General features: G+C 42.2%; 2 protein-coding genes across 2 annotated transcripts; both read left to right on the top strand.

The window, feature by feature from the left end:
* The first annotated feature begins 22,748 nt into the window (after window positions 1-22,748).
* LOC128698846 (nephrin-like) lies at window positions 22,749-103,496 on the top strand. Its single transcript, XM_070097826.1, has 5 exons — window positions 22,749-22,755; window positions 22,915-23,113; window positions 59,774-59,803; window positions 82,110-82,407; window positions 102,743-103,496. Exons 1-5 carry the CDS (start codon window positions 22,749-22,751, stop codon window positions 102,893-102,895), a joined length of 687 nt encoding a protein of 228 aa, XP_069953927.1. The 3' UTR covers window positions 102,896-103,496.
* An 895-nt stretch (window positions 103,497-104,391) lies between these two features.
* Window positions 104,392-132,869, top strand: LOC128698695 (uncharacterized). Its single transcript, XM_053791015.2, has 4 exons — window positions 104,392-104,650; window positions 106,921-107,060; window positions 120,597-120,904; window positions 125,750-132,869. The coding sequence occupies exons 1-4, from the start codon at window positions 104,430-104,432 to the stop codon at window positions 126,089-126,091; spliced, it is 1,011 nt and encodes a 336-aa protein (XP_053646990.1). The 5' UTR covers window positions 104,392-104,429; the 3' UTR covers window positions 126,092-132,869.
* The last annotated feature ends 5,787 nt before the right edge of the window (window positions 132,870-138,656 follow it).

Here is a 138,656-nt window from a genome sequence, read left to right as displayed (position 1 = left end):
TCTTTACCTTCCCTTCTCGCTGATGGACCCACCTTTCATCCGGACTCTCTTATTGACTTTTTGACAACGACTGACTTACTTCACAAATTCTGATACTTTCAGCCCTTTCTACTTGTATCTCTTGCTACCCTCTACCCCCGTACTATCCCCTGCCCCGCTGTTTTCTGTAACCTGCTGATCATCCCCCCTCCCTCCTGCCATCCAATTCCCTTGCTTCCTTCCCTACCCTGCAGCGCTGTATAGCCCTTGTGGCTTAGCGCTTCTTTTTGATTATAATAATAATAATATGAAGATACTGAAGGTTCAATGATCTTTAGTTTCAATAATTTGTCTACCTCTCGGTCAAATGCATCCCTAAGGTGAACTGGAACTGGGTATAATTTTCGTTTGATAGGATTGTCCATCACTAAGTGAATCTTATGGACTACTGTGGAGGTAACACCTGGAATATCAGTAAAGACGTCTGAAAAGTTACTCACACATTGAAGTAGTTCATGTCTCTTATGGTCATCCAAAGATTCATTAATATTAATGTTGGTTGCGTCCGAGTGGTCAAGAGTCACCAAGTCATGTAGTTCTTCATCATAGTCTATGTTAGAGGTGTCAATTATGCACACCTTACATTCTTCAGTTGTCTTATCAAGTTCGTGAGGAAAAACGAAGTCAAAGTTATTAAGGCAGTTAACCGAATTTCTTCGGTAATATTTCTTAAGGATGTTGATATGATAAAGCTTAGGTTTCCCCTTGACTTCTATGAGGTAGTCAACTTTCCCACAAATTTTTAATACTTTATATGGACCTTTCCATGCTACTAACAATTTATTTGACTTGATAGGCAAAAGTACAAGAACTTCATCCGCTACTTTAAAACTTCTCCTCTGACTTTTGGAATCAAAATAACTTTTGTATTGGTCCATTGACAAGCTTAAGTTTTTCGAAACTATGTCAGAGGTCTCCTCAAGTTTGGATCTAAGGTCAAGGAGAAACTGATAAGACTGAACCTCAGCATTTACCTTCTCATTAGTCCATAAATCATGAAGGATGGACAGTGGACCTCTGGCCTGTCTACCATAGAGAAGTTCAAAAGGTGAAAACCCCAAAGAGTCACTGGGAACTTCCCTCATGGCAAACAAAGCACAGGGTAGGTAACGATGCCACTCCTTAGGTTTAAGGGAGCAAAGTTTCCTTAAAATGGACTTGAGAATCGAATGCTGGCGCTCAATCCTCCCATTACAGCTGGGATGATAAGGTGTTGTGAAGAGAGGCTTCACTCCTAGAAGTTGGTATAGATGTTTCATTAAGTCAGATGTGAATTGTGTCCCACGGTCAGACAATTTCTCTAGGGATGCCCACTCTGGAGAAGATGGACAAAAGGGCTTCAGCCACCTCTGTAGTAGTTATGGTCTTTAAGGGAACGGCTTCAGGGAAACTCGAAGCATAATCAACTAATGTTAATATATATCTATGTCCCCCAGATGAAAGTGGAGATAAAGGACCAACGATGTCAATAGCTACTCTTTCAAACGGTACCGTAAAGATAGGCATTTTGACCATAGGTACTCGCCTGGTACCTCGGGAGGATGACAGTTGGCAAACTTTACACGATCTACAATAGGTAGTGACATCTGAGGAGATTTTTGGCCAAGAATAGGTTTCCCTAATTTTATTTAAGGTTTTACGATGCGAGAAATGTCCGGCCACTGGCAGGTCATGAGCCATTTTAAGAACAGTCTCTCTGCATTGACTTGGAACAACTAAGATGGAATAGTCTATCTCATCTGAATTTAATTTGAATACTGACTTGTACAAGATACCTTTTATATATTCAAATTTATATGAAAAGTTTTTCCTTTGGATAACTTGATTTTGTTTAGCGGCATTATGGCAATTCTGAAGAGAAGGGCAATTACGCTGTAAATCGACAAAAGAGTCCTTTGATATATCTAAAGGCTTGAAGTCAGGGAAAATCAAAGGATGGGCAGAAGGAGAAGCCTGGGCTTTAGTCTGAGCCCTAGTCAAGACATTTATGGTATCGGAGGTGATATCTTCACTTTCATCTAACAAGTGAACCGGTGATCCTACTACCTCGCTTTCGAGAGTAGCATCACTGTTTTTTAATCCCACATGAATCTCACGAGACATTGTCTCATCTGAGCTTTCGAGGGGCTTCTCTGACTTTACAGGAAGAGGATCTGAAACACTTATGTCCATCTTTGGTGATGAAAGGTCAACCTCAGAAGGAAGAATGGCACCTTTTACATTACCTATTAGTACGGAGCAAGAAGTGATGGGAGCTAGTACGGCTTCAGACCAACCTGTGAACCATTTAGACCTAATGTAACAACGGATGGTAGGAAGTGTCCGTACGGCCCAAGTAGTCTGAAAGTATAGCAGAGGAATGAGTTTCTTTAAGATTAGGGAACAGCTTATCAGAAATTACTATACATGTGCAACCAGTGTCTCGTAAAATGGTAGATACATTAAGTCCATTAACTGCTGAACGTTCTGGCCAGGCTGTAAGGTGGCATACCTGAAATCTTTCCTGTAAGAATTAGTGGTTTTTTGATATGCTTTAAGGATTGCCTTCTTCAGTAGGTTATAATTACATATGATGTCGTGCGACAAAGTTGCATAGATATTCAAAGCTGTACCAGAAAATAACATTAATAACCTGGTAGCCCAGGTGTCAGCAGGCCATTCACAGAGGGTAGCGGTATGTTCAAACCTGATAATGTATGAAGTTATGTCTTCCCCCTCTGTGATGGGAGGTAAATTAGGTGTTGGAATATGTACACTAGCTGCACGTTGTTCTATTACTCTGTCTAATTGCTGTTGTGAGAAAATTAACTTCTTTTTCTCTAATTCAAGGCGAGTTTGTTCGAGCTCGCGATCCTTAACTCATATTCTCTGTCCTTCGCTCTTTCCTCAAGTTCCCTTAATTTAACCTGTTCCTCACATAGCTTGTTCCTCACGTACTCTAGCTCTCTCCTCACGATCAAGTCTATCACGCTCCTTTTTGTCTTCTCTCTTTCTAACTGTCTTTCTTGGATTTCTCTCTCAATTCTCTCTCTCTCCTTATTCTCTTCTCTTTCCCTTTCTAGCTGTCTTTCTTCTCTCTCAATTCTCTCTCTTTCAAGTCTTTCCTGGATCTTAGCACTAATGAAAGATTCTAAATTTTTCCCTGTTATTCCTAACTTACTTCCAGCGTTCACCCAAAACTGGCATTCCTCCATGCTTGCAAGAATAACTTACACTATCAGGGGAAATGAAACGGGTATTAAAGAAAATGGAGGGTTCAATTCCTGCTCCGCTCAAACTGTAAATAAACCATAGGGCTCGATCCCTGCTTCAATTAAACAATATGTATTAATTAAAACGAAGGGTTCTATGCCGGCTCCGAGCAAACAGTAAGTAGAATGGGGTCACTTGACCATCCAATCTTCTCACCAACAAATCAAGAGTGCCCTATGACAGTTCCCTTGATATAATAAAGAGCTCAATGAAACAAATTGTCACTGGAAAATCTCGGGTCCCTAGAGTCTAATCCTCCAAAGTGTTTCAAGCTGACAAGAAAGCTGGCAGAATTAACTATTATATCCTGCCTGACTTGACTTACAATAAATTGAGACTATAACAATCACCAAATCTTTTAAATACCTGTACCATAGTCCTACCATAGAGAATGATTACTCATGGCTGGTGGTAACCGTCTGTGGTATGTGGCATTGAAGTTCCAATGGTAGATTCGAGATGGAGTTGATCCTGGCAAGGTCGCCACTTGTGAAGGTTTACTCAGCTCTGTAATAACTTCAGACAGTATTACCAAAGCTGGCTCCTCCTCAGTAAAATTAATGAATAGAAAACGAAATAATAATTAACAAAGATAAACACTTTATTATTTATTAAAGCAAACATAAAACAATAAAACATGACAGGTATATCCTATTTGAAAGAAAAATGAAATATGAAATGAAAAAAATAACATTTGAACTCAACGCTAATATATATATTGGGGTGTCTGGTGTTGGTGACACTTCGTGTTGTTGAAATCTTAGCCGTTGCTGATGGGGTGGGGGTGGGGGTGGGGGTCGCAGGTGTTGGTGACCACCACCGGCTAGTTCTTCACAGAGTATCGCAGTGAGTATTCTATCCTGATGACAGGAAAGCAGGTTCTTTACCGCTGCAATGATGTGGGGTTATGTCCTGCAATTTCATACAGGTGCACAGGTAATTAAATCCAAAATGGCACGTCTCCAGGGCGTTAGTCCATCTCCCTCAGTTCTCGTTGATTGACAGGTGACCCTCTCTGTCATCCAAGCTGAAAAGATAGACAGGTTACCCACTGCTTAAATAATCACTCTCCATGATAAGTACAATACCTAAAAGACGTGGTGATTATTACAACAGTCAACTTAGAGCAAGGCTGAAAAGACTAAGTTGATTATTGGTTCAAGGTGAAGCTTTCAACCAATAAATCCACTAGAATACAAGGCAGGTATGTACTTAGAGTAGTGGTATAAACCTTGGTAATAAATACCGACAAGTTGGTTTAGAAAGACACGTAAGCAAACACTATAACATATTTATTAGAAAACGTTTCGGTCCTGGGACCTTGATCACTTCTAACATACAGAGGTAGAAAGACATTATATATATAGGCGGAGAGTGAGATGTGACGCACGTGACCTGAGGAATGTCATAAGAACATAAGAATGGAGGAACACTGTAGAAGGCCTACTGGCCCATGCGAGGCAGGTCCTTATCAAAACAGCCTCTGCCTATGATGAGGACGGGTAGACGATGAAATCATGTGACTCCTGTGTTGTTGGGTTGGTGCTGCTTAAGTATCATGTATGCCAATGTTTTTGAAATTTTGTAGTTTCCAGTGTTGCGTTCTATAGTGTCGGTGACGGTGATTAGTGAGGCTTCTAGGCACCGTCGGCGTCTGAGGTCTGGTTCGGTGAGAACGAGTTGTGCCTCGTTCCAGTTCATCAAATGCCCCGTGGAGTCTCTGTGGAGGACACAGGCGTACCTTACATCGTCTCTGTTAGAGGCATTTCGATGCTCATTCAGGCGGACTGCAAGATCTCTGCCTGTCTCGCCTACATATTTCTTGGGACAGAACCCACAGGGGATAGTGTAGACGCCTGCTGTAGAAGTTAGAGGTGTGGGGCTGCGTTTAGTAGTGAGGTCTTTGATAGAGGATGTGTTTATGGTGGAAACGTTGATGTTACTCATAGCAAGTGCCCGGCGAGTATTCGTGGCAACATCGCCACATGGGAGTACTATGAATTGTTTAGGGGGCTGTTCCATGGGCGGTTTGTTGAGGATAGCTTGTGCCTTGAGTCTGCAATCTCGGATGAAGAAAGATGGGAACTGAAGACGTGTAAAGGCTTGTGTTATGTAAGTGCATTCTTCTTCTAGAAAACAAGGGCTGGAGATGCGAAGAGCTCTCAAGAAGAAGCCAATGAGGACTCCTTTCTTAGTGCGGGTATCTTGGTGTGAATAAAAGTGTATAAGATCGTCCTTGTTGGTAGGTTTTCTATACACTTTGAAGAGAAGTTTGTCACTGTCGGGAGATCTGCACAGTAGAACGTCGAGGAAAGGAAGTTTGCCATCATTTTCGAGTTCAAGTGTAAACTTTATTGATGGTTCAACTGCATTGATCTTGTTGAGAAGGGCCTGGATATTGAGACGTCTCGGATAGAAAACCAATATATCATCAACGTATCTTAGCCAGGTAACGGTGTTGGGAATGAGGGTGCTGAATTTCTCTGTCTCCAAGTTTTCCATGAAGAGGTTGGCAAGCACAGCACTGAGCGGGCTGCCCATTGCCATCCCAAAGCATTGTTTGTAACAGTTGTCCTGATACTTGAAGAAGTTGAAATTAACACACAGTTCCACTAGATTGATGAAATCTAGAAGAGGTAAAGGGAGGTCGTGGTTTTCAGTGAGCCTCTGTCTCAGAATGTTGATTGCAGCGTCAGTAGGAACGTTGGTGAAGAGGGCTGTGACATCGAAGGAAGCCATGCTTTTGTTTTTGACATTCAGGTTGGAAATTCGGGAGAGAAGGTCACCTGAGTGTTTGAGGTGGGCTTGGCTGATAGTGCCCAGAAGCGCTGAAAGGTATTTGGCAAGGTGGCCGGCTAGTCTGTGTGGTGCACTAACTATGTGCACTCCCTATGTGCACTCCCTATGTTCTTATGACATTCCTCAGGTCACGTGCGTCACATCTCACTCTCCGCCTATATATATAATGTCTTTCTACCTCTGTATGTTAGAAGTGATCAAGGTCCCAGGACCGAAACGTTTTCTAATAAATATGTTATAGTGTTTGCTTACGTGTCTTTCTAAACCAACTTACAGTAGTGTTGGGAGCTGTGAGTCGAGTGATTTACTGTTTGACCAGAGCCCCACACGTCACCTTTCGGGGGGGGGGAGAGGGAGGGGAAGGGATAGTGGGAGATAGACTGACCCTACGTTAACAAGCAGCCGGCAGTCAAACTATCACTTTAGGAGTGGGGGAAAAAAAGGCGGGAATAGCGGGAGCTTGACTTACCCTACCTTAACAAGTAGCCGGCAATGAAACAATTGTTACTCTATACTCCCTCGCTACTCCTATCTGTTGAACTTTTCCCTCACATTGATATATATTATAAACAACAACGGGCCCAAGACTGATCCCTGTGGAAAGCCACTTGTTACTGAACCCCACTCGGATTTAACCCCATTTGTGGACACACCCTGCTTCCTGTTTGTGAGCCATGATTCGATCCACGAGAGCACCCTTCCCCCAATGCCATGAGCTGCCACTTTCTTTAAGTCTTTGGTGCAGAACTCTATCATATGCCTTACTAAAATCTAAGTAAATGATATCAAATTCTTTATCGTGGTCAACAGCCTCAAAAGCTTTACTGAAGAAAGTTAATAAATTAGTTAGACAAGACCGGCCTCTTGTGAATCCATGCTGAGTATCATTAATCAAGCTATGCTTATCGAGATGGCTTCTTATAATCTCATCTATAATTGACTCTAGTAATTTGCCTACAATTGAGATCAGGCTTATTGGGCGGTAATTTGACGGTAACGACTTGTCCCCTGTTTTAAAAATAGGAATTACATTAGCCATCTTCCACATATCAGACACTACACCTGTTTGAAGAGATAAATTAAAAATATTAGTTAATGGTTCACAGAGTTCCATTTTGCATTCCTTAAGAACCCTTGAAAAAACCTCACCTTGAAAAGGCCTCACCTAGATTATGCAGCTCAATTCTGGTCTCCATATTACAGAATGGACATAAATTCGTTAGAAAACATTCAACGTAGGATGACTAAATTAATACATAGAATATAAGAATGTAGGAACACTGCAGAAGGCCTACTGGTCCATACGAGGCAGGTCCTTATCAAAACGACCTCTACCTAAAGCTACCCAAGAAATAACTCCCGTACCCCATGACCCCAATCAAACCCAGCCCCTCCCACTCATATATTTGTCCAGTCTCTTCTTAAAGCTACCCAAGGTCCTAGCCTCTATCACCCCACTGGGAAGACTGTTCCACGCATCTACAACTCTTTAGAAGGACACAAGTGCAACTAATGTGACATTTATTGTGGCAACGTTTCGCTCTCCAGGAGCTTTATCAAGCCATTACAAACAATACATGGATACAGAGGGTATATAAAGGCTCAGAGTGAGGTGAATACTAGTGAGGTACCATTTCGTTGTTCACTAGTGGTAGTAGTAGTAGTAGTAGTAGTGGTAGTGACAAAAGTAATACAATATGGTAGAGCAATTAATTCGTACATGAGTAAAAGGATATAAAAGCTATTACTTGGGTAACATAAAAATAGGTTGGACAAATATAAACTGGAATGAGGCAGCTTGTTTCAGTGTTCACTCTCTGTGCTTGTGTAGTATAACAGGAGAGACTATGTGATGGCAGGGTTTACTGTTTTCAGGAGGATTCTTGCTAAGACTTCGGAGATGGTGAAGCTGCCGTTGTTTTGTTTAATTGTATTCGAAACAGCGATCAGTGCTGATTCGAGGCACTTGCGTCTGCGGAAATTAGTTTCTTTGATCACTAATTGGGCGTCTCTGAATTTCATGAGATGATTGGTGGAATTTCGGTGTTGTACACAGGCGTTGTTCAGGTTATCGTTCCTACATGCGTAAATGTGTTCATTGAGGCGGGTGTCGAGGTTTCTGGCTGTTTCACCTACGTAAATCTCGTCACAGCCTCCACTGGGTATAGTGTAAACTCCTGCATTGACTGGTTAGTGGTTAGGTAAGACACATATGCAACAGTTAGGTATCTTTATTTCGAAACGTTTCGCCTACACAGTAGGCTTCTTCAGTCGAGTACAGAAAATGAACATCAAAATGGTATACAATACCGACAGGTTGTTAGGTAAGACACATATGCAACAGTTAGACAACTTTATTCCGAAACGTTTCGCCTACACAGTAGGCTTCTTCAGTCGAATACAGAAAGTAGGCAGGAACAGTAGAGATGTGAAGACGATGTAATCAGTCCATCACCCTTAAAGTCGTAGAATTTGAGGTTGTCAGTCCCTCGGCCTGGAGAAGTTCAGTTCCACCAGTTAGGCTTCTTCGAGCAACAGAAAGAGGAAGTTAGGAATACTGGAGCTAGCTGAACCAGGTCCATCACTCTTGAAGGCTAGGAAATGGTTCAGTCTCAGTCTGGAGAAGAGGCCCATTACCAAACCCAGCCGTTCCTCACAATAGCAGCTTCAAGTTAGACGGATTTCAGGTACCAAGGAGACGTGCAGCCAGCACACCCAGCCGCTTCGACAGAAATGAACATTGACTGGTACCATCATTAGCCACTGTTCTGTTCGACAACGAACAGCACACAGGCGCACAAAAGTTCCAGGCATCTTTATTCTCGAAACGTTTTGCCTACCACAGCAGGCTTCCTTTCAATGAGCATAATCAGGCAAAAGGATAGAAGCAGAAGATACTTGAAGACGATGTAATCAGTCCATCACCCTTAAAGTTTTGAGGTGGTCAGTCCCTCAGTCTGGAGAAGAGCATTGTTCCGTTGTCTGAAACAATATGAAGTTGAAGTGACAGGATGATGGACTGATTACATCGTCTTCAAGTATCTTCTGCTTCTATCAACTTTTCTGTACTCGACTGAAGAAGCCTACTGTGTAGGCGAAACGTTTCGAAATAAAGATACCTAACTGTTGCATATGTGTCTTACCTAACAATCTGTCGGTATTTTATACCATTTTAATGTTCATTCTGTCAGACACTGCAACACAAGGGTATCTTGGTACAGACCATCAACTTCGACCTCTACTAGTGAGAACGGCTGGGTTTGAGAGGGACCTGCCCTCCCAAAGCAACCTACGTCTCACCTCCTGGCACTATATAAAGGCTCCATCCTGTCACTTCAACTTCATATTGTTTCAGACAACGGAACAATGCTCTTCTCCAGACTGAGGGACTGACCACCTCAAAACTTTAAGGGTGATGGACTGATTACATCGTCTTCAAGTATCTTCTGCTTCTATCAACTTTTCTGTACTCGACTGAAGAAGCCTACTGTGTAGGCGAAACGTTTCGAAATAAAGATACCTAACTGTTGCATATGTGTCTTACCTAACAATCTGTCGGTATTTTATACCATTTTAATGTTCATTCTGTCAGACACTGCAACACAAGGGTATCTTGGTACAGACCATCAACTTCGACCTCTACTAGTGAGAACGGCTGGGTTTGAGAGGGACCTGCCCTCCCAAAGCAACCTACGTCTCACCTCCTGGCACTATATAAAGGCTCCATCCTGTCACTTCAACTTCATATTGTTTCAGACAACGGAACAATGCTCTTCTCCAGACTGAGGGACTGACCACCTCAAAACTTTAAGGGTGATGGACTGATTACATCGTCTTCAAGTATCTTCTGCTTCTATCAACTTTTCTGTACTCGACTGAAGAAGCCTACTGTGTAGGCGAAACGTTTCGAAATAAAGATACCTAACTGTTGCATATGTGTCTTACCTAACAATCTGTCGGTATTTTATACCATTTTAATGTTCATTCTGTCAGACACTGCAACACAAGGGTATCTTGGTACAGACCATCAACTTCGACATCTACTAGTGAGAACGGCTGGGTTTGAGAGGGACCTGCCCTCCCAAAGCAACCTACGTCTCACCTCCTGGCACTATATAAAGGCTCCATCCTGTCACTTCAACTTCATATTGTTTCAGACAACGGAACAATGCTCTTCTCCAGACTGAGGGACTGACCACCTCAAAACGTTAAGGGTGATGGACTGATTACATCGTCTTCAAGTATCTTCTGCTTCTATCAACTTTTCTGTACTCGACTGAAGAAGCCTACTGTGTAGGCGAAACGTTTCGAAATAAAGATACATAACTGTTGCATATGTGTCTTACCTAACAATCTGTCGGTATTTTATACCATTTTAATGTTCATTCTGTCAGACACTGCAACACAAGGGTATCTTGGTACAGACCATCAACTTCGACCTCTACTAGTGAGAACGGCTGGGTTTGAGAGGGACCTGCCCTCCCAAAGCAACCTACGTCTCACCTCCTGGCACTATATAAAGGCTCCATCCTGTCACTTCAACTTCATATTGTTTCAGACAACGGAACAATGCTCTTCTCCAGACTGAGGGACTGACCACCTCAAAACTTTCAGGGTGATGGACTGATTACATCGTCTTCAAGTATCTTCTGCTTCTATCAACTTTTCTGTACTCGACTGAAGAAGCCTACTGTGTAGGCGAAACGTTTCGAAATAAAGATACATAACTGTTGCATATGTGTCTTACCTAACAATCTGTCGGTATTTTATACCATTTTAATGTTCATTCTGTCAGACACTGCAACACAAGGGTATCTTGGTACAGACCATCAACTTCGACCTCTACTAGTGAGAACGGCTGGGTTTGAGAGGGACCTGCCCTCCCAAAGCAACCTACGTCTCACCTCCTGGCACTATATAAAGGCTCCATCCTGTCACTTCAACTTCATATTGTTTCAGACAACGGAACAATGCTCTTCTCCAGACTGAGGGACTGACCACCTCAAAACTTTAAGGGTGATGGACTGATTACATCGTCTTCAAGTATCTTCTGCTTCTATCAACTTTTCTGTACTCGACTGAAGAAGCCTACTGTGTAGGCGAAACGTTTCGAAATAAAGATACCTAACTGTTGCATATGTGTCTTACCTAACAATCTGTCGGTATTTTATACCATTTTAATGTTCATTCTGTCAGACACTGCAACACAAGGGTATCTTGGTACAGACCATCAACTTCGACCTCTACTAGTGAGAACGGCTGGGTTTGAGAGGGACCTGCCCTCCCAAAGCAACCTACGTCTCACCTCCTGGCACTATATAAAGGCTCCATCCTGTCACTTCAACTTCATATTGTTTCAGACAACGGAACAATGCTCTTCTCCAGACTGAGGGACTGACCACCTCAAAACTTTAAGGGTGATGGACTGATTACATCGTCTTCAAGTATCTTCTGCTTCTATCAACTTTTCTGTACTCGACTGAAGAAGCCTACTGTGTAGGCGAAACGTTTCGAAATAAAGATACCTAACTGTTGCATATGTGTCTTACCTAACAATCTGTCGGTATTTTATACCATTTTAATGTTCATTCTGTCAGACACTGCAACACAAGGGTATCTTGGTACAGACCATCAACTTCGACCTCTACTAGTGAGAACGGCTGGGTTTGAGAGGGACCTGCCCTCCCAAAGCAACCTACGTCTCACCTCCTGGCACTATATAAAGGCTCCATCCTGTCACTTCAACTTCATATTGTTTCAGACAACGGAACAATGCTCTTCTCCAGACTGAGGGACTGACCACCTCAAAACTTTAAGGGTGATGGACTGATTACATCGTCTTCAAGTATCTTCTGCTTCTATCAACTTTTCTGTACTCGACTGAAGAAGCCTACTGTGTAGGCGAAACGTTTCGAAATAAAGATACCTAACTGTTGCATATGTGTCTTACCTAACAATCTGTCGGTATTTTATACCATTTTAATGTTCATTCTGTCAGACACTGCAACACAAGGGTATCTTGGTACAGACCATCAACTTCGACATCTACTAGTGAGAACGGCTGGGTTTGAGAGGGACCTGCCCTCCCAAAGCAACCTACGTCTCACCTCCTGGCACTATATAAAGGCTCCATCCTGTCACTTCAACTTCATATTGTTTCAGACAACGGAACAATGCTCTTCTCCAGACTGAGGGACTGACCACCTCAAAACTTTCAGGGTGATGGACTGATTACATCGTCTTCAAGTATCTTCTGCTTCTATCAACTTTTCTGTACTCGACTGAAGAAGCCTACTGTGTAGGCGAAACGTTTCGAAATAAAGATACATAACTGTTGCATATGTGTCTTACCTAACAATCTGTCGGTATTTTATACCATTTTAATGTTCATTCTGTCAGACACTGCAACACAAGGGTATCTTGGTACAGACCATCAACTTCGACCTCTACTAGTGAGAACGGCTGGGTTTGAGAGGGACCTGCCCTCCCAAAGCAACCTACGTCTCACCTCCTGGCACTATATAAAGGCTCCATCCTGTCACTTCAACTTCATATTGTTTCAGACAACGGAACAATGCTCTTCTCCAGACTGAGGGACTGACCACCTCAAAACTTTAAGGGTGATGGACTGATTACATCGTCTTCAAGTATCTTCTGCTTGAAAGTTAAGACACATGTGCAACATCTGGATATCTTTATTGTAGTAGACGTTTCGCCATCCAGTGGCTTTATCAATACAGATTCTAGGACATAATAGGAAGACAGTAGAACTATATACAAAAGATGAGGTAATCAGTCCCTCGGCCTTGGAGTTAGTGTTCACAGCATCGTGGTGGAGGAGAGTCTGGAGCAAAGGCAAGAAGACTGGCGCTTTTTATAGGCGTCAGTGAATGGGACGGGCATCTTCTGCTTCTATCAACTTTTCTGTACTCGACTGAAGAAGCCTAATGTGTAGGCGAAACGTTTCGAAATAAAGATACCTAACTGTTGCATATGTGTCTTACCTAACAATCTGTCGGTATTTTATACCATTTTAATGTTCACTGGTTAGTGGTGCTTGGATTTTGTCCTGGTTATATCCTTTATTGAAGTGCTAGAAGCGATGGCGATTCTGGTGTTAGCTTGTGAAAGTGCTTTTGAGACGTTCAGTGCAACCTGACTGTTGGGAAGAATTATAACTTTGCTGGGAGTGGTGTTGATGCGTGGAGAATTTATGATCTGAAGAGCTCTTTTCTTGCAGTCTTTGATGAAAAAAGGAGGAAAATGTAACTCTGTGAATGTTTGGTGAATGTATGTACACTCCTCGTCAAGAAACTCAGGACTACAAATTCGGTATGCTCTTAGGAAAAACCCGATGATGATGCCTCTTTTGGTCTTGGTATCTTGACTGGAATAGAAGTGTGTGAGATCATTTTTATTGGTGGGTTTCCGATAAACTTGAAATCTTAGGTTGTTGTCTACTTTGTGAATGAGGACGTCGAGGAAAGGTAGCTTGTCATTGGACTCTTCTTCTAGTGTAAACTGGATCGCCGGTTCAACTGCGTTGAGCCTTGCCTGAAGATCCCGTACATCAAAACGTTTTGGAGTTATTACGAGGACATCGTCCACGTAACGTAACCAAGTGACGCTTGAAGGGAAGATGTTGGCGAAGTGTTCGGACTCTAGGTGTTCCATGTATAAGTTGGCTAGGACGGCACTTATGGGGGACCCCATTCCCATGCCGTAGGTTTGTTTGTAGAGCTTGTTATTGAAAGAAAAACAGTTGAAATTAACACAGAGTTCAATTAAGTCAACAAAATCTCCGGGAGGTAGAGGAAGATTAAAGTCCTGATTGACTTTACGTCGTAGAACCTCGATGGCTTTTTTGGTAGGTACTTTTGTGAAGAGGGAAGCCACATCCAAACTGCTTAGTTTCTTGTTACGGATGGAGAGGTTACGGATGCGGTTGAGAAGGTCACCTGAGTGTTTAAGATGAGCGGGGCTGATGGTCCCCAGAAGGCAGGAAAGATGTTTGGCAAGAACTCCGGCTAGTTTGTGTGGAGCACTGCCTATTCCTGACGTGATTGGTCTGAGAGGAATATTGTGTTTATGGGTCTTGGGTAAACCATACATGTGTGCTGGTTTAGGGTTGCTTGGTAACAAGTACAGAAGTTTCTTCCCTTCTCTAGTGCGTTTGAGTATTTGTCTGGTTTTGTATAGAAAATCTTTGGTGAGCGTCTCCCACTGTTGAGTGCTGATGGGTTCGTATGTAGATTGATCATTCAAAAGGTCCATCATTTTAGTGTTGTAGTCACTGGTGTTGAGGATGACGACTCCACCTCCTTTGTCGGCGGTGGTGACGATAATGTTGGGGTCGTTGGCGAGGTTCTTAAGGGCAGTGATGTATCGTCTAGGAAGATTAGAAGTAGAAGGTTCACATAAAGCTGCAGTGAGAAGGCCCTGTAACACAATATTCCTCTCAGACCAATCACGTCAGGAATAGGCAGTGCTCCACACAAACTAGCCGGAGTTCTTGCCAAACATCTTTCCTGCCTTCTGGGGACCATCAGCCCCGCTCATCTTATACACTCAGGTGACCTTCTCAACTGCATCCGTAACCTCTCCATCCGTAACAAGAAACTAAGCAGTTTGGATGTGACTTCCCTCTTCACAAAAGTACCTACCAAAAAAGCCATCGAGGTTCTACGACGTAAAGTCAATCAGGACCTTAATCTTCCTCTACCTCCCGGAGATTTTGTTGACTTAATTGAACTCTGTGTTAATTTCAACTGTTTTTCTTTCAATAACAAGCTCTACAAACAAACCTACGGCATGGGAATGGGGTCCCCCATAAGTGCCGTCCTAGCCAACTTATACATGGAACACCTAGAGTCCGAACACTTCGCCACCATCATCCCTTCAAGCGTCACTTGGTTACGTTACGTGGACGATGTCCTCGTAATAACTCCAAAACGTTTTGATGTACGGGATCTTCAGGCAAGGCTCAACGCAGTTGAACCGGCGATCCAGTTTACACTAGAAGAAGAGTCCAATGACAAGCTACCTTTCCTCGACGTCCTCATTCACAAAGTAGACAACAACCTAAGATTTCAAGTTTATCGGAAACCCACCAATAAAAATGATCTCACACACTTCTATTCCAGTCAAGATACCAAGACCAAAAGAGGCATCATCATCGGGTTTTTCCTAAGAGCATACCGAATTTGTAGTCCTGAGTTTCTTGACGAGGAGTGTACATACATTCACCAAACATTCACAGAGTTACATTTTCCTCCTTTTTTCATCAAAGACTGCAAGAAAAGAGCTCTTCAGATCATAAATTCTCCACGCATCAACACCACTCCCAGCAAAGTTATAATTCTTCCCAACAGTCAGGTTGCACTGAACGTCTCAAAAGCACTTTCACAAGCTAACACCAGAGTCGCCATCGCTTCTAGCACTTCAATAAAGGATATAACCAGGACAAAATCTAAGCACCACTAACCAGTCAATGCAGGAGTTTACACTATACCCAGTGGAGGCTGTGACGAGATTTACGTAGGTGAAACAGCCAGAAACCTCGACACCCGCCTCAATGAACACATTTACGCATGTAGGAACGATAACCTGAACAACGCCTGTGTACAACACCGAAATTCCACCAATCATCTCATGAAATTCAGAGACGCCCAATTAGTGATCAAAGAAACTAATTTCCGCAGACGCAAGTGCCTCGAATCAGCACTGATCGCTGTTTCGAATACAATTAAACAAAACAACGGCAGCTTCACCATCTCCGAAGTCTTAGCAAGAATCCTCCTGAAAACAGTAAACCCTGCCATCACATAGTCTCTCCTGTTATACTACACAAGCACAGAGAGTGAACACTGAAACAAGCTGCCTCATTCCAGTTTATATTTGTCCAACCTATTTTTATGTTACCCAAGTAATAGCTTTTATATCCTTTTACTCATGTACGAATTAATTGCTCTACCATATTGTATTACTTTTGTCACTACCACTACTACTACTACTACTACTACTACCACTAGTGAACAACGAAATGGTACCTCACTAGTATTCACCTCACTCTGAGCCTTTATATACCCTCTGTGTCCATGTATTGTTTGTAATGGCTTGATAAAGCTCCTGGAGAGCGAAACGTTGCCACAATAAATGTCACATTAGTTGCACTTGTGTCCTTTTACTTTACATATTGTCGGTAATTCTACCAACTTTATTACATTATTTAACTTATAAGTGCTAGGGTTATGGACACTCTCGAGCTTCAGAACCTTGCATTTATCTACATTGAACTGCATCTGCCACTTTTCTGACCAAGAGTAGAGTTTGTCTAAATCCTCCTGAAGTTCCCTAACATCTACGTTTGAATCAATTATCCTACCTATCTTCGTGTCATCGGCGAATTTGCTCATATCACTAGCAATTCCTTCATCAAGATCATTGATATATATTATAAACAACAACGGGCCCAAGACTGATCCCTGTGGAACGCCACTTGTTACTGATCCCCACTCGGATTTAACCCCATTTATGGACACTCTCTGCTTCCTGTCTGTGAGCCATGACTCGATCCACGAGAGCACCCTTCCCCCAATGCCATGAGCTGCTATTCTATTCAAGACTGATGGACTGACCACATCGACTCAAGGTTGAGGGACTGATTACCTCATTCTCCTCCTGTTCTTCAAGATTCTCCTTTGTATGGACTGATGAAGCCACTGTGTGGCGAAACGTTTCCTCAATAAAGTTACCCAAGAGTTGCACATGTGTCTAATTTATCAACATGTCGGTTCTCTGAACCATTCATCTACTTACACTTCTTGATATAAATCCCAGTAATCTATTGGCCTTATTACGTACGCTTAGGCATTGCTGTCTTGGTTTAAGGTTGCTGCTCACCATATCCCCCAAGTCCTTTTCGCAATCTGTATGGCTAAGTTCTACATGACTCTATGACCGCGGGTTCGATCCCGGCCGGGGGTATGGTAAGTTCTACATCATTTAACATATAAGTGCTAGGGTTATAGACTCTCCCGAGCTTCAGAACCTTGCATTTATCTACATTGAACTGCATCTGCCACTTTTCTGACCAAGAATAGAGTTTGTTTAATCCTCCTGAAGTTCCCTAACATCTAAGTTTGAATCAATTATCTTGTCTATCTTTGTGTCATCGGCGAATTTGCTCATATCACTAGTAATTCCCTCATCAAGATCATTGATATATTATAAACAACAACGGGCCCCAGACTGATCCCTGTGGAACGGCATTTGTTGAAATTGACACATGTGCAACATCTGGGCATCTTTATTGCAGACGTTTCGCCATCCAGTGGCTTTATCAATACAAATTCCAGGACATAACTTGAAGACAGGAGCACCATGTACAGAAGATGAGGTAATCAGTCGCTCAACCTAGCAGTAGGTGCGAAGAGCACCATAGTCGTGGAGATTCCCTCCATAGTCGTTACAGATCCCCACTCGGATTTTACCCCATTTATGGACACTGCTTCCTGTCTGTGAGCCATGACTCGATCCATGAGATCACTTTTCCCCCAATGCCATAAGCTGCCACTTTCTTTAACAGTCTTTGGTGCGGAACTCTATCAAAAGCCTTACTAAAATCTAAGTAATTAATATCAAATTCTTTATCGTGGTCAACAGCCTCAAAAGCTTTACTGAAGAAAGTTAATAAATTAGTTAGACAAGACCGGCCTCTTGTGAATCCATGCTGAGTATCATTAATAAAGCTAGGCTTATCGAGATGGCTTCTTATAATCTCAGCTATAATTGACTCTAGTAATTTGCCTACAATTGAGGTCAGGCTTACTGGGAGGTAATTTGACGGTAACGACTTGTCCCCTGTTTTAAAAATAGGATTTACATTAGCCATCTTCCACATATCAGACACTACACCAGTTGGAAGAGATAAATTAAAAATATTAGTTAACGGTTCACAGAGTTCCATTTTGCATTCCTTAAGAACCCTTGAAAAAACCTCATCAGGACCCGGCGAATTATTTTGTTTCAGTCTATCTGCTTCAAAACCATTTCACTAGTGACTGTGATGTTACATAATTTATCTTCTTCTAGTCCACTATAAAAATTAATTAGTGGAATATTATTAGTGTCTTCCTGTGTAAAAACCGAGAGAAAATAATTATTTAAAATCGAGCACATTTCATTCTCTTTGTCAGTAAGATGCCCATAGTTATTTTTAAGGGGACCTATCTTATCTCTGACTTTTGTTCTATATACCTGGAAAAAACTTTTTGGGTTAGTTTTAGAATACCTAGCAACTTTAATTTCATAGTCCCTTTTAGCTTTTCTTATCCCCTTTTTAATGTCCCTCTTAATGTCAATATACTGATTCATAAGATTACCCTCACATCTTTTGATACGCCTATAAATTCCTTTATTGTGCCCTAGTAGATATTTCAGCCTGTTATTCATTCATTTTGGGTCATTTCTATTTGATCTAATTTCTTTATAAGGGATAAACGTTCTTTGAGCAGCATGTATAGTGTTCAGAAAACTGTCATATTGATATCTCACTTCGTTACCCCAATCAACAGATGATAAGTGTTCTCTAATCCCATCGTAATCTGCTAAGCGAAAATCTGGATCTGTTATTGAGTTATCCCTACTCTCATACTTCCATTCAATGCTAAATGTAATTTGTGTTCTCTAGCAACAAGTTCCTCTGAAATTCCTAAATTATTAACAAGGGATTCGTTGTTTGCCAGAGCTAAGTCAAGCAGGTTATTTCCCCTTGCAGGCTCTGTCACAAACTACTTCACAAAACAATCTTGAACTACTTCTAAGAAGTCGTTTGATTCTAAGTTCCTTACATTGGTGAATGTAGAGGGACTGATTACCTCATTCTCCTCCTGTTCTTCAAGTTTATCCTTTGTGTGGACTGATGAAGCCACTTTGTGGCGAAACGTTTCCTCAATAAAGGTACCCAAGAGTTGCACATGTCTAATTTAACAACACCCTCTCACTCATATTTATCCAACCTAAATTTGAAACTACCCAAAGTCCTAGCCTCAATAACCCAACTATGTAGACTGTTCCACTTCAACTACCCTGTTTCCAAACCAATACTTTCCTATGTCTTTTCTAAATCTAAACATATCTAATTTAAATCCATTACTGCGGGTTCTCTCTTGGAGAGATATACTCAAGACCTTATTAATATCCCCTTTATTAATACCTGTCTTCCACTTATACACTTCGATCAGGTCTCCCCTCATTCTTCGTCTAACAATTGAATGTAACTTAAGAGTCTTCAATCTTTCTTCATAAAGAAGATTTTTAATGTTATGTATTAATTTAGTCATTCTACGCTGAATGTTTTCTAACGAATTTATGTCCATTCTGTAATATGGAGACCAGAACTGAGCTGCATAATCTAGGTGAGGCCTTACTAATGATGTATAAAGCTGCAGTATAACCTCGGGACTTCTGTTGCTTACACTTCTTGATATAAATCCCAATAATCTATTTGCGTCATTACGTACGCTTAGGCATTGCTGTCTTGATTTGATTACTCAAGATTACTCAGTAATCTTGAGCTCAACTTATCTGGGTTCACAGATTTTTTTTGGTCCAGTGATTTAAGGAGAAATTTCTTTATTGTCACCACTCTGGGGCTCTGGTGGCCTGGTGGTTAACGCTCTCGCTTCACACGGTGAGGGCCTGGGTTCGATTCCCAGCCAGAGTAGAAACATTGGACGTGTTTCTTTCCACCTGTTGACTATGTTCCCCATCAGTAAAATGGGTACCTGGGTGTTAGTCGACTGGTGTGGGTCGCATCCTGGGACACTGACCTAAGGAGGCCTGGTCACAGACCGGGCCGCGGGGGCGTTGACCCCCGGAACTCTCTCCAGATAAAACCAGATAAACTGACAACTTTGACACAGTTCTTGCGGCTCTCAAAGAACGTTCCTTTGCTGGATCAGGAGCTTCAGTTTTGAGCCGAGCGGTCAGCAAAGAGGTTAGGTTCTTTCTTATTTCTAGTAGAGAAATTTCGATTTTTGAGGTGGAATAATTTTATCAGGTGAATAACCTTGTCAATCCTTTACCAAGAACCACCAGGTTTTGGAGGTCGCTCTACATGATGGCAGTTTTCTTTTTGTATCAGACTTCGTCACATACAAGCGCTGAGGGATTTGTTGGAGATTATGGATGTGGTCAGTGAAGACAATTTTTTTTCTCTTTCTCTCTTTACAGTAAGAGTGTACAGGCTTGGGGAACAAATGATACAAACCTTCCTTTAGGAGAAATACCCTGAGGCGATCATTGTTCCAAGCTTTTCACATGAGACTCAGATCAATCGAATAACCACTGCTGCAAACGCGTTCAGAAGCATCAGCAAGAACGAATTCACGACCTTATACACTGCACACGACTTATTTTTTAGTATGCAGCGCCAATTTGGGACTCACATCTGGTGAGTCTAGTAAAGGAACTGGAAACGTGCAATAGTTTGCAGCGAAACTAATCCTAGTACTGAGGAGTATGACCTATTAGTAGAAGCTAGAGAAGTTTAACCTGACGACACTAGAGGAAAGAAGAACCAGAGGTGAATGATAACGATGTTCAAAATACAGGGTGGACAGGAACAATTTGTTTCAGAGGCTGATCTCCAGTACACGAAGTCACAGCTGGATCTTTAAAGCTCCGAGGAATCACAGGGATTTAGAAACTACTTATTTAGACTTAGTGGTCAAAAAGTGGAACGACTTAGTGAAGTAGTAGATGCCGAACCCATATGTAGCTTTAAGAAGAGGTATGACATAGTTCTCGCAGTCAGGAGTGACTGAAGCAAGTAGACGTCAGCAGACAGGAGATTGACTGGGAAAACCTGAAACCACATGGGGGACCAGAAACGTGGAGGGCTAAGATGCTGTAAGCGGTACTGGAAAACTTCATTCACCAACATGTTAGAGATACAATCAGAGAGAGAGAGAGAGAGAGAGAGAGAGAGAGAGAGCAGAGAATGAACCAGCAAGGCTAGATCTTCTATTCACCTTGAACAGTTCAGATCTTTAAAGAGGATATTACATATGAGAAGCCCCTCGGTGCTGACGATCACATGGTCCTGAGTTTTGAATCTTTGTAGGAATAACAATAGAGTGTGAAACAGCACGTAAAGGAGGGAAAAATCCAAACTTCTAAAGGGAGACTACACAGGCACGAGACAATTCCTGCATGAGGTGCAGAAGGGAAGAGAACTAGAAAGACAGTAAATGAAATGATGGAACACATAGCCACAAAGTGCAGGGGAGGCAACAGAAACAATGGCAAATAACACAAGAAAACAAGGAATTGAGCAGAAGAGCCAAAAACAAACATACATGGATAAGGAAGGAGTCCCAGAAGCAATATGAGAATGGCAACGCATCGAAAGCCAAATCTGACCCAATGTTGTTATATAACCACGAGATTTAGGTAGGTATTCACAGAAAAGACACAAATGCTTCCAGAAAACCGAGGCGGTAGAGTATGCAGGCAAGTGCTAAACTGAGTATACACAACCGAGTAGGAGGTGACGAAGCTGCTATGTGAACTAGATACCAGGAACCCGGTAGCCCTAGATAACATATCTCCATGAGTCCTGAGAGGGAGCAGAGGCACTGTGTGCCGCTAAGAACAATCTTCACATCTGTCGAAACAGGGCAACTAACAGTGTGGAAGACAGCAAATACAGTCCCAATTTTTAAGAGAGGAGAGAGTCAGACCGTATTAGACTGCAGACCAGTGTTACTGACGTATATAGAAAAGCTTATCAGAGGAAGATCGGTGGAGCACCTAGAAATGAATGGGTTCATACATGACGACCAACACGGCCTCAGGGATTGGAAATCCTCTGCAATGAACCTACTGGATTTCTTCGACAAGGTAACAGAAGTAAGACAGGAGAAAGAGATGGGTAGAGTATTTTATTGGTCTAAAAGAAGTCTTTCGACACAATGAACAACAGAGAGACCTGTACAAAAGCTAGAGGAACAGTAATAGCACTGCAATGGATCACAAGATACCTGAGAGAAAGAAAACAGAGTGCTGGTACATGACGAGGTGTCGGAGTGGCCACATGTGTCGAGAGGGGGTTCCACAAGGGTTAGTCCTAGCGCCGGTGCTGTTTCTTGTAAATTACCTGGTAGAAGAGATAAATTAGGTGTCCCTGTTCGCAGTTGATGTGATACTGAGGAGAATACATGCGTTCGAGGATCAAGAAAGTCTACAAAGAGATCTGGACAGGCTGTAAGCCTTGTCCGACAAATAGTTCCTGGAGTTTAACCCCACCAAATGCAAACTCGTGTGCGTAATGAGGATAGGTTGTATGTGATGTTAATTAACTCAGTCCCTGGGGCTATTTACTGTCTACTTGGTACGATATCTCTAAACATTTTTCCTCATCGTTTAGATTCTTGCACGACACTTCTTGGATTTGACCTCGTATATCCACGTAGTAGATTATTTCCATAATCTGTCAATGTCATCTCGCATGCAATTTCCTATTTGTTCTTGCATTATCTGCTAACTTTGTCATGCTAACTTGTCTGCTAACTTTGCTGTTGGTAGGTAATTACTACATATACTGCCATTAGAGGCCTATCTTGCTGCTTTCGGACTGTTTTATTGTATTTATCATGTCGGGTATTGTTGCAGATTGATTCTTGCATTCTAGGAACGGTCAGTCTTGAAGCAGTACTTACACCTTCTACACTCATGCAAGTGTGGAATCGTCTTCCATTCAACAGTCCAACTAAACTCTTTGCATATAGTTTCTGCATCCCTTCGCATCTCTTTACACAGAAATTGGTGCTACACCCTCAGCAAAAGCAGGATCTGGTGTGCTTTCAGACTCGCCTGTGTGTCGGGTGGAGCAGACGGACGTGTACGGCGTGGGACGCCACGAGAAGACAACAGTAACATGCAGGGTTGAGGCCGACCCACCCGTCACCGCTTACCGCTGGGCGTTCAACAACACCGGAGAGTTTGTTGACATCCCCTAGTGAGTTTACTCTCTCAACCAGTTGATTATATTTACTAGTGAAGCTCTCGTATTCAAGCAGTTGTTGACATTTATCGAGTTCTCCCTTAAAGAATTTGTTGTCACGATGTTTGCCCGGATTATCCCGCTTTATTCTTCTTTTACTACTACTACTACTACTACTACTACTACTACTGCCCACTTATAATCAAGGAAATTAGTCTAGCATTATATGTTGATTTTTTTTATTTTTTTCCTTTAGATGACAAACTAACCTAATTAGATTAGGATTAACATAGCCAATCATATACCCTGTAGGAGAACAGGTTAATAAATAATAATGATAATCAGAATAACTCCACATTTTTCACGAGGCCTCATTTATCTGTTTCATGAATGTAAATGACTAAACCATACCAAAGGTGGGGTTAGAACTCGCTATCAGAGAGTCTCAAAACTGCCTAACGCGACGGTTTCAAACCGTCGGGGTTCTAACCCCATCCATGGTATGTTTTTTTTTTTTTTAATAAGCACTGAATGTTTATATGATACGTTCTTTAGGAGTTAATGAACGTATTCAAGTCATGTTGAATAGGTTACTCGCAGCTTTAATGATCCCAGTGTGGTTCACAGTCTTTAAAAGCCCAATTAACCAACCGCTTAATATTTTAGATGTTTCTTAGTTACCACGACTCCTTTTAGATATCCTTCATCCGCTTTTATTTGTGTTCCTACGTCTTATTCTACTTACTGCGTGCTTAATTCTCTATTATTCTCATCTATGTCGCTGTTGGCCATATCTGTTTTTCTGCCTCTCGATTTTGTTTCTGTCCCCAGCGTTGGTTTATCTGTTTTTATGCTTCTCTTCATTTACTGTATTCTCGCCTGTTTCTATATTCTCGGAGTTTTTTTTTCCCCCTCTGTCCGCGTTTGTTTTTCTGTGCCAAAAATCTGTTTTATAATTGCCCCCGTGTTTGTTTGTTTCTATATCCAAGCGTCAGATTATTTTTCCACCCTGTCTGTTTCTCCACATCAATGATCGTTTATCTTTGCGTCTGTTTCTCTCTCCGTTGCTACTGTTTACACCTTTTCATTTCACTTTTTCGTTTAAAATTACATCCTTTTCATTTTCCATGGTGGTCATGTGTGTTACTGTGACCTTTTACCAATGTACCGTTGAACCCCTTTTAAACCTCTATATTTACCCTTTAACTTCTTGAAACCTCTACATTTACCCTTGAACCCCTTTATCTAAACCTCTATATTTGCCCTTCAACCCCTTTATTTAAACCTCTACACTTACCCTTGAACCCTTTAAACCTCTACATTTACCCTTGAACCCCTTTACTTAAACTCTACATTTACCCTTCAACCTTTTTTTTTAAACCTCTACAACTAACGTTGAGCTCCTTTATTTGAACCTCTACATTTACCCCTGAACCTATTTTTTAAACCTCTACAATCACCCTTGAACCCCTTTATTTAATCCTCCAATTTTACCCTTGAATCCCTTTATTTAAACCTGCACATTTACTCTTGAACCCCTTTATTTAAACCTGCACATTTACCCTTGAACCCTTTTATTTAAACCTCTACATTTACCCATGAACCCCTTTAAACCTCTACATTTACTTGAACCCTTTATTTAAACCTGCACATTTACCCTTGAACCTATTTTTAAACCTCTACATTTACCCATGAACCCTTTTTAACCTCTACATTTACTTGAACCCCTTTACTTCTGTCTCTAACATTTTGTATATACTTCTGCCCCTATTTGCACCTATTGCACGATTTCCGCAGGACTTTGTCTTACCCATATTTTTTGTTAATTTACCCTTGTATCTCATCTCTTAAATTTTGATTTTGATACTAAATGTACTGTTGTGCAGTATATTTAGGATCAAAATCACAATTTATCACAACAGTGAAAGTCTGATTTACGTATACCACTTTCTTGATACCTTGCGGGTGTTACTTCTTATCACTGCTTCTTATTCCTGGTATTTACTTCACTGTCTCAAGAAAATTTTCTCGGGATACTTCTATGTACAAATACAAGTACAAGTACAAATATTTAATTCTTCGTAAAGTTTACAACGTTCGGTTTACATGTTATGAGAGTTTAATAATAAAGTTTCGTGCCTAGGCACTTCGGTCAGGCTAATACTAAATCTTACGCTATTTTGATATAGGTCATATTTAAGCAGTACATTTGAACATATTTTTAGGTACGTAATTATATGCAATCCATTACTCCATCACTCGTCCTAACTTTCCTCTTCGTGTTTTCTTTAGGCTGTAAGAAACATGGGAAAAATGGGATTGGGAATAGTTAAGGTAGGAATGAATAATGGATTTGACGTAAGAAAATAAAATTTAAGTTTTGGTCCCATTTCGATCACTAACCAGTAAATAGTTAAGTCTGACCTAAAACAACACCATAAGTTTTATTCTCCAGTGTGTTGATTATTTGTGTATTGTTCCAGTAACGTTGTTAGGCCTTTTATTCTTATTGGTTTGTAGATGAATGGTTCAGAGAACCGACACGTTGATAAATTAGACACACGTGCAACTCTTGGGTATCTTTATTGAGGAAACGTTTCGCCACACAGTAGCTTCATCAGTCCATTGATGGACTGACCACATCGACTCAAGGTTGAGGGACTGATTACCTCATTCTCCTCCTGTTCTTCAAGATTCTCCTTTGTATGGACTGATGAAGCCACTGTGTGGCGAAACGTTTCCTCAATAAAGATACCCAAGAGTTGCACATGTGTCTAATTTATCATTCTTGTTGGTAAATGTTGCGGGTATTGAGGACTTGAGAAATAAGACAAGTTAAGTGGCGTTACCACTTCATGACATCACTAAGACAAGTTAAGTGGCGTTACCACTTCATGACATCACTAAGACAAGTTAAGTGGCGTTACCACTTCATGACATCACTAAGACAAGTTAAGTGGCGTTACCACTTCATGACATCACTAAGACAAGTTAAGTGGCGTTACCACTTCATGACATCACTAAGACAAGTGGCGTTACCACTTCATGACATCGCTAAGACAAGTGGCGTTACCACTTCATGACATCACTAAGACAAGTGGCGTTACCACTTCATGACATCACTAAGACAAGTGGCGTTACCACTTCATGACATCACTAAGACAAGTGGCGTTACCACTTCATGACAAGTGTTAGTATTCTGTGCACTACTTCACTATGATATATGATAATGTTAGTACTGACGCAGTTTTGTTCCACCTCCCGTTCCTCCCACCACTCGTTCCTCCCACCACTCGTTCCTCCCACCACTCGTTCCTCCCACCACTCGTTCCTCCCACCACTCGTTCCTCCCACCACTCGTTCCTCCCACCACTCGTTCCTCCCACCACTCGTTCCTCCCACCTCCCGTTCCTCCCACTTCTCGTTCCTCCCACCTCCCCCGTTCCTCCCACTTCCCCAGTTCCTCCCACCTCCCCCGTTCCTCCCATCCCCCGTTCCTCCCACCCTCCGTTCCTCCCACCCTCCTTTCCTCCCACCCTTCGTTCCTCCCACCCTCCGTTCCTTCCACCCTCCGTTCCTCCCACCCTCCGTTCCTCCCACCCTCCGTTCCTCCCACCCTCCGTTCCTCCCACCTCTCGTTCCTCCCACCTCCCTCCCGCTAGTCATCGGCTACCATCACAGTTTACGGAAAATGACATAGTGGAGGAATTATTGAACATCATACTCGTTAAACCCTCCGCTCTCTGACTCTCTCCCTCTCCCTCTCTCACTTCTTTCTCTCGTTTGTTCAGAGTCAACATTAAATTTATCTATGAACTCTGTCTTTCACTCTTGTTTGTTTAAGATTAACAGTCAACTTCAATATAACTTTCTTGTTTTACTCTCCGATGTGTTTACTCAAGGCTAACAGTAAACTCAGGGGTAAACGTAAGCTCTTGTATAACTACCCTGACCTACAGTACTTTCAGCTCTCGTTTACTAACATGTGTTTCCAAGCAATTCTGGGACGCTTAATTTAGGTCTGAACTAAGTTGTTCTCCTATACGTACAATGAATGTTATCATCAAGACATAGCAATCATGGAGAAGATATAACCGGGAAACCTGACGGTCAGCTTGATTGCTGACATCTCCTTGAAACTGGTGCACCAGACTTAAGCTGAACACAAACTATGAAGCTTGAAAACTGTGATGTAAATACTTGCAAAAACAATGAGAAAATTTGTTTGTATGTATGTGTGTTTTATATATATATATATATATATATATATATATATATATATATATATATATATATATATATATATATAAATTTTTTCAAAAAGTCGGCAGTCTCCCACCGAGGCAGGGTGACCCAAAAAGAATGAAAATCCCCGAAAGGAAAATACTTTCATCATTCAACACTTTCACCCCACTTACACATCACTGTTTTTGCAGAGGTGCCCAGAATACAACAGTTTAGAAGTATATACGTATAAAAATATAAAATATATCCCTCCAAACTGCCAATATCCCAAACCCCTCCTTTAGAGTGCAGACATATTACTTCCCATTTCCAGGACTCATGTCCGGTTATATAAAATAACCGGTTTCCCTGAATTCCTTCACTAAATATTACCCTGCTCACACTCCAACAGCTCATCAGGTCCCAAATACCATTCGTCTCCGTTCACTCCTATCTAACAAGCTCACGCACGCTTGCTGGAAGTCCAAACCCCTCGCCCACAACACCACCTTTACCCATTCCCAGCAACCTACCCCGCCTTCCTTCCACTACAGATTTAAATGCTCTCCATGCTATTCTACTTTGATCCATTCTCTCTAAATGACCAAACCACCTCAACAACCTTTCTTCAGCCTTCTGACTAATACTTTTATTAACTCCACACCTTCTCCTAATTTCCACACTCCGAATTTTCTGCATAATATTTACACCACACATTTCCCTCAGACAGGACATCTCCAACCGCCTTCTCGATGCAGCATTTGCAACCCAAGCTTCACACCCATATAAGAGTGTTGGTACTACTGTACCTTCATAAATTCCCTTCTTTGCCTCCATAGATAACGTTTTTTGCCTCCACATATACCTCAATGCACCACTCACTTTTTTTCCTTCATCAATTCTATGATTAACCGCATCCTCCAAAAATCCATCCGCTGACACGTCAACTCCCAAATATCTGAAAGCATTCACTTCTTCCATACTCCTCCTCCCCAATTGATATCCAATTTTTCTTTATCTAAATCATTTGATACTCTCATCACCTTACTCTTTTCTATGTTCACTTTCAACTTTCTACCTTTACACACTCCCAAATTCGTCAACTAACCTTTGCAATTTTTTTTTTAGAGTCTCCCATAAGCACAGTATCATCAGCAAAAAGTGACTGTGTCACTTCCCATTTTGTATTTAATTCCCCATAATTTAATCCCACCCCTCTCCCGAACACCCTAGCATTTACTTCTTTTACAACCCCATCTATAAATATATTAAACAACCATGGTGACATTACACATCCCTGTCTAAGACCTACTTTTACCGGGAAATAGTCTCCTTCTCTTCTACACATCCTAACCTGAGCCTCACTATCCTCATAAAAACTCTTTACAGCATTTAATAACTTACCACCTATTCCATATACTTGCAACATCTGCCACATTGCTTCCCTATCCACTCTATCATATGCCTTTTCTAAATACTGTTCACATATATGCTTCAATGTAAACACGATCTACACATCCCCTACTCACTCTAAAACCTCCTTGCTTATCCGCAATTCTACATTCTGTCTTACCTCTAATTCTTTCAATAATAACCCTACCGTACACTTTTCCTGGTATACTCAGTAAACTTATTCCTCTATAATTTTTACTGTCTCTTTTGTCCCCCTTCCCTTTATATAAAGAGACTATACACGCTCTCCGCCAATCCCTAGGTACCTTCCTCTCTTTCATACATTTATTAAACAAAAATACCAACCTTTCCAACACTGTCCCCCCCTGCTTTTAACATTTCTGTCATGATCCCGTCAGTTCCAGCTGCTTTAATCCCTTTCATTCTACATAATGCCTCACGCACCTCCCCCACACTCACATCCTGCTCTTCTTCACTCCTAAAAGATTGTATACCTCCCTGGCCAGTGCATGAAATTACCGCCTCCCTTTCTTCGTCGACATTTAAAAGTTCCTCAAAATATTCTCGCCATCTACCCAAAACCTCCATCTCACCATCTTCTAACTCTCCTACTCTGTTTTTAACTGACAAATCCATTTGTTCCCTAGGCTTTCTTAACTTGTTTAACTCACTCCAAATTTTTTTCTTATTTTCATTAAAATTCTTGACAGTACCTCTCCCACTCTCCTTTTGCACTCTCTCACCACATTCTTCACCTTTCGCAAGAGCAGGCGAAATATACACAAACACTGATCTCTGGCCGAAGGAGACTCGAACCTACGAACCTTGGAACAAGATACGCAGTGCTTTACTATTCTCACCACACTGCACCAGTACCTTGGCGTCCAACTCACGATAGACGTTGATCCAAGGCAGCCAGCTTTCAGGTAGAAGGCTTACAGCTTTTCATCTCATCCCCTGCATGCATCGACCAACTAGAGATTTTAACAATGCAAGGAATTCGCAAGAGCAGGCGAAATATACATAAACAAGCTTTAAGCCTTCTCCCTGAAAGCTGGCTGCCTTGGATCAGCCTCTAGCGTAAGCTAGACACCAAGGAATTGGTCCAGTGTGGTGAGAATGGTAAAGCACTGCCTACCTTGTTCCAAGGTTCATAGGTTCGAGTCTCCTTCGGCCAGAGATCAGTTTGTGTGTATTTCGCCTGCTCTTGCGAATTCCTTGCATTGTTAAAATCTCTAGTTGGTCGATAAATGCAGGGGATGAGATGAAAAGCTGTAAGTCTTCTCCCTGAAAGCTGGCTGCCTTGGATCAACGTCTAGCGTAAGCTGGACCCCAAGGTATTGGCCAGTGTGGCAAGAATGGTAAATCACTGTGTACCGTGTTCCAAGGTTCGTAGGTTCGAGTCTCCTTCGGCCATAGATCAGTGTTATATATATATATATATATATATATATATATATATATATATATATATATATATATATATATATAATGTCGTGGCGAATAGGCAGAACTTGCTCTCTTAGCTTAAATAGCAACGTTCATCTTGCCATATAGGACAAGCAAGAATTTGTGTATGCAATAATTTCACAAAAATCATTCTGAACCTAACGAAAAAAAATATATTTCACTGAGTCTGTTTAGTATTTAATTATTGTAAAAAAAATTAAAATATATTTAGTTTGGTTAGGCTAAAATAAATTGCTCTTGTTATAAGAAGGTTAGGTAAGTTTTCTAAGATTCTTTTGGTGCAAAATTAAAATGTTTTTACATTAGCATTAGTTAAAAAAATATATCTTTAAACGTATAAGAGAAATTTTCAGAAAGGACTTAATTTTAAATGAGTTCTTGCTAATTGATCAGTTTTACGTATTCGGCGCGTACGCGCACACACACACACACACACACACACACACACACACACACACACACACACACACACACACACACACACATGTAACAGGAAGGGCACTGCAATGGATCAGAGAATACCTGACAGGGAGGCAGCAACGAGTCATGCTACGTGAAGAGGTATCACAATGGGCGCCTGTGACGAGCGGGGTCCCACAGGGGTCAGTTGTAGGACCAGTGCTATTTTTGATATATGTGAACGACATGGTGGAAGGAATAGACTCGGAAGTGTCCCTGTTCGCAGATGACGTGAAGTTGATGAGAAGAATTAAATCGGACGAGGATGAGGCAGGACTGCAAAGAGACCTGGACAGGCTGGACATGTGGTCCAGTAACTAGCTTCTCGAATTCAATCCAGCCAAATGCAAAGTCATGAAGATTGGGGAGGGGCAAAGAAGACCACAGGCAAAGTATAAGCTAGGTGGACAAAGACTACAGACCTCACTCAGGGAGAAAGACCTTGGGGTGACCATAACACCGAGCACATCACCGGAAGCACACATCAACCAAATAACTGCTGCAGCATACGGGCGCCTGGCAAACCTGACAATAGCGTTCTGATACCTTTATAAGGAATCGTTCAAGACACTGTACACTGTGTATGTTAGGCCCATACTGGAGTATGCAGCACCAGTCTGGAACCCCACACCTGGTCAAGCACGTCAAGAAGTTAGAGAAAGTACAAAGGTTTGCAACAAGGCTAGTAAGGCTAGTCCCAGAGCTCAAGGGAATGTCGTACGAGGAAAGGTTGAGGGAAATCGGACTGACGACACTGGAGGACAGAAGGGTCAGGGGAGACATGATAACGACATACAAGATACTGCGGGGAATAGACAAGGTGGACAGAGATAGGATGTTCCAGATAGGGGACACAGGGACAAGGAGTTACAACTGGAAGCTGAAGACTCAGACGAGTCACAGGGACGTTAGGAAGTATTTCTTCAGTCATAGAGTTGTCAGGAAGTGGAATAGCCTAGCAAGTGAAGTATTGGAGGCAGGAACCATACATAGTTTTAAGAAGAGGTATGATACAGCTCAGGAGGCAGAGAGAGAGAGGACCTAGTAGCGATCAGTGAAGAGGCGGGGCCAGGAGCTGAGTCTCGACCCCTGCAACCACAATTAGGTGAGTACACACACACACACACACACACACACACACACACACACACACACACACACACACACACACACCCAGACACACACACGCGCGCTCACACACACACACACACACACACACACACACACACATATATATATATATATATAAACCATACCACGGGCGGGGATAGAACCCGCTATCAGAGAGTCTCAAAACATTGTCTCTAGGTCCACAACAGGACTCGAACCTGCTAACTCTGTATCAGAGACCACAGTTCTTTACCACTGAGCTTCGGCTAAGCGCCCATACTTGTCTTGGATCTAGCACAGTAGTAAAGTACTGTGGACTCTGACACAGGGTTAGCAGGTTCGAGTCCTGCTGTGGACGTAGAAGCAATGTTCGTAAATAATTTCGCCTGTTTGTGATTTGTCAAGCGTATGTGTGTGTGTGTGTGTGTGTGTATATATATAGGGGTGTTAATGTTGCAGTTTAAAAACTGTAGTGTAAAGCACCCTTCTGGCAAGACAGTGATGGAGTGAATGATGGTGAAAGTTTTTCTTTTTCGGGCCACCCTGCCTTGGTGGGAATCGGCCAGTGTGATAATAAAAAATAAAAGAAATAAATAATATATATATATATATATATATATATATATATATATATATATATATATATATATATATATATATATATATATGCAATAAGATCACAGTAAACAGGTGATTTCAAAATATGCAAAACAACCACTATGAAAAAATAGAGAAATTCCAAGCGCTTTCGTGACTACTCACATTATCAAGGAACTATGAAAGTGAAGCATCCAAGGAAGCTATATAAGGGGTCGGCCAGCACCTCACTATCAGATCCCACAACGGTTAAACACGTGACGCGTGGCGAGCCAACTTGGACAGGTCCTTTGCAAAACTCACCCCCAAGCTATTTATTTGTCCAGTGTATTATTAAATTCTACCCAAATTCTATTAATTATAAATGGATCTAATTTATATAAACCAAAGGAAATATTCATATTATTGTCAAAACTGCTTTTTATGAAACAAGATTCAATTATATTCCTGTCGACCATGGACTTGCTTGATACTACTTTCTCAACTTTTTGAAAATCAATTGGATGGTTAAAATCTCTTACATGAATAAATAGAGCATTGGAATCTTGTCCAGTTCTAATGCTATATTTATGTTGTTTTAATCTTAGTTCGAGATTTTTACCAGTTTGACCGTAATAAACTTTATCGCAAATTTTACAAGGAATCTTATAGACACATCCATCAGCATTTTGGGGGGAATTCTTTATCAAAAGTTTTTTTACTGTATCAAGATTTTTGAATACAACTTTAATATTAAAAGTCTTAAGAAGAGAAGGCATATCAACCAAGTTTTCATGGTAAGGGAGAACCAACATATTTTTAGTTGAATAAGGCTGGTTGCCCTTTTTTGGATTATAAAAAGTGTTCCTAGCAACTTTAAAAGATTTATCAATTACATTTCTTGGGTATTTTAAATCATTACCTATTTCATAAATTTTGGATATTTCCTCATCTATGAACTCAGGACTACAAATTCGTAAAGCTCTCAAAAACATTGATGAGAAAACAGACAGTTTGACTCTATCTTGATGCGAGGAATAATAGTGGACATAGGAACAGTTATTTGTAGGTTTTCTGTAAATTTTAAATTTGAATTCATTATTACCCTTAATAATTAAAACATCTAGAAAAGGCAATGAGTTATTTTCTTCAAACTCAACAGTAAAGTTTATAGAATGGGCTAAGCTATTTAATTTTCCAAGAAAATGGTGTATATCTACATTTTTGGGCATAAGACACAAAATATCATCAACATATCTGAACCATTTAGCTCTATTAGGGAGGATTGTGTTAAGCAACCTTGTTTCAAAAAATTCCATGTATAGGTTACTAAGAACAGGTGAAAGAGGATTTCCCATTGCCATACCAAACTTCTGAGTGTAAAACTTATCATTAAATACAAATTTTGCATCAACAATGCAAAGTTTAATAAGTTTAATGATAGTAGGAACTGGCAATGGTAAATCATAGTTAACGAGTTCTTCAGATAAGAAACTTAATAAATCATCAACAGGAACTTTCGTAAACAAGGAAGTAACATCAAAACTAACCATGTTAAAATCATTTAAGTCAGTCAAGGAGTTTAATTTATCAACCAAGTCAATGTTGTTTTTAACATTAAAGTTAGAAATTTTGCCAACAATAGGGCTCAAAATATCGACAAGCCATTACGGTCAAACTGGTAAAAATCTCGAACTAAGATTAAAACAACATAAATATAGCATTAGAACTGGACAAGATTCCAATGCTCTATTTATTCATGTAAGAGATTTTAACCATCCAATTGATTTTCAAAAAGTTGAGAAAGTAGTATCAAGCAAGTCCATGGTCGACAGGAATATAATTGAATCTTGTTTCATAAAAAGCAGTTTTGACAATAATATGAATATTTCCTTTGGTTTATATAAATTAGATCCATTTATAATTAATAGAATTTGGGTAGAATTTAATAATACACTGGACAAATAAATAGCTTGGGGGTGAGTTTTGCAAAGGACCTGTCCAAGTTGGCTCGCCACGCGTCACGTGTTTAACCGCTGTGGGATCTGATAGTGAGGTGCTGGCCGACCCCTTATATAGCTTCCTTGGATGCTTCACTTTCATAGTTCCTTGATAATGTGAGTAGTCACGAAAGCGCTTGGAATTTCTCTATATTTTCATAGTGGTTGTTTTGCATATATATATATATATATATATATATATATATATATATATATATATATATATATATATATATATATATATATATATATATATATATATATATTATATTTGTATAGGATGGGGTCCACCTCTGGTGTAAATTGTGGGACCTATAGCCTCGGAGAAGTGCATAAAAAGGCTTCAAGGAAGAATATTTGGATTTCTTCCTGAAGCCGTTTGAATATTCCACTTCCCCTACCACCCCATTTTGTAGTATATATTTTTTTTACCAATAGGAATATTTTATTACATAATATGGTACAGAAGATTTAAGAGAAACATTGTTGATATAAAGGTGGCATATAAGGTACATGTTGTTACGTGTGTATCACCGATTATAAGGCGAAAATCTCATCCAGCTCCTCAGAGCTGGGGCGTGTTCCCAAAATACAGCAGGCATTACCCCTTTGAACAGCCGTACAGAGCCGCTGGAACGGAAAACTAGCTGCCCTGGGATCCCTAGTTACCCTGATGAGTCTTTTTCCCAGCTCCTTAAGGAATTTAGATGAACTCTTTCCCCATGAGCCAAGGGTCTCTGAGCCTATGGGAACAAACATAATGATGGGCAAGTTCTCCATATTTTCTAGACTTTTGGGACTCCCTGAAGCTGGCAGCTGCCCCTCCTTCCTCCCTGGTGTATTGGAGATAGGTATCAGCCAAGGTAGATGCACATGTATAGTCCCACACCACCTGCTTCCCATCTGTCCAGGCTTGAAGGGTGATACCATCTGGACGCTTCTGGCTGCCATCAGATCTGCATAGTTGGGGTGGCTCCCTTACTGCTGGGCATCCAGCTGTTGTGAGGCTCCTCTTGATAATGTTATTAACCTCCTCATGTCTTGCAATCTTTCCCTCGGATTTACGGCACACAAGACCATGGTACCCGAATCGCTCTGCTGCTTCACTGCCACAAATACACCTGTGTTCGGCGAGAATAGGGGCGGCAAGTCGAAGGGCAACACCGATGCGGATGGTCTGTGGGTCGAGGCGTGTGCCAAGGCTGGAGTTGGGAACAGCCAACAGAAAGTCCCCAGCATTAGGGGCTCTCACTGCCAGTAGACTGGCTCTATCCTTCCCTGACACACTCTGAAGCATTGTTGAGGCTATATTTTCCACTATTAGACCATCCCAGTGCGATTGTTTGTAGTTGTTGGGGGGAGCAGGTCTGGTTTCTGAGCCCGTTAGATTTCCCAGATCATTGCTATGTCAATGAATTTTTGGTCCTGGACTCCAATCTTGTCCCTAAGATGTTCAGGGAGAATCGCTGCTACAAGCTCTCTGGATGCAATACACGAGGACAGAAAAGCAGGTAACGCAATCTGTGATGACTTGCGGACACCAATGCCTCCTAGTCTGACTGGAAGTGTAGCTTGGTTCCACTGCCCGTCTTCTAGAGTAAGGTTAAGTACTTTCGTAAAAATCTGCCTCAGAATACTGTCATATTCGTGCAGTATAGGGTTATCATATGAAGGTGCACATTTTAGGAAATATGTCAACCTGGGCAGACTCGAGCACTTTGTGAGAAGGTACAAGGCATCGTGGGTGTCCAGATTGCCTATTCGTTGTTCAATTCTCCTCAACTCTTCCAATTTCTTCCTGAGAATTGTGTCAATGGCATTGCTTCCCAGAGGTGCTCCTAGCAAGACACTATTTGTGGGGGCAATGACTGCTGCTCCTGGTAGTTTTGATCTCACTGCATTTATCACTTGTTGACTGACTGAGATGATTTCACATTTGGATGGATTCAGGACGAGACCCATTTCCTGTCCCCGTGTCATTACCTGTGTAAGGTCATGTAGGAGGGACTCCTTTGTACCTGCTAGTGTGCCATCATCTAGGAACCAGATGTTTAGCTCGCTGGTCAGTCTGACTGTGATTTCCCTAACTGCTATACAGAAGAGAAATGGTGCAAGAGGATCTCCTTGTTGGACACCCTCCGATGATGTGATTTCATGCTCTCCAAAGAGAAGCATTGATTCCTTGCTATACCCAGCTGAAACAAAGGGGAAGAGACCAGGGAAATGTTCTTGTACTGCTGCTAATACCACGTCTCTTTTCAGGAGATTGAACGCATTCTTGAAATCTAATTTTACCACTGCATTGTCCTCAGGCAGGTTGTTGATATACGCCCTTGTTGCATGAACCGCTGCTTCACTTCCTTGAGATACCCCAAAGCCAAGCTGGTTTGGTTGAAGCATCATGGCTGCCTGTGCACGAATACTTCGGACAGCAGCTTTGGATACGAGGCGGCGTAACGTGTTGTCTACTGCAATTGGCCGAATTCCACCATCCTTCTTTTTAAGTGTTGCACCAAAAAAGAAAGGTCTAATTTCATCAGGAATCAGACCAGCCAAGGAATTGTTGACGAACCTTGTGATCTCTGAAAGCAGTGTCTCTGCAAACTCCCCAATAACTGGATTAACCATTTCCTTTAAATGCTGTGGCCTTGTTCCAGTGTAACCCCCAGCAGAGCCAGATGGGAACGACATTATTGCTTTGTAAATGTCCGAGTCTTCCACAATCACTGGTTCCATAGTGGGGACAGACGTGTTGGAACTGTTGGTGCCACTGGTTTCCCTGGCAGAGTGCTTTCCTCTAAGTGCTTCAGCCGTGTCAGCATCCCTGGGAGCAACTGTATCTTCACTGGTAATAATTCTGATTGCCCCCACTGTGTTGCCCTCGTCAATTTTCTTGCTCACTTGGACTCTGACTTTTTCACTGACAGTAGAGTGAGTGGGGGTTCTGCCTCTCCTTTTTTTGTGTTGACGGGGAAGGCGAATGAGGTTATCAACTCTAGGAAAATCTCTTAAGGATTTAATTATCATTGAGGCTAGCCTCTTTCCCCTTCTTTCCGGCACAGCTAAGCAGACATTGCCAAAAAGTAGCAAGTTGTGCCATGCCTTGATGGTTGGTGGAGCATTTAAGATAGTGGAACCATCGTTTACTTTTTTCAGGAGGTCTGTAAGTTTCCCAGCTGCGTGTGGACGGGCTGCTTTGGGAATATGTGTGAGTGTCCTCGTACCTGTTGCTTTAATTGCTTCCAAGAGATTGTCTGATGAGATGAAATCTGTTGGAGTGGGTTCAGGTGCCTGAGGTGGCTCTGGATCATCACTTTCCACAGGAGGACAACCTGAACCAGGGCAACTACCGTGTTTGCGGAGGAAACCATTAGAGTTGAGACAACGAAGCTGTAAGCATGACCGACACTTGCCTCTCCTAGTATTGCCAGCCGTGCCATTTCCCTGGCTGCTTGCTTCCTCCTGGTTGGCATCCATCTGCTAGACTAGACAATAGGAGTGGAATATGACATGCTGGGTGGGTATGGTGCGTGGAAGGTAGTGAACTTGACCGTGGTGGCCTGGTGGAGTTTGAGGGGCTGGGAGGGGAAGGGGAAAACTTTCCCTGGGAATTAGGTGGGGGAGGCGCAGGTTGTTGAGTGGGGTTATCCCGGGGAGTACAATACACATGGACTTGCACACTATATATTGTTCACACTGTCTTACAATACACATAACTTTATTTGTTTCCCATGTACACTATGAACAATGTGGGTATGGGCACTGCTGAACCAATGTGTTCACTCACCATCTAGTTACACATCCCACCTCTTCCACCCACCCCCGTGACGTGGGGGTGGATGCACTGACTGGTCACTCACTCGTTAACATTAATTTCACATTGTTTTTCCATAACATATGCCTCTAAATAGTCCATGCATCGACACAATCATTTCCAAGTTAACTGGAAGCATGGTGCATGGTGCTGGATATAGATGTTTTTATAACAGCTTTTCGAGGTCTGTATGTACGATAATCTTGGTCGGTACTCATACACAGTGTAGGCCTTATACTCCCCCACCCCTCCACTGGCCGTCTTCCCCACTACCACCACTCACCAACATTCACAAACTGCACAACACTTCCACAATTTACCTTGAAACGGTGCAGTGAAATGTCTTCTCGCTTCACTGGAATCTTCCCAGAGTATTCACAATAAGTCCTGTTGAGTTTTAACCTGGTCAGCCTCGTTGATCCGGAGTTATAATTGAAAATCCCGCAGCTAGCCCGCCACACGTCTTGCCATGCCAGCGCATTGCAAAGTTGCAGAGGTTGGTGGATGAATTTGGTAGGGTATGCAAAAGAAGAAAATTAAAAGTGGATACAGGAAAGAGTAAGGTTATTAGGATAAGATTAGGTGATGAAAGAATGGATATCAGATTGGAGGGAGAAAGTATGGAGGAGGTGAATGTATTCAGATATTTTGGAGTGGACGTGTCAGCGGATGGCTCTATGAAAGATGAGTTGAATCATAGAATTGATGAGGGGAAAAGGGTGAGCGGTGCACTTAGGAGTCTGTGGAGACAAAGAACTTTGTCCTTGGAGGCAAAGAGGGGAATGTATGAGAGTATAGTTTTACCAACGCTCTTATATGGGTGTGAAGCATGGGTGATGAATGTTGCAGCGAGGAGAAGGCTGGAGGCAGTGGAGATGTCATGTCTGAGGGCAATGTGTGGTGTGAATATAATGCAGAGAATTCGTAGTTTGGAAGTTAGGAGGAGGTGCGGGATTACCAAAACTGTTGTCCAGAGGGCTGAGGAAGGGTTGTTGAGGTGGTTCGGACATGTAGAGAGAATGGAGCGAAACAGAATGACTTCAAGAGTGTATCAGTCTGTAGTGGAAGGAAGGCGGGGTAGGGGTCGGCCTAGGAAAGGTTGGAGGGAGGGGGTAAAGGAGGTTTTGTGTGCGAGGGGCTTGGACTTCCAGCAGGCATGCGTGAGCGTGTTTGATAGTGAATGGAGACAAATGGTTTTTAATACTTGACGTGCTATTGGAGTGTGAGCAAAGTAACATTTATGAAGGGATTCAGGGAAACCGGCAGGCCGGACTTAGAGTCCTGGAGATGGGAAGTACATTGCCTGCACTTTGAAGGAGGGCTGTTAATGTTGCAGATTAAAAACTGTAGTGTAAAGCACTCTTCTGGCAAGACAGTGATGGAGTGAATGATGGTGAAAGTTTTTCTTTTTCGGGCCACCCTGCCTTGGTGGGAATCGGCAGTGTGTTAATAAAATTATATATATATATATATATATATATATATATATATATATATATATATATATATATATATATATATATATATATATATATATATATATATATATATTATTGTGTGTGTACTCACCCAGTTCTGGTTGCAGGGGTCGAATCACAGTTCCTGGCCACACCTCTTCATTGATCGCTACTAGGTCACTCTTCCTGTACCTTGAGCTTAATCGTACCTCTTCTTAAAGCTATGTATGGATCTTGCCTCCACTGCATCACTTCTCAGACTATTCCACTTCCTGACAAATCTGTGACTGAAGAAATACTTCCTAACATCCCTGTGATTCATCTGAATCTTCAACTTCCAACTGTGGCCCATTGTTGCTGTGTCCCATCTCTAGAACATCCTGTCTGTGTCCATCTTGTCGATTCCTCTCAGTATTTTATACGTAATTATCATGTAGACAGCCTGTACTGTTTGCACAGAAAGCCTATGCTGTCTTCCAGCTGAGTTCATATTTCGCGCCATGCTCGTGCTGCCACCTAGAGGCCTACCACTTCAGTATGCCCACACCTGCCTCTGCCTCACTCTGGCCGCTTACATCACTCAGTCAACAGGCTTCACTCCTTCTCTCGCTCGCTGGGCATGGCCCTCCTGGGCCATGGGCACTTAACACACTGCCTGTGTACCCCACGACATTGCAAATAAAATAAGAAGCCTCTGAAGCCTTTATCATTACTTCCCGCTACCAAGAATCATCAATAAATTCATTAAACATTGGTGGAAGCAGTGGTCGCAGCAAGAGCGTTTGCCGGGAGAGAGGAAGGAAGAGGAATGAATTCATCTTCACTTCATCACCCTACACAAGAAGCATCCGTCTCTCAACGAGTTATCCTGATGTCGTGTCTGCACGTTTCAGCATCCAGTCACAAGTGCAAGCAGGATCTAGCCGAAATTTCCCGAATTTCTTCGAGAATTGTAAGTGGCGCGTCTCAGTGACTCGACGTCACAGCATCCCACCGCTGTCACCACTGTTATTACTGTTCTTGCTGTTGAACAGCAGTTTAGTGCCGATGTGGGTAGCGTAGGTTGAAAGATACAGACGTGGACTAGTTTGGCTTTAATTGGATAGGAGTGAGTACACAATGGGCAAAGTGAGGGAATGACCGATAGCCAGTCCGTGGAGGGGAGCAGTTGTACCTCTAGAGTCAGTAGGCCGTGAAGTGAGAGTGGGCCCAGCGTCCCACTGACCTGGGCAGCACCTGAGAGCCGCGGAATATGAAACTAGCAGACAGAAATGGCTGTCTATATTTATATCCCCCCTATCTCTCCTGTACTCCAGTGTCGTCAGGTCGATTTCCCCTAACCTCTCCTCGTAGGACATAACTCTTAACTCTAGGACTAGTGTTGTTGCATACCTTTGCACTTTCTCTGATTTTCTTACGTGCTTGGCTAGGTGTGGGTTCCAAACTGGTGCTGTATACTCCAATATGGGCCTAACGTACATGGTGTACAACTTCCTGAACGATTCCTTATTGAGATGTTGGAATGCTATATTTAGGTTTGCTAGGGGTTCGTATGCTGCAGCAGTTATTTGGTTGATGTGCGCCTCAAGAGATGTGCTCGGTGTTATACTCACCCCAAGATACTTTTCCTTGAGTGAGGTTTGTAATCTCTGGCCCCCCTAGACTGTACTCCGTATACGGTCTTCTTTGTCCTTTCCCAATTTTCATGACTTTGCACTTGGCTGGGTTGAACTCCAGGAGCCAGTTTCTGGATCAGGCCTGCAGCCTGTCCAGATCCCTTTGTAGTTCTGCCTGGTCCTAGTCTGAGTGAATTCTTCTCATCAGCTTCACATCATCTGCAAACTGGGACTCTTCTGAGTCTATTCCTTCCGTCATGTCGTTCACATATACCAGAAACAACAGTGGTCTTAGGACTGACCCCTGTGGAACCCCACTCGTCACAGGCGCCCATTCTGATACCTCACCACGTACCATGACCCGCTGTTGTCTTCCCGACAGGTATTCCCTGAAACATTGCAATGCCTTCCCTGTTATCCTTGCTTGGTCCTCCAGCTTTTGCACTAATCTCTTGTGTGGAACTGTGTCAAATGCCTTTGTGCAGTCAAGGAAAGCGCAATCTACCCACCCGTCTTACTCTTGCTCTTGTCTTAGTGATGTCACCATGTCATAGAAGTCAAGTAGGTTTGTGACACAGGACTTCCCTTCCCTCAAACCGTGCTGGTTGTCGTTGATAAGCTCATTCCTTTCTAGGTGCTCCACCACTCTTCTCCTGATAATCTTCTCCATGACTTTGCATACTGTACGTGTCAGTGACTCTGGTCTGTAGTTTAGTGCTTCATGTTTGTATCCTTTTTTAAAAATTGGGACTACAATTGCTGTCTTCCATACCTCAGATAATCACCCTGTTTCGATAGATGTGTTGAAGATTATTGTTAGTTGCACACACAGCGCCTTTGCTCCCTCTCTCAGGACCCATGGAGAGATGTTATCGCCTTTAAGGTATTTAGCTCGCTTAGCAGTCTCTTCACTTCTTCCTCGGTTTTATGTAGTGTGTAAAACACTTGATTGTGTACCCCACCTCTCCGTCTTTCTGGAGTCCCTTTTGTCACTTCTATCAACAATTCTTTGAATCTCGTGTTTAGTTCCTCACATTCTTTGTGGTCGTTTCTTGTGATCTCCCCTCCTTCCTTACTTAGCCTGATCATCTGATCCTTGACTGTTATTTTCCTCCTCACTGCTCTGTCATTTTTGTATTGTCGTTAGGCCTCCCTTCTTACCTGTGCATATTCATTTCTGGCTCTACGACTGCTCTCCTTATTCTCCTGGGTCCTTTGCCTTCTATACTTTTTCCATTCTCTAGTGCACTTGGCTTTAGCCTCTCAACACCTTTAGGTGAGCCAAGGGCTCATCCTGGCCTTCTCGTTATTTCTGTTACCCTTGGGTACAAACCTCTCTTCAGCTTCCTTGCATGTTGTTGTCATATATTCCATCATCTCATTTACTGACTTCCCTGCAAGTTCTGTGTCCCACTGAACTCCGTACAGGAAATTCTTCATGCCTGTGTAGTTCCTTCTTTCATAGTTTGGCTTCATTTGTTCTGCTCTTCCTGCTTCCCTCTCCACTTGTAACTCTACTATGTATTGGAAGCTCAGAACCACGTGGTCTCTGGCCCCGTGGGGTCTTTCATATGTGATGTCCTCAATATCTGCACTACTCAAGGTGAATACGAGGTCTAGTCTTGCTGGTTCATCCTCTCGTCTCTCTCTCTGGTAGTGTCTCTTATATGAGGTTTTCCAGTACCAGTTTCCAGTGTGTGTGTGTGTCTGTGTCTGTGTCTCTGTGTGCATGTTCAATGGCTCTTGCAGAAACAACCGAAAGTATATGCAAATAAATAGCAGAGATGGCTGGGACTGAACCATCATTTACAGCTCCTCACGAGTGTAGCCTAACTCTCAGTGTGATACCTTAAAACACCCATCTACAGATGCCTCATAAAGTTAGGTAACATGTTTGCAAGATGTTTCTTCCTAACACCTGGCACATCAGTGAGCCTTATGGATGATTTCCAGCTATTTCATTATCCTCCCATATGTTCTTACCTCTTAAGCTATTCTAGACGCAATATCCCTCGCAGATACAAGCCAAACTTTGTGCAAAGAGTGAGTTTAACAGTCGTTGTTCAGATATAGGATGCACTCTTGCACAGATGCTGATCTGTGCACGAATCCTATAGCTGCAAGACTCACGAAATCGTAATGACACGATTGAAACAAACCTTACTGCAGTAGGGGTTAGAACCCGCGATCAGAGTCATAAAACTGCAGACCGTCGCGTTAGTCACTGGGCCAGCTGGCTACAATAAGATTCATCCAACTAGGTATATTTATACACCACCACAGTGGTGCCGATGCTAACCTTCCTATGATGTATAAAAACACCTAGTTGGATGAATCTTATTGTAGCCAGCTGGTCCAGTGGCTAACGCATCGGTTTGTAGTTTTATGACTCTCTGATCGCGGGTTCTAACCCCGCCCGTGGTATGGTCTGTAGCTGCAATATTTCTTGATTGTATGCATAAAGTTGATGGGCAGTTGTATTAACCAGTGGCTCGGTTAGTAACGTTCTCAGCACGCGTAAAACGTTGGGCATATTTTCTTACACCTGCTGCTCCTTTGCGCACAGGAGTGAGTAGGTACTTTAAGGTTAGTCGATTGTTGTGGGTCGCATCCTGGGGGACAAGATTAAGTTGCCTAAAATGCTTTGCATAAGCAAGGCTTTCTACATAGTATATCAGCGATGTCCGCTAAATCTATATCAGTTATATCATGAACTGTAGAAATATTGATTATTAGTATTATTAATATCATTATCATTATTAAAGTATTCGATTATACTGTGTAATATTTACTTGATTTTATTAAGTCTGATTGATTATATTATGTTACATGTGTTTGATTATACTATGCAATTTTTGCTTGATTATACTCTTATTGTGTCGCATCTGCTAGATTAAACTGTCTAATAACTGCTTAATTTAGCTTCATTATAATGTGTAATAAATGAATCAATACACAACTCTATGTGCGGGTTATTTATGTATTGTTACCATCATTGTATTGTGCCTTTCTGTTCTTTACTCTGTAATTGTATTATGTAATATCTACCTCATTACAATGTATATTATCTATCTCATTTAGCTATGATTTATTATACTGAATTATATCTTATTCATTATAATGTGTAATATCTGCCTCATTATATTGTGTAATATTTGCTGACGAGTAATTATTTCCTCACATTTTCTTCTTATTTTTAGCTGAAGGTTCAGTGCAATAATCTCTCCTCATAATGATGTTAATAACTGCCAGGGTTATTATTAGGTAATTATTTGAGACTAGACACCAGTACAGTATATAACCTGTGACCAGACTCTGGTACAGTACGTGTAGTGACTAGGTCTTTATACAGTATGAAAGAAAATCTGTTAAGAGGCTCACGTACAGTACGTAAAGTGAGTACACTACTGAACACAGTAAACCGTAGCCTGATTCTTGTATAGTATATTTAGTTATTTGATTAAAGGAGATGGAATATTCACTAACGATAACCAAGAAATGAGTGAAATCATTGAGTCACTTTATTACTCAGTGTTCAGTGAGTCACTAATCTGCATAAAAATTGATGACTCAAATGAGTTCTTCACGAAGAAGACAAAATACCCCATCAATTATCACTCACAAATTACAGGAAAATTATCAAAATATTCCACACATTTTAACAACATTGTAATGTGAAATTTCGCTTAAGAAATCCTTGATGTTTCTCAGTCTTATAGCAGAATCAGTCTTGTTACCAGCATTCTAATTAATCTCACATAACTAACCCAAACTGACTAAAGACTCCAATGATTGCATGACCATGCATTACAATTTACATTCATCAAGAATTGTCATGAACCTTTATTACATGCCTTAGATATTCTATGGAACTGAAGCCTTGACACTGGATGCATTCCACGGTCATTAAAAACATTGATATTGCGCCACTCCACAGCTTTAGCAGTAAAGCAATTGCAAAAAAGTATAGGCCAACAGGGCTAACATTCCACATAATCACGATTTTTGAAACGGTTTTAAAAAGCAAGATTATCAATCACATTCCTGTTTTCCATTTATACACCTCGATCATATCCCCCTAATTCTACGCCTTTCGAGAGAGTGCAGATTCAGGGCCCTCAGTCTATCCTCATAGGGAAGATTTCTGATACATGGGATCATCTTTGTCATCCTCCTTTGTACGTTTTCCAGAGCATTTACATCCATTCTGTAATACGGTGAACAGAACTGAGCAGCATAGTCTAAATGAGGCCTAACCAAGGATATATAGAGTTGAAGAACAACCTGAGGATTTATACTTCTAGATATGATGTCAAGAATTCTGTTAGCTTTATTGCTAACACTAGTGAACTGTTATCATGGTTTTTTGATTACTTCTAACCAGAACTCATAAATCTTTTCGTAATCAGTAGTATTAAGATCTACATTATTTAATTTATATGTCGCATGGTTCTTTTCCTGTCCAACATTTAGAACTTTGCATTTGTCTATATTAAACTGCATCAGCAACTTCTCCAACCATTGCACCAGTCTATTCAAATCATCCTGGAGTGCTCTAGTGTCCTAATTAGAATGAATTGGACGGCCTATTTTGGTGTCATCAGCAAATTTGCTTATGTCGCTATTTATTCCCTGATCTCTGTCGTTTATGTAAATTGTGAGCAACAATGGGCCCAACACTGACCACTGAAGAACACCGCTTGTGACGTGCCTCCATTCTGATTTCTCGACATTTATGCAAACTCTCTGCTGCCTATTTGTCAGCCATGCCTCTACCCAGGAAAAAAAATCTCCTCTTACTCCGTGTGCCTTAAGTTTCCTCAATAGCCTCTGATGTGGAACTCTATCGAAAGCCTTACTGAAGTCCATATACGCAATATCATATTCATTACAATGATCTACCTCCTCAAACACTTTAGTGAAAAATGTTAGTAAATTCATAAGACAAACCATACCCCCGGCCGGGATTGAACCCGCGGTCATAGAGTCTCAAAACTCCAGCCCGTCGCGTTTGTTTGCAATCGTGTCATTACGATTTCTTGAGTCATGTTGACGGCAGTGAAGGGACTTGAGCTAGAGTTCGTCACGGCCACGCTAGCTGGAGATTCGTCTGTAAAAACTTGCATTTGTGGTCACAGTGGTGCCTGTGCTAACCTTCCTATGGTGTAGAAATATACCTAGTTGGATGAATCTTATTGTGGCTAGCTGGTCTAGTGGCTAGCGCGACGGGCTGGAGTTTTGAGACTCTCTGACCGCGGGTTCAATCCCGGCCGGGGGTATGGTTTGTTTGCAATCATGTCATTACGATTTCTTGAGTCAAGAGGCTCTTGGTCTGAGGAATTAGACCTGTCGGTCTACTTCCTCAGACCGAACCTAATTACCCCCCAATCCCCCATTCCCTATCCCATCCTCCCCTTTTTCCTTTCCTCCTCCTCCTCCCCACCCCTCCCTTTTGCCCTTCCTTTTTGGCCTTTGTTTTTTTTTTCTTTTTTTCCCACAGGCACGCTAGTTCCTAGGTAGGGGAAAGGGTACCGGGGTCCATCCCATTCCATTGAGGTTCTTGGCGATGGCGTAGTTTGCCGTGGAATCTGGATTGCCTGGGGATGTCCTGATCCCTCTCTGGTATCCCGGAGGGTGGCTTTGGGTGTCTCTCGGGCGATGGGTGTATCTCTGGAAGCCACCTTTCGGATTCCGGGGGTGGTGGCCGAAGGAGGTATGGTTTGTGGCTTATTTCCGGCCGCCCTCTCTTTTGTCCACCGAGGTAGCTCGGCAGATGTGAGGTTGCTATCCCGGATTGCCGGTTTACTGGCATGATGGGTAGGGTATGGCACGGATTCCATGCTGCATCTGCGCTACTTGCGGTGCTGAGGTCCTCTTGGGCGCAGAGGGAAATTTCTGGCCCTTTCATTCCTCCTAGGAACTATCTCTCCCCGGTCCCCCCTTTTTTTATTCTTTTTTTTATTTTTATTTTCTTCTTTTTTTTTCTTAAAAACAAAAAGAAAGAAGTAACCTAACCATGGCAGCTCTAGTCCATGAACCTGCAACCCCCGGGCCCCCTCTTGATACACCACCCAGTTCTGACCCTGCCTCATCTTTGGACCACTCTTCAGACACTCCTCATGCCTCTGTACCTCTTGCCGGTGCTGTTTCCTCACCCGCTTCAGGTACTGAGGCCTCGACTGACTCCTTCGATTTATCTGACCTTCGCTCTCCTCTGACTATGCTTCTGGCCTCTCCCTCTACGGTGCGGCAATTTTCGAATTGCCGGCCCGTTCCACGTTGGACCAACTCTGGTCCCACGCCTAAACGACAACGACAATTACCTGCTGATGATACTTCTCCACCTTCTCGTTCTTCTCAGAAAAATCGACACGTCCTTCACAACCTTTCCACGCAGTTTCAGACTGCACAATGGACTAAATTCTTCACTTTACGACCGACTTCCTCTACTGCCTATCTTTCTGACCACAGTATTGGCAAGGCACTCCTACGCCATGTTGGTAAAGATATTTCTTTTCATGCTCTTAAGAGCAGTATGCGCATCGTCACTGTACAGAATGCTACCCAGGCTCATGAGCTTTCTCGTCCTTCCCATATCGATACTGTTCCTGTAACTATTGAAAAGCATCATTCCCTCAATTCTTGTAGTGGTACCATCATTCTGCCCCATACCATAGTTCAACAAAATTTCCAGACATGTGGCACTGACATTCTTGAACAGCTGGAACTCCAAGATCTCCCAATCCTCAAGGTAGACACTTAGGTTCTTCCTGCCCACGGGCAGAGACGATACCCTAGCAATGTGGCTCGTTTAACTTTCGACAGCCGTGAACTCCCATCCTCAATTTATGTAGCAGGACATCGGTTACAAGTTCGAAAGGTGATCCCTACACTGCAACAGTGTAGAAATTGCAGGCGATTTGGCCATCCAGCGAAATATTGCAGATCTATCGCCGAATGCCCAGTCTGTGGTGCCGATGATCATTCTAATATGTCTTGCAATCGACCTCCCTCTTGCCTTAATTGTCATGAGGCTCACCCTTCGTACTCTCGCCGTTGTCAAGTCTACTTAAACGAGCGGGAAATCCGTTACCTCAAAGAGACAGAAGGTCTCCCTTATGCCATGGCAGTTTCTCATCGCCTCCAAGGGAGACTCCCACGTGTTTCTTATTCCCGTGTTTCAAAACGTCCCCCCACTTCTGGTATCCCATCTTCTGCACCCACCTCTGTGGTTACCTATACCATAGTCACTCCTGTAGCTAATTCTTTTGCTGTCCTCGGCTCAGACGTCCCTACTTCAACATCTGTCTGATCTTGCTTCTTTGTGTTCTCTCTCACAAGCCTCAGTAGCGACGAGATCTCGTATGACACCTCCTCCCAATCGTCCCTCTACTTCTCAAAAGTCAAAAAAAGGTCCGTTAACACCTCCTACCCATCTTCCACCTCCTCATTTTACCCTCCTTGTCTCTGTCCCTGGTTCTCCCCCTCTCACTGGCTCAGTTACAAGTGTAGAGGTTCACCCTCCTCCTCGTACTGTATCTTCCTCCCCTGTTCCCTCCCAAGTTTCTTCCTCTTCTGCCACCTCCCAGGTTCCTGCCTCTTCTGTCCCCTGCCACGCTTCTCCAGTTCCCTCCACCCTTTCGCCCCCCCTACCTTGGTACAGTCCAATACAGTTCCAATCTTTACTCATCCTCCCCCAACCATTTCCAATATTGTCTCCCATACGACGTCTCTGAATTCCGAAACACTTGAAGCAATCTCTGAATATATTGCAGAGACCAAACGATCAATGGACACTGATCCACCTTCCGCTCTTTCTCTCTCCTCTGCTCCATCTGCGCAACTCCTTTCTTCACAGCGCACCGTTCCTTCGCTGCTTGAACGTTTTCCACTGCCTCCGCATGTGGACTTTTCTAACCCCTCTAGTCCGTAGGAACCCTTACCTGCGGATTTCAAGTATCTTTATCATTGCCAAACATGGCCTATTTACAGTAGAATATACGCGGCCTCAGGGGTAATAGGGGTGAGCTTCAGATGTTACTCTCCCAGTTTGCCCCTGTTGGTGTTTGCTTACAGGAACCAAAATTACACTCTGCTGTTATTTCTCATATCTCAGGCTATAATTTATTGTATTCTTCAGATCCTTTTCCTGATGGGACCTTTAATGAAAGTGCCCTTCTTCTATGCACTCATATTCCGTACCATCAGCTATTTGTTCATACTTTGCTGCATTACACAGCAGCCCGTATCCACTTACATAGGTGGTATACGCTCCGTTCTTTATATCTCTCTCCTTCTCGGGCATTATCTATTACGGATATTGCCTTCCTTGTTTCGTCATTACCGCCACCGATTCTGTTACTTGGTGATTTTAATGCCCACCATTTCCTCTGGGGGGGGGGTCTCACTGTGATTCCCGTGGAATTCAGTTTGAGGCTTTTCTTGTCACCCACCCCCTCCACCGCATTAGACTTCACTTGGTCTGTTCTCCCGGACTTACATGACAGTGATCATTTCCCAATCATTCTTACTTCCCCTTCATATTTGCCACCTCTTCGCACCCCATGCTGGCAATTTGATCGGGCAAATTGGAACCTTTACTCACACCTAACTGTTTTTAAAGAGGTTCCTTCTTCGTCCTCCATCGATGAGCTTTTGCACCTCTTCTCGTCCTCCGTTTTCACCACAGCTTCTCATTCTATACCCCAAACTTCGGGCAGGCATTCTCAGAAATGCGTGCCTTGGTGGTCTCCTGCTTGTGCTCGTGCAGTACGTTTGAAACGCGCTGCATGGGGCACGTACCGGTACAATAGAACCACAGAGAGACTCCTTGATTTTAAACAGAAGCGTGCGATCGCTCGCCGTGTCATCCGTGACGCTAAACGCACTTGCTGGCGAGATTATGTCTCCACCATCACCTCTGCTTCCTCTATGAGTGCAGTCTGGAAAAAAGTACGAAAACTGAGTGGTAAATATTCTCCTGACCCGGCTCCTGTTCTGCAGGTTGCCGGTGTTGATATAGCAAACCTACTAGATGTTGCCAATGAAATTGGCAATCATCTGGTCCGTATTTCTCAGGGACTCCATCTATGCCCCTCATTTCTTTCCTCAAAGTCTGCCAGAGAGTTAGCACCCTTAGACTTTTCTTCTCTCAGAGAAGAACAGTATAATGTGCCTTTTACACTTCAAGAACTGGAGGCAACACTCTCAGCTTGTCGATCATCGGCAGCTGGGCCCGACGACATTCATATTCGTATGCTACAACATTTACATCAGTCAGCCCTTGCAGACCTATTACGCCTTTACAATCTTATTTGGTCACAAGGAGTTCTTCCACAGCTGTGGAAATCCGCCATTGTTCTCCCTTTCCGCAAACCAGGCACTACGGGACACAAAACCTCCCACTATCGTCCCATTGCTCTTACCAGTGCAGTTTGCAAAGTAATGGAACGCCTAGTAAATAGACGTTTAGTGTGGTATTTAGAGACACACAACAGTCTCTCCACTCGTCAATATGGCTTTCGTAAGGGACGTTCTACCATAGACCCCTTACTACGCTTGGATACGTATGTTCGTAATGCCTTTGCGAATAACCACTCAGTTATTGCCATATTTTTTGACATTGAGAAGGCATATGACACAACTTGGAGGTATAATATTTTAGCCCAAGCCCACTCCTTAGGCCTTCGAGGCAATCTACCATCCTTCCTTAAGAACTTTTTAACTGACAGGCATTTCCGTGTTTGGGTTAATAATGTGCTCTTCCCGGACTTTATCCAAGCTGAAGGTGTCCCCCAGGGATGTGTTCTGAGCACAACACTTTTTCTCCTTGCTAATAATGATTTGGCCTCTAGTCTTCCATCAAATATTTTGTCATCACTCTATGTTGATGACTTCGCTATTGCCTGTGCAGGCGCTGACTGTCACCTTATTACAGTTTCTCTCCAGCATGCAGTCGACCGTGTTTCCAATTGGGCCACCACACGTGGGTTTAAATTTTCCAGCACTAAAACCCACCAAATTACTTTCACTAGACGCTCTGTCATCTCTGATCATCCTTTATTACCTCTATGGCTCCCGTATCCCTGAACGTGATACAGTCAAGTTTCTGGGCGTCCTCTTTGATCGTAGGTTATCCTGGAAACCTCACATTACCTCTCTGAAGGCAACTTGTCACAGCCGGCTGAACCTTCTTAAAACCCTTGCTCATCTTTCATGGGGAGCTGATCGTCGAACCCTCCTTCGCCTACATTCCACCCTTATCTTATCGAAACTTGATTATGGTGACCAGATCTATTCAGCGGCATCTCCTGCTACTCTCTCTAGCCTTAACCCCATTCATCACCAAGGATTACGTTTATGCCTTGGTGCTTTTCGCTCTTCCCCTGTCGAGAGCCTCTTTGCAGAAGCGACCGTTCCATCCTTATCCGATCGCCGTGATGCCCATTGCCTTCGCTACTATGTACGATCTCATGATCTCCGCAATCCTTCCATTTATAGAATGGTCACTGATATTAGTAGACATTCTTTATTTGTTCGCCGCCCCTGTTTACTCCGTCCCTTCTCTCTTCGCCTTCATTCGCTCTTGTCTTCTCTTCAATTACCACCTTTCTATGTACATGTAGCATCTCACTTTTCCCTACCCCCCCTGGGAAGTTCCAGCTGTTCGAGTCTGTTCTTTCTCTCTCCCTTGCTCGAAAGCCCAACTGTCTATGGCTGCTTCCCGCTCTCTTTTTCTTGACCACTTTCACTCTCATTCTCATGCCATTGCTGTGTACACAGATGGCTCTAAGTCTTCTGACGGCATAGGATTCGCAGCAGTGTTTCCGGACAGCGTCGTACAAGGGCATTTACTATCTTCGGCTAGTATTTTTACTGCTGAATTGTATGCCATCCTTACAGCACTTATCCGTATTGCATCTATGCCTGTGTCATCATTTGTGGTTGTCTCAGACTCCCTTAGTGGTTTACAGGTTATACAGAAATTTGATACACCTCACCCCTTAGTCCTCCGTATCCTACTTTGGCTACACCACATCTTTACCAAGCATAAAGATATTGTTTTTTGTTGGGTCCCTGGTCATGTTGACGTACAGGGCAATGAACAGGCAGACACTGCTGCGTGGTCAGCAGTACATGACCTACCAGTTTCATGTAGAGGTATTCCATTTACGGTCTATTTTGCTGCAATATCTTCCCAACTTCACACCCGTTGGCAACAACGTTGGTCTACTATGCTCGGCAACAAACTTCAATCTATTAAACCGAGTATAGGTTACTGGCCGTCTTCTTATCACCAGTGTCGAGGTTGGGAGACTACTCTCTCCCGTCTTCGCATTGGCCATACTCGTCTTACTCGTGGATATCTCATGGAGAGGCGCCCTGCTCCTCTCTGTGAGAATTGCCAAGTTCACCATACCCCCGGCCGGGATTGAACCCGCGGTCATAGAGTCTCAAAACTCCAGCCCGTCGCGTTAGCCACTAGACCAGCTAGCCATGATAAGATTCATCCAACTAGGTATATTTCTACACCATAGGAAAGTTAGCACAGGCACCTCTGTGACTACAAATGCAAGTTTTTACAGACGAATCTCCAGCTAGCGTGGCCGTGACGAACTCTAGCTCAAGTCCCTTCACTGCCGTCAACATGACTTAAGAAATCGTAATGACACGATTGCAAATAAACCATACCCCCGGCCGGGATTGAACCCGCGGTCATAGAGTCTCAAAACTCCAGCCCCTCGCGTTAGCCACTAGACCAGCTAGCCACGATAAGATTCATCCAACTAGGTATATTTCTACACCATAGGAAAGTTAGCACAGGCACCTCTGTGACCACAAATGCAAGTTTTTACAGACGAATCTCCAGCTAGCGTGGCCGTGACGAACTCTAGCTCAAGTCCCTTCACTGCCGTCAACATGACTTAAGAAATCGTAATGACACGATTGCAAATAAACTTGCATTTGTGGTCACAGAGGTGCCTGTGCTAACTTTCCTATGGTGTAGAAATATACCTAGTTGGATGAATCTTATCGTGGCTAGCTGGTCTAGTGGCTAACGCGACGGGCTGGAGTTTTGAGACTCTATGACCGCGGGTTCAATCCCGGCCGGGGGTATGGTTTATTTGCAATCGTGTCATTACGATTTCTTAAGTCATGTTGACGGCAGTGAAGGGACTTGAGCTAGAGTTCGTCACGGCCACGCTAGCTGGAGATTCGTCTGTAAAAACTTGCATTTGTAGTCACAGAGGTGCCTGTGCTAACTTTCCTATGGTGTAGAAATATACCTAGTTGGATGAATCTTATCGTGGCTAGCTGGTCTAGTGGCTAACGCGACGGGCTGGAGTTTTGAGACTCTATGACCGCGGGTTCAATCCCGGCCGGGGGTATGGTTTATTTGCAATCGTGTCATTACGATTTCTTAAGTCATTGCCAAGTTCCATTATCAGTCAGCCACATTCTGTTGGACTGCCCACTTTATCAACCAGCACGCAGAATTTACCTCCGTCGTCGTCTTCACTCTGCTGCTCTCTCTTTACCTTCCCTTCTCGCTGATGGACCCACCTTTCATCCAGACTCTCTCATTGACTTTTTGACAACAACTGACTGGCTTCACAAATTCTGATACCTTCAGCCCTTTCTACTTCAATCTCTTGCTACCCTCTACCCCCGTACTATCCCCTGCCCCGCTGTTTTCTGTAACCTATTGATCATCCCTCCTCCCTTCTGCCATCCAATACCCTCGCTTCCTTCCCTACCCTGCAGCGCTGTATAGCCCTTGTGGCTTAGCGCTTCTTTTTGATTAGAATAATAATAATATGCTCTCAAAAACGTCATATTGGCAACCAAGATCACCTACCTGACCCATAGTCAGGTCATCCCAATTTAACCCACCCAGGTAATTTTTCAGTCCCATGAAGACGGCCAAGCAAAAATCTGGGACAGAGATTTGATTGCAGTTATCTGGGTAATTCCATGATATATTGAAACTAAGTGATTTATGATCACATTCCTCAAGCTCATCATTTACCTAAAGATTATTAATTAGCGACTCTTTGTTGGCAAGAACCAAGTCAAGCAGATTTTTTCCTCTAGTTGGTTCTGTCACAACCTGTTCTAAAAAGCAATCCTGAACCGTATCAAGAAAGTCACTAGACTCAAGATTTCCTGTCATATTGTTCCAATCAATTTGTCTAAAGTTAAACTCTCCCATTATCACAACATTTTCATATCTAGATGCCTGATGAATTTCGTCCCATAACAGCTTACTGCTCTCCCTATCAAGGTTTGGGGGTGTATAAATCACACCCAAAATTAATTTGTCACGACCCTCGAGAAACTGTAGCCAAACAGATTCTGTGTTCGATGTTTCTAATCTTATATCATGTCTAAGACAACAATTTAAATTTTCTCTGACATACATCGCCACATCACCACCCTTCCTGTTGACCCTATCAGTGTGGAACAGTTGATAACCCTGTATGTTGCATTCAGAAGGCATTTCTCTATCTTTCAGGTTGAACCAGGTCTCTGTTATACCAATAATATCTATATTACCTACACTTGCAAGTAATCTTAGCTCATCTATCTTATTTCTTAGACTCCTACTATTTGTATAGTAAACCTTAAGGGAGCTAGTCACTCGTTGCCCTCTGTTATCTCTTTTTGTTTGTTGATCAATTGATTTGCCATTACTAACAACTTTAGTTTTAATATTGTCTTTTAAACATATCTTTTAGGTATCCCAGTAATAACTGTTGTTCTTAACCATAATATTGCAGCCTGATTGTTTAACACAAACACCCATACCCCTATAATCTATCAGTTTAAATTCCTAGACAAGTCATCAATTACCCTCTCAATCGAATTGGCTAATGCAACCACTCCCATCCCCAGAGAGATGAACCCCATCCCTTTCATACATATCACGTTTGCCAAAGAATAGGTCCGAGTTATCAATGAATGGGATTGCAAGTTCCTTACAGTACCTGTCTAGCCAGCAATTTATACCAATTGCCCTAGACATCCATTCATTGCCCACTCCCTTTCTAGGCGAGATGCTACATATGACTGGGATCCCTCCCTTAGACCTAACTACTTCCATGGCTGACCTGTACTTATCCAGCAACTCCTCTCTCCTGCCCTTCCCAGTGTCATTACCCCCAGCACTAAGACAGATAATGGGCTTGTTCCCATTACCTGACATAATATTATCCAACCTGCTGACTATGGCACCAACACCAGCTCCAGGATGGCACACCCTCTGTCTGACCTTTCTGTTTCTGTTACAAAAAGCACAGTCCATATATCTTACCTGAGAATCTACTATTAAAATATTCCTTCCTTGATTAGTAGGGGAATCAGTGGTATCTTCAACCTCACTAACCACTGAAGTACACTCGTCCTGGAGAACAGAGAATCGATTTCCTACCTTCACATCTTCTCTGTTAATCCTCCTTATCTTCCTTCTTCCTGAACTGTGAACCACTTGCCACTTAAAGCGGCAGCCACTATCACTGCTAGTAACCATTTCCTCCTTACCAGCTAAATCCTTCTCACACTCACTCCCAAACTCATCTAGGCGAAGCTTCAGCCTCCTATTTTCCTCCTGAAGAAGTATAACCTCCTTCTTCTAAAACACTACAAGAAGCCATGGTGCTTGGTAACACCCCACGCTAACTCCCAGAGCTTAGGACAGGTAAGACCGCAGGTGACCACTGACATGTAAAATGGAGATGTAGTATACAATAACTTCTTAACAAACAGAACCAAGAGTGTAATAGTAAATAGTAGCTGTTACTGAGAAAAGTTGTCTCCAAGGCACGGTGCTCTCTCCACTTCTCTTTCGTATTCTCATATCTGACACGGATAGGGGCATAAATCATAACAATGTGTCATGCTTGCAGATGATAAAGGAACATCTATGAAAGTAGTATCCATAGAAATAAACAGTGACCCTCCGAGCTAATATGACCCAAGTTGTCCAGTGGGCCATTCTCAACAATATGGTCTTTAAAGGTCAAATTTCATTTATTAAGCTATGGATGAATGGAAGAAATACAAACAAGATCGAATGAGAGAATTATACCAACAATGTGCTTGCAAGTAATGAGCCAACACTCACCTCCCTTTGGTGGTGCCTGCTTTGTCATCATTTTCGCTGCTGCCTTAGTCAAAGTTGGGCCCCGGAAGCTGTCTTTTGGAAGTGGTCTAATTACAAGACAAATATAAGCCGATCAATAGAACGTATGTCGAAGGTGAGAGACCTGGAAGTGATAAAGTTAAAAGATCTCACGCTCAAGGTGCCCAGCAATAATAATATAGCAGCCAAAAGAAAACTAATAGGTTAGATAACTAGAACTTTCGAAACAAGAGATGCCAAGTTAGTGATGATACTCTTCACTCCACTCGTTCTTTGCAGGCCAGCCACTTGGATTCCCAACAGTTGCACAATCCAGGGCAGCATGGATATACAGTAAGTCGCTTCTGCCTTCCTCATCTACTGGACCACTAAAGCATAGTATTGGATGCACTGGAGGACAAACAGAATGCATATGTAATAAACAGAGACTCTGCAGCCTTCGGGAAATGTGATCATGGTATAACAGTCTAAATAATGCTTTCTAGAGAAATTATTGAAAAAAGTGAGTAGACGGATCTTTAACTTTGTAAGTTATAGAACACTATGAGTAATGGTATACAGTTAAGTTGTAGGCTGCCACAATAAAAAGCTTTCTTCCTCAAGGTACGGTACTCGCCTTCATCCTTTTCCTGTTAATTTACAGTGGGATGAAAGAAATAGCACTGTATCCTCTTTTGAAGATATTAGAATTGACATGAGAGTGCCAACCATTAAGACACGGTAAATCCCCAGGCGGATATACATGAAAACCAAGTTTTCCATTAGACTGCGGAAAACAGTATAATGTTCAATAAAAAAGACAAAATTCTGTTACTCCTTTATACAAAACTTGAAATAATAGCTAGAACGGAGCATACAACATATTCCAACCCACAATAAAGAAGAAAATAATGTGAAGGACTTGGGCGTAATAATGTCAGAGGATCTCATCATTTAGAATCACAACAGTCATTTCATGGATAATAAGAACTTTCAAAAGGAGGAATGACAATGATAATACTCTTTGTCATTTGTTCACTAACACCCCCCCCCCTTGAAAGGTGGAGATATTGCAGATCTAGAGAATGTGCCACATAGGACACTTTCATGCCTGTTCCACTTGTTGCTTATGACATAGAACGGGATGGTAGTGAAGTAACTGATATCACTGATCTTTATGAACCTCCAGAAACTGAGAGTTTGTAACAACTTCTCTTATCACTCCACAGGAGATAATGACTTTCATTTATCTCCTGTAGAAGGTAGAACCATTTGGAACACACACAGTGGAATCTTTTAGCAGGAATAACAAACATATTTAATTTTCGTGCCCAACTTGCTATTTTTTGCGTCATTCAATCAAATGAAGAATGGTGCGTATTTGTGGACTGAAATAAATGGTTTTAAGAAGGAAATGGGTTATAAACATTAGTGAATGGAGACTATTGGTTCTAGCAAGGTGAGTGACAGTAGTGCTCCATCACAATGATAATGAAAATGTGTTAGTGGTTTAGGCTGTGTGGTTAACATACGAGTTAATCGAAATTCTACTCAAACTAACAAAATGCAATTACCACAAGTGTAATATGTCTGTGGAGACTTTAAAACTAATAGACTTAATACTTTGTCTACTATGTGTCTACTATGTGTCTACTATGTGTCTACTATGTGTCTACTTTGTCTATATGTGTTTCCTTTGTGGAATATTTGTGTCGATGCTAACTACTACAAGATCAAAGAGTGGGCGAAAGAAAGGACCATATTCCAGAAAAAATCAACATAAAATATATGTAATTGTTGCGTCGTCAATGTTTTTTCTTGCATCATCGCATATTGGGCGTAATAAAAATAAAACTTTGTAAAAGTTATGGATGGTGAAGATGCAGGATTTCTTCATCATAGGGAAAAATTTAGGAGAGCTTTAATTAACACAATGCTTCAGGCTGGAATATTTGTTGGGTCATAAATACGTGACCAAGTCAGTCTCCATATCAAAAGTGACCCCACTGGAGCTGCATGCTGTGACACATCAAACACATCTACCAACTTTTCTGCACTCGACTGAAGAAGCCTATTGTGTAGGCGAAACGTTTCGTAATAAAGATATGTGCTTTACCTAACAACCTGTCGGTATTTTATACCTTTTTAATAATTATAAGTGTGAGTGCAAAAAACGACAGAGGCTCGTAGAGCACTGGGTTGGCACACGTCTCTCATAATGCCCTTAATTTATTCTCTCCTGGACTTATTTCCGTCCAGTCTTGATGCTGTCAGTGATGCACATGGTGAAAGGTTTAATCAAAATATCAGTACAATGGAAATATGCTATCATGGGGGTTTCGAAACCAACATGATGGAGGGCTGTTGGTTCCTTGAGAGAGACGCCGCTGTTAGTCATATGCGTCAATACAAATATTTAAAAACATATGAATATTTTCTACTTTTAGCAAGAATACGTTACTTAATATGCTTGAAACATTCTTTATCAGTTACGTGAAATAGGGAATAAGTTTTTTAGTAATTCATTATATTATCTGGACTGTAAATTTTGATGGAACATTTATAAATAGTGCACGTTGATAAGGATAGTTAATGGGGCTTAAAGCCTATCGACTATATTTCTGTCATTAATCTGCTCATAACCTTTATACCACTAGACATTAAAGCTTTAATTTGTAAAATAATTATTTAAGTGAACTGAGAGAAATACACTTGTTGGTGTGTATATCCTGTGATCGTCATTAAGACGAGAAATACGCTAAAGGATGATGTAAGAACTAAATGGTTATAAATGACCATAATTTTTAAAGGGGTGGACCGGTAATCCAGCGGAAGGCCTCAGTCAGATGACCAAAAGCTCCAAAGGCGGGTTAGCATCTAAGACCCTCGTCAGGAAACACTTGTCCTGTTTCCTGACGAACCTTACCTAACCTAACCTACCTGAAGACTACAATAAATGTACTCTCACTCTGTGTACACTGGAATGTACAATCTTTTCCATATACATATCCATACATATCCACATTCATATCTATACATATCCACATTAATATCTATACATATCCACATACATATCCATACATATCCACATACATATCCATACATATCCACATTCATATCCATACATATCCACATTCATATCTATACATATCCACATACATATCCATACATATCCACATACATATCCATACATATCCACATATCCATACATATCCACATTCATATCTATACATATCAACATACATATCCATACATATCAACAGACATATCCATACATATCCACATATCTATACATATCCATTTCCACATACATATCGCAAGAAGTAAATCATTTAAAACATGGCTTCATGGAAGATTATAAATTATTTTCTCTATACCAAATACACAAGGATAATAATCGTGTTTTATATTGCAGTTCCCACTACGATATCAAAGGTGATGGAATGTAAGTACCGAGCATTATCTTCTATGTAAATTTATGCTGATAAATCATTTTATACGTGATGTCCAGTTGACTAATAATTTCCTGCACTTTGTTGTAATAATTTTCTGAATAACTAGAAATGTCACAATGTATTTAATAGCTTGTTTATTTGTACTAGAAATGTTAGTGACGATTGTCATTGTTGTTGTTGTCGGTGGTTTAAGTTTTTTTTTTGTTTTGTTCAGAATTTTGTTCTCGTTTTTTGTACTCATGTTTATGCTTTATATTTTTCTTGTTGGAGTTACAGGAGTTTTATTTTTAACGATTATATTTTTATTTTATTTTTTTTTGTTCGCTGTTTATATTTTTCTTACTTTCCTGTTTTTGTCTTATTTTTTGTTGCCTTTATCCTAGTTATCGTTTTGTTTTTCTGTGTTTTTTTTTTCGTATTTTTTAAATTTTGTTTTATCGTTTTGCTTTTGTCATTTTATGGCTATTGTTAATTTTATTACCGTGGTCATTATTACGTGTCCAACAGACCCGTTTATCCTCTTTCTTTTTGTACTGTTTCTTTCCTCTGCTCTCAGAACAGTAACACACTGCTGTCAGCTGTGCAACATTCAGTATTTACAATATTTACAATATGATATGTAGTATTTTACGTTAAACAGGCAATTAGGGAATGTTTTGGAACCAGTGTTGAATTTACGAAGTGACTCTCGTGTCTGGGCACAAATCTAATACACAGTTTCCTATCACTAGTTGATAGAATGTATAATGTTAGTTTTAGGTCTCAGTAATACCCAGTGGTGTGCTAGATAGTCTCAGTAATACCCAGTGGTGTGCTAGATAGTCTCAGTAATACCCAGTGGTGTGCTAGATAGTCTCAGTAATACCCAGTGGTGTGCTAGATAGTCTCAGTAATACCCAGTGGTGTGCTAGATAGTCTCATTAATATCCAGTGGTGTGCTAGAGTGTCTCATTAATACCCAGTGGTGTGCTAGATAGTCTCATTAATATCCAGTGGTGTGCTAGAGTGTCTCATTAATACCCAGTGGTGTGCTAGATAGTCTCAGTAATACCCAGTGGTGTGCTAGATAGTCTCAGTAATACCCAGTGGTGTGCTAGATAGTCTCAGTAATACCCAGTGGTGTGCTAGATAGTCTCAGTAATACCCAGTGGTGTGCTAGATAGTCTCAGTAATACCCAGTGGTGTGCTAGATAGTCTCAGTAATACCCAGTGGTGTGCTAGATAGTCTCATTAATATCCAGTGGTGTGCTAGAGTGTCTCATTAATACCCAGTGGTGTGCTAGATAGTCTCATTAATATCCAGTGGTGTGCTAGAATGTCTCATTAATACCCAGTGGTGTGCTAGATAGTCTCATTAATATCCAGTGGTGTGCTAGAGTGTCTCATTAATACCCAGTGGTGTGCTAGATAGTCTCATTAATATCCAGTGGTGTGCTAGAGTGTCTCATTAATACCCAGTGGTGTGCTAGATAGTCTCATTAATATCCAGTGGTGTGCTAGAGTGTCTCATTAATACCCAGTGGTGTGCTAGATAGTCTCATTAATATCCAGTGGTGTGCTAGAGTGTCTCATTAATACCCAGTGGTGTGCTAGATAGTCTCATTAATATCCAGTGGTGTGCTAGAGTGTCTCATTAATACCCAGTGGTGTGCTAGATAATCTCAGTAATACCCAGTGGTGTGCTAGATAGTCTCAGTAATACCCAGTGGTGTGCTAGATAGTCTCAGTAATACCCAGTGGTGTGCTAGATAGTCTCAGTAATACCCAGTGGTGTGCTAGATAGTCTCAGTAATACCCAGTGGTGTGCTAGATAGTCTCAGTAATACCCAATGGTGTGCTAGATAGTCTCAGTAATACCCAGTGGTGTGTTAGATAGTCTAATAATCAGCTGAGTGCTGTATAGCTTCAGTAGTTGGAGTGTGCTGAAGCTTCAGTTATAACTGGCGGTGTGCTGGAGCTTCAGTTATAACCGACGGTGTGTTAAAGCTTCAGTTATAACCGATGGTGTGTTAAAGCTTCAGTTATAACCGATGGTGTGTTGAAGCTTCAGTTATAACCGGCGGTGTGTTGAAGCTTGTTATAACCGGTGGTGTGTTGAAGCTTCAGTTATAACCGGCGGTGTGTTGAAGCTTCAGTTATAACCGGCGGTGTGTTGAAGCTTCAGTTATAACCGGCGGTGTGTTGAAGCTTCAGTTATAACCGGCGGTGTGTTGAAGCTTCAGTTATAACCGGCGGTGTGAAGCTTCAGTTATAACCGGCGGTGTGTTGAAGCTTGTTATAACCGGTGGTGTGTTGAAGCTTCGGTTATAACCGGCGATGTGTTGAAGCTTCAGTTATAACTGGCAGTGTGTCGGTTAGTTTCAGAAATAATATATCGGCGTGAGTTACACTTGAATATCTGGGTGCGGAAACGTTTCGCCTACGTACAAGACTTCGTCTGTCGAAAAGACACGATTTTCATTCTGTAGACAGTAAAAGAAATAGAGATGCAATTATAAGCCTTGATAGGCGGTGGTTAGTTCCAGTGACCTGATTGCAGAGTTATGGATGTTGTTGTTAAAGATTCGCCGGTATTCTCCCGGCCCGGGCCCTTCCAAGTGGTGGCCCGGCACCCTGTCTAGGGAGTGTCTGAGACCTAAGTCTCCCATGGGAGGAGGCACAAGTACCCCCCTCATCTTGTAAGGTACAAACTCGGGCTCTGGCACCAACCATGCCCTAGAAGGGCAATGCATGGTGTCGATCGTGAGTTATGGAGACGAGGACAGGTTATATATTGAAGGCAGAAGTGAGGTGCAACTTCTGTATATGATATCGAAAGTGAATGGAGCCCACTAGCGGAGGTTGATCATACCAAATAACCATTTAGCATTAATGCTACAGAAAAAATGGTCTGTACCTAAATTCCACAGTGTTCCAATGTCAGACAGGTGGACCATTCCAAACAATTTATTAACAGGATTACAGAAGATTCTCCCATTAAAGGACCTATTGTAGTGCTGTGTCAGGCACGTGCATATGTCTTCTACAACTCTATATGTGAACATCTGTTTGGAAAGACCAACTTACACTGGTAACCTACTTACACCTTTCACGGCATTGCTGTTGTGCAACACTTCTTGCTCTGGTACATAATTCTCTAGCCTCATTACTTTAGGGTAAGGGACTGAAAACCTCTAAATTATTTCTCCACCTAATGAATGGTCTCCGGATTAAAAATTCCCTCTGTAATCAACTGAAGAAACCTGCTATCCAAACGAAACGTTCCCGCAACGAGATACCTCGTATCTATCATAAATTATCGATATTCTATATCATTAAAAAATGATACAACTTTGACACAACAACACCATGTATCTTTGTGCAAGAGATCTTTTCTTTTGCTCTTGCTAAGCAACTGTGTGACCTGTGTGACACATGTGACCTGTGTGACACATGTGACCTGTGTGACCCGGGCTTCTCGCTCCCGTCAGGCCATCTTATATTTTATATTTAATTATTTTTGATCAAACCTGAATAAATTAATGAAACTACACGGAATTTAAAGTTAATTGGGTCTAGGCTTCAATAAAGCACATGTAGTTTTTGTTGCCGGAAATCAGAAATACATAAATATTTTTTTTTTTTTGTTAATGAACACGAGTACATATAAATTATTTGCGACAAGTTTCTAGTAAATTATAAAACAATTTTTGACAAGTCATTATAATGGGTATTGATCACAATACCCATTACAATCACAATATTATAATGGGTATTGTGATCAATACCCATTAATTACCAGTAGCAGTGATAGGAGGGTAAAAAACATTGTTGATACCTATACCAAATTTTGATACGTATCTAAAAAAGCAGGAGATAGATGGTTTGGTTCTAATTATATGTCAGTTAGCCTAACTTCCTCTGTGGGAAAATTTATGGAAACAAAAATTACCGATGCTATTAGAAGGAACAACGTAAAACATTAATTAATGAATCTCAGAACGATTTTCAAAAGGTTTGTTCCTGCCTTACGAATTTGCCTACTTTTTATCACTAAGGTATTTGAGGAGGTACATGAAGGTAATAAAAATAATATTGAGTATATGGACTTCAGTTCACATACACAACAGACTGCCGAAGAAAGTAGAGGCACACGGTATAGGCTGGAAACATTTTCCCGGATAGATGTATGGTTGAGAAGTGGGCAACCAAGAGTGGGGACGCTTCACAAGTGGTGTTCCGCAAAGATCAGTGTTGGGCCCTTTTTTATTCACAATATACATTAAAGACTTAGACGAGGGAATAAATAATGACATAAGAACTTTTGGCGATGACACCAAAATAGGCTGATTAACCATACCCCCGGCCGGGATTGAACCCGCGGTCATAGAGTCTCAAAACTCCAGACCGCGGGTTCAATCCCGGCCGGGGGTATGGTTTGTTTGCAATCGTGGCATTACGATTTCTTGAGTCATGTTAGGCTGATTAATTCTGACGAGGACACTTACGAATGAATTGATGCATTGTTCGGAGAAGTGGCAGATGCAGCTTAGTGTAGAAATTCACCATGGCACTTACAAAATAAGAACATAAGAAAGAAGAAACACTGCAACAGGCCTACTGACCCATGCGGTGCAGGTCCATGTCCCCCCCGGATTAGCCCAATGACCCACCCAGTCTGGTCACTTCCACTCAAGGAAGGAGCACGGCTCCAGACCCAGCAGCACAAGCTAGTTAGATCCAACTCAAACTCACCCACACCCACTCACGTATTTATCTAACCTATTTTTAAAACTACACAACGTTTTAGCCTCAATAACTGTACTCGGGAGTTTGTTCCACTCATCCACAACTCTATTACCAAACCAGTGCTTTCCTATGTCCTTCCTGAATCTGAATTTTTCCAACTTGAAACCATTGCTGCGAGTCCTGTCTTGGCTGGAAATTTTCAGCAAACTATTTACATCCCCTTCATTTATTCCTGTTTTCCATTTATACACCTCGATCATATCCCCCCTAATTCTACGCCTTTCGAGAGAGTGCAGATTCAGGGCCCTCAGTCTATCCTCACAGGGAAGATTTCTAATACATGGGATCATCTTTGTCATCCTCCTCTGTACGTTTTCCAGTGCATTTATATCCATTCTGTAATACGGTAACCAGAACTGAGCAGCATAGTCTAAATGAGGCCTAACCAAGGATATATAGAGTTGAAGAAAAACCTGAGGACTTCCGTTATTTATACTTCTAGATATGAAGCCAAGAATTATGTTAGCTTTATTGCGAACACTAATGCACTGTTGTCTTGGTTTTAGATTACTGCTAACCAGAACTCCTAAATCCTTTTCGCAATCAGTAGTATTAAGATCTACATTATTTAGTTAATATGTCGCATGGTTATTTACCTGTCCAACATTTAGAACTTTGCATTTGTCAATATTAAACTGCATCTGCCACTTCTCCGACCATTGCATTAGTCTATTCAAATCATCCTGGAGTGCTCTAGTGTCCTCATTAGAATGAACTGGACGGCCTATTTTGGTGTCATCAGCAAATTTGCTTATGTCGCTATTTATTCCCTGATCTCTGTCGTTTATGTAAATTGTGAGCAACAACGGGCCCAACACTGACCCCTGAGGAACACCGCTTGTGACGTGCCACCATTCTGATTTCTCCCCATTTATGCAAACTCTTTACTGCTTATTTGTCAGCCATGTCTCTACACAGGAAAAAATTTCTCCTCCTATTCCGTGTGCCTTAAGTTTCCTCAATAGCCTCTGGTGTGGAACTATATCGAAAGCCTTACTGAAGTCCATATACACAATTTCATATTCATTACCATGATCTACCTCCTCAAACACCTTAGTGAAAAAAGTTAGTAAATTCGTAAGACAGGAACGCCCCTTTGTAAAACCGAGTTGAGATTCATTAATCAATCTGTACCTATCAAGATGGCTACGAATTGCTTCGGCAATTATTGATTCCATAAATTTCCCCACTATGGGGGTAAGGATTATTGGTCTATAGTTCGAAGCCAAGGACCTGTCACCTGCCTTGTAAATAGATATTACATTTCCATTTTCCACTTATCAGGCACTATGCCAGTTTGTAGTGATATATTAAAAAGATTATCCAAAGGTATGCTAAGTTCCTCTTTACATTCCTTTAACACCCTTGCAAACAGTTCATCAGGACCTGGGGATTTGTTAGGTTTCAGTTTCTCTAATTGTCTGAGGACCATGTCACTAGTTACCGCAATCGTGCATAGTTTATTATCATCCTGTTCTACATAATCTATTATTTCAGGAATATTGCTAGTACTTTCCCTGGTGAAAACTGAGAGGAAGTAGGTATTGAGAATTTCACACATATCCTTATCACTGTCAGTGATCTGACCAGAGTTACTCTTAAGATTAGGGACAAGATGTCCATAATCTTACTTCTGTATACCTGAAAGAACCCTTTTGGGTTAGTCTTTGAATCCCTTGTGACCTTAGCCTCATAATCCCTTTTTGCTTTTCTTATTCCTTTCTTTATTTCTCTCTTTAACTGAATATATTGAATTCTTAACTGCCCATCCCCTCTTTTGATACGCCTATATATGCCTCTCTTTTGACCAGTGAGATGTTTTAATCTATTATTCATCCATTTAGGATCATTTTTATTTGATCTAATTTCCCTACTCGGAACAAAAGTTGTCTTGGCAGCTAGAACTATGCTCTGAAAAACGTCATATTGGCATCCGAGATCACCTACCTGACCCATAGTCATGACATCCCAATTTAGCCCACCCAAGTAATTTGTCAGTCCCATGAAGTCGGCCAAGCAAAAATCTTGGACAGAGACTTGATTGCAGTTATCTGGGTAATTCCATGATATATTGAAACTAACTGATTTGTGATCACTTTCCCCAAGCTCATTAACCTCAAGATCAATAATTAGTGAATCTTTGTTGGCAAGAACCAAGTCGAGCAGATTGTTTCCTCTAGTTGGTTCTGTCACAACCTGTTCTAAAAAGCAATCCCGAACTGTATCAAGAAAGTCACTAGACTCAAGATTTCCTGTCATATCGTTCCAATCAGTTAGTCTAAAGTTAAAATCTCCCATTATCACAACATTTTCATATCTAGATGCCTTATGAATTTCGTCTCATAACAGCTTACTGCACTCCCTATCAAGGTTTGGGGGCCTATAAATCACACCCAAAATTAATTTGTCACGTCCCTCGAGAAACTATAGCCAATTAGATTCTGTGTTCGATGTTTCTAATCTTATATCTAAGACAACAATTTAAATTTTCTCTGACGTACATCGCCACCCCACCACCCTTCCTGTTGACCCTATCAGTGTGGAATCGTTTATAGCCCGGTATGTTGCGTTCAGAAGGCATTTCTCTATCTTTCAGGTTGAACCAGGTCTCTGTTATACCAATAATATCTATATTACCTACACTCACAAGTAATCTTAGCTCATCTATCTTATTTCTTTGACTCCTACTATTTTGTATAATAAACCTTAAGGGAGCTAGTCACTTGTTGCCCTCTACTCTCTTTGTTGATCAATTGATTTGCCATTACTAGCAACTTTATTTTGAATACTGTCTTTTAAACATATCCATGAGGTATCCCTGTAATAACTGCTGTTCTTAACCCTAATGCTGCAGCCTGATTGTTTCCCACAAACACCCATACCTCTATAATCTATCAGTTTAAATTCCTAATCAAGTCATCAATTACCCTCTGAATCGAATTGGCTAATGCAATCACTCCCATCCCCAGAGAGATGAACCCCATCCCTTGCATACATATCACGTTTGCCAAAGAATTGGTCCCAGTTATCAATGAATGGGATTGCAAGTTCCTTGCAGTTCCTGTCTAGCCAGCAATTTATGCTAATTGCCCTAGACATCCATTCATTGCCCACTCCCTTTCTAGGCAAGTTGCTACATATGACTGGGATCCCTCCCTTAGATCTAACTACTTCTATGGCTGACCTGTACTTATCTTGCAGCTCCTCTCTTCTGCCCTTCCCAGTATTATTACCCCCAGCACTAAGACAGATAATGGGCTTGTTCCCATTACCTGCCATAATATTAACCAACCTGCTGACTATATCACCAACACCAGCTCCAGGAAGGCGCACACTCTGTTTGACATTCCTGTCTTTGTTACAAAGTTCACGGTCCATATATCTTACTTGAGAATCGCCTACTATTAAAATATTCTTACCTTGATTAGCAGGGGAATCAGTGGTACCTTCAACCTCACTGACCACTGAAGTACACTCGTCTTGGAGAACAGAGAATCGATTTCCTACCTTCATATTTTCTCTATTTACTCTCCTCATGTTCCTTCTTCCTGAGCTGTGAACCACTTTCCACTTAAAGTGGGTGCCACCATCACTGCTGGTGACCATTACCTCCTTACCAGCTAAATCCTTCTCACACTCCCTCCCAAACTCATCTATGCGAAGCTTCAGCCTCCTATTTTCCTCCTGAAGAAGTAGAATCTCCTTCTTTAACACTTGAACCTGAGATTCTAAAACACTACAACAAGCCATGGTGCTTGGTAACAGCCCACGCTAACTCCCAAGAGCTTAGGCAGGTATGACCACACGTGACCACTGACCTCGGCGTACTTATACGGAAAAAGTGAAAAATATTTATGAGTCCTGGTTAGCAGTAATCTGTAGCCACGAGAACAATGCATAAGTGTTCGCAGTCAAGCGAATATAATTCTTACCTTCATATAAATAACTGGAATCCTCAGGTTATTCTTCAACTCTATATATCGTTGGTTAGGCCTTATTTAGGTTATGCTAGGCAGTTCTAGTCATCGGATTATGTTGTGGACAAATGAGTTGAAAACATATTTATTTGAAATCTTTTCTAAGCGGCTAGATTGAGATCAGTGACTCTGCACTCTTTAGAATGGCCAAGATTAGGGGGGATATGTTATGTATAAATAGAAACCAGAAATAAATGAAGGGGCTGTAAATAACATGCTAAGAATATCTAACCAATTCAGGACTTGCAGTAATGGATTCAAGTTTGAAAAATTTATATTTAGAAAGTGTATAGGAGATCATTGGTTTGGTAACAGAGTTGTAGATGAGTGGAAAAGACTCAAGAGTAGAGTCACTGAAGCGAAAACCTTATGTAGCTTTAAAAATAGGTTTGACTATTACATAAGTGTGTGAGAGTTAAACCTTTCTACCATGGGTCAGTAGACCTGCTGCTGTGCTCCTTCCTTCTTATGTTCTCCTTATCAGTTTCCTGGTAGTTGCGTCACATAACCTATAAGTTTTTCCGCCCACATCATTACCCACCTTCCTCTGGTTGTCTTCTAATTCTCTCGCATAATTGACTTGGTAATGGAACAGGAACTGACAAATTGTTAACAGCAGTCTTATCTCCAAAATTTAGGATATTTGTGATTATCACGAGATGAGGTGCACTAGGTGGAATCTGAAATGAGTCTTAGTGTTAATTGGGAGTCAAGCCTATCAACTATACAAGGATTATAGGGGTCCATATAACATGCTCACCCCCCAGTCAAGGCTGGTTTACTACCTCTAAAAGGGTTTACAGTAAATCCTCAGCGTATGTACAGTGCTAGTCACGGCATTATGCCGGGTGAGCGCCCCGATATAATGCCGTGACGAAAATCAAAAGCCTACCGTACAGGGGGGTCTTTTTTCGTCAGTGCATTATGACGTCGCGGCCTGCGGCCACACTCCACAGTGACTCTTCAGTGCTCACGCGGCTGCCGTGGTGAAAGGAAGTGTTGCACTTTTGTCTTTCATCCGCCCAATCTTTTGTCCGGTGTTCACTTTGGGTTTTGAGCTATACATGAAACTATAACTCAAAGAAGACACTTGTTCGTACCTTAACTGTGTTAAAGAAGCAGTCAGAGAGTACATCTACGATAATTGCTAGAGAACTGAAAGAAAAGAACAAACATCTTCTCTCAGAGGTGTCTGTAAGGACTGTTAACAGACGTGTGTCAGAACTGGGTTACAGTAGTCATCACCAGGTTAAGAAACTAATCCTCTCCAAGCCACAAAAGAAACTTAGGTTGGATTATGCAAAGAAATATCTTCACTGGAATCCTCAACAGTAGTCTGAAGTACTTTGAAGTGATGAAGCAACCTTCACCGTCTCTCGTAACCACGGGGGACGTGTGTACCGGCCCAGAGGTAGTGACCCACTAGACCCAGGTTACACCTGTGGGACCACCAAACACCCAGACCGCTCATGGTTTGGGGGTGTTTCAGTGCTCAGAGTGTTGGTGAACTCATTGTGCTTCCTAGAAAACAGTATATGAATCAGTATACTTACCTTGAGTTATTGTATGACAATTTACCTGAGGCATTTAACAAGTGTGAGGCTACGGTTTTTATGCAGTATGGTTCACAGTGTCAAACCACCAAATCTGTAGTTCAATGGCTTAAGGACTGTGAAGTGAGGTTCTTGAATAACTGGCCAGGCAATTCTCCAGACCTAAGCCCTGCTAAGAACCTCTGGTCAGTAGTGAAATGGAGTTTACTGGGCAAGGATATCAGTTCAATCCTCCGGCTGGAGGCTGCTCTACATGTGGCATGGAATAATATACCTCCCCAAACCCTCAAGAATTTGTGTGAGAGTCGTCCTACACTGCTGAGGGACTTGATTAAGCGTATAGGACGCAGCACCAAGTATTGAAACCTCAGTAAGTTAGCGAATATATAATCTTTCATGGTATGTGTTTGTGTTTTGGTACGTGTGTGAGGAAGGGGTGGAATAATGCCGTAATTAGCACAGGCACGGCATTATGCCACATACACCTATCGTTGTCAGAAGCACGTTGTCTTTGCAGCACGGTGATTGTTGGTTAGCAAGTTTTAAAGTCTATCGACTACACTATTGTGCATATAAAAAGCTGACCATCAGTAACGAATGCTTTAGTCCATTTGATAGGGAAGACTAAAGTCTTGTCATATATATACTTAGTGATATACACCTCTCAGTATATTTTTCGTGTTTGGTGGTCGTTTGGTTAACTGAGCTTAAAGTCTATCGACTACTGAAAAAGTACAAAATACTCTAATTTCAGATACTAAGCTATGAGAATTAAAGCAAACTTAAAGTGCATTCATTTTGAAGCTTTCATTGCACACACATGTATACTTCAGGAGATACTCATCAAAATAAATACAAAGTATTCGTTGGTTTAGGTAATTTTCGTCAGGTTTTGAAACAAAGGCCTCCTGACGAGGGTCTCAGTCATATGACGGCTTCTTAACTCACGAAATCGTAATGACACGATTGCAAATAAACCATACCACAGGCGGGGATAGAACTCGAGATCAGAGAGTCATAAAACTCCAAACCGACGCGCTTAGCCAGCTGGCCCAGTGGCTAGGGCGTCGGTCTGGAGTTTGACTCTGTTCGCGGGTTCTATCCCCACCTTTGATATGATTTTTTTTTTTGACGGCTTCTTGTCGGGAACTTTTATCTGACTGATGCTTCCTGTAGGCTTACCTGTCCACTCCTTTCAAAAAAATATTTTGTCTTTCTCTAGATAGAAAATGCATAAAATGTCGGCACAATAGTAAGACACTAATGCAATATAATATCCTTTATTATTAACGTTTTGCCATTCAGAACACTTTATCATGTTACAAACAGATAAGACAGGAAGATGAGTATATATGAGTAAGCGCAATGAGGTACAGTCAGGTTATATGAGAGACAAGTAATATGTTGTCTACCTCACTTGGGTCGGCGTACCTGTTGCAGTGTTGCACTCAGCTCTTGCAACGTAAGAGGACTATCAACAACAGTATTGCTCATTCTTATTTTTTGAAGTCGTACAGCCCTAGTGGTCAAATTAAAAAAAAAAAGTCCATTTTCCCAAATTAGTGAATATTGTCTTCTATATTTATCAAAAACTTTAAATTCAGCTACCCAAAAAAGAGGAAAAAACTCAATTTCTATTTTATATATTAGCTATTTTACACTGCAGCACAATATATATACATTGCAGTTGAGAATAAATTTAGTGCATTTTAACGAGAAATACATAATTTCAGACGGACAGGTTTAATTTTGTGTTGTAATTCTGTTACAGGATACAACTGTGCTATCAAACTCTTAAATCATCAGAACTTTAAAAACAACTATTGTATCATTGCTGTGCTGAGACTGAGTAAAGAATTCACAGATAATTACCAGTTATTATTTGGTTTAAAAATATATTATTACATATGAAAAATATCTAGTGACATACTTAAGTCGTGGGTCGTGTTGTTTGAAACCTGTCTTGCTCAGTACCCTTGTTTGAAACATGTCTTGCTCAGTACCCTTGTTTGAAACATGTCTTGCTCAGTACCCTTGTTTGAAACCTGTCTTGCTCAGTACCCTTGTTTGAAACATGTCTTGCTCAGTACCCTTGTTTGAAACATGTCTTGCTCAGTACCCTTGCTTGAAACCTGTTTCGCTCAGTACCCTTGCTTGAAACCTGTCTTGCTTAGTACCCTTGTTTGAAACCTGTCTTGCTCAGTACCCTTGTTTGAAACATGTCTTGCTCAGTACCCTTGTTTGAAACCTGTCTTGCTCAGTACCCTTGTTTGAAACATGTCTTGCTCAGTACCCTTGTTTGAAACCTGTCTTGCTCAGTACCCTTGTTTGAAACATGTCTTGCTCAGTACCCTTGTTTGAAACCTGTCTTGCTCAGTACCCTTGTTTGAAACATGTCTTGCTCAGTACCCTTGCTTGAAACCTGTTTCGCTCAGTACCCTTGCTTGAAACCTGTCTTGCTTAGTACCCTTGCTTGAAACCTGTCCTGCTCAGCTGATGAGACCCCATTTTAAATTATACTATTACACATGATATTACAGAAAGCAAGTTGTACCAGTGACACAGAGGAGAGTTTTATTTGTTTTCACTTTCAAACCTCGTCCACCCTGACACCCAAGACTCACTTGCTCAAGGTTGGACTCTCCACTCAGATTGAATACCAGTGATCTTGAAGCTTCCTGGAGACCTGCTCATCTAAAATATAGAAGCCGTTTTTCTGATTTGAAATTATTAGATAAGCTGATTCTAAGATTGTATGTCTCTAGGTGTCCTCTTGATAATAACTAATGCCCCCATGTAATACATCAAGTACAGTTTGTGGAAGTTTTGGTGTGAAAATTCACGCTTTATCCAAATTTTAGTGCTGAGTTATTAGTTTGTGGAGATCTCCAGATGCTTCACCCGTTTTTATTTTGGCGGCAGTTGCAAGGAACTGTGTATATCATGCAACGGTGTAGACTTGCTGATGGTATCCCTTACTGATGATATATTTAATCGTATTAGAAATATTGGTAGGTGTTTTTTTATCTGGTGTTAAAGGGAATATTATAGATAAGACTAAGCGTTGTCCTCCATAACAACAGTTAAGTAATAGTGAATGTCTTCCTTCAGTGGTGTTCAATGTGAGATACACACGTCTACAGTGTCAGAAGAAATAATGAAGTAGCGAGGATTAGAAAAAATGTATTCGAGGAATGGGAACTTTTCTTCAAGAAATTCACTATTGCAAATGCAATGAAAAATGTACTAGGGGGTTGAACTCGTGGAGAGAGAGTCGTAAAACTCCAGGTCAGTGCGTCAGGCACTGGGCCAGCTGGCTACAACAAGTCATCCAAGTAGGTGTAATTATACACCGTAGAGAGGTTAGCAAAGGCCTCACTGTGACCACAAATTCAAGTTTTTACAGATGATGAATCAACCTCCTGCGTGGCCCTGACGAACTCTAGTGCCACATTTAGTCTTCCAAGTTGTGAGTGGATGTGAAGTATATCAAGTTGGTGGTGTTTCTTGTTCATGTGAATAACATGACACTAGAGATAGATTCGAAGGTGTCCCTGTTTGCAGACGAAGTTAAAGTAATGAGAAGAATACAAGCGGATGAGGATCGGAAAAGACTAATAGGGATAAGGACAGGCTACCTGGTCTGACAAATCTCTCCAGGAGTTTATCCCCACCAAGTTCAAAGTCATGAAGCTTGGGAAGGACAAAGAAGACAGCATACGGAATACGGACTCGGGTATCAAAGTCGGATTACCTGAATTAAGAAAAAGGTGAGAATCATACCGAGCACATCCCTGAGGAGCACATTAACCTAAGCATAGTTTTTATAGATCCAAGTAAGAATTCACTCACGACACTGTACACCTTGCACGTCAGGTCCATAATAGAGTATGCAGCACCAGTATGGAATCCAGAAATGGTCAAGCACATCAAGAAATTAGAGAAAGTGCAAAATTTTGCAACAGGACTATTCCCAGAGCTAAAGGGTATGTTACAGAGGAGAGGTTACGAGAACTCATCCTGATGACTCTGCAGGAGAGGAGAAATAGGGGAGACATGAAAACGACTTATAATGTAATACTGAGAGGAACTGATAAGGTGAACCGGGAAAGAATGGTTCAGAGATGTGATACAGGATCAAGGGGGCACAACTGGATGTTGAGAACTCAGACGAGTCACAGGAATGTTAGGAAGTATTCATTCAGCCTTAGAGTTGTCAGGAAGCGGCACAATCTGGAAAATGAAGTAGGGAAGATAGGATGTGTACATAGCTTAAAGAAGAGGTACGATAAAAATCTTGAACCTGGGAGAGAGTGAACCTAATTGCAAGCAGCAAAAAGGCTAAGCCAGGAGCTGTGATTCGACCCCTACAACCACATATAGGTGAGTACATGTAAGTCAGTAAATACACACACAGCCGTACGTGGTGTACACGTGTGTACACGTGTGTGTACAAAGTTGTGTGTGTACCCACACACACAACTTTGTACGTCCCTACCCTAGCACATACTAGGCCTGCAACAACTGTAAAGGCTGACCCTGTCCATCTCATACACTCACACTCACACAGGCACTATCACCCACTCTCACACTCTCTCAAACACACACTCACACATTATCCCACTCTCTCACACACACTCACACTCTCACATCTCCCACACTTTGTCACACCCTCTCGCACTCTTACTCAAGCCCTCTCCTATTATCCCTCTCCCAAACACTCTCGCACTCTCTCTCTCCCACGTTCTCTCCCAGTGAAGGAGCTAAGCTATACGCAGAGGCTCTAAAAGACAAATGCCGTGTCCAGGAACAGGAAAGCATGGGGACACCGGTTAGGGAAGAGACAGTAGGAACAGACGTGTCAATGGCAGGGACTAGTTCGTCTCAGAGGATGCTCAGAGAAGCACAGTGGGAGGACGAAAGGAAGAGGGCAGTTATTGTCTATGGGATCCAAGAAGTAGAAGGGGAAACTTAGGAAGCAGGAAAACAGCAAAAAAAAAAAAAAAAAAAAAAAAAAGGCGATTGAAAGCATCTTGAAAGCAATAGGAGAGGACGACATGACCCAGCTGACAAATTTTCGGAGAACTGGGTGGTTTGCGAGAGGAAAAAAGAAGTCCAGTCTAAGTGATTTTCAAGGCAGAATCAGCCCGAAACCGGATCCAGCAGGAGAAAACGCGCCTAAGGGACAAACCGGACTACCAGAGAGTGTACCTCGAACGAGACAGAACACAAGAAGAAAGGATGATACTGAAAGAGAGGATGCAAAGTCGTAAGGTGTAATGGGAGGCAAGGAAGGAGGGGAGTAGAAATAACCAGACCCAGTAGAATAACAAACACAACCTCCTCCAGTACCACCCACAGAATGAACCCAACCATGGCAACCCCAATGCAATCAAACAACCTAATCCAAACCCCCACACTGTACCATCTGCCCCCATCCCCCACACCACAAACCCCACCCCCACAGTAACCCATAGCCCACACACTGTACCCTCTGCCCCCATCCCCCTCACCACAAACCCAACCCCCACAGTAACCCCCACACTATGCCCTCTACCCCCATCCCCCTCACCACAATCCCCACCCCTACTGTAGCCCCCAACAGGCCCTCTGCCCACATCCCCCTCACTACAACCCCCACACCCACTGCAATCCCCCATAGGCCCTCTGCCCCCACCCCAAACACCAGACCCCACCCCCACAGTAACCCTATATATGCCCCTGCCAGGGCACCTGCTCCCCCAAACCTACCATTCTCCCTAGACCACAGTTATAGAAAAGAAGAAGGTTTTGGTATATGAGCGCAAATGGAATAACAAATTGTGAGGAGTGGCATGGAAGAATCAAGATGTCCCCAGACATCATAGCAGTCACAGAAACAAAACTCACGGGGTCAATAACAGACGCAATCTTCTCATCCGGATATCAGTTCCTGAGGAAGGATAGAATGAGCAGAGGGGGAGGTGGGGTTGCAATGCTCATTAAAAACCGATGGGGTTATCAAGAAATGGAAGGAATAGACGAGACTGGAGAAAGGAATTACATAGGTACAGTTCAGGCAGGGAAACTTATGGTAGTCATTGCAGTGATGTATAACCCACCACAGAGCTGCAAGAGGCCGAGAGAGGAATATGATGAGTGCAACAGAGCAATGGTGGACACACATAGTTGAGGTGGCAAGAAGAGCTCACTCGAGTGGAGCAAAGTTACTGGTTATGGACGACTTTAACCACAGGGAGATTGATTGGGAAAACCTGGAGCCACATGGGGGACCTGAAACATGGAGAGCCAAGATGATGGATGTGGTACTGGAAAACCTCATGCACCACCATGTTAAAGACTACCAGAGAGAGAGGGGAAGGTGAACCTGGACCTTGTGTTCACCCTGAGTAGCTCAGACATCGAGGACATCACATATGAAAGCCCCGTTGGAGCTAGCGACCATGTGGTCCTGAGCTTTGAATACATCGTAAAGCTACAAATGGAGAGGGGAAGAGGAGTAGAAAGGGAAAAGCCAAACTGTAAAAGGGGGGCACAACACTGGTATGAGGAACCTTCTTGCAAGAGGTTCAGTGAAAAAGAGAGTTGGTAGGAAAGTCAGTAAACGAAATGATGGACTACATTACAAAATGCAAGGAGGCAGAGGAAAGGTTTGTTCCCAAAGGTAACAGAAATAATCGGAAGGCCAGAATGAGCCCTTGGTTTACCCGAAGGTGTAGGGAGGCAAAAACTGAGTGCAGTAGAGAATGGAAAAAGCACAGAAGACAAAGTACCCAGAAAAACAGAGATTAGTCGACAGGCCAGAAACGAGTATGCACAGATAAGGAGGGAGGCCCAGCGACAGTACGAAAACGACATAGCATCAAAAGTCAAGTCTAACCCGAACTGCTTTACAGGCACATCAGGAGGAAGGCAACAGACAAGGACCAGGTAATCAGGCTGAGGAAAGAAGGTGGGGAGCTAACAAGAAACGATCAAGAAGTATGTGAGGAGCTTAACAGGAAGTATTTACGGTGAAGGCAGAAGGGACACTGGAAAGACAAAAGAGACGGGCACACCAACAAGGGATATTCCAACAAGTGTTGGATGAAATACACACAACCGAGGAGGAGGTGAAGAAGCTTCTAAGTGACCTTGATACCTCAAAGGTGGTGGGACCGGACAATATCTCTCTGTGGGTCCTTAGAGAGGGAGAAAAGACACTGTGTGTGTGCCACTAACCATAATCTTCAAAACATCGCGTGAAACTAGGCAACTACCTGAGGTATGGAAGACGGCAAATGTGATCCCCGTCTTTAAGAAATGAGACAGAAACGAAGCACTAAACTATAGACCAGTGTCACTGACGTGTATAATATGCAAAGCCATGGAGAAGATTATCAGGAGTAGAGTGGTGGAGCACCTGGAACGGAACAAGGTTATAAACGACAGCCAGCACGGATTCATGGAAGGCAAATCCTGTGTCACAAACCTACTGGAGTTTTATGAAAAGGTAACTGAAGTAAGACATGAGAGGGAAGGGCGGGTCGATTGTATTATCTTGGACTGTAAGAAGGCCTTCGACACAGTTCCTCACAAGAGATTAATGCAGAAACTGAAGGATCAGGCACGTATAACAGGAAGGGCACTGCAGTAGATCAGAGAATACCTGACGGAGACAACAGCGAGTCATGGTACGTGATGAGGTATCACGGTGGGCGCATGTGACGAGCAGGGTCCCACAGGAGTCAGTCCTAGGACCAGTGTTATTCTTGGTATATGTGAATGACATGATGGAAGGGATGAACTCAAAAGTGTCCTTATTTGCAGATGATGTGAAGTTAATGAGGAGTATTAAATCAGATGAGGACCAGACAGATCTACAACGAGACCTTGACAGGCTGGACGCATGGTCGGGCAACTGCTGGTAGAATTTAACCTTGCCAAATGCAAAGTCATGAAGATCGGGGAAGGGCAAGGAAGACCGCATACAGAGTATAGGCTAGGCGGCTAAAGACTGCAAACCTCACTCAAGGAGAAAGATCTGGGGATGAGTATAACACCGAACACGTCGCCGGAAGCCCACATTAACCAACTTACTGCTGCGACATATGGGCACCTGACAAACCTGAGAATAGCGTTCCAATACCTCAGTAAGGAATCGTGGCCCATACTGGAGTACGCAGCATCAGTTTGGAACCCACACCTGGTCAAGCACGTCAAGAAATTAGAGAAAGTGAAAAGGTTTGCAACAAAGCTGGTTCCAGAGCTAAGGGGAATGTCCTACGAAGAACGGTTAAGAGAAATCGGTCTGACAACACTGGAGGACAGGAAGGTCAGGGGTGACATGATAACAGTATACAAAATACTGAGTGGAACAGATAAGGTGGACAGAGACAGGATGTTCCAGAGATGGGACACAGAGACGAGGGACCACAATAGGAAATTGAAGACTCAGATGAGTCAAAGGGATGTTAGGAAGCATTTCTGCAGCCACAGAGTTGTTAGGAAGTGGAATAGTCTGACAAGTGATGTAGTGGAGGCAGGACCCAGTAGCGGTCAGTGAAGAGGAGGGACCAGGAGCTGAATCTCGACTTCTGCAACCACAATTAGGTGTGTACAATTTGGTGAGTACACACACACACACACACACACACACACACACGTATACATACGTATGCATGTGCATATTCACATGCACGAGATTATTTCCAACCATGCGAGTACATAAAATACATAGTTTATATTCGTACATGATAACTCAAAACAACACATACATATGCACATATATATACATACACATACATATTCACACAAGTATAAACACGTAAAACTGTATTCTCACATGACAGCATGCGCACATACATAGTATGTAATAAAGTTGGTAGAATTACCGACAATATGTAAAGTAAAAGGACACAAGTGCAACTAATGTGACATTTATTGTGGCAACGTTTCGCTCTCCAGGAGCTTTATCAAGCCATTACAAACAATACATGGACACAGAGGGTATATAAAGGCTCAGAGTGAGGTGAATACTAGTGAGGTACCATTTCGATGTTCACTAGTGGTAGTAGTAGTAGTAGTGGTAGTGACAAAAGTAATACAATATGGTAGAGCAATTAATACATGAGTAAAAGGATATAAAAGCTATTACTTGGGTAACATAAAAATAGGTTGGACAAATATAGACTGGAATGAGGCAGCTTGTTTCAGTGTTCACTCTCTGTGCTGTATAACAGGAGAGACTATGTGATGGCAGGGTTTACTGATTTCAGGAGGATTCTTGCTAAGACTTCGGAGATGGTGAAGCTGCCGTTGTTTTGTTTAATAGTATTCGAAACAGCGATCAGTGCTGATTCAAGCACTGAGTCTGGGACTCAAATTTACCACCAACATACGCAAACCTAACTATCAACTCAATCTTGTTACCAGGAACCATAGACACAGTGACAGCAACTTCCAGAAGGGTTATATACAGGGGCTTCTCACTGCAGCTTTATGTGAACCTTCTTCTTCTATTCTTCCTAGAAGATACATCACTGCTCTTAAGGACCTCGCCAACGACCCCAACATTATCGTCACCACCGCCGACAAGGGAGGTGGAGTCGTCATACTCAACACCAGTGACTACAACACTAAAATGATGGACCTTTTGAATGATCAATGTACATACGAACCCATCAGCACTCAACAGTGGGAGACGCTCACCAAAGACTTTCTATACAAAACCAGACAAATACTCAAACGCACTAGAGAAGGGAAGAAACTTCTGTACTTGTTACCAAGCCACCCTAAACCAGCACACATGTATGGTTTACCCAAGACCCATAAACACAATATTCCTCTCAGACCAATCACGTCAGGAATAGGCAGTGCTCCACACAAACTAGCCGGAGTTCTTGCCAAACATCTTTCCTGCCTTCTGGGGACCATCAGCCCGGCTCATCTTAAACACTCAGGCGACCTTCTCAACCGCATCCGTAACCTCTCCATCCGTAACAAGAAACTAAGCAGTTTGGATGTGACTTCCCTCTTCACAAAAGTACCTACCAAAAAAAGCCATCGAGGTTCTACGACGTAAAGTCAACCAGGACCTTAATCTTCCTTTACCTCCCGGAGATTTTGTTGACTTGATTGAACTCTGTGTTAACTTCAACTGTTTTTCTTTCAATAACAAGCTCTACAAACAAACCTACGGCATGGGAATGGGGTCCCCAATAAGTGCCGTCCTAGCCAACTTATACATGGAACACCTAGAGTCCGAACACTTCGCCAACATCATCCCTTCAAGCGTCACTTGGTTACGCTACGTGGACGATGTCCTCGTAATAACTCCAAAACGTTTTGATGTACGGGATCTTCAGGCAAGGCTCAACGCAGTTGAACCAGCGATTCAGTTTACACTAGAAGAAGAGTCCAATGACAAGCTACCTTTCCTCGACGTCCTCATTCACAAAGTAGACAACAACGTAAGATTTCAAGTTTATCGGAAACCCACCAATAAAAATGATCTCACACACTTCTATTCCAGTCAAGATACCAAGACCAAAAGAGGCATCATCATCGGGTTTTTCCTAAGAGCATACCGTATTTGTAGTCCTGAGTTTCTTGACGAGGAATGTACTTACATTCACCAAACATTCACTGACTTACAATTTCCTTCTTTTTTCATCAAAGACTGCAAGAAAAGAGCTCTTCAGATCATCAATTCTCCACGCATCAACACCGCTCCCAACAAAGTTATAATTCTTCCCAACAGCCAGGTTGCACTAAACGTCTCAAAAGTACTTTCACAAGCTAACACCAGAGTCGCCATCGCTTCTACCACTTCAATTAAGGATCTAACCAGGACAAAACCCAAGCACCACGAACCAGTCAATGCAGGAGTTTACACTATACCCTGTGGAGGCTGTGACAAGATCTACGTAGGTGAAACAGCAAGAAACCTCGACACCCGCCTCAATGAACACATTTACGCATGTAGGAACGACAGCTTAAACAACGCCTGTGTACAACACCGAAATTCCACCAATCATCTCATGAAATTCAGAGACGTCCAATTAGTGATTAAAGAAACTAATTTCCGCACACGCAAGTGCCTTGAATCAGCACTGATCGCTGTTTCGAATACTATTAAACAAAACGGCAGCTTCACCATCTCCGAAGTCTTAGCAAGAATCCTCCTGAAATCAGTAAACCCTGCCATCACATAGTCTCTCCTGTTATACAGCACAGAGAGTGAACACTGAAACAAGCTGCCTCATTCCAGTCTATATTTGTCCAACCTATTTTTATGTTACCCAAGTAATAGCTTTTATATCCTTTTACTCATGTATTAATTGCTCTACCATATTGTATTACTTTTGTCACTACCACTACTACTACTACTACCACTAGTGAACATCGAAATGGTACCTCACTAGTATTCACCTCACTCTGAGCCTTTATATACCCTCTGTGTCCATGTATTGTTTGTAATGGCTTGATAAAGCTCCTGGAGAGCGAAACGTTGCCACAATAAATGTCACATTAGTTGCACTTGTGTCCTTTTACTTTACACATACATAGTATGTTTTCCTGATTTTGTTTACTGACTGCATTATCGAGTTCTGGATGCGCACCTCCGAGTGCGCAGCTACTGAGATGCATATAATTGTTGTAACAGAAAAGGCAATATTAACAATAGGAATATCACTATTATCAGAAGTGAAATTAACAGCAGAAGAAGGAACAGTTGCAATTCTGGTATCACTAATGGTAGTTTTAGTGGTTATGATGTAAGTTGTATTCCATGGTAGTAGTTATAGGGTTAATAATCCTTTTTAAACAGTTGTATTAATAACTGTCGTAGTCTTGGTAATTCTAGATAATAACAAGAGTAATTTTGACATTGATATTCTCTTATTCACTTAATTTTCTGTTTCCTTACCAACACTTGCTCATTCATTATTATTTTCCTTCCTACTCACACACACGTGCATGCACACACAAGACAGTAGCTCACAGAGATCTGACTTGCGATACTCTCCTGTGAGTGACCTGGACTATGGTACTTTGCTGTGCTGGGCGACCAACGCTGTGGGCACGCAGAGAACACCTTGCACATTCACCGTGTTCCCTGCAGGCAAGCCCGACATGGTGAGCTCATGCAGCGTGTTCAACGAGACGGAGGAGAGCGTGTCGGTGTCATGTGTTCCAGGATATAGTGGAGGTGTGGATCAGAGCTTCCTACTGGAAGCTTGGGATGATGGTATAGTGAGGGCGACAGACACCAGTGATGCTACCATTCTCCAGGTAACTCTCCACTAGTTTCCTTTATTATATTTCCTCACACTTCTAGACGTTATGTAAAGCTTGATTTGTGTTCCAGTAAATTACTCGTTCACTGAATTCATATATACTGAGGTAACTTCAAGTTGTAACAATATTTGCCTCAGTTATCATCCAATTCTTTTTATAAGTTAATGATTTTTTATATATCTGTACATTACAATTTTTTGTCTTGTCATATGTAGCAGACATTCAATTAATCTCGTTGATGAATTAGACACATGTGCAACTCTTGGGTATCTTTACTGAGGAAACGTTTCGCCACACAGAAGGTTCATCAGTCCATACACAGGAGAAACTTGAAGAACAGGAGGAGAATGAGGTAATCAGCCCCTCAACCTTGAGTCGATGTGGCGGAACGTTTCCTCAATAAATATACCGATATGTTGGGTGATACCCCATCTCAGTGGTCAGTCGTCACGTGAGGTCACAGACCCTGAGCTGCTTTGGGGATTAGTGTGGACGGTTACAAAGCATGGCTTGCTTCTGCAGTGTTTTAAAAATTGAGGTTGGAGAGTTGAAGGAGGAGGTCTTGCTTCTCCAGGAGGAGATTAGGAGGCTGAAGGTCCACCTCAATGGGTCTGGGAGAGAGTGTGAGGTGGCTGGAGTTGTGGGGAATGAGGCTTCTAGCAGCGAGGAGCAGTCTGTCTCTCGCTGTGAGGAGGCTGTAGTTGGGGAGGCAGCAACGGCTACCAGCAGTGAGGTGCAGCCCAGCACCTGCTACAAATGGCGAGTAGTTCACAGTAATGGAAGGCGCATCAGAGTAAGGAAAGTTAAGAGTGAAGATCTGAAGGTAGGAAATCGCTTCTCTGTTCTTCAGGATGAATGTACTTCAGTGGCCAGTGAAGGTAAGGGTACTACTGCCCCTGCTAATGGAGGTAAGCGCATTCTTGTGGTTGGTGACTCTCAGGTAAGATATATTGACCGTGCTTTTTGTAATAGGAATAAGAAGATGAGAGATAGAGTGTGCTTCCCTGGAGCTGGTGTTGGGGACATTGTCAACAGGCTGGATAATATCATGTCAGGTAATGGGAGCAAGCCCATTATCTGTCTCAGTGCTGGTGGAAATGATATTGGGAAGGGTAGGAGAGAAGAGCTGCTAGATAAGTACAGGTCAGCTATAGATTTCATTAAGTCTAAGGGAGGGATCCCAATCATATGTAGCATCTTGCCTAGAAGGGGAGTAGGAAATGAATGGTTGTCTAGGGCAATTGGTGTAAATTGCTGGCTAGACAGATACTGCAAGGAACTTGCAATCCCATTCATTGACAACTGGAACAACTTTTATGGCAAACATGATATGTATGCAAGGGATGGGGTACATCTCTCTGGGGCTGGGGTGGTAGCACTTGCAGACTCGATTGAGAAGGCCATTGGTGAAATGCCTATGATTTTAAACTGATGGAAGATAGAGGTATGGGTGTGTGTGGGAAACAAGCAGGTAGCAACACTTGGGTTGGAAACAGTAAATGTATAAAAGGCATTCAGCATGAAGTTATAAATAAAGACAATAGATCAGGTCAGCAAACAAAGGGGGACAGCAGAGGGCAGCAAGCGACTAGCTCCCTTAAGGTTTACTATACTAATAGCAGGAGTGTAAGAAATAAGATAGATGAGCTAAGATTAATTGCAAGTGCAGGAAACATAGATATTATTGCTATAACAGAGACCTGGCTCAATCTGAAAGATAGAGAGATGCCCTCTGAATGTCACATACAAGGCTATAAATTATTCCACACTGACAGGGTCAACAGGAAAGGTGGTGGAGTAGCGATGTATGTCAGAGACAATTTAAATTGTTGTGTTAGACAAGATATTAAATTAGAAGCGTCAGCCACTGAATCTGTTTGGTTACAGCTTCTCGAGGGCCGAGAAAAACTAATTTTGGGTGTGATTTACAGGGCCCCAAATCTTGATAGGGAGTGCAGTAAACTTCTATGGGACGAAATTCGTAAGGCATCTACATACGAAAATGTTGTGCTAATGGGAGATTTCAACTATAGACAGATTGACTGGAGCAATTTGACAGGAAATTTAGAGTCAGGTGACTTTCTTGATACGATCCAGGATTGTTTTTTAAAACAGTTTGTGACAGAGCCAACTAGGGGAAATAACCTCCTTGACTTGGTTCTTGCCAGTAGGGAAACACTAATTAATAATCTTGAGGTTAATGATGAGCTTGGGGAAAGTGATCACAAATCACTCAGTTTTAATATATCATGGAATTCCCCTAATAATGGCAATCAAGTCTCCGTCCCTGACTTTCGCTTGGCTGATTTCATAGGACTGAAAAATTACTTAGGTGGGCTGAACTGGAATGACCTGACTAGGGGTCAGGTAGGTGGTGATGGTTGCCGATATGATGTTTTCCAGGGCATAGTTCTAGCTGCTCAGTCAAATTATGTTCCAAATAGGGAAATCAGATCAAACAAAAATGATCCTAAATGGATGAACAATAGATTAAAATATCTGATTGATCAAAAGAGAGGCATATATAGGCAAATCAAAAGAGGAAAGGGGCAATTGAGAAATCGATATATTCAGTTAAAGAGAGAAATAAAAAAGGGAATTAGAAAAGCAAAAAGAGATTATGAGGTTAAAGTTGCAAGAGAATCGAAGACTAACCCAAAAGGATTCTTTCAGGTATACAGAAGTAAGATCAGGGACAAGATAGGCCCACTCAAAAGTTCCTCGGGTCAGCTCACTGACAGTGATAAGGAAATGTGTAGAATTTTTAACACATACTTCCTCTCAGTTTTTACACAGGAGGAAACCAGCGATATTCCAGTAATGATAAATTATGTAGAACAGGACGATAATAAACTGTGCACTATTAGGGTCACAAGTGACATGGTCCTTAGGCAAATAGATAAATTAAAACCTAACAAATCCCCAGGCCCTGATGAACTGTATGCAAGGGTTCTAAAGGAATGTAAAGAGGAGCTTAGCACACCTTTGGCTAATCTTTTCAACATATCACTACAAACTGGCATGGTGCCAGATAAGTGGAAAATGGCAAATGTGATACCTATTTTCAAAACAGGTGACAGGTCCTTAGCTTCGAACTATAGACCAATAAGCCTAACCTCCATAGTGGGAAAATTTATGGAATCAATAATTGCCGAGGCAGTTCGTAGCCACCTTGAAAAGCATAAATTAATCAACGAATCTCAGCATGGTTTTACAAAGGGGCGTTCCTGCCTTACGAATTTATTAACTTTTTTCACTAAGGTATTTGAGGAGGTAGATCATGGTAATGAATATGATATTGTGTATATGGACTTCAGTAAGGCTTTTGACAGGGTCCCACATCAGAGACTATTGAGGAAAATTAAAGCACATGGAATAGGAGGAGAAATTTTTTCCTGGATAGAGGCATGGTTGACAAATAGGCAGCAGAGAGTTTGCATAAATGGGGAGAAATCAGAGTGGGGAAGTGTCACGAGCGGTGTTCCACAGGGGTCAGTGTTGGGCCCCCTGCTGTTCACAATCTACATAAACGACATAGATGAGGGCATAAAGAGCGACATCGGCAAGTTTGCCGATGACACCAAAATAGGCCGTCGAATTCATTCTGACGAGGACATTCGAGCACTCCAGGAAGATTTGAATAGACTGATGCAGTGGTCGGAGAAGTGGCAGATGCAGTTTAATATAGACAAATGCAAAGTTCTAAATGTTGGACAGGACAATAACCATGCCACATATAAACTAAATAATGTAGATCTTAATATTACGGATTGCGAAAAAGATTTAGGAGTTCTGGTTAGCAGTAATCTGAAACCAAGACAACAGTGCATAAGTGTTCGCAATAAAGCTAATAGAATCCTTGGCTTCATATCAAGAAGCATAAATAATAGGAGTCCTCAGGTTGTTCTTCAACTCTATACATCCTTGGTTAGGCCTCATTTAGATTATGCTGCACAGTTTTGGTCACCTTATTACAGAATGGATATAAATTCTCTGGAAAATGTACAAAGGAGGATGACAAAGTTGATCCCATGTATCAGAAACCTTCCCTATGAGGATAGACTAAGGGCCCTGAATCTGCACTCTCTAGAAAGACGTAGAATTAGGGGGGATATGATTGAGGTGTATAAATGGAAGACAGGAATAAATAAAGGGGATGTAAATAGTGTGCTGAAAATATCTAGCCTAGACAGGACTCGCAGCAATGGTTTTAAGTTGGAAAAATTCAGATTCAGGAAGGATATAGGAAAGTACTGGTTTGGTAATAGAGTTGTGGATGAGTGGAACAAACTCCCAAGTACCGTTATAGAGGCCAGAATGTTGTGTAGCTTTAAAAATAGGTTGGATAAATACATGAGTGGATGTGGGTGGGTGTGAGTTAGACCTGATAGCTTGTGCTACCAGGTCGGTTGCCGTGTTCCTCCCTTAAGTCAATGTGACCTGACCTGACTAGGTTGCGTGCATTGGCTTAAGCCGGTAGGAGACTTGGACCTGCCTCGCATGGGCCAGTAGGCCTTCTGCAGTGTTCCTTCGTTCTTATGTTCTTATGTTCTTATTTATTAGACAATAAATATACCCAAGAGTTGCACATGTTTAATTTATCAACGTGTTGGTTCTCTGAACCATTCATCTACAAACCTGTCAGACACTGCAACTTCTTGGGATCTTAATACTTGGGAATTCTTCACTTGTCTAACCCTTGGGCACAACCTACTTCCACATTGAACAAATGTGACGCCACCTACGACTGCTGCTCCTCTCCTGCCTACGGTTTATAAGCTGCTTCTCCGTTCATATGCCGTATTCTATTCAAGATTGATGGACTGAACACATTGACTCAAGGTTGAGGGACTGATTACCTCATTCTCCTCCTGTTCTTCAAGTTTCTCCTTTGTATGGACTGATGAAACCACTGTGTGGCGAAACGTTTCCTCAATAAAGATACTCAAGAGTTGCACATGTGTCTAATTTATCAACGTGTCGGTTCTTTGAACCATTCGTTTACAAATCTCATTGATGTTACTGAAATAAACTTTTTATTCGAATTTAGTTCCATTGACTAAATTAGCGTTAAACGTTTAGTAGAAATAATTATTATTCGTCTCACTTATCACAGAGATGTTAGCCATAGCTCTGTGTCTTCCTTAGCGGATGACACCGGAATTGCCATGACAGTGACCTCCATCGAAGACACCGTAAGACTCCAAGCGGACATCAACCAAATCTTCAAATGGGCCACTCAAAACAATGTGAAGTTCAATGAAGAGAAATTTCAACTACTCAGATATGGAAAACTTGAGAAAATTAAAACTGTATCAGGGTACACAAATTCTAACCATACAAGAGAGCGAAAAAGTAATGCGAAGGACCTGGGAGTGATAATGTCAGAGGATCTCACTTTTAAAGACCACAACAATGTATTTACCGCATCTACTAGAAAAATGATAGGATGGATAATGAGGACCTTCAAAACTAGGGACGCCAAGCCAGTGAGGATTCTCTTCAAATCGTTTGTTCTCTCTAGGCTGGAATATTATTGTACACTGACTGCCCCCTTTAAAGCAGGAGAAATTGCTGACCTGGAGAGTGTGCAAAGAACTTTCACAGCACACAAAAGTACGATAAAGCACCTAAATTACTGGGAACGGTTGAAATTCCTTGATTTGTATTCCCTGGAATGCAGGCGAGAAAGATACATGATAATATACACTTGAAAAATTCTAGAGGGATTAGTACCAAACCTGCACACGAATATCATTCCCTATGAAAGCAGAAGACTCGGCAGAAGATGCAACATTCCCCCAATGAAAAGCAGGGGCGCCTTGAGTACACTGAGAGATAACACTATAAGTGTCAGGGGCCCAAGACTGTTCAGATGCCTCCCAGCATACATAAGGGGGATTACCGATAGACCTCTGGCTGTCTTCAAGAAGACGCTGGACAGGTACCTAACCAGCCGGGCTGTGGCTCGTACGCCAGTTTGCGTGCGACCACCAGTAACAGCCTGGTTGATCAGATCCTGATCCACCACGAGGCCTGGCACCCCCCGCGGGGGTGTTGACCCCCGAAACCCTCTCCAGGTAACATTGTAGCTCGTTATGTTGTGCCATACAATGTAGCTCTGATAACTAGTGCCTTAGACTACAACTCAAGATATAATCTACCTTCTACGAAAGATAATTTGTAAAACCTTCCACTATATCTATGTAATGTAACATGTTCCTGGTTAAGTAATTTGCAAGGTATAATGATATGGTAGAAAATATAAAACATCCTGTAATAACGAAACTTATAGTGTAATATAAAAACCCGTGAAAAACACCTGTAATGCAATCCCGCGATAAATACCTGTGTTAAACACGTGTGTGTAGGCCATCTATGAAACATAACATCAGATTAGAAGTCATAAACATCAGTAATGATCATGTGAGCAACACAAACACTATTAAGGATCAGTTTAGTGATGTAATGCATTGGGAAAATTAGGAAGAACATTCTGCATAAATTCGTAACATTTTCTAGGGGTTCTAGGAAACCTGTTTACAAGACCTGAGTCCTGCTGGTGGGAAGCAGAGTGAGTAAACATGACTCGCGAAATCGTAATGACACGATTGCAAACAAACCATACCACGGGTGGGGTTAGAACCTGCGATCAGAGAGTTATAAAACTCCAGACCAACGCCGTAGCCGCTGGGCCAGCTAGGTACAATAACATTAATCCTGACTAACGCGTCGGTCTGGAGTTTCGTGACTCTCTGATCGCAGGTTCTAACCCCACCCATGGTATGGTTTAGAGTGACTGCGTTCTAAATAAAGGATGGGGACGTTACAAGTGGGAGAACCATTGAACTGTGTTGTCAGTGTGTTTCCGGCAATACCAAGAGTTTTCCATTTCTTGAGTGTGAACGGTGGGAGACGTTCGGAATGTCAAAACAATGAATATAGGTCTTTTGTATTTGTTGCTGGAGCTGACGTCTGGCAAGTATATCTTGATTTTTTTCTTTAATGTAAATGTGAGAGGGAATTTTATTACGATAAACAGAAGAGAGCAAATATGACATTGCCTCAGTGTTACACTGTAACAATGACGTAGACTAGATGTATGTTGGTAGCTGCCAGAAGGTTATCCCCTTATTCCTAGAGCGGTATCCCCATATGCCAGTACTGCTCAGTGATACTACTGAAGATTTTAAAGTGGAAAAGGCAATTACAACTCAGCATAAGGCAACTAATATCTCGAAGTTACCCCCAAAAATGTCAGAACACATATTGCACAAATCTAAGTCAAACCTTTCAAAGAGACGATGTAACACTGAGATGTAACACTGAGATGTAACACTGAGATGTAACACTGAGATGTAACACTGAGATGTAACACTGAGATGTAACACTGAGATGTAACACTGAGATGTAACACTGAGATGTAACACTGAGATGTAACACTGAGATGTAACACTGAGATGTAACACTGAGATGTAACACTGAGATGTAACACTGAGATGCAACACTGAGATGCAACACACAGATGCAACACACAGATGTAACACTGAGATGCAACACACAGATGCAACACACAGATGTAACACACAGATGCGACACTCAGATGTAACACACAGGTGTAACACACAGATGCAACACAGATGTAACACACAGATGTAACACATGAAAACACTATTTCAGTTTTCCCATTTCTTCAAAAAACAATGAAACATATTGAAGTAAATCTTAATCAAAACATTAATAAAGACAGACCAGCTCCTAAGAAAATAAAAGAAATTAAGTAGGTAAGACAGTAAATAAGTTTTATTTAAGCTTCGGGTACATAATGTAGAGATTATTAACAATTGTCTTGAGAGCAAACATATGGTATAAAAAATAAGAGTACCTTGAGCAGATTTCAGGAAGAAACCATACCCCCGGCCGGGATTGAACCTGCGGTCATAGTCTCAAAACTCCAGCCCGTCACGTTAGCCACTAGACCAGCTAGCCACAATAAGATTCATCCAACTAGGTATATTTCTACACCATAGGAAAGTTAGCACAGGCACCTCTGTGACCACAAATGCAAGTTTTTACAGACGAATCTCCAGCTAGCGTGGCCGTGACGAACTCTAGCATAAGTCCCTTCACTGCCGTCAACATGACTCAAGAAATCGTAATGACACGATTGCGATTGCAGTGAAGGGACTTGAGCTAGAGTTCGTCACGGCCACGCTAGCTGGAGATTCGTCTGTAAAAACTTGCATTTGTGGTCACAGAGGTGCCTGTGCTAACTTTCCTATGGTGTAGAAATATACCTAGTTGGATGAATCTTATTGTGGCTAGCTGGTCTAGTGGCTAACGCGACGGGCTGGAGTTTTGAGACTCTCTGACCGCGGGTGTAATCCCGGCCGGGGGTAAGGTTTGTTTGCAATCGTGTCATTTCGATTTCTTAAGTCATGTTTTCAGGAAGAATAAACTAAACAAATATAGTCAAGGTTATTTACGACCACAAGAACATAAGAAAGAAGGAACACTGCAGCAGGCCTACTGGCCCATGCGAGGCAGGTCAAAGTCTTCTACCGGGTTAAGCCAATGCACCCAACCTAGTCAGGTCAGGTCACATTCACTTAAGGGAGGAATACGGCAACTGACCCAGCAGCACAAGCTAATCAGGTCCAATTCACCCACCCACACTCACTCGTGTATTTATTCAACCTATTTTTAAAACTACACATCGTTTTAGCCTCTATAAATGTCCTGGGAGTTTGTTCCACTCATCCACAACTCTGTTACCAAACCAGTGCTTTCCTCAGTCTATCCTCATAGGGAAGGTTTCTGATACATGGGATCATCTTTGTCATCCTCCTCTGTACGTTTTCCAGAGCATTTATATCCATTCTGTAATACGGTGACCAAAACTGTGCAGCATAATCTAAATGAGGCCTAACCTATTATTTATGTTTCTTGATATGAAGCCAAGGATTCTGTTAGCTTTATTACGAACATTTATGCTCTGCTGTCTTGGTTTCAAATTACTGCTAACCAGAACTCCTAATTTTTTTTCGCAATCCGTAATGTTAAGATCTACATTATTTAGTTTATATGTGGCATGGTTATTGTCCTGTCCAACATTTAGAACTTTGCATTTGTCTACATTAAACTGCATCTGCCACTTCTCCGACCATTGTATCAGTCTATTCAGATCTTTCTGGAGTGCTCTAATGTCCTCGTCAGAATGAATTCGACAGCCTATTTTGGTGTCATCGGCAAACTTGCTTATGTTGCTCTTTATGACCTCATCTATGTCGTTTATGTAGATTGTGAACAACAGGGGGCCCAACACTGACCCCTGTGGAACACCGCTCGTGATGCTTCCCCACTCTGATTTCTCCCCATTTATACAAACTCTCTGCTGCCTATTTGTCAACCATGCCTCTATCCAGGAAAATATTTCTCCTCCTATTCCATGTGCCTTAATTTTCCTCAAGAGTCTCTGATGTAAGACCATATCAAAAGCCTTACTGAAGTCCATATACAAAATATCATATTCATTACCATGATCTACCTCCTCAAATACCTTAGTGTAAAAAGTTAATATATTCGTAAGGCAGGAACGCCCCTTTGTAAAACCTTGCTGAGATTCGTTGATTAATTTATGCTTTTCAAGGTGGCTACGAACTGCCTCGGCAATTATTTATTCCGTAAATTTTCCCACTATGGAGGTTAGGCTTAATGGTCTATAGTTCGAAGCTAAGGACCTGTCACCTGCTTTGAGAATACGTATCGCATTTACCATTTTCCACTTATCTGGCACCATGCCAGTTTGTAGTGATATGTTAAAAAGATTAGCCAAAGGTTTGCTAAGCTCCTCTTTACATTCCTTTAGAACCCTTGCGTACAGTTCATCAGGGTCTGGGGATTTATTAGATTTTAATTTATCTATTTGCCTAATCACCATGTCACTTGTGACCCTAATCGTGCATAGTTTATTATCGACCTGTTCTACATAATTTATTATTTCTGGAATATCGTTAGTAACTTCCTGTGTAAAAACTGAGAGGACGTATGTGTTAAAATTCTACATATTTCCTTATCACTGTCGGTGAGCTGACCCGAGTAACATTTGAGTGGGCCTGTCTTGTCCCTGATCTTACTTCTGTATACCTGAAAGAATGCTTTTGGGTTAGTCTTCAATTCTATTGCAACTTTAACCTCATAATCTCTTTTTTCTTTTTTTATTCCCTTTTTTATTTCTCTAACTGAATATATTGATTTCTTAATTGCCCCTCTCCTCTTTTGATTTGCCTATATATGCCTCTCTTTTGACCAATTAGATGTTTTATCTATTATTCATCCATTTAGGATAATTTTTGTTTGATCTGATTTCCCTATTTGGAACATAAATTATCTGAGCAGCTAGAACTACGCCCTGGAAAATGTCATATCAGCAATCATTACCACTTGCCTGACCCATTGTCAGGTCATTCCAGTTCAGCCCACCCAAGTAATTTTTCAGTCCTTTGAAATCAGCCAAGCGGAAGTCAGGGACAGAGACTTGATTGCCATTATTAGGTGTTTCCCTGCTGGGGAGAACCAAGTCAAGCAGGTTATTTCCTCTAATGGTTCTGTCACAAACTGTTTTAAAAAACAAACTTGAATCGCTTCAGGAAAGTTACCTGACTCCAAATTTCCTGTCAAATTGCTCCAGTCAATCTGTCTATAATAGAAATCTCCCATTACCACAACATTTTTCGTCCCATGGAAGTTTACTGCACTCCCTATGAAGATTTGGGATCCTGTAAATCACGCCCAAAATTAGTTTTTCACGGCCCTCGAGAAGCTGTAACCAAACAGATTCAGTAGCTGACGCTTCTAATTTTATGTCTTGTCTAACACAACAATTTGAATTGTCTCTGACATACATCGCTTCTCCATCACTCTTCCTGTTGACCCTTTAAGTGTGGAATAATTTATAGCCTTGTATGTGACATTCAGAAGGCATCTCTCTATCTTTCAGATTGAGCCAGGTCTCTGTTATAGCAATAATATCTATGTTTCCTGCACTTGCAATTAATCTTAGCTCATCTATAGTATTTCTTACACTCCTGCTATTAGTATAGTAAATCTTAAGGGATCATGTCCCTTGCTGCCCTCTGCTGTCCCCCTTTGCTGACCTTTTCTATTGTCTTTATTTATAACTTCATGATGAATGTCATTTATACATTTACTATTTTCAACTCTAGTGTTGCAACCTGCCTAGGCATTTCAGCAATGGCCCTCTCAATCGAGTTTGCAAGAGCTACCACCCCTGCCCCAGAGAGATGTACCCCACCCCTTGCATACATATCATGTTTGCCATAAAAGTTGTCCCAGTTGTCAATGAATGGGATTGCAAGTTCCTTGCAGTATCTGTCTAGCCAGCAATTTACACCAATTGCCCTAGACAACCATTCATTGCCCACTACCCTTCTAGGCAAGATGCTACATATGATTGGGACCCCTCCCTTAGACTTAATTAAATCTAAAGCTGACCTGTACTTATCTAGCAGCTCTTCTCTCCTACCCTTCTCAATATAATTTCCACCAGCACTGAGACAGATAATGGGGTTGTTCCCATTACCTGCCATGATATTATCCAACCTGTTGACTATGTCCCCAGCACCAGCTCCAGGGAAGCACACACTATTTCTCATCTTCTTATTCCTATTACAGAAAGCACGGTCCATATATCTTACCTGCAAGTCACCAACCACAAGAATGCACTTACCTCTATTAGCAGGGGCAGTAGTACCCTTGCTTTCACTGGCCACTGAAGTACATTCATCCTAAAGAACTGAGAAGCAATTTCCTATCTTCAAATCTCCACTCTTAACTTATTTTGATGCTCCTCCCATTACTGGGAACCAGTCGCCACTTGTAGCAGGTGCTGGACTGCACCTCACTACTAGAAGCCTCATTCCCCTCAACCACTCAGCCATTCACACTCACTCCCAGACTCACTGAGATAGACCTTCAGCCTCCTAATCTCCTCCTGGAGAAGCACCCCAACCTCAGATCTTAAAACCGTGCAAAAGCAAGCCATAGCTCTGTAACCGTCCACACTAATCCCCAAAGCAGCTCAGGGCCTGTGACCTCACGTGACGACTGACCACTGACCAGAAGAGATATTCTCAAATAATTTCACAAACCAAATTCATTAATAAAACTGACACATAATACTTTACCTAACATCTAGAGATAGCTTCCTTTCAGGACACCACATGAGTACTAAGCGTTCAGAGCATTTTCCAGTTACAGCACAAAATCCAAAATAATCAATGATCTATTTCCTACGATGCATCAATCATTAAAAACTGATGCCGTTAATAATCGTTTAATTTTATTTTTAGAAATGCCCTAGACTTAAAATGGTCTTCGATCCAAACATGGGAATGAAAAGTCCAGTTCATTGGACTAAGAGCCTCTCACCAGCATCAAGGCATAATAATGAAAAAATATAAACTAATCAGTGCCAAAATAGCATCTTCATAATTCATTAACAGTTCAAACTTTCTCGAAGTTGGATGCGCTAATGTTGGAAGTTTGAAGCCGATCAAAAGTGATTTTCTCTTATCACGTGAATAAAAAGTCTAGGAATGGTCTATGTATGTAGCATACATATGGGACTCACGGATGCACATGGATCCATGAATCGTCAAGATACATTACACCATCAGTGAAAATTTGAAGCACAATGTAAGAAATAAGTAACTCTGACATACCGTGTATTTGACTCGACTTATAAAGGAAAATGTCCCCCTTCAGCAGCCTGCTTCACAGACATTGTGAGAAACCACTTCCTAAATCTAGTTTAAACCATTTCAATGTTCATTAAACCCTCTTAAGACAAGTTATATTTATGCTTGATGTTGCATTAGCAACTCTTTTTGATCCACATCATATTAGGATCATGCTGATACTCGCAATATAACAGATCTGTTTCAACGTGTTCTAACTAAAAATATATTTTTTTGGAAAATTAACCTCTTCAAGGGGGGCTTCTTGGCGTGGTGAAGAGGCTCTTGGTCTGAGGAATTAGACCTGTCGGTCTTCTTCCTCAGACCGAACCTAATTACCCCCCAATCTCCCCTCCCCTATCCCATCCTCCCCATTCTCCCCTTTTTCCTTTCCTCCTCCTCCTCCCCACCCCTCCCTTTTGCCCTTCCTCTTTTTGGCCTTTGGGATTTCTCCCACAGGCGCGCTAGTTCCTAGGTAGGGGAAAGGATACCGGGGTCTATCCCATTCCGTTGAGGTTCTTGGCGGTGGCGTAGTTTGCCGTGGAATCTGGATCGCCTGGGGATGTCCCGATCCCTCTCCGGTATCCCGGAGTAGCTTTGGGTGTCTTTCGGGCGATGGGTGTATCTCTGGAAGCCACCTTTCGGATTCCGGGGGTGGTGGCCGAAGGAGGTATGCTTTGTGGCGGATATCCGGTCGACCTCTCTTTTGTCCACCGAGGTAGCTCGGCAGATGTGAGGTTGCTATCCCGGATTGTTAGTTTACTAGCATGATGGGTAGGGTATGGCACGGGTTCCATGCTGCATCTGCACTACTTGCGGTGCTGAGGTCCTCTTGGGTGCGGAGGGAGATTTCTGGCCCTTTCATTCCTCCTAGGAACTATCCCTCCCCGGTCCCCCCTTTTTTTATTATTTTTTTTTATTTTTATTTTATTTTCTTCTTTCTTTTTTTTTTCTTAAAAACAAAAAGAAAGAAGTAACCTAACCATGGCAGCCCTAGTCCACGAACCTACTACCCCCGGGCCCCTTCTTGATATCGCACCCTGTTCTGACCCCGCCTCGTCTTTGGACCACTATTCAGACACTCCTCATGCCTCTGTACCTATTGCCGGTGCTGTTTCCTCACCCGCTTCAGGTACTGAGGCCTCGACTGACTCCTTTGATTTATCGGACCTTCGCTCTCCTCTGACTATGCTTCCGGCCTCTCCCTCTACGGTGCGGCAATTTTCAAATAGCCGACCCGTTCCACGTCGGACCAACTCTGGTCCCACGCCTAAACGCCAACAACAATTACCTGCTGATGATACTTCTCCACCTTCTCGTTCTTCTCAGAAACGATCGACACGTCCTTCACTACCCTTCCACGCTCAGTTTCAGACTGAACAATGGACTAAATTCTTCACTTTATGACCGACTTCCTCTACTGCCTATCTTTCTGACCACAGTATTGGCAAGGCACTCCTACGCCATGTTGGTAAAGATATTTCTTTTCATGCTCTTAAGAGTGGTACACGCATCATTACCATACAGAATGCTATCCAGGCTCATGAGCTCTCTCGTCTTTCCCATATCGATACTGTTCCTGTCACTCTTGGAAAACATCATTCCCTCAATTCTTGTAGTGGTACCGTCATTCTGCCCCATACCATAGTTCAACAAAATTTCCAGACATGTGGCACTGACATTCTTGAACAGCTGGAACTCCAAGATCTCCGAATCCTCAAGGTAGACACTTACGTTCTTCCTGCCCGCGGGCGGAGACGATACCCTAGCAATGTGGCTCGTTTAACTCTTGACAGCCGAGAACTCCCATCCTCCGTTTATATAGCAGGACTTCGGTTACAAGTTCGAAAGGTGATCTCTACACCACAACAGTGTAGAAATTGCTGGCGATTTGGCCATCCAGCGAAATATTGCAGATCTATCGCCGAATGCCCAGTCTGTGGTGCCGATGACCATTCTAATACGTCTTGCAATCGATCTCCCTTTTGCCTTAACTGTCATGAGGCTCACCCTTCATACTCTCGCCGTTGTCAAGTCTATTTAAACGAGCGGGAAATCCGTTACCTCAAAGAGACAGAAGGTCTCCCTTATGCCATGGCAGTTTCTCATTGCCTCCAAGGGAGACTCCCACATGTTTCTTATTCCCGTGTTTCAAAACGTCCCCCCTCTTCTAGTATCCCATCTTCTACACCCACCTCTGTGGTTACCTCTCCCATAGTCACTCCTGTATCTAATCCTTTTGCTTGCTTCGGCTCAGACGTCCCTACTTCAACGCCTCAGTCTGATCTCGCTTCTTCGAGTTCTCTCTCACAAGCCTCTGTATCGACGAGACCTCGTACGACACCTCCTCCCAATCGTCCCTCTACTTCTCAAAAGTCAAAAAAAGGTCCGTTAACACCTCCTACCCATCTTCCACCTCCTCATTTTACCCTCCCTGTCTCTGTCCCTGGTTCTCCCCCTCTCACTGGCTCAGTTACAAGTGTAGAGGTTCACCCTCCTCCTCGTACTGTACCTTCCTCCCCTGTTCCCTCCCAAGTTTCTTCCTCTTCTGCCACTTCCCAGGTTCCTGCCTCTTCTGTCCCCTGCCACGCTTCTCCAGTTCCCTCCACCCTTTCGCCCCCCCTACCTTGGTACAGTCCAATACAGTTCCAATCTTTACTCATCCTCCCCCTACCATTTCCAATATTGTCTCCAATACGACGTCTCTGAATTCCGAAACACTTGAAGCAATCTCTGAATATATTGAAGAGACCAAACCATCAATGGGCACCGATCCACCTTCCGCTCTTTCTCTCTCCTCTGCTCCATCTGGGCAACTCCTTTCTTCACAGCGCACCGTTCCTTCGCTGCTTGAACGTTTTCCACTGCCTCCGCATGTGGACTTTTCTAACCCCTCTAGTCCGTAGGAACCCTTACCTGCGGATTTCAAGTATCTTTATCATTGCCAATCATGGCCTATTTACAGTGGAATATACGCGGCCTCAGGGGTAATCGGGGTGAGCTTCAGATGTTACTCTCCCAGTTTGCCCCTGTTGGTGTTTGCTTACAGGAACCAAAATTACACTCTGCTGTTATTTCTCCCATCTCAGGCTATAATTTACTGTATTCTTCAGATCCTTTTCCTGATGGGACCTTTAATGAAAGTGCCCTTCTTCTACGCACTGATATTCCGTACCATCAGCTATTTGTTCATACTTCGCTGCATTACACAGCAGCCCGTATCCACTTACATAGGTGGTATATGCTCTGTTCTTTATATCTCTCTCCTTCTCGGGCATTATCTATTCCGGATATTGCCTTCCTTGTTTCGTCATTACCGCCACCGATTCTGTTACTTGGTGATTTTAATGCCCATCATTTCCTCTGGGGGGGGGGGGTCTCACTGTGATTCCCGTGGAATTCAGTTATAGGCTCTTCTTGCCACCCACCCCCTCCATGTTTTAAATACAGGTACTCGCACCCATTTGGATCCTCGGACTCATACTCTCTCTTGCATCGATCTCTCAGTCCGCTCTTCCTCCGCCGTATTAGACTTCACTTGGTCTGTTCTCCCGGACTTACATGACAGTGATCATTTACCAATCATTCTTACTTCCCCTTCATATTCGCCACCTCTTCGCACCCCACGCTGGCAATTTAATCGGGCAAATTGGAACCTTTACTCACACCTAACTGTTTTTAAAGAGGTTCCTTCTTCGTCCTCCATCGATGAGCTTTTACACCTCTTCTCGTCCTCCATTTTCACCGCAGCTTCTCATTCTATACCCCAAACTTCGGGCAGGCATTCTCAGAAATGCGTGCCTTGGTGGTCTCCTGCTTGTGCTCGTGCAGTACGTTTGAAACGCGCTGCATGGTGCAGGTACCGGTACAATAGAACCACAGAGAGACTCCTTGATTTTAAACAGAAGCGTGCGATCGCTCGCCGTGTCATCCGTGACGCTAAACGCACTTGCTGGCGAGATTATGTCTCCACCATCACCTCTGCTTCCTCTATGAGTGCAGTCTGGAAAAAAGTACGAAAACTGAGTGGTAAATATTCTCCTGAACCGGCTCCTGTTCTGCGGGTTGCCGGTGTTGATATAGCAAACCCACTGGATGTTGCCAATGAAATTGGCAATCATCTGGTCCGTATTTCTCAGGGACTCCATCTATGCCCCTCATTTCTTTCCTCAAAGTCTGCCAGAGAGTTAGCACCCTTGGACTTTTCTTCTCTCAGAGAAGAACAGTATAATGTGCCTTTTACACTTCAAGAACTGGAGGCAACACTCTCAGCTTGTCGATCATCGGCAGCTGGGCCCGACGACATTCATATTCGTATGCTACAACATTTACATCAGTCAGCCCTTGCAGTCCTATTACGCCTTTACAATCTTATTTGGTCACAAGGAGTTCTTCCACAGCTGTGGAAATCCGCCATTGTTCTCCCTTTCCGCAAACCAGGCACTACGGGACATGAAACCTCCCACTATCGTCCCACTGCTCTTATCAGAGCAGTTGGCAAAGTAATGGAACGCCTAGTAAATAGACGTTTAGTGTGGTATTTAGAGACACACAACAGTCTCTCCACTCGTCAATATGGCTTTCGTAAGGGACGTTCTACCATAGACCCCTTACTACGCTTGGATACGTATGTTCGTAATGCCTTTGCGAATAACCACTCAGTTATTGCCATATTTTTTTGACCTTGAGAAGGCATATGACACAACTTGGAGGTATAATATTTTAGCCCAAGCCCACTCCTTAGGCCTTCGAGGCAATCTACCATCCTTCCTTAAGAACTTTTTAACTGACAGGCATTTCCGTGTTCGGGTTAATAATGTGCTCTCCCCGGACTTTATCCAAGCTGAAGGTGTCCCCCAGGGATGTGTTCTGAGCACAACACTTTTTCTCCTTGCTATTAATGATTTGGCCTCTAGTCTTCCATCAAATATTTGGTCATCACTCTATGTTGATGACTTCGCTATTGCCTGTGCAGGCGCTGACTGTCACCTCATTACAGTTTCTCTTCAACATGCAGTCGACCGTGTTTCCAATTAGGCAGCCACACGTGGGTTTAAATTTTCCAGCACTAAAACCCACCAAATTACTTTCACTAGACGCTCTGTCATCTCCGATCATCCTTCGTACCTCTATGGCTCCCGTATCCCTGAACGTGATACAGTCAAGTTTCTGGGCCTCCTCTTTGATCGTAGGTTATCCTGGAAACCTCACATTACCTCTCTGAAGGCAACTTGTCACAGCCGGCTGAACCTTCTTAAAACCCTTGCTCATCTTTCATGGGGAGCTGATTGTCGAACCCTCCTTCGCCTACATTCCACCCTTATTTTATCGAAACTTGATTATGGTGACCAGATCTATTCAGCGGCATCTCCTGCTACTCTCTCTAGCCTTAACCCCATTCATCACCAAGGATTACGTTTATGCCTTGGTGCTTTTCGCTCTTCCCCTGTCGAGAGCCTCTATGCAGAAGCGAACGTTCCATCCTTATCCGATCGCCGTGATGCCCATTGCCTGCGCTACTATGTACGCTGTCATGATCTCAGCAATCCTTCCATTTAAGAACATAAGAATGTAGGAACACTGCAGAAGGCCTACTGGCCCATACGAGGCAGGTCCTTATCAAAACGACATCTACCTAAAACTACTCAAGAAATAACTCCCGTACCCCTTGACACCAATCAAACCCAGCCCCTCCCACTCATATATTTGTCCAGTCTCTTCTTAAAGCTACCCAAGGTCCTAGCCTCTATCACTGGGAAGTCTGTTCCACGCATCTACAACTCTGTTAGAAAACCAGTACTTACCTATGTCCTTTCTAAATCTAAATTTATCCAACTTAAATCCATTATTCCTGGTTCTTACCTGGTTCGACACCCTCAGTACTTTATTAATGTCTCCCTTGTTTATGCCCGTCATCCACTTATAAGACCATAAGAAAGGAGGATTTATAGAATGGTCACTGATATTAGTAGACATTCTTTATTTGTTCGCCGCCCCTGTTTACTCCGTCCCTTCTCTCTTCGCCTTCATTCGCTCTTGTCTTCTCTTCAACTACCACCTTTCTATGTACATGTAGCATCTCACTTTTCCCTACCCCCCTGGGAAGTTCCAGCTTTCGAGTCTGTTCTTTCTCCCTCCCTTGCTCGAAAGCCCAACTGTCTACGGTCGCTTCCCGCTCTTTTTTTCTTGACCACTTTCACTCTCATTCTCATGCCATTGCTGTGTACACAGATGGCTCTAAGTCTTCTGACGGCGTAGGATTCGCAGCAGTGTTTCCGGACAGCGTCGTACAAGGGCATTTACTATCTTCGGCTAGTATTTTTACTGCTGAATTATATGCCATCCTTACAGCACTTATCCGTATTGCATCTATGCCTGTGTCATCATTTGTGGTTGTCTCAGACTCCCTTAGTGCTTTACAGGCTATACAAAAATTTGATACACCTCACCCCTTAGTCCTCCGTATCCAACTTTGGCTACGCCGCATCTTTACCAAGCATAAAGATATTGTTTTTTGTTGGGTCCCTGGTCATGTTGACGTACAGGGCAATGAACAGGCAGACACTGCTGCGCGGTCAGCAGTACATGACCTACCAGTTTCTTATAGAGGTATTCCATTTACGGACTATTTTGCTGCAATATCTTCCCACCTTCATACCCGTTGGCAACAACGTTGGTCTACTATGCTCGGCAACAAACTTCAATCTATTAAACCGAGTATAGGTTACTGGCCGTCTTCTTATCACCAGTGTCGAGGTTGGGAGACTACTCTCTCCTGTCTTTGCATTGGCCATACTCGTCTTACTCATGGATATCTCATGGAGAGGCGTCTTGCTCCTCTCTGTGAGAATTGCCAAGCTCCATAATCAGTCAGCCACATTCTGTTGGACTGCCCACTTTATCAACGAGCACGCAGAATTTACCTCTGTCGTCGTCTTCACTCCGCTGCTCTCTCTTTACCTTCCCTTCTCGCTGATGGACCCACCTTTCATCCGGACTCTCTCATTGACTTTTTGACAACAACTGACTTCACAAATTCTGATACCTTCAGCCCTTTCTACTTCAATCTCTTGCTACTATCTACCCCCGTATTATCCCCTGCCCCGCTGTTTTCTGTAACCTGCTGATCATCCCTCCTCCCTTCTGCCATCCAATACCCTCGCTTCCTTCCCTACCCTGCAGCGCTGTATAGCCCTTGTGGCTTAGCGCTTCTTTTTGATTATAATAATAATTTGGAAAATTAAAAGATTTGCCATTCAGGATTTGAAACCAATCCGAGACACTCCTCGATGTTGGAAATGTGTTCAAAGGACACATTTCCAGCATCTCAGCGGACACATTGGCATGCCATTTGTTTCAGGAATTTGGTCCTTTTCCCAGTACAGAAACTCTGAAAATATGAAGCCGATTGATTGTATGAAGCGTTCTTGAGTTATGAACGAAATATAAAAGAAAAGTTGGAGGAATAAAAGAGAAAAAGAAAAAATCAGGCAACCACTTTAAGAACCCCGTTTGGGGATACCAAATTGGACCAAAATATTAAATATCACTCTGTGTCTCTGCACCTGCAGATCGGAGGTTTACGTCCAGGAACCAGGTATACACTGAAGGTGTTCGCTGTCAATGCTATGGGACGATCTCAACCCTTGGTCTTCCCCGCTTACACCCTTACAGACGTAGCCGAACGACGTACAGGTGAGTTGAACTTCAAGAAGACTGTATGAGCAAGTACATGACCAAAGTTTAAAGAGCTTCTGAAAGTAGTTTGTGAGGCTTGCTGAGCTTAATATTTCATGCAGTGATGTGTAAGAAAAAAAAAGAAATCGTGTTGATGTTTCTATTTTCTTGTTCAAATCCTCAGAATACTTGTATTGTAGTTACATATACTCTAACTTTTCCTTACATTTTTTCTATTATTACCACTATCACGCCTACTACCACTGATACTACTCTAAGTAACTACAGTATTAAGTACCCAGTAACACCGTTATCAGTAGTACTATCTCCAGTGATACAAGTACACGTTAGCATACGTTAAGACACGCCTATGGATCTCGCCTTGAATCATGATGCTTGTCGAAGGATCGATCAGATGAACATGTAACACCATTCCTATCCACACGAAACCTCTTGCAAAATGTTACATTACTGCAGGAAGCACCTCTGTCATCTAAATCATATTTATGAGACATGCTTTCTGCGGTTCCAGAGAACTGGAAAAGGCATAGCTGATTGTTCCATGATTTATTTCACTTGCTTATATTGTCAAAGCTCCACAACTTGTGATGAACATTTGCAAACTTAGTAGAGAATGTCCTTGCTTTATTCACGATCTTTATATTACTAATATAGTGTCTGTTACTCTAATGTTATGTGCTCTATCATTACCTCGTGTACTTTAATGCTTAGATATGTACTCTTACATTGTGCCATGTTCTAACGTTGTGTCATGTACTCTAACCTGTCATATATTCTATTGTCATTTCCTCTAATATTGTCTCATCTTCTAACACTGTCATATTCTCTAACACTGCCATGTTCTGTTAAACTGTCATGTTCTCTTATCACTGAAATCGAATAATGTCACTTAATAATTCTTGACTAAACACTAACTACTGCATTTTCTCTCTTTCTCCCTTTGCTTATGGTATTGTTGGTGGTGATGATTGTGATGCTGTTGCTGGTGGTGTACTGGTGGTTCTACCTGTTGTGGTATTTTTGATGGTCGCGATTGTGGTGGTATTCCTGGTAATGCTGCTGGTGGTGATTGTGGTGGTGTTGCTATTGATGTTTTCCTGATAATGATTGTGGAAACATATCTGGTGGTGCTATTGCTGGTGTTGGTGATTGTGGTGTTGCTGTTGTTTATAACTGAGGCTATGTTGCTGGTGGTATTGTTGGTGGTGATGAGTGTGGTGGTGTTGTTGGTAATAATATTGATGTGTCCATCCACGATGGTAATGATATGTTGACGACCTCATACTATTGTTCCTACTGGTGTAACTGCTGGTGTTTCTGGATGGGATACTGCGGATGTTCCTGCTGGAGCTACTGCTGGCGCTAGTGCTGGTGTTACTGTTCCATTTATACCTGGCGCTACTGCTGGTGTTACTGCTGATATTATTGGTGCTGTTATTGGCGCTACTGCTGGTGTTACTGCTGATATTATTGGTGCGGTTACTGGTGTTACTGCTGCTGCTACTGTACGTGCTTCCACTGATGCTGCTGGTTCTGTCACGACTACATTTAACACGGCTGATGCTTTCCCCTGCGCTGCGACCTTCTTCCATCAATGCTGCTGCTTCTGCTGCAACGGCTGCTGCTGCTGCTGGCGTAGCACTGGGAGCTACGACGTCAGGCGAACCTCTCAGCCCTGTTGTGGGCGCTGTGATCGGAGGCGTCTTAGCTGTGATTCTCCTCATCATCAGCTCCCTTCTAGTGCTTAAATGCAAACCACGTTCCTCCCGCCAAGCCCAAAGGTAACTACCGATCCCAAAAGGTTAGTACTGGTACCACACAGGTAATTATTGATGATTCAGAGGTTTGCAATGGCCCCCCAAGTGATTACTAGTTCCCACTGTTACCCATAGATGAGTATTGGTCCGCGTAGGTGAGTACGGGTCCCCAACAGGAAAGTACTGGTAGCTCGAAAGTGAGTATTAGACCTCTACAGATCAGCACTGGTCTTCCATAGGTAAGTACTGGTCCCCAACAGGAGGTGAGCAATGTGTGGATATTGGTCCCCCAGTGGCCAGTTCTGGTCCCACTCGGGTGAATACTGGTTCAAGACATGTGTGTGCTAGTACCCAACAGGTGAGTACTGGTTCAATGAGGGCATGTACTCGACTTCCTATACTGGTACTGACAGGAGAGTACCAGCTCACCACATGCGTGTATTGGTTCCCCTGTACTGGTACTGACAGGTAAGTAGCAGTTACCTATACGTGTGTGCTAGCCCCCCACAGATAATTACTGATACTTCACAAGCTTGTACTGGTATCCTAAAGGTACCAGTACACGTTGTAATGAAAGTGAAGATATTGTAGTGAATGAGAAGTTGAAGTGAAGGTGAAGCTACAGCAGCAAAAATATGCGTTTTCTAGTGAAGGTGAAGATGTTATTGTGAAAGTGAAGATGTTGCAGTAAAGACATGTAGTGACGGTGAAGATATAGTAAAGGTGAAGGTGTAGCAGTGAAGGTGATGTAGTTGTGAAGGTGATGATGTAGTAGTGAAGGTGTAGTAGAGAAGGAGAGGATGTAGTAGTGAAGGTGAAGGTGTAGTAGAGAAGGTGAAGGTGTAGTAGAGAAGGTGAAGGTGTAGTAGAGAAGGTGAATATCGAAGTGAAGGTGAAAAAGCAATAGTGAAGATGAAATTAGTGTTGTAATGGTGAAAATGTTTAGTGACGGCAAAGATGTGATAGTGAAAATGAAACTATTGTAGCGAGGATGAATTTGTACCAGAAATGAAGTTGTAGTGAAAGTGAAGATTCTGGCGATGTAGTTGAACATGTAGTAGTGAAGGTGAGCATGTAGTAATGAAGGTGAACACGTGGCAGTGAAGAAGGTGTTGTTGTGAAAGGAAACATAGTTTGAAGGTGAAAATGACGTACTGAAAATGGATGTTGTAGCAATGGTGAAGATGAACATAAATTAAAGCTGAAGGTGAAGTAGTGAAGGTGAAGATGTTGAAGGTAAGGTGAAGGAGTGATAATGAAGAAGGGAAGTTGCAGTAGTGAAGATGAGAAGGTGTAAACAATGAATATGACGATATAGTAGGGAAGGTAAATTAGTGAATATGAAGATGTAGGAATGAAAATGTAACGAAAGGAGTGAAAGTGAACGTATTTATGTGAACATATTTTCCTGGTGAGTGAAGATAATTGTGAAAATGTTACCACAGATGATGATGATGACGTAGACGGTGACGTAGATGACGTAGACGGTGACGTAGATGACGTAGACGGTGACGTAGATGACGTAGACGGTGACGTAAACACTGGAGGTTAGCAACAGGTTTCGTAATTAAAATAATTAGGAAATGTGGATGCTTGAGTTAGGTCAGATGTGGATGACAGGTGTGTAATGCAGGTGTAGAGGGCAGATGTGAATTACAGGTGTATATTAGAGGTGTGGAGCACAGGCTTAGATAACAAGTTTTGGAAACGTGTGTAAAGGACAGGTGTGGATAGAGAAGAAAAGACAGATGTAGAGTATGCATTGAGGACAGGTGTTGAGGACAAGTGTGGAGGGAGCAGCAATGACAGGTGTATAGAATAAGGGCAGGCTTGGATCACAGATAATTAGGATAAGTGTAGAGGGAACATTAAGAACAGGTGTATAGAATGGGTTTTGAGGGAGCACTAAGGACAGGTGGAGAGGATATACTTGTATGTGTAAATAGAAATGACAGATGTGAAAGGAGGGAGTAAGCAATGGCATGAATGGCTGGCCTGGCGAGGGCAGGTTTGGAAGGAACAATACAAACATGTCTATGCATGTTTGGGTGGAACATCTGTGACTGACAGGTGTGAAAGAATGACAAAGGATAGGTGCAGATGACACATATGGAGGACAGGCATAAAGGAGGTTAGGTGTAGAGGAAAGAAGAACAGGTGTGGAGGAGAAGGGTGACGGGAAGTAATAACAGGTTTGGCGACGATCCAGGTGTGGACAAAAGTAGTAAATGGAAGACAGATAAGGAATACGGGTGTGGAGAGAGCAGTAAGGACAGATGTGTGTTCCCCTGCAGCTTGCGAGAAACCACCAGCAGTTGTGGACACCCAGGCTACAAGTCGTGTGGAAAGGCCGACTTACTTCCCGACTGCAGCTTCACCGACACTACAGAGAGCCAGGCTCAGGTCGGCCCCGACCTCGTCTCCACCTCCCACGGTCAGTCCAGTATATAAACCCGCAGTATACAGCTACAACTGTTCTAAATGGTAGTTACAATGGAATAAATGCTACCTATGTAGTGAAGCTTGCTTACTTAGTGGTTATATTGTGTTCTTCAGAGTGTTAAGCAATACCTCCAGATCTTTTTCCAGGTGTTAGTAAGTTTTTTCAGGTATACACAAATACGGTTACATAGATTATCATACATAGCAGTATATGCACAGAGAACCCAGGATAACCCAAAAAAGTCAAAATGACTTATTTAGATTAGGGTCCTTTTAATACCTTATAATTATACTATAAATGACATCCGTCTCCTGTACCTGGCATAAACAGTCATATGGAACGAGCGCCCGGTGTTTAAGGATGGTGGTCCAATGGAGAGAGTGATGCGTACTTTGTTCATTTCGCACAGGGTTGGGCATGGGAGCGCAGGGTCGACTCCTGGCCAAGCCGCAGTTCTATCAATTTATATATATATATATATATATATATATATATATATATATATATATATATATATATATATATATATATATGCAATAAGATCAAGGTAAACAGGTGATTTCAGAATATGCAAAACAACCACTCTGAAAGAATAGAGAAATTCCAAGCGCTTTCGTAACTACTCACATTATCAAGGAACTATAGTTCCTTGATAATGTGAGTAGTCACGAGAGCGCTTCGAATTTCTCTATTCTTTGAGTGGTTGTTTTGCATATATATATATATATATATATATATATATATATATATATATATATATATATATATATATATATATATATATATATATATATATATAAATGACAAGTGATATTAATCAATAACAACACTGCGACTAGCCGAGGATTCGAACCCATGTCGTTTTGGCCAACCTCATGGTGAGCAAGAATCACACATGATGCTCTAACCCACGGAACCAAGCAATCTTGCAAGAACGAAGCACACAGCAGAGCTAGGTGTGTTACCTTGATCCGAGGACATACGGTGTGGGTCCCTCGCAGCTATTTTCATTCTACTCCCCGTTTGATTTTTTTGTTCATATGAATGATCATGTCTTCTTGGGGAGTATTAAAGGGAATTAGCAGCTTTTACAAAAACCTTAATAATACTTCCCATGAGGTACCTTTATATTACCTTCCATGAGGTACCTTTATATTACCTTCCATGAGGTACCTTTATATTACCTTCCATGAGGTACCTTTATATTACCTTCCATGAGGTACCTTTATATTACCTTCCATGAGGTACCTTTATATTACCTTCCATGAGGTACCTTTATATTACCTTCCATGAGGTACCTTTATATTACCTTCCATGAGGTACCTTTATATTACCTTCCATGAGGTACCTTTATATTACCTTCCATGAGGTACCTTTATATTACCTTCCATGAGGTACCTTTAGAATGACTATTCTGATCGACTTCCATCTCTAACTATTGTGTACCATAGTTTCTGGAGAGACAGTATTGATTTTACACCAAATAAGGGCCATTTTTTTCTTTTATCTAACAGATCGGGAAGTATTTCAGCTTAGTGCGTTTTTCTTAAAGATAAATTAAAATAACTATTGCGTTACGTTGCTGGCAATGTGTTAATTATAAACTAAGATCAAACCATCTCCTAATTTACGACATATTTATTTGCAATTGTTTTACTCGTTTAGTAGATTTTACTTGTCTTACGTTCATCAAATTTATGATATTTAGGCTTAATTCATGAACTTAATTATATTTCTACTCAGTCATAATCCAGGGCAGAGGATAATCACTGCACTGGTTTTTACAAAGAGCAGTTTTCTCATGTCCCTGGTATACCAGCAGTTTTCTCATGTCCCTGGTATACCAGCAGTTTTCTCATATCCCTGGTATACCAGCAGCTTTCTCATGTCCCTGGTATACCAGCAGCTTTCTCATGTCCATTGTATACCAGCAGCTTTCTCATGTCCCTGGTATACCAGCAGCTTTCTCATGTCCCTGATATACCAGCAGCTTTCTCATGTCCCTGGTATACCAGCAGCTTTCTCATGTCCCTGGTATACCAGCAGCTTTCTCATGTCCCTGGTATACCAGCAGCTTTCTCATGTCCCTGGTATACCAGCAGCTTTCTCATGTCCCTGGTGTAACAGCATGTTTCTCATGTCCCTGATATACCAGCAGCTTTCTCATGTCCCTGGTATACCAGCAGCTTTCTCATGTCCCTGGTATACCAGCAGCTTTCACATGTCCCTGGTATATCAGCAAGAATAATTCCCTGTTTAGTATTTTTTTCCTCTGCCTCGACATCGTCCAGACTAGAAACGACTTCCAGCTCTTTGGCCTCATGAGAATGTTGACCCTGAGCAACTTGAACGTATTTTTCTGTAGCTCCTGGGCCTTTTAAGGTGGTAGACTTTTATAGCTTAAAATATCCTTCTATGATGTTATATGGGGTTTAAAGCATTTACAGTGATAGGAGTGTAAATAGCACATGCAACGCAATAGTTCAAAATGTCAGTGAAATCACTAGTACCTAGGTCGTAGGCTGGTAGGCAGCAACTGTCCTCTTAGGTACTTCCCTTCTGACGCATGAGTGCGAAACAGAAACCTGGCCATTGCTTTACACTCTAGCAGATGGTCTCTTTTTCGTTCTGTCTCGTAAATATGCAAGTTGAAACGTAAATCTTTGCTTCTGCTTCTCATAATACACTACACATGCCTTTGTGCATGATGAAGAATGTGTATAAATACTCATTTGAAATTTCATCTGACTTCTTAATAGTTTTTGCTGTTTTATGAATGCTTCCCTCTTCAAGGGCGGCTCCTTGTTGTGGTGAAGAGGCTCTTGGTCTGAGGAATTAGACCTGTTAGTCTCCTTCCTCAGACCGAACCTAATTACCCCCCAATCCCCCCTTCCCTATCCCATCCTCCCCTTTTCCTTTCCTCCTCCTCCTCCCCACCCCTCCCTTTTGCCCTTCCTCTTTTTGACCTTTAGGACTTTTCCCACAGGCGCGCTAGTTCCTAGGTAGGGGAAAGGGTACCGGGGTCCAACCCATTCCGTTGAGGTTCTTGGCAGTGGCGTAGTTTGCCGTGGAATCTGGATCGCCTGGGGATGTCCCGATCCCTCTCCTGTATCCCGGAGGGTGGCTTTAGGTGTCTTCCGACAGGTGCATCTCTGGAAGCCACCTTTCGGATTCCGGGGGTGGTGGCCGAAGGAGGTGTGCCTTGTGGCGGATATCCGGCTGCCCTCTCTCTTGTCCACCGAGGTAGCTCGGCAGATGTGAGGTTGCTATCCCGGATTGCTGGTTTACTGGCATGAAGAGTAGGGTATGGCACGGGTTCCATGCTGTACCTGCGCTACTTGCGGTGCTGAGGTTCTCTTGGGCGCGGAGGGAGATTTCTGGCCCTTTCATTCCTCCTAGGAACTATCCCTCCCCGGTCCCCCCCCCCTTTTTTTATTCTTTTTTTTATTTTTAATTTTCTTTTCTTTATTTTTTTTAAAACAAAAAGAAAGAAGTAACCTAACCATGGAGTTCGCAATCCATGACCCAGCTACCCCCGGGCCCCTTCTTGTTACTGTACCCCGTTTTGACCTCGCCTCATCTTTTGACCACTCTTCTGACACTCCTAAGGCCCCTGTACGTCTTGCTGGTGCTGTTTCATCACCCGCTTAAAGTGCTGGGGTTTCGAATGACTCCTTCGATTTGTCTGACCTACGCTCTCCTTTGATTATTCTTCCGGCCTCTCCTTCTATGGGGCAATTTTCGAATCGCCAGGCTGTCCCACGTCGGACCAACTCTGGTCCCACTTCTAAACGCCAATGACAATCTGCTGATGATGTTACTTCGTTACCTTCCCATTCTACTCGGAAAAGACCGACACGTCATGCACTCCCTCTCCACACTCAGTTTCGGACCACACAATGGAATAAATTGTTTACTTGAAGACTGGCTTCTTCTACTCCCTAACTTTCCGACCATAGTATTGGCAAAGCGCTCATACACCATGTTGGTAGAGATATTTCCTTTCATGCTCTTAAGAGTGGTACATGCATCATCACAGTCCAGAATGCTACCCAAGCTCTTGATCTTTCTCTTCTTTCACATATCGATACTATTCCTATCACTATCGAAAAACATCATTCGCTCAATTCTTGTAGTGATACTGTCATTCTGCCCCATACCATAGTCCAGCAGAATTTCCAGAAATGTGGCAATGACATTCTCGAACAGCTGGAACTCCAAGATCTCCCAGTTCTCAAGGTACACACTTAAGTTCTTCCTGCCCGCGGGCGGAGACGATACCCTTGCAATGTGGCTCGTTTAACTTTTGACAGCCGTGAACTCCCATCCTCTGTTTATGTAGCAGGACATCGGTTACATGTTCGAAAGGAGACCCCTACACCGCAACAGTGTAGAAATTGCTGGCGATTTGGCCACCCAGCGAAATATTGCAGATCTATAGCCGAATGCCCAGTCTGTGGTGCCGATGACCATTCTAATACATCTTGCAGTCGACCTCCCTCTTGCCTTAATTGTCATGAGGCTCACCCTTCATACTCTCGCCGTTGCCAGGTCTACTTAAATGAGCGGGAAATTCGTTGCCTCAAAGAGGCAGAAGGTCTCCCTTATGCTATGGCAGTGTCTCATCTCTGCCTCCAAGGGAGACTACACTGTGTTTCTTATTCTCGTGTTTCAAAACGTCCCCCCTCTTCTGGGGTCCCATCTTCTGCAGCCAGTCCCATAGTCACTCCTGTATCTAATTCTTTTGCTGTTCTGGGCTCAGACGTCCCTACTTCAACACCCCAGTCTGTTCTCACCTCTTCGTGTTCTCATTCACAAGCCCCAGTATCGACAAGACCTCGTACGACACCACCTCCCAATCGTCCCTCTACTTCTCAGAAGTCCAAAAAATCTCCTTTAACCCCTCCTTTCCTTCATTCACCTCCACATTTTACCTTCCCAGTCTCTGTACCTGGGTCTTCCCCTTTCACTGGCTCTGTTACAAGTGTGGAGGTTCATCCTCCTCCTCGTACTGTGCCTTCCTCCCCTGTCCTCTCCCAAGTTTCTTCCTCTTCTGCCACCTCCCAGGTTTCTGCCTCTTCTGTCCCCTCCTACCCTTCTCCAGTTCCCTCCAACCTTTCGCCCCCCCCCTACCTTGGTACAGTCTATTACAGTTCTGATCTTTACTCAAACTCCTCTTCCTTCCATCTCCAATATTGTCTTCCATACGACGTCCCTGAACTCTGAAACACTTGAAGCAATCTCTGAATATACTGCAGAGACCAAACCATCAATGGACAATGATCCACCTCTGTTCCTTCTCTTTCTTCTTCTCCATCTGCATAACTCCTTTCTTCACAGTGCACCATTCCTTCGCTGCTTGAAGGTTTTCCGCTGCCACTGCATATGGACTTTTCTAACCCCTCTAGTCCGTAAGTACCCTTACCTGTGGATTTCTAGTATCTTTATCGTTGCCAATCATGGCCAATTTACAGTGGAATATACGCGGCCTCAGGGGTAATCAGGGTGAGCTTCAGACATTGCTCTCCCAATTTTCCCCTGTTGGTATTTGCTTACAAGAACCAAAGTTACACATTGCTGTTATCTATCCCATCTCAGGCTATAATTTATTGTATTCTTCGGATCCTTTTCCTGATGGGACATTTAACGAAAGTGCCCTTCTTCTACACACTGATATTTCCGTACCATCAGCTATTTGTTTGTACTTCACTGCATTAAACAGCAGCCCATATCCACCTGCATAGGTGGTATACACTCCTTTGTATCTCTCTCCTTCTCAAGCATTGTCTATTCTGGATATTGCCTTTCTTGTTTCGTCATTACCACCATCACTTCTGTTAATTGGCCATTTTAATGCCCATCATTTCCTCTGGGGGGGTCTCACTGTGATTCCCGTGGCATTCAGCTAGAGGCTTTTCTTGCTTCCCACCTCCTCCATGTTTTAAATACAGGTACTCACACCCGTTTTGATCCTCGTACTCATACTCTCTCTTGCATCGATCTCTCAGTCTGCTCTTCCTCCGCCGCACTAGACTTCACCTGGACTGTTCTCCAGGATTTACATGGCCACGATCATTTCTCAATCATTCTTACTTCCCCTTCATATCCACCACCTCTTCGTAACCCACGCTGGCAATTTGATGTCTCCATCACCTCTGCTTCGTCTATGAGTGCAGTCTGGAAAAAAGTACGGAAACTGAATGGTAAATATTCTCCTGACCCGGCTCCTGTTCTGCGGGTTGCCAGTGTTGATATAGCAAACCATCTGGATGTTCCCATTGAAATTGGCAATCATCTGGTCCGTATTTCTCTGGGGCTCCATCTCTGCCCCTCGTTTCTTTCCTCAAAGTCTGCCAGAGAGTTAGCACCCTTGGACTTTTCTTCTCTCAGAGAAGAACAGTATAATGTGCCTTTTACACTTCAGGAACTAGAAGCAACACTCTCAGCTTGCCGATCATCGACAGCTGGGCCCAACGACATTCATATTCGTATGTTACAACATTTACATCAGTCCTCTTATGCCTTTACAATCTTATTTGGTCACAAGGAGTTCTTCCAAAGCTGTGGAAATATGCCATTGTTCTCCCTTTCCGCAAACCGGGTACTACAGGACATGAAGCCTTCCACTTTTGTCCCATCACTCATACCAATGAAGTTTGCAAAGTGATGGAACGTCTGGTAAATAGACATATAATGTGGTATTTAGAGACACAACAGTCTCTCCCCTCGTCAATATGGCTTTCGTAAGGGCCGTTCTACCATAGACACCTTACTACGTTTGGATGCGTATGTTCATAATGCCTTTGCGAATAACCACTCAGTCATTGCCATATTTTTTGACCTTGAGAAGGCATGTGACACAACTTGGAGGTATAATATTTTGGCCCAAGCCCACTCCTTAGGCCTCCGAGACAGTCTACCATCTTTCCTTAAGAACTTTTTAACTGACAGACATTTCCGTGTTCGAGTCAATAATGTGCTCTCCCCGGACTTTGTCCAAGCTGAAGGTCTCCCTCAGGGATGTGTTCTGAGCACAACACTTTTTCTCCTTGCTATAAATGATTTGGCCTCTGTTCTTCCAACCAATATTTGGTCATCACTCTATGTAGATGACTTCGCTATTGCTTGTGCAGGCGCTGACTTTCACCTCATTACAGTTTCTCTCCAGCATGCGGTCGACCGTGTTTCCAATTGGGCCACCACACATGGGTTTAAATTTTCCAGTACCAAAACTCACGAAATTACTTTTACTAGATGTTCTTCTCATCTCCGATTGTGAAGGCTTACTCAGCCCTGTAACAACTTCAGACAGTATTACCCAGGCTGGCTCCTCCTCAGGAAAATTAGTGAATAGAAAAAGAAATAATAACAAACATAAACACTTTATTATATAGAAAATATAAAATATGAAATATAAAACACTTAAATATGAAATATTAATCCTACATTAAAGAAAATGAAAAAGGAAAAATATAAATGATAACTGAATTCAACGCTAATTTAACACTTGGGTGTCTGGTGTTGGTGACACTGCTTGTTGAAATCGTAGCCGTTGCTGATGTGGGGGGGGGGGTCGCAGGTGTTGGTGACCACCACTGGCTAGTTCTTCACAGAGAATCGCCGTGATTATTATCCCGATGACAGGAAAGCAGGTTCTTTACCGCTGCAATGATGTGGGGTTACGTCCTGCAATTTCATACAGGTGCACAGGTAATGAGATCCAAAATGGAGAAGTCTCTGGACGTTAGTCCTTCTGTTCTGCTCGTTGATTGACAGGTGACCCTCACTGTCATCCAAGCTGAAAAGATAGACAGGTTACCCACTGCTTAAATAATCACTCTCCATGGCAGTGTACATTACTCAAAAGACGTGGTGATTATTACAACAGTCAACCTAGAGCAAGACTGAAAGGACTAAGTTTATTGGTCAAAAGTGAAGCTTTTAACCAATAAATCCACTAGAATACAAGGCAGGCATGTACTCACAGTAGTGTTGGGAGCTGCGTGTCGAGTGATTTACTGTTTGACCAGAGCCCCATACGTCACCTGTCGAGGGGGGGGGGTGGAAGAGGGAGAGGAAGGGATAGCGGGAGCTAGACTGACCCTACGTTAACAAGCAGCCGGCAATCAAACTGTCACTTTAGGGGTGGGGGAGAAAAGGCGGGAAAAACGGGAGCGTGACTTACCCTACCTTAACTAGTAGCCGGCAATGAAACTATCACTCTCGGGGAGGGGGAAGAAAGGCGGCAGCGTGACTTACCCTACCTTAACTAGTAGCCGGTAATGAAACTATTGTTACTATATTGCTACTCCTATCTATTGAACTTTTCCCTCACACCAATCATCCTTTGTACCTCTATGGCTCCCGTATCCCTGAACGTGATACAGTCGGGTTTCTAGGCCTTCTCTTTGACCGTAGGTTATCCTGGAAACCCCACATTACCTCTCTAAAGGCAACTTGTCACAGCCGGATGAATCTTCTTAAAACCCTTGCTCATCTTTCATGCGGAGCTGATCGTCGAACTCTCCTTCGCCTACATTCAGCCCTAATTTCATCAAAACTCGATTATGGTGACCAGATCTATTCGGCGGCCTCTCCTGCTACTCTCTCTTGCCTTAACCCCATCCATTACCAAGGATTACGTTTATGCCTTGGTGATTTTTGCTCTTCCCCTGTTGAGAGCCTCTATGCAGAAGCGAATGTTCCATCCTTGTCTGATCGCCGTGATGCCCATTGCCTTCGCTACTATGTGTGCTCTCACGATCTTTGCAATCCTTCCATTTATAGAATGATCACTGATATTAGTAGACATTCTTTATTTGTTCGCTGCCCCTGTTTGCTCCGTCCCTTCTCTCTTCGCCTACATTCGCTCTTGTCTTCCCTTCAGTTACCGCTTTCATATGTTCATTTAGCATCTCACTTTTCCCTACCCCCCTGGAAAGTTCCAGCTGTTCGGGACTGTTCTTTCTCACTCCCTTGCTCGAAAGCCCAACTGCCTATGGTGGCTTCCCGCTCTCTTTTTCTTGACCACTTCCACTCTCATTCTCATGCCATCACCGTGTACACAGATGGCTCTAAATCTTCTGACGGCATCAGATTCGCAGCAGTGTTTCCATACAGCATCTTGCGATGGCATGTACTATCTTCGGCTAGCATTTTTACTGCTGAATTGTATGCCATTCTTGCAGCACTTATTCGTATCGCATCTATGCATGTGTCATCATTTGTTGTTGTCTCTGACTCCCCTAGTGCTCTACAGGCTATACAGAAATTTGATACACCTCACCCCTAGTTCTCCGTATCCAACTTTGGTTATGCCGTATCTCTACCAAGCATAAAGATATTGTTTTTTGTTGGATCCCTGGTCATGTTGACGTACAGGGCAATGAACAGGCAGACACTGCTGCGCAGTCAGCAGTACATGACCTACCAATTTCAAATAGGGGTGTTCCATTTCTGGAGTATTTTGCTGTAATAGCTACCCACCTTCACACTCGTTGGCAACAATGTTGGTCTGCTCTGCTCAATAACAAACTTTGTTCTATTAAACCGGTTGGGAGACGACTCTCTCCCGCCTTCGCATTGGCCATACTCGTCTTACTCATGGATATCTCATGGAGAGGCGCCCTGCTCCTCTCTGTGAGAATTTTCAGGTTGCAGTATCGGTCAGCCACATTCTGTTAGACTGCCCACTTTATCAACGAGCACGCAGAATTTACCTCCAACGTCGTCGCTCCACTGCTCTCTCTTTACCTTCCCTTCTCGCTGATGGACCCACCTTTAATCCTGACTCTCTCATTGACTTCTTGACAACGACTGCTTTACTCCACAAACTCTGATGATGATACCGTTTGCACTCCCCTCAGCCCTTTCTACTTCAATCTCTTGCTACCTTCTACCCTTTCACCATCCACTGCCCCGCTGTTCTCCATAACCTATTACTCGCCCATCTCTCTTTTGCCACCTGATACCCTCGCTTCCTTCCTGCCCTGCAGCGCTGTATAGCCCTTGTGGTTTAGCGCTTCTTTTTATTATGATAATAATATTATGGAAAGAAACGAAGTGATAAGTGTTTAAAATTGAAGAATTAGGTGCATCAGAATAATGGTGAGAAGTAAGAAACAGGTTTATTAAGTGTTTGAGCACCTGGACGCAAGGAAATTGTGGACGAGAGAGAGAGTTTGGAAGATGTTAAGGGAATATTTAGGAAGCTTTCAATTAAGTAGGAGAATGAGTATTGTGGGAGACTGTGAGGGAAAATTTCAACAGATAGGAGTAGCAAGCGAGTATATTGTGATGATACTTTGTTTGCTGGCTGCTTGTTAAGGTAGGGTCAGTCTAGCTCCCGCTATCCCCTTCCCCCCCCTCCCTTTTCTCCACCCTGAAAGGTGATGTGTGGGGCTCGGACCAAACAGTAATCACTTGACTCACAGCTCCCAGCACAACTCTTGGAATGACAGCTCGGGTCATGTGCCAACCAAAGAAACGTGAAGGAGACGGACTGAAGTCCGGAGACGTCACTTTTTGATCTACCTACTTGATTCATTGTAGCCCACCCGCAGGCAACTACTACTCATCTTTGCAGTGGTTCCTGTCATCTGGACTGACTATTCAAGGCTATAGACTCTGTGAAGAACTAGTCGTTGGGTTGTCACTAAACACCTGTGACCTCCCCCCTCCCCCACATCATCAGCAACGGCTACAATTTCTACAAGACGGTGTCAACCTCAACCAGACACCCCAGTATAACTGTATATATTAGCGTTGAATTCAAATGTCATTTTTCCATTTCATTTTTCATTTTTCTTTAAAGTAGGATACACATTTCATGTTTCAATGTTTTATCTTTGCATTCCTAAATAATAAAGTGTTTATCTTTGTGAATTATTTCTTTTTCTATTCATTAATTTTCCTGAGGAGGAGCCAACCTTGGTAATACTGTCTGAAGTTGTTACAGGGCTGAGTAAACCTTCACAGAGACCTAAATGTTAAAGTTGGTAAGACTACTGTAAATGACATAGTTGATAAGCTTGAATGCTGGGCGTTTAATGTGATGTAAAAGCATGTAAACGAATTTTGTATCGAAACGGGTTTGGCATGAGATAATGCTTAAATTGTGAAAAATTGACTTCTAGATGGCAGTGGTAACTACAATGAGAATAAGAGGTAGACAGACTATAGGGAAAATATTATCAATAGGTAAGAGAATAGTAAAGATAAATGAACTAAAGATATGGAAGATTTAGGAAACTACTTGGAGAAAGATTACCTTGAGTTTAACACAGATATTGAGGAAAGTGCAAAGGTATGGTGTAGATTTAAGATTGTAGCATCACAGTAGAGAAGGATGGGAATGAGTGGGAAGATAAATAACAGACTGATAAAGTAAAGAGGATAGTAGGGGAGAAACGTTAACATATGAGAGTTTTTTGAATGATGAAAATATATATGAAAGGCATTGCACATGAACAGAAAAAAATGCTCAAAATATTTTAAGGGAGCGCCAGAGGAGAGCCAACAAGGAAATGGGATTAGGTCTATTAGCTAATTTTACAGAGAATATCAAAATTTTATGAGGGAAGGTAATATGCTCGGGAAGCCTGAGAAGCTGTGTAGTAGAGAACATGAGAGGGGAGATATTAGATGTGGAGGTAAAAATACTGGAAGGATGGAGGGGATTATTTTTAAGCGTTGTCAGATCTTCATGAAGGGAAGCAGTGATTACATGTTAAGGAGGAACAAAATCTTGTAAGATTAAGAAAGAGCCAGATGTCAGTGCAGTAAAAACATATACGTGGAAGTGAATAGAATGAAAGGGAGTAAAGAAGCCGGGACAGTAATTTTCAAAACTACTGGGGATTTAACAATGGAGCGAATTGTATAGCCGGTAAATGCATGGAAGAATGAAAGGAACCTCATGGCTTACTGAGAATAATCATAGCTCTTTTGTATTAGGAGAGAAACTTAACAAGAGAGTGAGAATAAGAATTATAGGAGAATAAGCATCTTGAGTGTACCGGGTAATGTGTATGGTAGAATCATTACTGAATGGCTAACGGGTAAGACAGGAAGAAGAATTGCTGAAGAACAAGAAGGCTTTACGAAGGTTAGAGAATATTGAAGTATTAATTAAACAACACTTAGAGAAATGTAAGGAACTCTTTGTCACATATTATAGGGTGGACAAGAGCGCAGTTTGGCAGATATTGAAAGTATATGAAATTTAAGGGTGGTAATTAAAAGCAGTAAATAATTTATTTTTGTGGATAATAAATCTTAGATTAGGGAATGAAAAAAGTTCATTGGACATGGATGATGTCACCATAGTTGTATAATATATTTATAAAAGGGGTTGCGAAAGAAGTGAATACTGTGGTCTTCACGATAGGTGTAAGGTTTAAATATCTCGAATCTTATACAATGTGAAATTTCTTGTGGGAAATTGTGAAGAGAAGTTGCAAAGATTAAAGTAAGAAATTGGGAGGCATGGTAAGCAAAAAGAAATTAAAAGTAATTACAGAAGAGAGCAAGATGAGGTAATCAGACAGATTGATTACCTCATATTTTATATATAGTTATACTGTCTTCCACTCATGACCTTGAATTTGCATTGATAAAGCCACTGGATAGTGAAACGTCTGCAATAAAGATACTCAAATGTTGCACATGTGTCTTAATTTTCATCTTCAAGAATACAATAGCACATTGAGACTGGAGGCAGTGAAGATGCCAAGTCTGAGAGCACTGTGTTATGTGTATGTTATGCATAGGATTGACCACATAGATATATGGTATGGTATTACCAATGATATGATTCAGAGCTGTTGAAATTCTGACATTTATAAAGAATGGAGCAGTTAAGGACGACCATGAGGGTTTATAAAGCTAGGATACAAGGGATGAGGAGTAAGGGTTGTACCAGGAAGTCTTGGAGGGAGGGAGGTGTAAAGAGGTTTTGAGTGATAAGGCCTGAAGTATCCCTCATCTCTAAATGGCGAGTAAAGTAACATTTCTGATGGGGATTAGTTAATTAAACTGGTCATCCTGACCTGGAGGAGTGAATTATAAAGCAAACATGTTAAAGCAAGGGTGAGGATATTGCAGTTTGAAAAGTCATTTGAAATATCTGCACACATTTTACAAGACAGCTTTTTTTTATTTGTACACATCAAAATGGTCACCATAGTCATGCTTAAAATAGAAAATAATAGGCATATCACATAGTCATCTTGCAGAGGTTATAGTGTTCTCGCCACTATCATCATTCAGTCTGTTGTTCAACTTCGTTCCCTCTACTATTAAACAATAATATTTTACCAGATAAAGTATATAAATTGATTATGTAATTTCCTGTATGGGAGCTAATTATAATTACAGTTAATAATGACTCATTTAAATATTTTGTTATAGCCAAACATACGTGTTTAGGTAACGTGCAGAGGAAATGCTGCTTAAGAGCATGTTTGTAGAACTACCAGATTATCTGTTATGAATAAAGCATTTTAATACAATGTCTGGTTTCCGCAGAATCGGCAGGGATGACCCACTCGCCTGACTCCAGCACGCCCCTTGTAAGTAATGAACGAATAATACAGAGCCACGAACAGCACGAGCAAATGTATCAGTTACAGAATCAGCATTACGCTCAGCAGAACCTCTGCTCCGGTCACCCCCAACAGACTCCTCAACACCTCCTGATGGTGGAGCCCTCAGAAGGAGGCGGTGTTAGTGGAGAAGCTGACTACTACCATGATGTCCTTATGGGGGGCGGCTCCCTGCCATCCCATACACAGTTGGTCTACCTTTATAACTACAAGCTTCACCCCCATCACAAGGTGGGTGTAGAGAGTTACTGCATCTTAACCTCCTCCTACTTGCCTTGTTCTATGCACCGTTCCATCCTTAACCTCCTTTCTATTTGCCTTAATCTATGCACCAGCCCACCCTTAAGTTCCTCCTGTTTGCCTTATTCTCTCACATATATTTGGTTCATTTCTTCGTATCGAGTGCCAATACATATTGCTATTGGTATGTCGGGAAAAATTCATGCCATCAGTAATTATGAGGAAATTGCTTCCACTAAATAACTCTTGAAGTTTATGTCTACTCTTCTGTGGTAGAATGATTGACAGAGAGAGAGAGAGAGAGAGAGATGAGGGGACAGAGAGAGATGGGACCGTCTATGCAAGTAGTCAGGAGAAAGGTGACCTCTTTGCTGAACACTTTGCAAGTTCCTGATCCTGCAAGGACTGTGTCAAAGGATGCAGTCAATTTTTTCCTTAAATCTCTTCAAAAAAAGGCTGTGGGTCCAGATAAAGTGAGCCCAAGGCTGCTGAGTACAAGTGTGCAGACGAGCTAGCGTCACCTCTAACTTGTATCTATCAGCACTGCGTAGCACAGTGTAAATGGCCTTCCTGTGGAAAGAGACAAATATATTCCCTGTTCACGAAAAGAAGAGAAGAGCAGCTACTTACCAGTGTCACTCCTGTCAATCACTGGCAAGATTCTTGAGATGATAATCTCACGGCAGATGACGGCATTTCTCGACTACCACTAGCTTCTTTCTGACAATCAATATGGGTGTAGAAAAGGTCACTCTCCTGCTAATCTGCTGTTAAACCTCTCCCTTATGTGGCAACAGTCACGGGATGAATCCAAGGTCATTTGTGTAGCAGCACAGGACATTGCAAGTGATTTCCACCGAGTATGGCACCAGGGACTCTTGGCGAAACTGCAAGCAGTAGGATTCGCCGGCTGTGCACTATGCATCCTCAGCGATTACCTTCAAGGTAGATCTCTAAGAAAAGTTCTCAAAGCGGACAGAGTCAACAAGACACGTCTTTGAAGGAACTGTTCCACAGGAAAGAGTGCTTGGGGCATTGTATGGAATGTCTACTTCTATAACCTTTTCCAACTCATTCCAGAATCCCTTGCATGTGCAGACGACTGTACTCTGACATTTACTTATTCCAGAGAGGTAATGCCAGCTGCTCTAAGATACATCGATCTCCAGCTTACAGCTATATCAAACTGGGGAAAATAACGGCAGGTCACATTCTCTCCTGAGAAAGCACAAATGATGATGGTTTCTAGGCACCATGATGGTAAAGCTGGAACAGTGGTGACAATAAATGGGAGTGTTGGTACCTGGGGACAAAGTAGATAACATTGGGTGAAATTTGCCTCCAAACTGATTATGAAGAACCACGTTGTAAATCTTTCTTCTGGTCGACACTAGAAATTGTAAGATTCTGTACGAGGCAAAAGTACGCTCACACCATGAGTATACTCCACTTTCTTGGATCGCCTGTTCCCCGTCTCATCTGCGACTTCTTGACAGAAAAGAGAACAGAGCTAGACGACTCTTCTCTCGTATGGACCCAGCCTGGACAGATTTGTCATTTCAGGAGAGCTTTTAACACCGGAAGGATGTGGGTGGCCATACTGTTATGTACAAGGGCAAAGTCGTTAAAGTACTACACTTACCTCCACTCCAAGGACAGCGAAAAGAATGCTTCTATACAAGAAGACGGGCAGCAAATTGCAACTTGACCCTGACTGTACACTTCTCCAGAACATCACTTCGTTTGAGGTCTTTTATTGCTAGAAAGACTTCAGTTTGGAACATGTTCGTACAGCATAACGACACCAACGAAAAGTCAGTTGATCAAATGAAAGTCCTGGCCAACAGATGACTTAAACTTCATGCTGTTCCCTGTTTATATACCTCATTACAATAAAATGACTTTCAAATGAGATGATGTTGGTAATAGCTTTTAGCTTGCAAATAAAGGTAGGAATTCTTAAAATTACCCTGTAAAACCCTTAAGTGAATAAACAAAACTTGAGAGAGGGAAACACAAAGAGAAAGAGGGAGAAAGAGAGGGAGAGAGGAGAAAGAGAGAGAGAGAGGAGAAAGAGAGAGAGAGAGGAAGCTGCGAGAAGTAAGGGAGAAGGTTACCTGAAGACTATTCCAGGGGTCACCGCCCCTGCAACCCCACTCAACAATATTTACTTCTTCAGCTTAATTAAGATGTCTGCTGATATTCACTTATTTTCCAGCCTATAACAGTACTGTGTCGTCACTATAACAGTATTATGTCGTCACTATAACACTCAGTACTGTCATCACTATAACAGTACTGTGTCGTCACTATAACAGTATTATGTCGTCACTATAACACTCAGTACTGTCATCACTATAACAGTACTGTGTCGTCACTATAACAGTATTATGTCGTCACTATAACACTCAGTACTGTCATCACTATAACACTCAGTACTGTCATCACTATAACACTCAGTACTGTAAAGTAAAAGGACACAAGTGCAACTAATGTGACATTTATTGTGGCAACGTTTCGCTCTCCAGGAGCTTTATCAAGCCTGGAGAGCGAAACGTTGCCACAATAAATGTCACATTAGTTGCACTTGTGTCCTTTTACTTTACATATTGTCGGTAATTCTACCAACTTTATTACACTCAGTACTGTGTCGTCACTATAACACTCAGTACTGTGTCGTCACTATAACACTCAGTACTGTCTCATCACTATAACACTTAGTATTGTGTCGTCACTATAACAGTACTGTCGTCACTATAACACTTAGTACTGTGTCATCACTATAACACTTAGTATTGTGTCGTCACTATAACAGTACTGTCGTCACTATAACACTTAGTACTGTGTCATCACTATAACACTTAGTATTGTGTCGTCATTATAACAGTACTGTCGTCACTATAACACTTAGTACTGTGTCATCACTATAACACTTAGTATTGTGTCGTCACTATAACAGTACTGTCGTCACTATAACACTTAGTACTGTGTCATCACTATAACACTTAGTACTGTGTCATCACTATAACACTTAGTATTGTGTCGTCACTATAACACTTAGTATTGTGTCATCACTATAACACTCAGTACTGTGTCGTCACTATAACACTTAGTATTGTGTCGTCACTGTAACACTCAGTACTGTGTCGTCACTATAACACTTAGTATTGTGTCGTCACTATAACACTCAGTACTGTGTCGTCACTATAACACTTAGTATTGTGTCGTCACTGTAACACTCAGTACTGTGTCGTCACTATAACACTTAGTATTGTGTCGTCACTATAACACTCAGTACTGTGTCGTCACTATAACACTTAGTATTGTGTCGTCACTGTAACACTCAGTACTGTGTCGTCACTATAACACTTAGTATTGTGTCGTCACTATAACACTCAGTACTGTGTCGTCACTATAACACTTAGTATTGTGTCGTCACTATAACACTTAGTCTTGTGTCGTCACTATAACACTTAGTACTGTGTCGTCACTATAACACTTAGTATTGTGTCATCACTATAACACTTAGTATTGTGTCGTCACTATAACAGTACTGTGTCGTCACTATAACACTTAGTATTGTGTCGTCACTATAACACTTAGTCTTGTGTCGTCACTATAACACTTAGTACTGTGTCGTCACTATAACACTCAGTACTGTGTCGTCACTATAACACTTAGTATTGTGTCGTCACTATAACACTTAGTATTGTGTCGTCACTATAACACTTAGTATTGTGTCGTCACTATAACACTTAGTATTGTGTCGTCACTATAACACTTAGTATTGTGTCGTCACTATAACAGTACTGTGTCGTCACTATAACACTTAGTATTGTGTCGTCACTATAACACTCAGTACTGTGTCGTCACTATAACACTTAGTATTGTGTCGTCACTATAACACTTAGTATTGTGTCGTCACTATAACAGTACTGTCGTCACTATAACACTCAGTACTGTGTCATCACTATAACACTTAGTATTGTGTCGTCACTATAACAGTACTGTCGTCACTATAACACTCAGTACTGTGTCGTCACTATAACACTATTGTGTCACTGTGACGCCAAGTTACTTGAGGTGGTGGACGCCACCTTTCTTGAGGTGGTGGACGCCACCTTCCTTGAGGTGGTGGACGCCACCTTCCTTGAGGTGGTGGACGCCACCTTGAGGTGGTGGACGCCACCTTCCTTGAGGTGGTGGACGCCACCTTCCTTGAGGTGGTGGACGCCACCTTCCTTGAGGTGGTGGACGCCACCTTCCTTGAGGTGGTGGACGCCACCTTCCTTGAGGTGGTGGACGCCACCTTCCTTGAGGTGGTGGACGCCACCTTCCTTGAGGTGGTGGACGCCACCTTCCTTGAGGTGGTGGACGCCACCTTCCTTTAGGTTTCGGCTTCTTAAATATTTAGAGAAATAAAATGTCAAGAGGGAAAAAAATGAGAGCAAGGAAAAAGTTGTTGTAGCGGCTTGGACGTCAGAAGACGTGTGTAGGATTTAATGTAGTAGTATGTGTGTACGTCTTTCTTCAGTCGTCTTTTACATGTCGTGTTTCAAAATGTTTCACATTAGGAATGCTGTGTATTTTACTAATAAAACCGAGCTTCTCCTAATAAGAGAATTTTTCACCACCAGTAATAAAAGGGAACATTGAAACAGTATTCAGGTTTCACAAACTAGTAAAGGGCTGCGGGTTTTCGAGAGGTTGGACAGTCCTCTAACTGCAGCCAACACCTGATTAGTTAGTCTGTTACATCGTTATCTGTGAGCATTAGATCTCATTCAGTGAATCTTTTGTTGCAATCTAAATTTTGTATTTGTTGTTATATTGCAGGGTGGTGGCGAATGGTTGGTAGCTGAGGGCGTGCGGAACACTGCTCCTGAGCCTAGTGTGGGAGTGGGCGGGGACCTGAGTGGCTGCGTTGACTGGGGCGTGAGTGTGGGCGGTGGTGTGGGTGTTGACAAGTACTTGCCTGACTGCTCGTCTTTGTCTACGTGCAACGTAGTTAATCCCCAGCGTCATTCTGCCTTCTTGCGCCCACTGGATCAAGGTCCCAGCCAACTCATCCAGTTGCCGACGCACCTTACCGAGCACCAGCAAGCCGGCCACTATATACCTACACTCCATCATCCCAGGAAGTTTCAACCTGCTTTTGAAAGTGAGAGCGCTGTCTAGTGAATGCGCAGGACCGGCGTTTTAGCTCTACTGATGTGTATAAGCTATGTGGCTTATGAATTTAGTGGAGAGCTATAAACTAGCTATGCACTCTGTATGAAGGGTGTACAGCCCGCTTTATTAATGTGTGCATTAAAACGTTCATAGAGCAATGTACAAGCTTCGCTGCGTGTTCACTAAATGTACAGACCATCACGTTGATGATTACCTAATTTAAAAGTGGGACGGCGGAGAAAGCTCTCTAACCGAGTGCTGATAAAACACTGACACTGTTCCCTGTACCAAGATGCCAGCAGTTAAGACAAACAATGATCTTATCACATCTCTACGTTCTTCAATCTTACCATCATATCCATAATAGTGTTTACAGATTCACTCTCACAGACACTTGACCTACATCTCTCTTATTCAAGGAAAGATATGAAATATATGTGAAGTGAATTAGATTCTCTCGTGTTTGTACAAGATGATCTGGTGTGGTGAATTTCGTATCTGTCCCTGTGAGAGAAAATATCTTAAAAGCATGTAAGACAAAGCTAAGCATAAGCTGGCACGGAAATTATTTAAGAATGAGAAACAAAATTACACAATGAGAAACAAAATTACACAATGTGAAACAAAATCACACAATAAACAGTGAGCATAAGGTGTTAGCTAGGCATGGCTGGGACGTATTTCCATCAGGACCAATATCGCGTGCGTTCTCCTAGTGTTTACTACAGAGAATTCCCGTCAAAACCTGACGATTCACATCTTCCTGTATTTCGGATGACAGGGATCCACAGTCACACACAACTGTGGTAAAAACATCAGATCGTTTATATTTGTACTTATGCATACTGTGTAATTCCTGTTTTCAAGTTTGTGCTATTTTCCATTAAAAAAAATCAGCTGCTGTGTGTAGCCTAAATAACATTGTGAGTAAATATAATTTATAAGAGGGAAAATTGTTAGGCCTTTACTGTATTTTCTGATTGCAAAATGTGTGTGTGTGTGTGTGTGTGTGTGTGTGTGTGTGTGTGTGTGTGTGTGTGTGTGTGTGTGTGTGTGTGTGTGTGTGTGTGTATTCACCTAGTTGTACTCGCCTAGCTATGGTTCAGGGGTCGAATCACAGCTTCTGGCCCCGCCTCTTCACTGGTCACTACTAGGTCACTCTTCCTGCTCCATGAGCTTTATCATACCTCTACTTAAAGCTATGTATGGATCCTGCCTCCGCTACATCACTTCCTTGACTTTTCCACTTTCTGACAACTCTGTGACTGAAGAAATGCTTCCTAACATCCCTGTGATTCATCTGAGTCTTTAACTTCCAACTGTGTCCCCTTGTTGCTGTGTCCCATCTCTGGAACATTCTGTCTCTGTCCACCTTGTCAATTCCTCTCAGTATTTTATATGTCGTTATCATGTCCCCCCTGCCTTTCCTGTTCTCCAGTGTCGTCAGGCCGATTTCCCTTAACCTCTCCTCGTAGTCTTGTTGCAAACCTTTGCACTTTCTCTAGTTTCTTTTCGTGCTTGGCTAGATGTGGGTTCCAAACTGGTGTCCCATACTCCAATGTGTGTGTGTGTGCATGTGTGTATGCGTGTGTGTGTGCATGTGTGTATGCGTGTGTGTGTGTGCGTGTGTGTGTGTGTGTGTGTGTGTGTGTGTGTTTGTCATGATGTCAACTTCAACAATATCCTTAAAATCGAACCATTATTTTCTAGACAAGTGTAAGAAGAGTTCCATTATGTGAGATTTAAAAAGAAATATTTTTAATTGCATTCTTAAAAATTACATATGAATAATATAAAAAGAACTGAAAAAAAACTACAAAAAATGCATAATTTAACTGAATGCTAAATGCTGCTGTATATACCAGTTATCAGTGAATAATACAATTTAAAAAATTGTTTGTTTCTTCCCCGTGCAGTACAAAAATCATCTGATATACTGAAAATTTTGTAATGCTTAGAGTAAATTTTGTTCAAATGTATTTATTGGAATTAAACATACAACGAGCAATGTAACATTTATGAAGGAATTCAATTTAACATGTCAGCAGGACTCGAGTCCTGGAGGTGGGAAGTAGAGTGTCTGATGGTGAAGTAGAGATATTCCAGTCTGGAGAGGCATCTGAGCAGAAGTGTTGAAGCGCCTCTGGCACGACGGTGATGGAGTAAGTGATGGTGGAAGTGTTTCCTCTTTTTCAGGTTACTCTGCCTCGGTGTGAGACAGCCGGTATATTAAAAAATCTAAAACTTAATATTTAAATGATATATTCTTTAACGAAAAATTGCCTACATATTATTGTCAATTATTTTAAATTATGTTTAAAGTATTATTTTTAAAACTACGGAAATCACAAGAATAATTTCCATCAACAGTAATTACCCTTTCACTATCATAGTAGACTGTCCTCTCTATAAATAAACAGTAAGAATTTACATACGACGTCATCGCTTCAGTGTACTTACCCTGACTGTACTCCTCGCTGAAGGTCCCAACATTCATGCAATTCTTTGATTTTTTAAGAGAAATCAACTTTTGCACCAACTTTGACTATATTTTTTGCACTCTCCAATAACCTTATCGTAAAACACTGCTGACCCTCACTCGTTGTTAAGTTTCGCATATTCACCCTACAGCACATCCCTCTCTGCACCCTTGTGTGACCCTTCTGGATTAAGAGTTTAGGCTTATTATTATTACTATTATTATTATTATTATTATTATTATTATTATTATTATTATTATTATCATTATTATTATTATTAGCATCATTATTGGAAATAGGGTCACCTTTGACAAGCTTTCTTCTGTCATATAGTTTAAACACGCAGTGTGCTGCTACACTATTCTATATTATAGTTACATTGTCGGAACACCGACAGTGTTTAAGGAACAGGGCTAGTACTCTGTAACAGAGCTAGTACTCTGTAACAGAGCTTGTACTAGTACAAGCGTCACACACTTTCCTGGGTGTCCTTGGAATCACTGCTGCATAATTCTGGCACAAGACAGTTATCTGTCATCAAGACGATTATTTCAAGGAATGGAAGAATATTTGCAATGGAGGGAAACATGACTTCGTCCAGTGTTCTAGATACTGGTCAGCAGTAAATGTTTACTCAGTCTTGGCCAGCTCTTCCACATCGTGAAATGAATCCAACCCCATATGTTGCTAGTTACGTGGCCACTCATTGCTACTTCGCAGATGTTGTCACGATTCTTTCTAATTGGAAATGTAAAATGCATGAAGTTGGATTAAAAGAGGAAATATGTGAAATGTGGCTGACGATTTAACATTTCACAATTTGCTTCAGTAATGAACAGGCTGGTCATTGATTAAGCACCTACACTTATTCTTTCTTCAGCAGAATATTTTTCTATGGGACGTTGAACGAAGTTATTTTTCCATCTGTCCATAAAACACAACTCGAATCGTTCTTTCAGTTGCGTCTCGAATAGTTCTTCCAATTGTTGTACAACTTGTAGAGGAGGCTCACAGTGTCTGTTAGCCGGTTCTTGTACTAATGACGTTCGGTGGTGTATTCCAGCAGTATGAAGATGATTTCTGACAGTCCTTGATATAACATTCAAGTTCAGTTCATTCATCATTTTTCCGATAATAGTTTATATGGATTCGGTTTTGCAGCTTCGTTTATTGATCGATCTTCTTCTGACGTTTTATTGGGAGCTCCTCTTCTGGCTCGTCTGTGAAGGTTACCTTCCTCGTATCATCTGGTTAACCATGTATACACGGTGTGCCGTGATATACATGGTGTGCCGTGATATACACGGTGTGCCGTGATATACACGGTGTGCCGTGATATACACGGTGTGCCGTGATATACACGGTGTGCCGTGATATACACGGTGTGCCGTGATATGCCTAGTTGGTGAGTGATATCTGTAGGAAAAAGATCACTCTCTTTCATCCAGATACACGTTCACGCTGGACATTTCTAGCTTGCATGCAAGCCAAAATATTATTGTAACTCTACACAAATAACCCGCACATAGGAGAGAGGAGCTTACGACGACGTTTCGACCCGACTTGGATCATTTACAAAGTTCAAGTCGGACCTTTTGTTACTTATTCATGTGGCAAGTTCTGTCTACTGCAGTGTAGACAAAGTTTTAAACTTTTACACTCCATGGTAAGTAAGAACTTATTATTCCAAGCTGTAAACAGGACGGAGGTATAACTACGTTTTAGTAAAAAATGTTCTGAGGAAGTAATCATAAATGCATACGCTAATGAATAGTTGTTCAATAGTTGTTCAATAGTTGTTCAATAGTTGTTCAATAGTTGTTCAATAGGCTGGATTGAATATTCACCTTTAAATCTGATTGCACACTTGGATGCCCATGATACTACCACGTTGAGAAGTTCAGTAAACTGAAATGATTAATCAAATCCTGGAAAATGTACCCTTGTTACAATACACCATCATTATCTAAACCAACTAATGTATATGAGAACATAAATCTGGTTGTAGATATGCACAACATATCGGCAATTAATTCTGTCAACCAGTTACCTTTGTCGTTACAAGCTGTGTTAATTCGTTCATGAAAGCAGATTTTATTCCTGTTTACTACGACTGAGTTTCCAGATATCACTTCTGTCCAGCAGAATGTGTCGGGAAATTTTTTTCCTCGAAGCGCACTTGTGTTGTTGTTTATATATTTTATTAGTGTATCACAACACGTTTAGTAATTTCGTTGATATTGTTTATGAATAAATATGGGTTCTAGGTTCGTTTACTTCATTCTTTTATATTTTAATAATACCAGTTTTACCCCTAGACAGCACTGTTTACTCCAGGACGTCAGTCAACTTCGTAACACAAATATTCACATAACATTTCCTGAGAAATGTCAGTGTCATTACAGTTACAAGTGACTGACATGGCACTGAACATATCACTGTGAAAGTGGCATCACAATGAAGGTGACATTGACATGAGTAACAATGTCAGAAGCAGCGCAAAAAGATGAAGTAACACCCTAGTGGATGTTGGTTTCCTTCAGCCTAGCTAACATCGAGAAAATTATTCTGTTAAATGGAAATGAATATATTAGGTATCAAGTGAAGGTAATAACACGGTCCTCTCGGCATCATCCAAACTGCATTAAAAGGCTTTGATATGGACCAATTAAGCTGAAACGAGTCATGCAATCATCATCAAGACGCTCGAGTACTCTTATATTTACAGCGTCAAGATGCTGGAGTCTCTTTCAAGAAAGCTACAAAGAAGACTTTTTTCAATGATTTCGATCCTCGATGTTGCATCTTATTACCTATGAAACAATGATTTGTCGTTCACGTCCGCGTCTAGAAGCTTATTTGCAGTCTAATTTTGCGTCAAGCCTATATAGTCTCAAAGAGGTTCTGGATACCTATTTTTGCTACAGTAAGCGTTACAAATGTTCCCGTAGTAACTTTGAGATGCTTAAGTCTTGCACTGTGAGAGCCACAACGAAGCTCCTCGCCCAGCCAGCGTGAACGTGTTCTAAGCCCAGGGTGATAAGATTATCCAGTTTTCACTTAGTCGGTGGCCTTCCTTGGAGCATCAAGAGACTGAATTCTCCTTCAAAGAGTTGTGGTGCGACCCCAGATCGTCAATATCCACTCCGTTTGAGACACCGTATGTATTACCAATATTCCATTACTGTATGAGCGAAAAATGATGAGTGGTGAAAAGGACACTGAAGGCTGACTGACACAGGACACGAAGGCTGACTTACACAGGACACGAAGGCTGACTTACACAGGACACGAAGGGTTGCTGAACTAATTTTTCGGTGTTACTACTGAACATTGATGATTACCGATGAACACTGGTGGCAACTAACGTGTGCTGGTGAACATTCTTCGTTACTGGTGATCCTCGGTGCTTACCTGGTGAATCCCGTTGGTAACTGGACACTTCTGGTTACCGGTAGTCACTAGTACGTAGTGATCACTGCTGGTTGTCCGTGATCACTACTGGTTGTCCGTGATCACTGCTGGTTGTCCGTGATCACTGCTGGTTGTCCGTGATCACTGCTGGTTGTCCGTGATCACTGCTGGTTGTCCGTGATCACTGTTGGTTTCATATGAACAATGGTTAACACTGATACTGATGTTAGAGGTTAATACTGATGCATTCTGATGAATATTGATGCATTCTAATGAATATTGATGTATTCTGGTGAATATTGATGTATTCTGGTGAATACTGATGTATTCTGGTGAATATTGATGTATTCGGGTGAATATTGATGTATTCGGGTGAATGTTGATGTATTCGGGTGAATATTGATGTATTCTGGTGAACATTGATGTATTCTGTTAATATTGATGTATTCTGGAGAATATTGATGTATTCTGGAGAATATTGATGTATTCTGGAGAATATTTATGTATTCTGGAGAATATTGATGTATTCTGGTGAATATTGATGTATTCTGGTGAATATTGATGTATTCCGGTGAATATTGATGTATTCTGGTGAATACTGATGTATTCTGGAGAATACTGATGTATTCTGATGAATACTGATGTATTCTGGTGAACAAAGATGTATACTAGTGAATATTGATGTATGCTGCTGAATATTGATGTATTCTGATGAATACTGATGTTTACTGGTGAATATTGATGTATACTGGTGAATACTGATGTATACTAGTGAATACTGATGTATACTGGTGAATACTGATGTATACTAGTGAATACTGATGTATACTGGTGAATACTGATGTATACTGGTGAATACTGATGTATGCTGGTGAATATTGATGTATATTGGTGAATACTGATGTATACTGGTGAATATTGATGTATATTGGTGAATACTGATGTTTTCTGATGAAAATTGATGTATACTTGTGAATACTGATTTATACTGGTGAATACTGATGTATGCTGGTGAATATTGATGTATATTGGTGAATACTGATGTATACTGGTGAATATTGATGTATATTGGTGAATACTGATGTTTTCTGATGAAAATTGATGTATACTTGTGAATACTGATTTATACTGGTGAATACTGATGTATACTGGTGTGTAGACAGCCTGTACAGTCTGCACAGACAGCCCATGCTGTCTGACAGCTTAGTTCATATTTCGCACCACTCAGGTGCCGCCCTCTGGGCCTGGTCCAGGTCTGTGGGAAGCTGGTCCAACACTCTCTCACTCACACAGCGGCCTAGCAGGAAGACACAAGGCCTACTAGCTCTCTCCTCTCGTGGAATGGCCCTGCCCGGGCCATGGGCACAACACACAAGCCTGTGTACCCACCACGACATTACTAATAAAGTAAGAAGCCTCCGAAGACGTTTATCATTTACTCCCCGCTACCAGCAACACCAATTAATCTCATTAAACAGGTGAATACTGATGTATACTGGTGACTACTGATGTATACTGGTGACTACTGATGTATACTGGTGACTACTGATGTATACTGGTGACTACTGATGTATACTGGTGACTACTGATGTATACTGGTGACTACTGATGTATACTGGTGACTACTGATGTATACTGGTGACTACTGATGTATACTGGTGACTACTGATGTATACTGGTGAGTAATGATGGATACTAGTGAATACTGATGTATATTGATGAATACTGATGTATATTGGTGAATATTGATGAATACCGGTGAACACTGATGCATACTGGTGATTATGGGTAATGATCAAGGCTGTGAAACTAGAGGTAATGATCAAGACTGAGGAATTAGGGGTAATGACTAAGACTGAGGGACTAGGGGTAATGACTAAGACTGAGGGACTAGGGGTGAGAAACTAGAGGTGAGGGACCATAGGTGAGTGACCAGAGTTGAGGAACCATGGGCGAGGGACAAGGATTGAGGAACCAGAGGTAAAGGGATCAGGATTGAGGGACGAAGACAAGGGACCAGAGGTGAGGGATCAGGAGTGAGGAATAAGGGTGATGTACCATAAATGAGAGACCAGAGGCGAGGATCAAGAATTAAGGGACCAGAGATGAGGGATCAGAGGTAATGAATCAGAGGCGAGGTATAAGGGGCTAGGGGCCATTGCAGAGGGACCATAGGAGAGAGAAATCATGGGCAAAGAATCAGGATAGATGGACCATGGAATAGACATGACGGATGACGGACCTGTTGTGAACAGCCAGAGATGAATTAGAGACCTTATCTGGAGTTTCTGGAGAGAGTTCCGGGGGTCAACGCCCCCGCGGCCCGGTCTGTGACCAGGCCTCCTTAGGTCAGTGTCCCAGGATGCGACCCACACCAGTCGACTAACACCCAGGTACCCATTTTACTGATGGGGAACATAGACAACAGGTGGAAAGAAACACGTCCAATGTTTCTACTCTGGCTGGGAATCGAACCCAGGTCCTCACCGTGTGAAGCGAGAGCGTTAACCACCAGGCCACCAGAGCCCCCCTTAAGTGACAGTACTTTAACGGCGTTTAAAATATTTAACAAATTATAACATTAGCACATAAAAATATGTGTAAGTTACGTTTGTGTCAGTTATTTTTGTGCCACAGTTGTGTGACACAATATATATTAAAGTAACATATACAACCTACTCTACTACAACATACATCACTACACTCCAGTTCACATTAGCTCACTAGCACACTGCTACTGGAAAGTGAAGCAAAATATATGAACTTTTATAAAGAGAAAGGCCTGGTGGCCTGGTGGTTAACGCTCTCGCTTCACACGGTGAGGGCCTGGGTTCGATTCCCAGCCAGAGTAGAAACATTGGACGTGTTTCTTTCCACCTGTTGTCTATGTTCCCCATCAGTAAAATGGGTACTTGGGTGTTAGTCGACTGGTATGGGTCGCATCCTGGGACACTGACCTAAGGAGGCCTGGTCACAGACCGGGCCGCGGGGGCGTTGACCCCCGGAACTCTCTCCAGGTAAACTCCAGGTAAATGACACCCCCCGCCCCTTTCTACAGGTCTGTCTACCAGCAGCAACAACACTATGCGAGTACTCTCCCAGAGTATAAACTAAAAGACTAACTCACCTACTCACACTCTTGCTCCATCTGCTGTGTTTCACCTATTGCCAAAACAACCTCACTCCTCTCCTGGCCACTCCTTTAAGTGGAGGTGACCTGATTGGGTGGGTCATTGGTCTAAGCCGGGGGTTGATATGGACCTGCCCCGCATGGGCCAGTAGGCCTGCTGCAGCGTTCCTTCTTTATGTTCTTATGACTGACCAAGAATAATACTTGTCCGGTTTCAGAAGAATCCCAGAATTATGGAGCATTTTTCAAGTACAGAAGAACATAAAAAATACTGCAGTAATAGTTTGTGTCACAGTTATGCTTTTGTCATAGTTATGTTTGTGTCAGTTATATTTGGGTTACAGTTATGTTTGTGGCATAGTTACATTTGTGTCAGAGTTATGCTTGTGTCATAGTTATGTTTGTGTCATAGTTATGTTTGTGTCACATTTATGTTTGTGTCAGTTATGTTGTTTGTGTTACAGTAATGTTTGTGTCAGTAAATTTTGTGTCACAGTTACGTTTGTGTTGTAGTAATGTTTATGTTAATTATGATTGTGTCTAGTTATGTTTGTATCACAGTTATGTTTGCATCACAATTATGTTTGTGTCACAGTTATGTTTATGTCGTAGTTATGTTTGTGTCATAGTTATCTTTGTGTCAGTTATGTTTGTGTCATAGCTATATTTGTGTCAGTTATGTTTGTGTTACACTTATGTTAGTGTGGCATGCAAAGAGTACGTAACTTTTATTCGGCGCATGTACACACCCTCATTGAAAGGCTATCTCCCCAACCAGCGAATCAATACTAAGGGTCGAACGATGGGGCCCCATCGTTCGATCAGTACCCAGGTCCAGCCAATGAGAAGGCGGTTCTGGCAATCGTAGAGGTGTTGTGGGCACCACCCACCTGCCTACCCTTGTCATTTCCATACTAGAGCTGGTTGAGCACTGTTGTCCATTCTGTCTCCAGGCTGTGTCTTGGCCTTGCCTAAACCGTGTTGTACACATACATTTCTAACTGTATATAGTGTATATAGCTGTACATATGTACTATTGCTCTCGATGGAGGAAAATATATCTGTCATTCAGCTGTGTTTGTTCTGCTCCTTGCTTCCCCTTTACACCCAGGATACCAGGCCTTATTATCCCTGGGTTGTAATAGTGACACAGTTATGTTTGTGTTATTGATGCTTATCCCACATATATGTATGTCACAGTTATGTCAATAATTCAAGAATACGAAACACCTGCTTGGAGTCAAAGAAGTCTATGCTTATAACTAATAAAATTGCAGTACCCTCAAAAGAAAACACTTATCTGCAATTTAACTTGGAGTAGTTAGATCTATGAACAATTATGTATTCATAGGAGATGTGGCCTCTGAAATCATTATTATACGAGCCTTTCATTATTATTTGATTAATGCAAATTTCAAATGAACATTATGAGCCACAATGATGAAAGTGGAAACACATAGTTGGTATGAGGATACTCAAATAGTGAGATACATTATGTGAGGAATTAGTGGCTGTAGATTCGATAATCAAGTTCAGTTGTACATGTTTTATATAAGGCATCTGACCAATCTATTCTTTCTTCAGAAATAGAGATGAAGATTGAGACACTTATGCAGCATATGGGAATCTTTATTCAGGAAACGTTTCGCCACACAGTGGCTTCATCAGTCCAATACAAAGAGGAAGGCGTAAGGAGAGGAGGAGTATGAGGTAATCAGTCCCATATGCTGCATAAGTGTCTCAGTCTTCAACTCGTCGGTTTTTCAAACCATTCATCACAGAAATAGAGATACCTAGGCGAGAGAGCATGTTTTAAATTCATGCAGCAGAGGGAACACAGCACAGCTCTCTTTCCTCCACCTCACTAAAAAAATAAAAGTGAAAGTAATATACTGAGAGCGAACAGCATATGAGAATCATACGTTAGAAAATATTTCACAGAGGGCTGAATGCAAGCTTTGTCGATGCACCAGCTAGGCGACCAGCCCTGTCAACACTACCCAGCAGACAGGCCAGTTCTTGTCTCTCACCCCTAGTCACTCTCCCCTGGTCTCTCGCATCTGGACTTTCTTCATCCCTGGTCCCTCACCTTCAATCCCTTACCCGTAGTGTCTTCTGCTGGTCCCTTACCCATATGCATTACCCCCTGGTTAATCAGCGGTCAGAGAACCACCCTAGAGACCAGTAACTTCTGGTCTCTAATCTCTGGTCCCACTTCATGAGGAACCCAAGATGCATTACACCTGGTCTCTCACACTGGTCTCTCAACTATGTTCTCTCACATCTGATCATTCACCCCAACTTGTCTATTCTATCTTTTTTACTTTATATCCCAACTAAGTTTGGTGATATAAAATTTTGTGATAATTTCCTTCCCAAACATCTACTGAGCCTTCCCCTGGATACCTTATTCAGTAGTACGTTGCTATATTTATAATATGCTTGGAAATTGCATCATCGTTATCTAGAGTCGGAAAGTGTCGAACCACTGAAATGTGTGTGTAATCGAGAAGAAAAAATATGTACATAGACACTGTGGAAATTGCTTCCAAATAAACACGTGAGGCAATTTGGGATATATATATGAAAAACGTCTGAGACGTTCTTAAGGTATCTAAGATAATTACACTGTCCCGTGACAGCGAGGATATATATGAACATTAAAATGGTATAAAATACCGACAGGTTGTTAGGTAAGACACATATGCAACAGTTAGGTATCTTTATTTCGAAACGTTTCGCCTACACAGTAGGCTTCTTCAGTCGAGTACAGAAAAGTTGATAGAAGCAGAAGATACTTGAAGAAGATATAATCAGTCCATCACCCTTAATTTTTGAGGTGGTCAGTCCCTCAGTCTGGAGAAGAGCATTGTTCCATAGTATGAAACAATATGGAGATGAAGTGACAGGATGGAGCCTTATATAGCGCCAGGAGGTGAGACGTAGGTCACTAGAAGAGGTAAGAACGCAGATGTTGGGAGGTCAGGTCCCTCTCAATGGACTGATTACATCTTCCTCAAGTAACTTCTGCTTCTATCAACTTTTCTGTACTCGACTGAAGAAGCCTACTGTGTAGGCGAAACGTTTCGAAATAAAGATACCTAACTGTTGCATATGTGTCTTACCTAACAGGATATATATGCTCAGTGGTTTCGTAAATGTTATGACACAACTGTTCTGCTTCAGAGACGTACGGTATCGAATATTGAATAATAAAGGACTGAGTGTTGTAATAATATTTCATGAACTTTCTTATAAGTTAGACAGTTTTTATTAGCCTTGTAGATAAAAAGCCGTGAGCTCCAGAAGCCAGGATTAAAATGGAAGCTATGCTGTGATATCCAGTTTTATGACTTCTAATATTTATAGATTATTGTTAGGAGCAGATTGTTGTACACACCTGTAATTACTTACCTACAATATATGCAACTGTACATCAACTTGCCAAAATTATGTAAGAAGCCTGCCTGCGGCCCTTCATCGAGGTCATTTATCTTGCTGACCACCCTGTGGTTGAAGAAATACTTTCTGACATGCCTGTGAAATA

The sequence above is a fragment of the Cherax quadricarinatus genome, chromosome 59 (assembly GCF_038502225.1).
Source record: "Cherax quadricarinatus isolate ZL_2023a chromosome 59, ASM3850222v1, whole genome shotgun sequence".
NCBI lineage: Eukaryota > Metazoa > Arthropoda > Malacostraca > Decapoda > Parastacidae > Cherax > Cherax quadricarinatus.
The sequence above is the reverse complement of the archived record's forward strand: the minus strand, read 5'-3'. Positions and strand labels throughout refer to the sequence as shown.

Coding starts and splice junctions, on each gene's coding strand:
- LOC128698846 (XM_070097826.1), top strand. Junction 23,114..59,773: donor GAGTTTGTTGACATCCCCTA/GTGAGTTTACTC, acceptor TTTATATTGCAG/TTCCCACTACGATATCAAAG. Junction 59,804..82,109: donor GATATCAAAGGTGATGGAAT/GTAAGTACCGAG, acceptor CACACAAGACAG/TAGCTCACAGAGATCTGACT.
- LOC128698695 (XM_053791015.2), top strand. CDS start 104,430: ATGCTTTCCCCTGCGCTGCGACCTTCTTCCATCAATGCTGCTGCTTCT. Junction 107,061..120,596: donor CCTCGTCTCCACCTCCCACG/GTCAGTCCAGTA, acceptor TGGTTTCCGCAG/AATCGGCAGGGATGACCCAC. Junction 120,905..125,749: donor AGCTTCACCCCCATCACAAG/GTGGGTGTAGAG, acceptor GTTATATTGCAG/GGTGGTGGCGAATGGTTGGT.